We start from the raw sequence: 144179 nt of genomic DNA on the forward strand, positions 1-144179 counted from the left end.
ATATATGTAATAATCATGTAAGATGTATGTTTGTGAGTGTCTGCATTGTATATGCGAGTGAGTGATCAAGTTGGATGTGTGAACAAGTGATTTGATCTTTTAGAAGTGTAAAGAAGAGAAGTGTTGTAGTGCAGAGTAGATTATGTGCTTAATTAGAGCTGTACTCAAGCATATCAAGATGCTATTTTCACAATTCATATGATCCAGATTGTAGTCTGAATGTCTTTGTAAGTCAGTGAGACTTCTTGTAAGGCAGTGAGTCTTCCCTTAAGGTTGTAGCCTTTCTGGGTTTCTTATTTTGAGTAGTGAGCTCTAGGAAATGTGCCTGAATGCATGTGCATTCCCATTGTAATATTCACATTTAATCCTAACAGGGTATTATCTCATTGTGGGTAGGTTCTCATCAGGATTTTTCCCTTAATTGAGTTATCCACATCAAAAATCTTGGTGTTTGTGTGTTATTGATGGGGTGTTGTTTCATTCTTTAACTATTAATTATCAGATTTGTTTTATGGTTTAAGTTGCAGTAAGTTTTGGTGCAAACTGATTCACCCCCCTCTCAGTTTGTTGCATTATTGCCAACAATTGGTATCAGAGCTAGAACCTATGGAAAAAGCTTGACCATTTGAGGAGATCCACGATGGAAAACTTTTCTTTCAAGAAGGATGGTCTGAGATTTGATGGAACAAACTATACTCTTTGGAACAACTAGATGCAAGTTCATTTGAGATGCATTGGAGAAGACTCTTGGAAGATCACTAAGAATGTGTATAATATTCTGTAGAATGGTCTTACTACTTCGTATGAGCTAAAGGAAGAAGAACACAATATTAGATCCAAGGAAGCATTGTTGAGTACCTTGTCAGATTTTGAGATGACCAACATAATGGACTTAGAGACCGCTCATGAGATCTGTGTAAAATTAGAGACCTTGCATGAAGGTTATAGTCATATGAAAGTCACTAAGTTGCATAGCTTAAAATGAAAGTATGAGAAAATGAAGATGGGTGAAGATGAGAATATTACTTCTTTTACTAAGAAAGTGAATGAGCTTGTGTGAGGAATCAGATGTGTCAGTGGAGTATTAGAAGAGTCTGAGATTGTTGCTAAAGTGTTGAGATCCTTGCCTTCTTCTTACAAACATAAAGTTATTGTTATTAATGAGATCCAGACCGTGACAAATGTGACAAGTGATACGTTGGTTGGTAAGCTTGGTACTTTTGAGCTAAGTGAGTTTTGAGACCCTCTTCATAAGACTCAATCTGCCTTCAAAGCTACCATTTTCAAGAAGAAAAGATATGATCCGAGAGAAAGTTCTTCAAGAGTATCTAGATATGAGAAAGAGATGAAGATTAAGAAAGAGACCTTAAGGAGCTTGAAACACTTATTACCAGAAGATTTCCTAAAGGTGCTAGTAAGTATGAAGGAAAATTACCTATTAAATGTTTTTCATGTAACAAGATAGGACATTTTGCATCAAGGTGTCCAGAAAGAGATAGAAATCCTAAGAAGCCATTTAAGCCATATAAGCCTAAATATCAGAAGAAGTGTTATCATTCTACTGATGAAGGTGTGATAGATGATGAGTCAAATAAGGGTAATTTAGGAGATGAATTTGTGTTCATTTCTATCAAGGAAGATGATTTTGTAACTACAGATTCTACAAGCTACACTAATGAAGAGAAAGGTGTAGCTGCTAAAGTTGAGAAGAAATATGAATGGGTAATTGACAGTGGTTTCTCTCATCATATGACAGGTAATAAGAGTAAATTTGTGAACTTGGAAAGGTATGATGGTGGTATAGTAGGATTTGGTGATAATAAAACTTGTGTAATATGTGGTAGTGGTTCTATTTCTCTTGATGGTAAGCACAATATTGATGATGTGTTTTATATCGAAGGTTTAAAGCATAATATTTTGAGTGTTGGTCAGATGGTTGATAAGGGATATAACCTTCAATTCAAGAATGGAAAATGTGAGATCTTGAGTATCTCTAAAACTTAGATTGTATTAGGAACAAAGACTAAAGGTAATATATTTCACTTAAATGATAGTAGTAAATTTTTTTTGATTGCTCAGATTGATGAAAGCTGGTTATGGAATTGTGTAGGGGAAAAAGTGAGACTAAGTATGGAAACCCTAATCCTACACTCATACACACTCATGGAATACAAAAGAGCCTAGGGAGGTAATGCTCATAGGCTACTTATTATGAGAAAGAGAGAGCCATGGATTACCTCTTAGGTTTTCTATTCCTTTGTTGTAAATGAGAGAGAGGAATGGTGCAAAAAGCAATCTAACCTAGAAAGGAAGTAAGCAAACAAATCCTAATTTGAGAATACAGATCAAAGAACAACTAATACACTACTAAAAAGTATAGATCAGAAGGAAAAATCAGAGGTGCACCTATGTCTAAAATCTAAGAAGAAATGTCTGGTACTAGGGTGCCACACCACTATCCTGATTCTGCAATTCTGGAGCTGCAACTAAGAGGAGGGATTCTGAGACCCATGAGTTGTTGTTCTACCAAGTCCTGCTGATAGAGGGAAGGACCAGGGTGCCATGCCCCTATCTTGGGTAGGAATAGGGTGCCATGCCCCTATCCTTGATAGGTTTCCTGCACTTTTGAAGTTTCTAAGTGATGTAGATGCCTATTCCAGACCTACACCTGCTTCCAGATTCTTGTTTCTGCACCTGCAATCTGAAAAAGGGAAGGTTTGGGATGGCTATATAGGGTTTTTCCATAGTCAAACCCTCGTGTTGGTGATTTCTACCTCCACAAATAACTGATAATGTATTGAAAATGTGTGTGCAATAATCTTGTGTATATGCAAGATCCTTAGAATGAAAGTAAACAACCTAGAGCAACCCTAAAGAGTAAACCCTAATTACTTATAATTGAAAAAGTAAATGCTTTAAATCCATAATCTGAAGTGATATAAAGTATGAACATGAATCAAAATGAAGCTAATGCATAGAGCTGATAATAACTTGAAACCATACCCAACCCCAAGGGAGAGGTACAAGCCAATCGTTAGTTGGTGATCTCCTATTATTCTTTTACATCTTCAAAAGCCCCCAAATGATAAATTGATGCTTGATGAATGTTTGATGGATGAATGTTGGATGTTGTTGAAGAATTCAAAGATCTAGTCTTTCACTACAAAGAAGGCTTTAATACTCCAAAAAATTGCTTTTAGATTCTTAGAAGAAGACCCCTTCAAATGAAGAAAAAGAGCTCTTAAGTATGAAACCCTAGATCTCAATTTCATGTTTAGGCCAACCTAGAATTTGAATTTCTCACTGATATTTTGGGGTTAAGAATTATCATATCATAGGATTGCACTCCTGAAATTTTGGGAAAAAAGTCATGGACCATGTACATTCTCACCATGGTCTGACCAACTTTTCACCGAATTTTCAGGGCCATTAGATATGATGATATTAGAGCACATCCCAAAGTTACAACTAATTTCAAGATGTTTTGATATGAAAAATTGGGCCTAAACGGTTGAAATAAGACATAATTAGGATTTATGATTAAATGATTCATTGGAGGAATAATATGAAAAGGGGCACACTTAGGGTAAAGGGCCAAACTTTATAATGTGTGAAGTCATGAGACATGACCATAGATTTAATTAAATTAATTAAATTCTTAAAGGGGAATGAGAAATGCAAGATGCAAAACACACTAAGGAAGGTGATAACCTAAGTGTGAAATTGTACCACCCTAGCAAGGGTGTACAATTTACAACACTACATTTATCCCCCACTTTAGCGGTCATATGACACTACGTGCATATGCAAGCTAAAGTACATAAAAGTAAACATCATTTGAAAAAGGGTATATCTATAAGTTGTCGATTGAAGCCTCCAATGGTATCTATAGTACACAGTGAGGAACTATGCCCTACAAAACCACATGTTAGATTGCAAAATCCCCTAATGCTTACTAAGGAAGATGATGAAATTCATGGGTAGCTATATGCCCCCCTATTTCGACTTGCTTATTTGTGAGGTGAAATAGGGTATCATGTTTTCCATAGCGAATTGTAATAAAGATCATGATGAAGAAAATTTACAACAAGGCTTGATTACTCATCCAAGAACATTATGGAACTAACATGGAGTGAGAGGGAGAACTCATGATTCTAATGCCACCAACGGTGTGAGAATCGAAGCTTCCTAGCTCAAGATATAATAGATTGAGGAAAAAGTGCAAAAATTAGGGTCAAAAAGTGCATAATACATAAATTTAAAAATGACACCTTCATTTGTCACTCTCTAACTTTTTGTCACCATTCACTATAGAGAAGCCCACATACAAGCCATCATGTCTTGATGCTGACCTGAGTGACCTACATGGATGGAGATCCTATGCTAGTCTGTACTCATCGGCCAACTGCTTGACCAAGTGAGTTGACTTCCCATTGACTACATTTGACTTTGTCATGTTTTCACAATTTTTAGAATTGATGACGTCATCACCTAGTCTGGGTCGGGGCCCACCCTTTGGACACCTAGGGGGTCTTAGGGCGCCCTAGTCCTCCTAGGACACCATGGTCCCAAGGGGGTACCATGGTCCCCTCTGGGCGCCATGGTCCTAGTAGGGTTCCCTGGTCCATATAGGGCGCCCTGGTCCCTTTTTGGGGTGACCAATAGTGACACTAGATTAGGCAATGAATGATAGGAATGATAGAATGATTTATTTGATTAGATGATGATAGATTATTGATCGATTACTGATGAGAAAGTTCTTTGTGTTTTGTAGACACTACTATACATCCGTGAGCATATCGTCGGTCTCACCTTTTAGATCCTTTGAGAGCAAATCCTGAGAATGACAATAAGAGAGAGAGAGAGATTTTCTACATGTAGTGGGTTTGTGGGATGCGAGGACCATGCTAGCCATCCGATTCTATTTTCTATGCTGATGGCAATGATGGAGGGGTGGGATGCAGATACCTCGACATTCTCACTAATAGTGGGGAAATGATGGTCACCCTAGAGGATGTATTCTGCATTTTGTGCCTACCCATCAGAGGATTATAGGAGAGAGTAGGTATACGTAGTGGGGAGAGTGATATGCAATGAGACGAGGGATTGCATTATGGTCAGTTGGCTCCTACACCCTACTGGCAAGGTTCCATTGGTGAGACGACTCATGATTGCGACCTGTGCATTAGTTGTGTGCCCTAATTGGCATGACACACATATGCATGGAGAAATCATCTACACCATACGAGCTATGGAGAGACACATGAGAGTATAATCTTAGGGTTGGAGTATGCTTGCACATCTCTATCACAACCTTGGAGAGTATGTGTTTGAATAGGGATGCAACCTTATGACATGCACACTACTATAGGTGTGGATGTTTGAGCATATCACATGCACTAGACCTAGTGGATCCCCCATAGAGCTAGTCCCAAGGTAGCCTAGGGTATATGCTTATCCTCTTACCTGTGAGTGGCGATTCGATGATCTCCTATATTGGAGGTTGAGAATAGATAGATTGATAGCAAGTGAGATCGTATGGAGACCCTACCTTAGGATGTCCATGTGGATAGGGCTACGCAGATAGATGTTCAGTATGTAGAGGAACCATCTACTTGAGGGATGGTATAGCCACATAGTCATTCCTTTCTATGTTGATTGAGTTTGGTGATAGTTTGGGTTCAAGAAGTGTGTTCATATTGATGTGCCAGTAAACATTCGACACTCATGAGTGATGCCAAGGCTAGGAGCCATTCCTAGGCCTACTAGTGATGAGATCAACATCACAGATTCAGATGGGTCAGATCAGGACATAGTGAAAAATTATAGAGATGATTCAGGCACGCACCAATGATACATCACATTGTGGAGGAGAACATACCCTAGAGCCATTTTCCCACTAGAATTCCCTAGAGGGAACCCCAGACCATGGAGACAGTCAGGTGATAGAGAGGGATCCTATGCATTTTAGGAGGATTCAGATGATCAAGGTGACGACACAGAGGAGCAAGAGGCAAGTGAAGATGAAGGCAATCTTGATACTAGAGAGGGAGATTAGGATGGAGATGATGATGATGAGGAGGAGGAGGAGGAGGAGGAGGAGGAGGAGGAGGATGAGGATGAGGATGAGGATGAGGATGAGGAGGACAAGGATGGTGAGTCAAGTGAAGTTCATAACTCCAAAGAGGATACCAAAGCCCTAGATCCACCGAAACTCCCACGATAGGTAGAGAGGACTCCCATGAGGGGTCCTGATCCTGATCCTCATCTGCCCACATCGGTGATACAAAGATAGTATGAGAAGGGAGAACCCAATGGGTTGTAGTCTTAGGTAGTCATTGTCCATGATCCTCACTGGAAAGAGGGAGATCTAGGTAATGTGCCCTGTTATTGATTAACATATGCATTCTACCTAGTTTAGATTTGATGATATAGAATGCAACTGATGAAAAATTTCTCACTATCCTGTAGCTAGGGTCTAGGAGTGGCGTTCTCTGATTTAGAATACAGTGACAGACCTTATTGTGACTGCACACATATAGATATCGTACATACCACATAGGAGTATAGGATGAAATGAGGACCTTCCATCCCCTATGCAGATGGAGGTGGAGGACCTATGAGATAGATTACAAAAGATAGAGTGTGATCTAGCAGCGGCATAGATAGAGGTAACCACATACCGAGGGATCATGATGGAGATAGATCACAATTGCTCCTCACAGAGTCACACGCAATCCATATCATGATACATCCCCATGGGGCCACCTACATGGCTAGATCAGGAGGGGGCATCTAGCCACCATCCTCTTGCTACTAGTCTTAGGGATAGGAGATGATTTTTATGTATTGATGTATATATGATGACACTCATGATTATGTTATTTGTAATGCTTAAACAATGTATACATTGCTTATGTTAGAGGTAACATATTGAGTAATGAGAATGTATATCTGATTTAATTTTTCATGTGATTGATTTCTCAATACTTCATGATTAAATTGATACATGTGTGATCTAATTAAATAACCAATTATTTAATCAAATGCTACTTTGATGATGTAAAAGAAGAATGTATTAATCCTGAGAACTATATAACTAATGTGATTTAATTAACTCTAATTAAACACAACATGATAAAAATTCTACTTAACACACAAGAAATTGTATAACATACTAATGCATATGAAATGTAAATCCATTAGAATTTACATAAAAAGAATCCAAGACAAATAATATAGTAATGGAAACATGCTTGTAAAGAATGAAGTAATGTAGACCAAACAATATAACATCATTTAATCTTACATACTTTAATGAAGATATGTTAACATATTACCCAATTTTGAAGAAAAAGATATAGAGAGAGAACATAAAGAAAACTAGAGAGAGAGAGAGAGAGAAATAGAACTAGGCATAGTATCTATGAAGGTGCATATCATTTATGGGTTCCTAGAGAGGCATACCTTCAACATCTACTATCCTGTAAGCACCTGATCCATAGACCTCCATGACGATGGATGGTCCAAGCCAATTAGGACTGAACTTTCCTTTCTCCTCAGGTAAGGCATTCACATTGCATTGATTCTCATAAAGGACTAAATCCCCTACCGAGAAGGAACATTGAATGACCTTATCATTGTAGCTTCATTGGAAAGTTTTATGATACGCTTGAATATGTTCGAGGGCATTGCTATGTCATTCGTCAAGCATATCAAGTTGTTGAAGTCTTTGCTCTCTATAGGAGTCATCATCCACTATACCCTTAAGAGAAACTCTCAAAGAAGGGATTTCTAACTCCAAAGGCATAATGGCATCAATACCATAAACAATATTGTAAGGGGTACAACTTGTAGCAACACCTACACTCATGTGATAAGCCCATAGAGAATAGGTTAATTGAGTATGCCAATCCTTACCATGATTGTTTACAGTCTTTTGAAGAATTTGTTCAATTATCCTATTAGAAGACTCAGCTTGACCATTTGATTCAGTATAATAAGGTGTACAAAATTTATGTTGAATATGATATTTATTGAGAAACTTCTTTACATCCTTATTTTTGAATGACATTCCATTATCTAAAACTAAGACAGAAGGTATCCCAAATTGAGAAATGATGTTTTCCAAAATGAATTGACAAATTACTTCAGCAGTAGTGGATCGAAGAGGAATGACTTCCACCCACTTTGTAAAGTAATTAGTGGCAGTTATGATGAAAGTATTTCCTTGAGATGAAGGAGGAGATATTTTACCAACGAGATCCAAACCCCATGTGGAAAAGGGCCAAGATGCTACCTGTGATCGAAGCTCTTGGGCAAGGGCATGTATCAAATTGCTATGTTTCTGACACTGATGACATTATTTAACAAACGCAAAAGAATCTTATTCCATGGTTTGCTAATAATATCCCATTCAGAGCAATCTCTAAACTAAAGACCTGTCCCCAAAATTGCCCTTGCAAGCACCTGAATGCGCTTCTTCGAGAGTGATAGGGATCTTAGCCTTGTTTAAGCATCAAAGGAGAAGACCATTATAACCCCTCCTATAGAGAATATTAGAAATGATAATGTATCTAGCAGCCAATTTATGAACCCTAGCCCTAGTATTATTATTTGTAGAGTTAGGAAAGGTACCATCACTCAAATATCTTACGACATGCAAGTACCATTCATCAGAATCTATAATGCAACAATATGCCACATTACTAGGATTATCAGCAATAGCCAAAAAAGTAAGGCCGTGAATAGTGAATTGAAGATCTACCGAGGGGTCCTCTAGAGACACAAGAGAAGCAACACATGCCATCGCATCATAATGTCAATTATCTTTTTAAGGAATGGGCTCCTTGGTGTAAGAATCAAATTTTTGTAACAAGGATAAAACTAAATCTTTATATTGTGATAATCTGTCTTGTTTAGCTTGATAAACTCCTGCCACTTGTCTTATGATTAGTTGAGAATATCCATAAATATGTAGATTCTTCACAGTCAATGCCAAGGTTGCTTTAATTCCAGCCATAAGAGCTTCATATTCAATAATGTTGTTGGTATATAAGAAATTGAGACAATATGATAAAGGTATAGGCTTCTTTTTAGGAGAACTTAAGACCACCCCTGCCCTCGATCCTGTACGACACTTAGAGACATCAAAGTATAGTTCCCAAGTCTCATCAACCTCAATGGAAAGGATGTATTCATCAGGAAAAGACTCTGAATTAGGTAGGGAGAAGGGTGAAGGAGCATCAACTAAATGATCAGTCAACACTTGACCCTTTATTGCCTTTTGTGAGACAAACTTAAGGTCAAACTTGGTCAACATCATAACCCACTTAGCTAAGCATTCGAAAAGATCAGTTTTGGAGAAAAGATGTTTAAGAGGATCAAATTTAACAATAACATGAATCTCAACATTCAAGAGATAATGCCTCAACTTTTGGGTTGCAAAGACTAGAGCAAGGCACAGTCTCTCTATCGTAGAATATCAGAATTCGTAATTGAGTAGAGTGCGGCTTATGTAATAATCAAACATTCTCTACCATCCTTATCACATTGTGCCAATAAGGCTGCAAGAGCTTGAGGGGAAGCAACAATGTATAGAAGAAAAGGCATAGTAGAATCAACCAGTTGAAGAATGGGAGGATTGGCCAAATAGGTTTTTAAGTCTTCGAATGCTTGACAACAATCCTCATTCAATTGGAAAGTGAGATATTATTCTTAAGAAATTGTGTGAAGGGAAAGGTACAATCTGCAAGTCAAGAGACAAACCTACGAATAGCTTAGATCTTTCCTTGCAAACTTTTTAATTGATAAACATTCTCAAGAGGTGGCATGTTAACAATAGCATCTATATTTTTTGTATCCACCTCAACAGCATGATGCAAAACTATGAATCCTAATAGTTTCCCACTATCTACACCAAAAACACATTTTTTGGGGATTCAAACGCATGCTATACTTCCAAATTCGCTCAAAGATTTGATGAAGTATCTTAACATGATCTATACGAAGGATTAATTTGGATAAGAGGTCATCAATGTAATCTTATAAGGTCTTATGTATATAGTCATGGAAAATGAGATTCATAGCATGTTGATAGGTTACACCTACATTTTTCAATCCAAAAGGCATCACAATCCAACAAAATGTACCCCAAGGAGTGGTGAAAGCATATTTAAATTAATCTTGGGGATTGATGAAAATTTGATTATATCTTGAGAAACCATCCATAAAGGATAGTAAAGCATGTCTTGCTACCGAATCTACTATCATGTCAATATTTAGGAGGGGAAAATAATCTTTTAAAGGGGCCTTGTTCAAATCATGAAAATTAGTACACATCCTAATCTTGTTTTCAGCCTTAGCCACCGCCACAATGTTTGAAATCCATGGGGAATAATCAATAGGACAAATGACTCCAACATCCAACATTTTTCAATCTCAGCTTTAACAAGTAATGCCACCTTCGAGTGAATCTTTCGAATCTTTTTCTTCACAAGTTTAGCATCAGGAACTAGGACAATATTATGAGTGACAATTTTAGGATCTATGCCAGGCATGTCTGAATATATCCAAGCAAAGATCTAAGGAAATTCCTGTAACAACTTGGCATTTTGTTTTTGTTCTTCTTCATCAAGACATTTCCCTATCTTGATGATCTTATCTTCAACACAAGGATCCCTCTTGATATTAATGATGTCATTTATTAGGAGATTTATTTGTTAAGGAGCATCTCTCTATTGAGGAAATTCTTTAACTATCTCATCATTATTTCTTTCTTTCTCAAAGTAGGATTCCACATTTAAACAATAGGAAAATTATGACTATGGTGATAATGAGGAAGGTTGTCATAATCTCCCAAGAATTGAACTAAGGAGTCATCAGTAGAAAAAACATCCAAAGCAAAGACACAAGAAGGGTCAAATTCAATATATTCTGGGCATTTTAGTGAGAGAGAAGCAGAAATGACATTAACACTAATAGATGGTCTCTTAGAGCCTTGAGTATGCTTGAAAGGATCATAACCAAGCCCAAATATCATATCACGAAAGTTGTTTTCCAAGGGAAATTTAATCCCTTGTTCTTGAGCACCATATCCACACCTAGCTAGGATGTGAAAACCAGGACCATAAAGGTTAGTCATTTCCGAAGAAGAAGAAGGATTTTCAAAAAGTGAAGGATTAAAATCCTCTAAACCAGAAAATAAAGGAGATGAAATTTGAGAAGCCGCCATAAAGTTATTACTCAATGGCCCAGATAAAGTAGATTGCTTTTTAGGTTCTTCTTCTTCTTTCTTCTTTTTGACCTTAGGTTCTCTAGGGGTAATTTTGTATTCCCCTATGAAAGTAGGATTGAAATCAAGGGACCCCAATGATCTTCTACAAGGATTTATTCAGGAGAGAGTGCATTCTATATCATAGAGTCAGGTTGAGAAGACTCTTCCTCAAGAACCTTAGGTCCACTTGAGGAAGTATCGAGGATTGCTCCAGATATAGGAGATAGGTTTGATGAGCTATTCTCACTAATCAGAGTATAAGCTTTAGAGGAATTGTATAAGATAGTTGAGGAAGAATTTATTGAAGAGTAATTAGAACTTAATGTTTGTAAACAAGCCTGAAATATCGTGTCTCCTAACAAGGTACATGTTGTATTATTGTAAATGAATTTGATTTGCCTATGCAATGTAGAGGGAACAACTTGCAAGCTATGAATCCAAGGTATTCCTAGCGAAAAGTTGTATGTCAGCTCTCCAGACATAACATGGATAGGAATAGATAAAGTAACAGGACCTACCTTAATAGGCAAGGTGATGATACCTAGTGAAGATTTGGCTACATTATCAAAGCCATGGATAGTAAGAGAATCAGGCTTGATAAGAGATGTATCAACATTGATCTTATGCAACAGGTTAATGTTCTAATGCTCATCTTATTGTGCTACCATTTATGATAACCATAATCATTAAGGAAACATATTATTGTTGAATTTCACTAGAAGGCAGCTCATCTTGTGTAAACACAATCTGAGCCTTAGGTGATGTAATAGAGTGAATCAAGGAAGCCATATTATTGGATGTCACTATGGGTGGGACATTCAATGTTTTCAAGGTATCTTGTAGTATTCCATGATGAGTCAAGGAAGTTTGAAGCAAATCCCAAAGGGATATCTTGGCAGAAGTAGGTTTAAGTTGTTCAACAAGATCATATTCCTTACCAAGGGTTTGTGAAATATGAGGTGCTTGAGGAAGATTGAGTTGAGGATCAGGTAGAGGAGTCAAAACAATCAAAGGAGGGTTAGGTTGACTATTGTTTCTTGTGTTATAGGTATTAACAACTACATTATAACTCTCCTTAGTAAGTTTTCTAGCATAGCTATAAGGAATCTTAGTGGGATTCCTTCCTTGAACCATAATGATAGGTTTGTTTGGAGTGCTAAAGGAATCATGAGCATATCCACCTTGAACAGTGAAAAGAGGTTGATTAGGAAGAGGTGAAGTTGGAGAAGGACAAGCACCTTGGACAACAAAAAGTGGTTTTCTATGTTCATTCACATTAATCATGTTGATTAGCTTTTTAGATGCATTATTCTTGTTTGGAGGTTTAGGTAGAGACATAAAGTCATCAAGGGCATCATCCAATAAAGCATGGTCATAGTGATTGAAAGGCTTATCTTTGGACTCAAAAGGAGACATAACATCATAGAGGGAATCATGGGAATAAACTATGTTGCTATATCTAGTGGAGGAGTTGATAGGAATGTACCCATGAGAGGGATCATTCAACTTATCTTTCTCATCACCACAAAATGGCATAATAACAAGGTTGATTAATTTTTGGCAAAATGAGAGTTTAGAAGGCTTAGGGTTCAAAAAATCATTTAGAGCTTCATCTAATTCATCCTTACTAAACTCATAATCAACAAAATTGCATACATCATCAAAAGAATGAACTTCTTGCAAATAGAAATCTGACATTTTGAAATAAAATTGCATAAAACTTAAACACACAATGCAAGGAAAATGAAAGAAACCTATTTTTTTTTCTTTTTCTCTTTTTTTTTATTCTGTAAGAAAATGAAATAAACTAGATCTATATCTAACAATGCAATGCAATTCAAATAAAATTGGATTCACGTCAGGTTCACCAAAGATGTGTAGGGGAAAAAGTGAGACTAAGTATGGAAACCCTAATCCCACTCTCATACACACTCATGGAATATGAAAGAGCCTAGGGAGGTAACACTTATTGACTACTTCTTATGAACCTCTTAGGGTTTCTATTCCTTTGTTGTAAATTAGAGAAAGGAATGATGCAAAATGCAATCTAACCTAGAAAGAAAGTAAGCAAACAAATCATAATCTGAGGATGCAGATCAAAGAACAACTGATACAATATAGACTAGAAGGAAAAATTAGAGGTACACCTGTGTCTAAAATCTGAGCAAAAATGTCTAGGACCAGGGTGCCATGCCACTATCCTAATTTTGCAATTTTGGAGCTACAACTAAGAGGAGGGATTCTGAGACCTGTGAGTTGTTTTTCTGCCAAGTCCTGCTAATAGAGGGTAGGACCAGGGCACCATGCCCCTATCGTAGGTAGGAATAGGTCACCATGCCCCTATCCTTGATAGGTTTCCTACACTTCTAAATTTTTTGAGTGATGTAGATGCATGTTCCAGACCTGTACCTACTTCTAGATTCCTATTTCTGCACCTACAATCTGAAAAGGGAAGGTTTAGGATGGCTATATAGGGTTTTGCCATAGTCAAACCCCTATGTTGGTGATTTATACCTCCACAAATAACTGATAATGTACTGAAAATATGTGTGCAAGAACCTTGTGTACATGCAAGATCCTAAGAATGAAAGTAAACAACCTAGAGTAACCCTAAAGAGTAAACCCTAATTGCTTATAATTGACAAAGTAAATTCTCTAAATCCATAATGCAAAGTGATATAAAGAATAAATATGAATCAAAATGAATCTTATTCAAAGATTTGAAAACAACATGAAACCATACCCAACCCCAAGGGAGAGGTACAAGCCAATCATCAGTCGGTGATCTCCTATTGTTCTTCTACATCTTCAAAAGCTCCCAATTAATAAAATGATGCTTAATGAATGTTTGATGGATGAATGTTGGATGTTGTTGAAGACTTCAAAGATCCACTGTTTTTCTGCAAATAAGGCTCTAATACTCCAAAAAATTGCTCTTAGATCCTTAGAAGAAGACCCCTTCAAATGAAGAAAGAGAGCTCTTAAGTATGAAACCCTAGATCTCAATTTCATTTTTAGTTCGACCTAGGATTTTAATTTCCCATTGATACTTTGGGGTTAAGCATTATCATATCATAGGATTGTCCTCTTACAATTTTGGGAAAAAAACCACAGACCATGTGCATTCCCGCCACGGTCTGACCAACTTTTCACCTAATTTTTAGGGCCATTAGATATGATGATATTAGAGTGTATCCCAAAGTTATATTTAATTTCAAGATGTTTTGATATGCGAAATCGAGCCTAAATGGTCAAAATAAGACATAATTAGGGTTTATGATTAAATGATTCATTGGAAGAATAATATGAAAAGGGGAATGCTTAGGGTAAAGGGACCAACTTTATAATGTGTGAAGTGATGAGACATGACCTTAGATTTAATTTAATTAATTAATTAAATTCTTAAAGGGGAATGAGAAATGAAAGATGCAAAACACACTAAGGTGGGTGCTAACCTAAGTGTTAAATTGTACCACCCTAGCGAGGGTGTACAATTTACGACACTACATGCATAAAAGGATGTGTCATGTAAATTTTGATTGTATGGTTAAGATAAGTTCTACTTAGGAAATGAGAGATCTACTTAAGTTAATAAAGCCTTCTAATCTGGTATGTAAGGAATATCAATTAGGGAAGTAGACAAGAGTTACTTATAAGAGAAAATAGTATAATTATAATGGATTGTTGGATCTTGTGCATACTAATCTATGTGGTCCTTCTAGAGTGAGAATCTTGTAGGGTGACAAGTATTTCATGTTGCTGATTGATGACTATTAAAGGATGATGTGGGTTACCTTCTTAAGGGAGAAGTATGAAGCATTGGAGAAGTCCAAGATTTTTTAGGCTAGAGTTGAAACTGGGACTGGATTGAAGATGAAGTGTCTGATATCAGATAGAGGTGCAGAATTCACTTCCAGTGAGTTTAATGCATACGGTGAAGAGCATGGAGTTAAGAGACAGTTATCTACTCCTAGGACACCACAACAAAATGGTTTTGTGGAGAGGAAAAACAAAAAAATTCAAGAACTTGCTAGAACCATGGTGATTGAAGGAAATTTTCTGCATGTATTTTGGAGAGAAGTTGTGAGTACTACAGTATACACTCTTAACTGAGTAAATGTCAAAGGTGATACTAGTAAGACTCCTTATGAGTTATGATTTGGTCATGCCCCTACTGTTAGATATTTTAGAATTTTTGGTAGTAAATGCTATATCAAAAGAGATGAAGATCTTGAAAAGTTTGATACTAGATATGATGAAATAATCTTTCTTGGTTATTCAACTAAAAAATGGGCCTACTTGTGTTATAATAAAAGATGGAGAAAGATGGTTGAAAGTGCTAATGTGAAGGTTGATGAAGGCAATCTGAGATAGATTAGATCTTGCAGATATGATTGTGATGATTAGGAAGTTCAGATAAAGGAAAGCAAATGCAGAATCAAGTTGATGTTGATCCAAAAAAGATAGAGAATCAAGGAGAAGTTGCAAATACAAATGCAAAAGAAAGAGTTCAAGAACCTGAAATTCAAGAAAATCCTAAAACTCCCAGGTATGTGAGATTGAATCATTCAGAAATCAAATTATTGGTGACAAGAATAAAGGTGTGATGACTAGAACAAAACTTACTAAAGAAATTTGTTTGATTTCTAATATTGAGCCTAAGAATGTTGATGAAGATTGCAAATATGAAAATTGGATTAAAGCTATGGAAGAAGAATTGAATAAAATTGAGAAAATAATACATGGATTCTTGTTCCTAGACCTAAGGATAAAAATGTAATTGTAACTAAATGGGTATCCGAAATAAGTTGAATGAATAGGGTAAAGTTTTTCAAAATAAAGCTAGACTTGTTTGTAAAGGTTATTCATAGATGTAAGGAATTGATTTTGAGGAGACTTTTTCTCCGGTGGCTGGAATTGAAGTTGTTAGATTAATTCTTGCCTATAATGCACACAAATATTTCAAGGTTTATCAAATGGATGTCAAATCAACTTTTCTTAATAGAGAATTGGAAGAAGAAGTCTACATTGAGCAACTGGATGGGTTTCAGATGACAGATGAAAGACCATGGTTTTTTGGTTGAAGAAAGAATTGTATGGATTAAAGAAAGCCCCTAGATCCTAGTATGATAGATTGGATAAGTATTTAATGAAGCTTGGATTCAATAAAGGTACTGTTGATAGTAATATTTATTTCAAGATTGATCAAAATAATATCTTGATTGTTGAAGCTTTTGTTGACAACATTTATCTTTGGAGGGAATGATTGCCTATGTAAGAGATTTGCTGAAGAGATGCATAATGAATTTGAAATGTCTATGATTGGTGAAATGAAATTATTTCTAGGATTTCAAATTAATCAGTTGGACAAAGGTCTTTTTATATCTCTGTCTAAATATGTGAATGAATTATTGAAGAAATTTGGTTTTGAAGACTCTAAACCTATTGGTACACCTATGGTGATCATATGTAAGTTGAAAAAAAATGATGATTCTCTGAAAGCTAATGAGACCAGATATATCTATGATTGGTGGTTTTTTGTACTTGAATCAACTAGGCCTAATATAATGAATGTTGTGTGTCATTTTTCTAGATTTCAAGTTGATCCTAAGGAATCTCATGTTACTTCTAGAAAGAGTATATTCAAATATTTGAAAGGGACAGTTGGTTTTGTTTTGTGGTATTCTAACAATGATGAATTTACCTTGAATTCTTTTATAGATGTTGATGACTAAAAGAGTACTATAGGTGGTGAATAATTTTTGGGAAAGAAGTTGGTCTCATGGGCAAGCAAGACGCAGAATACTATTTCCTTATCTACTATAGAATTTGAATACATTGTTTCTCTTAGCAATTGTACTCAAGTAATTTGGATGAAGAAGATGTTGAAGGATACAAGAGTTATTTATGATGAGCCTATTGCTATCTATTGTGACAATTCAAGTTTTATCAATATTTGAAAGAATCCTATGTTGCATTCCAAGACAAAGTATATATCAATCAAGTTTCATTCCTTAAGAGGAAAAGTGAATGAGAAAGAAGTCAGATATCTTTACGAAGCCTTTGCCTAAAGATACTTTTGAGTATCTCAAAGAAAAGTTAGGGGTAATTTCTCCTCTTGATGATCACTAAGGTGCATGGATTTTCATCAGTTTGGTGAACTTCACAGAGGTATTTTATGCTCCAGATTGGTGAGTGAGGTTGTTACTCAGGGGGAGTAGTCAGTGTCAGTGTTAGTGGTTTAGATGTTTAGATTTGTGGGAAATAAGCCTGATTACTAAACCTTTGTCATTGATGTCAAAGGGGGAGAGAAGAATATGAAAAAACCTCAAGAATTTTGAGTTGTCTATCAAAAGGGGAGTTGATCCTTGTGATGTTGATCCTTGTCACATTCAAATTTTGCCATCAATGCCAAAGGGCAAGATTGTTGGATATTGACTGGTATGTTGTCATTGATGTCAACATATGTAGAGTTTTTTGATGAGGAGACTGTTAGACAATTTTATATACATTCTAGTGTTGCAGTTTGATTGGATGAGCTGATGTAGTTTAAAGGGTTTCTCCTATGTTGTCTATAGATGGTTCATTCCCATTTGTAGAGGTCCGCATGATAATTTTGTTAGAATCGGAGATCACTAAGGGGGGGGTGAATCAGTGATCTCCCAGAAATAAAATCCACAAACTTATTCTCTATCCACTGGTTAGCAATGTACAACAAAAAAGAGAATAAACAAGCAATAAATAAACCATAAATCTACAACACCAGAATTTTTATGTGGAAACTTGGAAAGGGAAAAACCATGGTGGGGCTGGAACCCACAATATTCATATACTATGGCATGGAGTACATAAATATTTCATAGATGGGGAATGCACTTGCATCCAGGCTCACTACCTAGAGCTCACTGCTCAGTTATAATGAACCGAAAGGCTACAACCTTTAGGGAAGTCTCACTAAATTAGAATTTGATTACAATGAGAACATATAGTGAAATGAACTTTGAGATAGCATCTGACAATACAAGAATGAGCTCTGATTAAGTACTAGATAATTGACTATCCTCGCTCTACAAATACTCTATTTCTATCTCAGTCAGTTGTTGAATTATTTGTAAACCAAATGCGCAAGTGAAACTGTGCTCAATCACACCAAAATGGATCACCACACTAGTATTATACTAAAAACCAATCACCAAATCAATCTTATATATCCAATCTTAACATAAAAGTAATCTCCTTCAAGTCAGCTTCAAGAATTGTAACGTGTAGTCACATGTTGTCTTCAATCTCAAACAAACATAGCACCAGACCAAAAGATTATAATTACAAGCTTCCTAACAATCTTCCCATTCATTGAGATCACAAAATCAATCACCAAAAGCATCACAATCATAAAAAATCATTCTAGACCAAAACAATACCAAGATAGCCCTGTTTTACCGGTTAACCACCTACCGGTTAACTCCAGCTTTTGGAAACAATTAATCATGGTCTTTGGATCATATCACCAAGAATATTTTCCATTAAAGACTACCCTAGACCAATAAGAAACTATCGAAAGTCATCAGATGAGTGTCAATTGCCAACAATCTCCCCCTTTGGCATTGATGACAACACCTGTGAAAAATGACTAACTGTAGAAACCTATGAAACCTATACACCGGATCAAGAATAAATAATTCTAAGGCTCCCCCTTAGATCAAAAACCCAAAAATATACATCACCAAAATGCACACTCCATACACAATCATTCTATATATTTTTCACCTCATCTCTCCCCATTTGACAACAATGCAGAAGATAGGTTGTGTAGTAAAGTATTCTATACATATATAAATACACACAGAATGATCAAATCTATACATGCTTGAGTATATCTACATATTCCATCTTAAGAGACCCAAGATATGTGTTCCAACCTGGCCGCAACTTCTCCAAAATTGAAACAAAACCATTCAAAACATAAGAATGAAATTCTATAGCTACAATATCAGTTGGTGTCTCCTGAGACATGTTTTGAATGAAGTCCATTTTATGATACACTAAGGTGTCTAACTAAGGACCAATTAGGCTCTAGAGTTCGCCTAACCGCCTAACCATTCTCTCCTTCTCCTTCTCAAAATTCCTAATCTGCTCCATAATAGTCAAAATTTGGCCTTCAATACTGCCAGTTAAGTTAGTCATAGGATCATAAGCTTGAGAAATCTGAGCTAACTATCCTTTGCAATTATCTATTTTCTTGTCTATGTCAGTTGTAAAAATTGTCAAATCTAGACAGGAATTTAAAATTTTACCACCTTTTGTTAGGGCCTCATCAATTAGTTTTAATTCCTTTTCAAGTTGGGCCTTATCATTGTTGATCATTTGCAAAAATGTTTGAACTTTGGTGTCTTTAAATTTCTCCATAGCTTGCCTAGTTGATGCCTTGGTCAAAGTATCAAACTGAGTGGATATATGATTTATCAAGTTCCAAAGCTTCCTGGATGAACTAGAATTAGCAACAAGTTGTAATTCCAGTACCACCTGTTCCAAAACTGAAACTGTTTTCTCAATGAGTCTCTTCTCTTCTGATTCTGATTGTGCTAACTCCTAACCAGCTTGCACTTGGAGAGCAACAACAACAATCATCCTTTTTGTCAGAGACATCTGATTGAAAGGTTTGTCAAAACTAATATTAAACTATGGAAATCTCCCTTGGCTTTGAATTTTTGATGTGTCAATTTCCATGAGAATCAGATTTTTTGTTACCTCACCCTTCCCTTTATCTAGTTCCTCCTATTTTTCTTCTACCTTTTTCTCAGCCTCAACCTGTCTGGATTTGTCTTCTTTGGGTGCCTCTTGTGCATTGGTGTCACCACTTGGTGTACCATCCTCTGCCTCGACTGATTTATCATTCTCCTTGACATGCTCAACCTCTACAAAATCCAAAATTTATTTCTGTGCAACATCCTGAGTGTCCTCCTCCTTATTTACATAATTTACCAGAGGATATTCTGATTGAGGGGCTTCATCTTGTGAAACAATTTCTACGAGCCCATTCTTTGTAAGATACTTTTTCCAGATTACACTGGTTTCTCTCCTTATTTCTCAAACTCTGCCAGCCATCAAGCTACTGAATCTATGCTTGCTCCTGAATTTCTTTTTATTCGCTAACAAAATTAATCTATCAATTTCCTCAATAGTGATACTAGTGCACTGATTGACCAGTTCACTCTCCTTTATTTCTCTATCCATTTGGCTAGCAGATTTTCTCCTAGCATCAATTAAACTGTACAAATATAATTTAATCAAAGCTTTACTAAATACATCCATGTACAAAACTACAACTTCTTCAGTCTACCTTTGATATTTATTATCCATATTCTCATAATATACATAAATTTTCTTCAAATTTCCATCTTTAATAATTTCATCTATTAATTCCTGAGTAGACAAAGGAGGAATAATGTGATACTTGGTTTGGGAGGTCTCCATCTTACTGGATTCTCTTGCCTCATCCAAGTCAGATTTTATCTTCTTTCCTCACTTAGGCTTTCTTGTCAGTATAGGATCAGACCTTTCTTTCTTCTCCTTATGGCCTTTCCTCTCAGCACCGGATTGGGGTTTTTGGATAACCCTCACAAACTCTCCTTTCTTCAGAGCCGTAGGAATGTCCGCATATGAATCAGTTTCAGATTGCATTGGAGAAAGTTCCACATACTCTCTTTGGGGGTTTTGTTTGTTCCTTAGAACACCTTTCCCCTTTGCAAATGAACTAGAGGGTTCTGATTCAGTAGGAGGTGTCTTCACCAGAGTGGGAGAAGACCATGTCATCTTCACTTTGACTTGAACAGGTGCATTATTTTGTTTCTTCACCTTTTCAACTGCATCCCTTGCATCTCTTGCAACTCTGACCTTTTCATGAGGGTGACCTTCCTCAACAAGGATGTCCTCTAGTATCTTAGCAACTTTTCTTTTCCTTGCTAGTTTAGTGAACTTGGTGTGTAATTCCATTGATTTTTCTTGGCAAGTTCCAAACCTTCCTTCTTTAGCATCCACCAGAGCATTAAGTAGGTGGTGTGCGTAAGCATCCAAAGTCCTTGCATCAACCTCATAGCCCATAGGCATTATCCACACAGTCCGGGACTGAATCACTTCCATGAGACATTCATCTTTGTTTACCATGAAGCATATTGTCCCCTCATATTTCTTCACAATTTCCTTGGGGATTTTAACCCTCTGTTTCATCTTGTCCTGAAATTTTTTAAAGAATACTCACAATGAAATATTTTGATTGTCTCTATTACCAAGTCTATTAAGACCTTTTTTTATGATCTGTTGGGCCACAGGTCTGTCAAAATCCCACTGCACTCTACCAATTTCAGGGATCTGATTCATGAAGTAAAGTGCCAGACAGATAACCAAGGAAGCAAATTTGAAGACATGCTTTTTATCTTGCTTAATTTTCATCAAATTTATCTTCAATTCCTCCAACATAACACTACATAGATCATAATGAAAATCTTCATTGACCATCAGGTAGGCTACATGGATGGTAGTGCTAGATACAAAATTCAGTTGATTGGATTGGTACACTTTGTAACCAATTACCATTGCATCAAACTTAACATCATATTCCTTGATCATGTTGATCTTCATTGAACAAACATCAAACTCTGCATCGGTTAACTTGTTGACGGTAGGGTTTGTGACTTTGTGTAGCCCTCGATTGTCATCGGTTTGATTCAAACAAGTTACCACCCTAATTGCTTCCACAGTGATTTTATAAGGTTGGTCTAGCCATACAAATTCTACATGAATTGTGCTCAATAATACCTCACCCATTCATTTTTATCGAATGACAAAAAGTTCACAAATTGAGTGAAACTCTTTCTCTTCAACTACGCAAATTTTGGCTTGGGGTTGCCGATCTCATCCATGATGCTATTAGTATATAGGTCCAAGATATCCTCAGTGGTGGTTTCCTCAATCTCACAGTGAATATAGGCTCGTACATCATCTATATGCAATACTCTGTGCTAAATGGAAGAGAAGGCTCCAACTGGGTCAACCTCCATGGATTTGTAAGATTTGTTGGCATTTGCATGAAGATTGCATTAATGATATGTTATGTTATCATTGATGTCAATTGAACTGGTAATGGTATTTATGATATTGTTGATATTGTTGTTATTGATATTGGCTTGTAATTGATAGGAAGAGCTTTGTGGAAGATGTTGTAAACTGGTATGTTAGTTTGCGAGTTGAACCAGTGAACCAATGTATAAAGTTAAACCCTTTTCTATGCAATGTAATCGGTAAACCCTACGAGTTGTTTTTTGTTAAACCCTAACTGATCAAGTTTGTTGGTTTAAGATCTAATGATGAGTAGTAATGATGGAGGCATGTGATCATTGAATGAGGATTAGTTTAGATTGTTTTGGCACATTTGTTCATTTATTTGTTGTCTAGGGAATGAGCAAAGTGGATTGCATCTAATGCATAATGCGTGATGAGGTGGTTGGAATTTTCTTGAAGAATGTGAAGAGATTGTTATTATTTCTAACAGTCAAGATTGAACTGACTTGTTTGTAATCTCTATGAGAGAATTAGGTTCTTGTTGTGTTACCAACCTAATTGATTTGTATTTAAGGTCGATGAAGTTGTTTGTAAGAGTCTTGGCAAAGTGTTGGCTGAAACTGGTTGAGTGTGTGGTTGCCTAACCAGAGAATGGATCTGTAGTTTGTGTAGAAGCAGATTGAAGCTTAAAAGGATCTGATCAAGAAAATGTAGTGCTATTCAGATAGATCAAGAAAACCTGTTGTTTTCTAACAATTACAACACAAATTGAAATCCCCTAACTGGGTAAGCTCTAACAAGCTTGGTTACTTCTTAAATCCTCTAACAAGGTGGTCCATTGGCTTGGATTCTCAAACCCTCTACCGAGGTTACTACTAATAGGGTATTTTTCTTTTTCATCAAGGCATTTTGTAAATCCCTTAACTGGGTGATTCCTAATAGAATCAGTTATTAACATGACTTATTGTAAAAGCTTTAACAGGCTTGGCTCCTAACAGGGTGAACTTCAGAAGAGTTTAGATAGCTATCCTTGTGAGTCTCATCTCACCGTAGTTTTTACCTATTTGGTTTTTCCACGTATAAACATTTGTGTCAAGTGGTGAATGTTTTTGTGGTTATGATCTTATTTGTTGACTTGATTGATTACTTAAATATTCTGATAAGGCATGATAACTAGAAGCATTGAGAGATTGAATATGTTGAGATATAATTAAGCATTTTTATGTTTAGAAGATTGAAGTTATTTACTGTTAAGTTGTTATAACAGTTAATCGGTTGATGTTGAGTATTGACCTTGATAAGTGAATGTTTACTTTGTGAGTTTGATTTTGAGATTGGGAATTTTGTATCAGTTTTTTAGTATACTGATTCAGCCCCCCTCTCAGTATTCTATCAGATTCTTATTCTTTCATCATACCATCAATCCTTAGTGTTGGTTTCCTCATTCTCATAGCAAATATAGGCTCATACATCATCTATATGCAATACTTTGTGTGGAATGGAAGAGAAGGCTCCAACCAGGTCAACCTCTATGGATTTGTAAGGGTGCTTCTTAAACATGAGATGGGGTCTATCCTTGACTTCAACAAATAGTGGAGTAGCAATGGAAGATGAGGATGCCGTTTCAAATTTTTAGAAAACCAAACTCATAAATGCTCTTCAAAAAATACCTCAACTTAATGTCAAATGCCCTAGATCACTTGTCGAATTGCTTTTAGCTCATTGATCACCTGGAAGCCTTGATTTTCTAGTTTTGTAGCTCAAAAACATTATTCTCAAGGTGAATAATAACTCTTGTATTTTCCCTTTTAACTTTGCAAACCTTAATTTTACTTTGAAATAAATGCACCTAGATATCCAGTTGGTTGCCCTGTTTAAGTACCAGATGCCAAAATCAGCCATCTGAATCATAGATGTCAACTGAAATTCAATTCCTACCATTGTAATCCACTGACTACAGATCTCATCAAGGGATACTGCAAGATTTGCATGAATTTTCTTCCCCCTAAATCCCTAGTTACCGGATGAAGTTTCTGCACCAGATTCAAGGTACAGATCCACCATTTGCCATAGATTCATTCTTCTTTACCCACATCTTCTTATGTTGATCTCTGATATCATCCACCTTTTCCTTTCCCTTTTCATTTGATTTGTTCTTGTCTACCAGAAAACTATTTTTGCTTCTACAGTACTTTGCAATATGACCGATTTTGTTACATGCTCTGCAAACAACATTATTCTGCATAGGTCTGAAGTTCATCTGATTTGGTCTTTTCCTACACTTATTAGAGATATGTCCAAACATTCCTCAAGCATAGCATGTTTTGTTCTGAAAGTTATTCATTACTGCTCTACACATTTTTAATTTGTGTCCAAAGTTATTGCATATAAAACACTGACCGGTAAAGGTAGGAACATTATTCATATTATTCATCATATTATTATTGTTCATCATTCTCTTATTCATCTTACTTCTACACTGACTTGCCATATGACCAAACTTATTGCAACTAAAACATCTACTATTGAATTTATGAGCATTAGGTTGTCTTATCAGAGGATTCTTGCTCTTCTTCTAACCTGGTTTTACATTACCTTGTCCAGATCCGGATGGTTCACCTTTCTCAAATCCTAGGCCTTGCATATCCTTTCCATGTCTCTGACTTTCTAGCATCTCATCAAGCCTTATTGAACTAGCTTTTAATTTGTCTTTGTATGCATTGGTAGTAGCAAGTTCATCCCTCAAGGTAGCAATCTATCTGTCAAGTTCTTGACCATTATTCCTTGATTCTGTCAACTCAAGCTTCAACTGATCATTCTCATAGGTAAGCCTAAATCATTCATCAACTCTTTCCTTTAATGATTGTACCAGATTATCTTCATTCTTCTTGCAGTCCTCAATTTCCTTGGTCGGCCTCATCACAATGGATTGTATCTCATTGTTAAAGGCAACATTTTCTCTCTCAAGCTTGTTAACTTCATTATCTTTGTCCTGATATTCCATGATTTGATCTTTTTTCTCCTTCAAATTATCCATCAATTCCTTCCTCTTCTCTCTACAGACACTTTCTTGATCCTTCAACTCACTAATGAATTCATTAGTAGCATCAAGTTCTTCTTTGGGGTACAAATCTTATTTCTAGCTGCATCAAGATCCTCAAGTGCCACATTGAGTTGTCTCTAAAAACTGGAATCCATAGAATCAATCTCTCCGATCTTCCTCAAGAGGTTAAGCTTCTTGAGAGGAACTTGGCTATGATACCAATTATTAGAATCAGAGATCATTGAGAGGGGGAGTGAATCACTAATCTGTCAGAAATCAAATCCACAAACATATTATTTATCCACCAGTTAGCAATGCACAATATAAAAGAGCACAAACAAGCAACAAATAAACGACAGATCCACAACACTAGAATTTTTATGTGGAAACCCAGAAAGGGAAAAACCATGGTGGGGTTGGAACCCACAATATTAATATACTATGGCTAGGAGTACATAAATATTACATAGATGGGGAATGCACTTGCTTTCAGGCTCACTACCTAGATCTCACTGCTCAATTATAATGACCTGAAAGGCTACAACCTTCAGGGAAGTCTCACTGACTTAGAATTTGATTACAATGAGAAAATACAATGAAATGAACTCTAAGATAGCATTTGACAATGCAAGAATGAGTTCTGGTTAAGCACTAGCTCTCTCACTTTCCTCACTCTACAAATACTCTATTTCTGTCTCAGTTAGCTACCAGATTATCTGTAAACCAAATACACAAGTGAAACTATGGTCAATCGCACCAAAACAGATCACCACACTAGTATTACACCGAAAACCAATTGCCAAATCAATCTTATATATCCGGTCTTAAGGTAAAAGAAATCTCCTTCAAGTCGGCTTCAATATTGAACAAAACATAGCACCAGACCAAAATATTATAATCACATACTTCCTAAGGATCTTCCCATTCACCGAGATCACAAAATCAATCACCAAAAACACTGCAATCTTTAGAAATCATTCCCAACCAAAACATTACTTAGATAGCCCTGTTTTACCAGTTAACTCCAACTTCTGGATACGATGAATCATGATTGCTGGATCGAATCATCGAGAAGAGTTTCCATCAATGACAACCCTATACCACTAAGCAGCTATCGAAAGTCACCGGATGAGTGTCAATTGCCAACAGATTTGATCAAGTTATGAGATCCGATATTGAGGATGTTATGTAGTTGTTCATGTAATTAAGTATTCTAGTTTGTGGTCCATCTTGCTTCCAAATTGCTATATTCTTGGTTGTGGATGTTTCAAATGTGTTTTGGACGTTGATGTGTGTCTTTAGTTTGAGTGGTTCATGATTTGAAGGTCTGCAAGAAAATATTTTAGGTTAATAGTCAGTTATATAGATGTTCTTATGCTCTAGTAGAGAAATGATGACGATTATAGTAAGTCGAGTTGTTGCAGTTGTTGTGATGCAATTCATGTTGCTTTTGAATGTCTCTAGATTGTGTTCTATGCATATTGGAGGCCTGCATTGATTATTATGCATGTTATTGAATATTTTCCTTGTCCAGTGATGTTCTTCGTGTTATGTGACACTCTTGGTGATTGCAGCATGTGGTGGATGATCAAAGCATAATTCTTGGATGTGTTTCATGTTTGTGATATTGATTTGGGTTTAGAATATGTCTTAGCCAACATTATTTTGGTCTGCATGTATTTTTTTAGTGTGTGAGGATATTATTTTGTAATTTGTATTGAGGGTTTAGCCGACCTATATTTCATGGATTGAGGGTTTGTATAAATATATGTAATAATCATGTAAGATGTATGTCTATGAGTTTCATTGTTGTATATGTGAGTGAATGATCAAGTTGGATGTGTGAACATGTGATTAGATCTTTTGGAAGTGTGAAGAAGAGAAGTGTTGTAGTGCAGAGAAGACTATGTGATTAATTGGAACTATACTCAAGCATATGGAGATGCTATTTTCATAGTTCATATGATCCTAATTGTAGTTTGAATGTCTTTGTAAGTCAGTGAGACTTCCTGTAAGGCAGTGAACCTTCCCTTAAGGTTGTAGCCTTGTTGGGTTTCTTATTTTGAGTAGTGAGCTATAGGTAGTGTACCTGAATGCATGTACATTCCCATTGTAATATTCACATTTACTCCTAACAAGGTATTATCTCATTGTGGGTAGGTTCCCACTGTAGTTTTCCCCTTAACCAGGTTTTCCACGTCAAAAATATTGGTGGTATGTGTGTTATTGATGTGGTGTTGTTGCATGCTTTAACTGTTAATTATTAGATTTGTTTTGTGGGTTAAGCTTCAATTAGTTTTGGTGCAGACTAATTCACCCCCCTCAATTTGTTGCATTATTGCCGACAGTGGGATGGATGAAATCATGAGATAGAAGGAGATCATTAGATGGGGTAGAAGATATTATTTAATCTTTATTTGGAGAGAGTTCATGATATGGAATGGAAGGGGAACTTTTCTCTTGATTTGAAATGATATAATTAGATGGTATGGAAGAGATATCTTGATCTTGAATCATTTTAGAGCTAGTTTGTGTATGATTTTGACTATGTTGTAGACATGTATTTGATTCTAATGATGGGGTATGCGTTTGTATTTGGTTGGAGAATTTTTGGATGGATTCTATATTTTGGCATGATAGGGATATATTTTGGATGAGACCATCATAAGTGGGCTTGATTGGCAATAGAGTTCATGATGATGTTGGATCTAGAAATTTTGGGTCATAGATGTGATTTCTATCAAGAATTGAATTAGCTTGGATTCCATGGTCGTCCCTTGTGGAAAGATATTGGGGGTAAGCCTAAAAGTTATCATTATGGAATGAGATATTTGATGGAGATGGTGTGGATTGATGCTATGAATCTTTAGCGAATGAAGAAATGGAGGGAGATATGGAGGCTTCTTATGCACAAGATTATTCAAGACAATCTATTATAGGATCATATGATGTGGATAAATATGGGCATAGATATTATTAGTGTTATTATTTTGGAATGAGCCATTTCTAGAGATGGGTGAATGATTTTGATCATGCTTGGAATATTTATCTTGATACATGTCTAATTTCTCAATAGATGAGCTATGAATATTGTTGATGTGATTATATTTGGATAAATTATTTGGATGATATTCAATGATGATGTCACTTTGGTCAATAAGATCTTCAAACATATATTTTAATTTTATACAATGAGGAATCTTGTTTCATTTATCCCTATGGTATTCACAATAGTAAATATCTTTTCACCATAAGGGTTTGACTAGAGGTTCTATTCAAAAAATATAGGTAACATGATGAGATTTGATTTGACCAATTTTATCAAGAAACACTCAATCGGTTCTCCTAAACGAGTTTAATTTTTTCTTGGAGCATTATTTTGTACATGTGATCATCTATAAATGGTGACACCTTAAGTGTTTTTCTATGTGTTCGATGCACCAACTGATGGTATTTGTTGTGCCAAGTTGTTTATAGGTGTCATGATGAGTATGTTGATGGATTGCTTGTTAAAATTTATGGGGAAGGTAGTTTAGTTGGTTAGCATGTTGTGGTATTAAGGGATATATTTATTTGGTGAGGTGTTGGGACTCATTAAATTTGAGTGAAGTTTAGAGACCCATTTCAAAATTTTTGCTCTGCATTTCCAAATGATCATAAAATGAGTCAGTATGAATGGCCTAGTTAGAGAGAGGATAAAATGGAGCCAGTTGATTTTCAATGGGTAAGGCTTTGGAAACTTGTTGTACACATTTCTTTTGGCCTATGCAGTGTGTTGAAACTTTCAGTTTTCAGTTTGGATCAGGTTATCAGGTACCCATTTCAAGGGGTGAGTTGAAAGTGCATTTCAGGTGCAAATGCAGATTTTATTGAGTAGCCTACTTTGAGCTCCTATATCTTTTTCCTTGTTGATATTCATGAAGAATTTAAAATTGGATTCAATTCTATGCATAAATGTGAGTTAGCATGCAAATTTTCAAGTCTTTATGAATCCATTTGCTCAGTTTTCAAAGCTCAATCTGTTTGCAGTTTGTATGGTTTGATGTCCCTGTTTTAGCTGCTAGTCGGAGCCCTATTTTGCATAAGTGTAAAATTTGCCTCAGTGAATGTCATATCAGAATGTTTATTTCCAGATATTTTTAGTGAAAATGAAAAGCTATGTTTCCAGTTTCAAGCTCCTACCAATCCGTTTGATCAGTTTTCAAAAGGGTTTCTTAGGCCATCTATTTCAGTGATCCGTACTTTCATTGCCACATCAGTTAAAGTAGTCATTTCATGAGCGCATCATTTGCACCCAGTCAGACTTTTGATCAAAATGAGAATTTTAAGTTTTTATATGTACTTCAAGGTACCCATGTCTTAGATTTGAGGGTCTATGGAGATCATTTGATATTTTTAAGAAAGGCATCATGAGTTGCCTGAACATTGACTTCATCAGGTCCGTAGTGTTGACAAAGCTAGTTGGTCATTTTGGACAATTAATATCTCTTCACTCTGGATGCATCTTGAAAAAATGTATGGTAGAGTTTGTGATTTTATATCATAGTACATGCCTGTCAGATGGCAAGGTCCAAAAAGGTGTTTTGACTAGTTTGAAAATCACGTCTTCGCAATTAAATGCGAAAATGTGGCACAAGTGCCTAAAAGTTGCAAAACTCAGTTTGATGATCCGAAAGTGGTGCCAATCGATTCTAGGGGAATGTTTGAGGTTTGTGAGGCATTTCTAAGGTTATTTGCATGAAAATGAATTTTTTTTTTAGTCGGACCCACTTTGGGGCTCGACCTGGCTCATGCTCGCAGATTGATTTTATTGGCGACTTAGTTCACTGGGAGAATTTCAAAATATTTAAATGTGGATTGTAAGCACAAGACATGTCATAAGAGTTCGAGTTGCTAGTAGAAATCTCTAGGCAATTTCAAATTGGCGAGTTTAATGCCAAATCCTCCTTTAGCGGCACAAAAGAGACATTTAAAAAAAAAAATGTAAATCCACCTGGCAAATGGTGTGGCGTGGTGAAGTGATGAAGGTAAACTTTTAGGTAAAGGATTGGCAAGTGTATTGCCCTCCCACGTGTGGCATATGGAAAAGGAAATAAACCCCAAGGTATTAGAAAACTTCAAGCAAAATGTGGTTGGTGTAAAGCCCAAATTCCATGACTTTGCCAAATTATCCTCTCCACGTGAAACATTGCCAGGCATAAACTCCAAGGTAGATTGCATTAGTAGCAAATGCCTTTGATAGGATTAAATGCCAGAATCTCCCAGACACCTAGTGTTTGAAAGGGGCGACATAAGTAAATTGAAGAAATTGCCATTGGTTTACTACAGAGCAAAATCAGTTTCATTTGGATGCTTCCTCCACAAACAATGTGGAGTAATGGCAACTCCTTGCATGGTGGAGAAGGCATGGAGGAGTTTAAAAGGTTGTAGAAACTTTCAAGTAATGTGCATTAGAAGTTGCAAACCTTGATAGCTCTTCCTTGCTCCTACGTGGTATGTTAAGAAGGGTTTTAAAAAAAAATTATTATCAAACAAATGCTTTTGGCAGGCATGAAGCCCAACCAACACCCTTCTCCTCCCTGTGTGTGGTGTTTAAATGGTGTAAAATGCCCCTTTACACCACAGGCCCATGCAGAGAGGAGGGAGGATGGCCTAATTTTAAAGCAAATTCAATTGGCAGTTTAATGCCAAATTCCTCTCACGTGACTGGTAAAGGAGCTTTCAAATTCAAACAAATGCAACCTGCAGGTGTAAGTGGTAGCTGGGAATGACCAGTTGAAACTCAGCCAAATGCAAAGGGGCAAGTTTAATGCCCAATTCCTCCCTTGGGATGTGCAAATGAAAAATGTTTTAGAAGTCTTCAGCAAATGCAATGGCAGGTGTGAGGCGAGCTCCCTGCTATGCGTGGAATGGAGTTTGAGAAGGTATTAAATTTTAGCAAATGCATTGACAGGTGTATGCTAGATTCAAACCCTCTGTGTGGTTGAAAGGCCAAGAGGAAGTTTCCAATCAAAATGTAATTGATAGGTTTAAATGCTAGCTTTTTCCCTCTACGTGAGTGGTAGAGGAGCATTAAGAAGCATTTCAGCAAATGAAACTCCTAGGTGGATGCAATCAGCCATTAAAATACTTAGAAATTGCTTCAAAAAATGCATTCCCAGGCAGATGCATTTATCCCACATTGGTTGGGCGACAGTAAATTTGTATTTAAAAGTAAAGCCCCACACAAATATAATGTCAAAGCCTCAAGGCTTTTCACGAATGGTGTCGACTGGGCGCCCAAGTGGACCCCACGTGCACGGGCATGCTTCTTGAGGCGACCAAGGAGGCCGACAAGTGGCAATCAGGTGGACCCCACGCAGGCATGGATCTCGAGGCAGATGAGTTTTGTAGAGAATGGATGACTTAACCAGTGGGTAGGTTGCAGAGGATATGACGAAGCATGCTATTTTGCAAAGCGAAGATGCTCGTCAGATAAGCTTCGCAAAATGGTGAAGTGTTAAAGAGCCTGCATGTACCAAGGAGATCGATGGTCGGTGTTGATTCATAAGCCAAAGATGCTCGTTAGTTAAGCTCTGCGAAATGGCAAAAAGCTTAGGAAAGGGCGAGTTAAAGATCGAGCATGTTCCAAGGAGATCGACGACATGCGTGATTTCAGAGCCCAAAGATGTATGTTTGTTACCCATTGCGAAATGGTAAAAGACACATGGTGCACAGGCAGAGGTCCAGCTTGCAGGTCCCATTAGGTGGTGATGACATGGCGGCGATGTGGCCGACAAACAAGCAATCCAGCAGCAGTGATGAGGCAGTGAGGTGGTGAATTGATGAGGTGTCATCCGAGGTGGCACCCAGTGGACCCTATTGGTGAATCAGAGACTGCCACGTGGTAGGGCGTCAGGCCAAAATCAGGGAAAAATCAAAGTTAAAATCAAATTAGATATATAGTTGGAACTATATAAGAAATTGAAAAATTTAAATGATGTGCACATATGAAAGATTAATTCACCCAGAGGTCCATTTTTGCCCGAAATACCAAGTATTATATATCACTGGAAAGCTCTCAGGATAAGGAATCAAATCATGTAGTTAATTTTAACAAATTTTAGATATTTTGAGAGTAATTTCCATGGGAAAGAGGAAGAAAATGAATTTCAGTTAGAAGAGAAGACACTTGGCAATTTCGGTTGCAGACCTAATATTTTTCCCTCCTCTTCTTATTCTCATCTCTTCTCATTTTGGAAGGGTTCCAAAATTCTGAGAGAAAGGCTCCAGATTTTCATGGTTTCCAATTCTGAGTTCTCTTCAAGATTGTAGAGGGCAGGGCTTTTCTTTGAGTAATGGAGTTTAATTCTTGTTGTAGGTGTTCTTAGTTGTAGGTTCTTGTGTATGTAAGGCATACATAAATTCACACAAGATTGTCTCTAGATTTGTATTTCCATTTTATTCAAATCATATCCTCAAGGAGGATGAAATTTGTTATCTCAAGGAGATAGTTGTGATTGTTTGCAGGGATTCTTCAAGGAAGGATTTAAATTCTATAATAAATCATGAATAATGGAATATAGTTTCAAGATTTGATGATTTTGTGAATGATCTTAGTAATGCATTCATGTAGGAATACTTAATAACTAAGATGGATTTGCAATAGAAGTTTTCATCTATAGTTTTATATGTGACTCTATTACCCTTGGATAAGGCACTGATCTTGCAATTGAACGAATTCTCAAACAATTTAAAATCCAACATCAAAATATCTTTCTTTGTTTTATGTTCTATGGGAATGTTTCATCCATCTCATGCTTCAACTTAGTTGAGATGTCAATGTGGATCTAGCCCATCTACAGTAACCTCCTAGTTGTTAAGCCCTGGTGAGATCTATCTGCTTTTGTTGATGCTATCATATGTGGGTAAATGAGTTTGATTCAGTGCATCAAAAGGGTGTCCCCCCCTAGGTCTAGCGAAACTTGAAGTGTAGGAGGATCAATTAGGGTCCTATGTTATGTTGTCCAAGCCCTGATGTGTTTCATAGATTGAAATTGGCCATTTCATAGAAGGATTGCAGGGGTACTTGGGTTAATCATTTTTTATGAACAACATGAGGTGGCTAAGGATGTTTTACCTTAGGCAATGTTTGGTAGAGCATTGTTGTTTTAGGGGATATATGTGTGGTTTTCTCACATGTATGTGTTTGAAGGTATGATATATGTGATGATATTATTTGATGATATAGGTGGTTGGTTTTGTCTAGGATGATGTTGTGGTTTCTAGGGATGTAGGTGTTTGGAGGCATGGTAGATGCAACAGATTGGGGGATATATGAGGTATGGGACTAAATCTAGGAATCAGTCATGGGAATAGATGTGTTGATATGAATATAAATTTGAGAATTTCTCGTGAGGATGGATATGGTGATATGGCTAGGTGAGGTGGGTTGCTAGTGGAGGGGATTTTTGAATTAAGAGGTATAGTATGGTGTTTAGGGTGAAATACATGAATATGTGGAGCTTAAATAACTCTGAGGTATGGATAAATTAGATTGGTTTATTATGATGGTATGATCTCATAAGAGAATGAATGTTGGTATGACATTGACGTTAGTTGGATTGGAGGTATGCTTTGAGGAATGGGGTTTGACATAGATGCTTTTGTTGCATATCCAGGGAACTGAGAGGGGGGGTGAATCAGTTGACGATAAAATTTCCTTTTAGACTTAATTAATAAATCCAAAACAATTAACATAATTAATCAAAACAAATAAAGCATGCACATAACAATTCAAACATAAGAAACACTAGAATTTACATGGAACTAATTCTCAATATGAAAACACCGGTTAAGCTGATTTTTACAAAGGATGGCTCACTATAAAGGTGCTCACTATAGGTGGGCTCACTTCCTAGAAAGGCTCATTGCCAAAGAAGAAATAAAGATATAGAGAATCCACCATTGAAACACAGTCTGCACAACCAGAACTGCTTCTTGCAACAATCCACAACACAACTCTAACACTTTAACTAGATTCTTTCAATCTCACATGTCTTCAAAACAAAAAGCCATATATCAACTCATCAAATCATACACCTACATATGTTGTCTCTGATAAAACATAATCCTTAATGTCGGCTTAGAAAAAGATCTAAAATAGGTCTCCACTAATCATTCCAATGGTGGAAAAGAATGAGAAGTAGACCTCATCACAATGTTCCTCATTGAACATATCAACATGCTAAACACTTCGCCAAAGCTAGACCCAAAATATCATCCACATTCTACATAATTTCCATAGCACAATCTCAACTTCCAAACCAAGATCTTGACTTTCAGGTTAAATTGGACCCATGAATAGCACTAAAAAATATTAGCAATACATCTTCAGAAAAGCCAAGTCATCCAGGAATTTTGGGAAACCTCCAAATGCACAACACCATCTCATACATAAGCTTCTTCTTAACATACCACATCCAAACCTAATTCAGACTCTATGATTTGACATCAGCGACAACACATAACACAATTCTAACAACCTCCCCCTTTTTCATTGATGACAACATCCATCAACAACATCAATTAGATCATTAAGCAAACTCTCTATCTCTCCCCCTTTGACAACTATGACAAAGGTGGACAAAACTCCCCCTGAAAAACTTACTCCTACTCCGCTTGAAAAACTTACTCCTACTCCCCTTGAAAAACTTACTCCTACTCCTCTTGAGAGGAACCACACAAGCATCTATCTAGAAAAGAATATCTATGCTACTCACTAGGCCAATGCACATAAAAAATACACATTATTTCAAACTAGAAAGGGGTAATACCCCTAACTTCTGCCGAAGATACTCAAAAGTATATTTGCACAACACCTCAGTAAATATATCTGCAATATGGTCTTTTATAGATACATACTCAAGTCTAACCTCATTTTCTAAAACCTTTTTCCTTAAGAAGTGGCACATGATGGATATATGCTTTGTTTTGGAATTTTGTACCAGATTCTTTGAAATGTTTATTGCACTAGTATTATCACACATGATTGAGATAGGGTCATCAAACTTAACACCAATGTCATTCAAAGTCTACTTCATCTATAGAATCTGAGTGCAACAAGAAGATGCTGCAATGTATTCTGCTTCTGCTGTAGACAAAGATAAATAGTCTTGCTTCTTACTCGACCAAGTAACCAACCGGGGGCCAAGGAAGAATGCTCCTCCACTTTTACTTTTTCATTCATCAATACTTTTGGCCCAATCTATATTTGTATAAGCTATCAAGGTAAAATCTAAGCTGTTGGGATACCACAATCCAAACTCTTCTATCCTTTAACATATATAAAAATCCTTTTTACTGCCACAACATAAGATTCTTTCAGTTCTTGCTGATATTTGGTTTCCAAGCATACTCCATACATGATATATGGTCTAGTAGTAGTCAAATATAACAATCCTCCACTAATTGATCTGTACCAACTTTCATCTGCCTTAGGTTATTTATCATCTTTGGTTAACTTGCATTTGGTGGTCATAGGCGTACACATTGATCTGGAATTCTCTAACCCAAACTTCTTTAACAACTCTTTTATATACTTAGACTGAGAAATGAAAATTCCTTTGTCACTGTGATTAATTTGTAAACTGAGAAATAAATTCAACTCACCAATCATGGATATTTAAAACTCTTTCTGCATTTCATCAGCAAATCTTTTGCACATGCCTTCATTTCCACCAAAAATTATATTATCAACATATACAACTACAATTAAGGTTTTACCTGAATCAATTTTGAAGTACAAATTGTTGTCAGCTGAACCTTTCTAAAATCCTTGATCAGTCAGATACTTGTCTAGTCTTCCATACCAGACCCTAGGGGCTTGTTTCAGTCCATACAATCCCTTTTTCATTTTGTCAATAATATTTGGATCATCTCTCAATATAAAACCTTCTGGTTGTTCAATGTAAATTGTTGGCAAATTCACACTCCAATGAGAAATTGTAGGTGATTGAAGGTATTGTCATTGATGGCAACCTTGCAATCATGTGATACCAATAGGAAGACATAGGCACCAGCATCGGTAGACTCTACATCGGCACACAGAACACCGGCAGTGAAAAGGAAGAATACCGACATCCTGGCCAACAACAATTTTGTATTAATATATTTTTTAATTAATTGTAAAATCTTTTGTAAGATGACATGGTGGATTGTAATATGACTCGCATATGTATGAGATCATTGTAGATCAATTTGAAGAAAAAAGATAGGATACGAAGTATGGAAAAGTATTAGTAGACCTAATATGCAAATTATTGGTTAAGGGTTTATGTTGTAGCAGAGCTTAAACTGGTACTGAATCTGGCATAGCAGATGCTAATCTGAAGCAACACAAGACAGTGGATTAGTATAATCCATTTTGTAAGTCAATGAGACTTCTTTTGTAATTGAGCAGTGAGCTTTAGGAACTTGGCCTTCTTGCATGTGCAGGCCCCTATTGTAAAGAGTAATATTCCCTTATTGACCAGTAAGCAAATATTGTGGGTCACAAATCCCACCAGGTTTTTCCCAAATTGGGTTTCCTCATTAAAATATTGTGTTATGGTGTGCTTCTCATGTTGTTATTGTTCTTATTTACTGCATTATTTTTGGTTTATCGGTACTTAGTTTTAATATGCTTTTCATGTTTTAAATCAAGTAATTTGATATACCGGTTAGATACTAATTCACCCCCCACTCTCAGTATCTTTGGGAATCCTAACAATTGGTATTAGAGCCTGGTCCTCTATTTTCAAAATCCTAACAACTTGAGGAAGATCTTGTCACCGGTAGAGATGGAAAACTTGAGAAAGTAATTGGAAACATCTCTTATAGACTATGATGCAGAAAAGTGAAGAATATCAAACTTGAGGATAATTTGAAGGCTGCTCAGGATATTATTCAAGCACTTCAAGAGAATTTTACTATTGCAAGGAACAAGAGGAGAGAACTTTGTGAAAAGATGCAAAACGAGGAAAATGAAAAGGAAACTCTTAATGATTTGGTAAACAAGCTAAGACAAGAAATCAATACAACAAAGAATGAGATGCAGGATATGACTATGAGATTCTGTAAAGAAATTGAAGATAGAAAGAAGAATGAAGAAGATTTGGTTAGAAGACTAAATGATGTTGGAAATGAAAACACAAGACTCAGTCATGAAAATGATACGTTGAAGACAGATCTATGCACACACAAAATGGCAGAACTAAACTCATGAGACAAAAAGGAATCTTGGAGAATGAACTGACTGCTGCAAATCAACACAAGGAGAAATTCAATAAAAGTTTAGAAGAACTTGGTGACATGCTGAAGAATCAGAAACCTAATGGTGATACAAATGGCCTTGGCTTTGAAGTTGGTGAAAGCTCTGGTACTACAAACAATCATTATCATAGCAAACCGGCGAGACAACCTACTGCTTACAAATTTAATGACAAATGCTTTAACTGTAACAAGTATGATCATAGAGAAAATCAGTGTAGATCTAAAAGTCATCAGGATACTAATACACCCACCAGTCAATGTTCTAAATGCAACAAAGTTGGTCATAATTCAGAAAATTGTAGAATGAATGTAAGATGTTATATTTGTGGAAGATTTGGACACTTATCTAATCAATGCAGAACACATACCGGCATAGGATATGGGAAAGCTATTCAAAAGAACAATGTGACTTGTTATGCCAGTAACAAGATTGGACATAATGCAAAATTTTGTAGAAGTAAGGCATCACCAACAAATACCAAAGGTCCTAGTTTGAAAGGTAAAGAAAAGGTTGAAGAGGTAAAGCAAGAATTCTCAAAACAATGGATCAAAAAGTCAGATCAGAATGTTGATGGGAATACTCCTCCACTGGTAGAATAGAGTAACACTCCACCAGAAGGAGACTCTTCATCTAACTGAAGAAAAATCCTTTGGGGGTTTAGCAACAAAATGAAAAACATTCTATTATTCCCTCAATTGATGGTGAGAAGTTGAAATTACTTCTATACCAGCAGATGAGTTAAGTTGTGACTTAACCAGCGAGCATTAAATGTGGTAGTTCGAGAAAATAACATTATAAAGAAAATATTTTGGCTCCTTTTTCATTCACCAAGCATTCAAATCTTCGAGAGTGCAAAAATTCCCGAGCGAAGTCATTCTAAGCGAAGAAGTGAAGCAATCCATCAAAGCATACATCCTTAAGGCAGATTGAGGTATTTATAGCTATGGAATCTTCATCCACTCCTGAATTTATTGCAAACCCTACTGTTGTTGAAGTTGTTAAGCACCCTAGACCTGTATTCCAACTGGTTCCCAAAATTGCAAAGAAAGATGATAGCATAGGTGCATTCTCTCAAATTCCTAAGGGAGTAGTATATGCTGAAGACCCTAGGATTTATATACATTGTCATATTGAGGAATTAGGGATGATGAGATTAAGAATATGTATAAGACTTTGATTTTTGATGAGTCTGGAAATGTCAAGCCAAAACAAAAAATACTGGAAACCCTAGGTTTTATTGAAATTCTTAGTATCCCATATTTTCCCAAGGATATCATAAGGATTGCATTAAGCAGAGTACAATGTAAATTTTTCTGGTTGGATTCAATCCATAAAATCACAAAAGAAGTGGTAAAAGTTGTAACAGGGTTACCTTCCACCAGTAATAGACCTGACAAAACAAAGAAGGTCTCAAATGACACAGTGATAAACCTAACTGGTGCAACATTTGATAAAAGGTCTTTAAGGGTAAATGATGTAAAAGACATAAATGTCAGATTTATTAGTATGATCTTAGGTTATAAGGCTACTCATGCAAATAGGTTGAACTCAGTTTCTAGCCTATGCATCAAAAGTGCCTGTGATATGGTTAATGATAATGCAAGGACAGATATATGTGAATGGCTCAAAGATGAGTTGATAGACAATCTGGGAAAGATTAAAAGAGATAAGAAAGGAACATTCAGATTTGGAAATTTGCTTGTTTGTCTGATGCTATACATAATAAAACAAGTACCTAGTATTGGTGCAAGAGATTTTTGGTTTTGACATTTTGGTAGGAAAACAACTGTTGGATCTATTGAACAATATGGGAGAAAACTGAGAGAAAAACCTAAATGAACATTTTCAAGCATTGAAGACTCAAATGAAAACTAGAGTAAGACTGTCACAAGCTATTGTGAATAAATATCAGAAGGAAATTTGTTTTGTGATCAAGAAAGATGAAATCTGGATGGAGGGAGTTGTCCCTAGAACTATTTGGGTAAATGAAATGGGCTATGAAACAGATGGCAATATCATTGAAACTTATGCAAAAGTCCTCCCTGAAGCACCCAATGAACCTACTGAGGAAGTTTTTGGAAATGCTGAAATAATAGAAAGTGGAATTCAATCAAGGAAAAGGGTTAAGAAAGTTGAAGCAACCATAAGGAAAGGAACCCGGCAGGATAAAGCAATCAAGGAAGATGTTTTGAGACAAATTGGTATAAGTGAAAGTGACTTGGAAGCACCTCAACTGGAAACTCATCTTTCACCAGTTGGAACTTCTTTAGAGAGTGATATACCAGCAATATTTAAAAGGGTAGAAAGGAAAAGAAAACCCACACCGGTACCCTCTCCTACACCAAAAAGAACACGACAAAAACAATAGGCCGTAAGGCCCCCAACAAAGAAAATGACTCCTAAGAAGAAGAAGGTAAAATGAGATATCGCTCCTATAAACAAACTTCTTAGTGAAATTATAGAGGATGGTAAGTTGAAGAACATCAACAAAATATACAATACACTATTAGCTAATGATAAGGAAAGTATAGAGAATAGTGTAATTTTACACTTAGATATATAAAAGAAATTTTTGATGCAAGTTGTTGATGAAATTCCAAATGATTTGTATAGGAGACTTGAAGCTAGAAGGTTAACCATCGTTGAGCTGGACAAGAAAATTAAAATTGAAAAACTACTTGTAGTACATCCAGTCAACTCAACTAATGAAATTGATAAACTAATCAATGAAGCAAACCGGATAGTATTCTCTACTACTCACCAGCATGTAGCACTAATGGTAGGTAGAGTAAAGGAAGTCTCTGAGGAAACAACAGATGCATGGGATATATTCTTTGTGGAAAAAGAAAAATAGGAAGAATTACTCAGACCAAAAACTATTAAAGTATATCAAAAGGATAGAGATAAGGGGAAAGGTAAGGTAGGTGGACCTCCAAGCCTTAAAATAACTGACATTGTGCCCCCACCTCTTTTAGACACTCCATTGATAGATACTACTAACAGTCAACCGGCCACAAAGAGTATGAAGACTCCACTAGAGGATATAAATCCTAAGTCTGAAATTTTGTATACTGTGAATGTAGACACCCAAGAAGTAAATGTTGTGGTTGACAAAGAAACCACTCAAGATAAGGAGGAAGATGTGACTACTGAGTCATTGGCTGTAGAGGTTAAAATAAGCATAGAAAAACCTACACAGGAAGAACAACTGGCTAAGGATACCACTGAGAAACCGGTAGAAACAACTGAAAAACCATCTAAAGAATTGACAAAAGAGAGTTCAAAGGTACAAACTGAGACTACATCTGAGAAACCAGCAGTTGAAAACTCAAAAAAATCTTGTGAGACACAGATAGAGAAATTGAAACAAGTACAAGTTGAAGCACAAATTTAGACAGAGACAGTGACACTGGCCCAAACTGAAAAGCATAAACCTTTGTTTGTAGAAATGCAAACACAGACTGACCTACTAGAGGTCAAATCATGTAAAGTGATTACCACAACCGATAGCATGGCTATTGTAAAAGTTATTGGACAAACATCTGGTGCATCTATAGTATAATTCAGACCTACAAATATAACAAAGGTCTTGTTGGATTCAATAAAGAAGATCACAAAATGTAATGCACAAGCCTATAAGGCTATTGATGATACAATTCCAATTCTTAAATTGATAGCACCAAAGTGCATTGTTGATAATAAGGATTCTTTAGGTCAACTAGACACATTGTCTAAGTTCATCACCGATAACATATTGACTGTTGATCAAATAAATGAGGATACAATTAATTAAAGAATGATTAAAGAAAAAGAGAATTTCTTTGAGGAAATTGTGAAGAAGGACAAGGAGAAAATGGATACCCTATTACCAGAACTTGGGGAAATAATTTTTGACTTCAAGAAACTGTATAGGGACACTTGTAAGACAAATATCTTAACAGAAGACCTTGATAAGGAAATCAGCAAAGCACAAGACAAGATTAACAATATTGCTAACAATTTGATAGGATCATCGGATTCATTTTTGGAGATAGAAAAGAAGATTGCAGAGAAAGAAGAGAAAATCAAGAAGTTAGAAAATGACAAACAAAGAATAAAGGATAAAGCAAAGGACTTGAAATGTAGACCTGGTCCAAGACTAGAATACCTCATTTCTTTGAGAAAAGAAATATCTGAGGCTTTGGTTCATGGACTTAATACACTGGAAGAGAAAATGCACATACTCATCAGTGAAGTGCAGAGAACACAAGAGGCAATAAAAGATAGAAAAACATTCAGTAATGGTATAAATTTGATTTTGATAGATCTCTTTCAAATTGTAACCCACCGGTTACAAGAATCCAGGTAGGACTCCACAAACAGTGAATGACAACCTTTGTCATTGATGTCAAAGGGAGAGTAGTGTGATGAGAAAATGGTCAGATGGAAGTAGAGATTATCTGCTTAGGGGGAGCACACATTTTTGGACATACAATTTTTTTGGCAAAGTTTTTTTGGACTTCAATTTTCGGATGCACTCTTGAATTTTTCTCATAAGTGTTGCCATCAATGCCAAAGGGGGAGATTGTTGAAAAATGCACACTCCAATGAGAAATTGTAGGTGATTGAGGGTATTGTCATTGATGGCAACCTTGTAATCATGTGATACCGATAGGAAGACACAGGCACCGGCACCGACAGACTCTACACCGACACACAGAACACCGACAGCGAAAAGGAAGAATACCAACATCTTGGCTGACAAAATTTTTGTATTAATATATTTTGTAAGCCGACATGGTGGATTGTAATATGACTCATATGTATGAGATCATTGTAGATCATTTTGAAGAAAAAAGATAGGATACGAAGTATGGAAAAGTATTAGCAGACCTAATATGCAAATTATTGGTTAAGGGTTTATGTTGTAGTAGAGCTTAAACCGGTACTGAATTTGGCATAGCAAATGCTAATCTGAAGTAGTACAAGACATTGGATTAGTATAATCCATTTTTGTAAGTCAGTGAGACTTCTTTTGTAATTGAGTAGTGAGCTCTAGGCACTTGGCCTTCCTGCATGTGCAGACCCCTATTGTAAAGAGTAATATTCCCTTATTGGCCAGTAAGTGAATAATGTGGGTCACAAATCCCACTGAGGTTTTTCCCACACCGGGTTTCCTCTTTAAAATACTATGTTATGGTGTGCTTCTCATGTTGTTGTTATTGTTCTTATTTACTGCATTATTTTTGGTTTACTGGTACTTAGTTTTAATATGCTTTTCATGTTTTAAATCAAGTAATTTGATATACCAGTTAGATACTGATTCACCCCCCCTCCCAGTATCTTTAGGAATCCTAACATAAAATTCCTCTTTCAATTCTCCATTTAAGAATGTTGATTTTACATCCATTTGATATACCTTGAAGTACTTGAATGCTGCAAATGAGAGGAACATATAGATTTCCTCCATTCGTGCAACCGGGGAATAAGTTTCATCAAAATTAATGCCTTCAATCTGAGTGTATCCTTTGCAAACCAACCTTTCTTTTTTAATTACAACCTTTCCATCTTCATCCACCTTGTTTCAGAATACTCATTTAGTTCCAATCACATTCTTGTCTTCAGGTCTGTTGACTAATTCCCATGTCTAGTTTTTCTCATTCTGAGTCAATTCCTCTTTCATTGTCTTCATACAATTATGATCATTACAAGCTTCTTCTACTATCTTTGGCTTAGTTTCAGATAGTAAAAACAACAAGACTTGTTCTTGTGTTTCTTTGCTTCTTGTGATAACACCTTTTCTTTTGTCTCTGATAATCTATTCTTCTGAGTGATTCTTTCAGACGTACATTGGAGTCTTGGATGAAGACATCGAAGCATCTTGATCATTCTTTTCCTCACTTCTACTTTCTTCTTTCTTTTTCTCTTCTTCAAGCTCATCAGATTCATATCCTTCTATAGTTTCTGAATCCTTTATGGTACTTTCATCAACCTTTTACATTTTCACTTTCAACAATCTTATTCAACCTTTTGTTGTAACATCGATATGCTTTTCTCTTTGTTGAATAACCAAAGAATATGCCTTCATCTGCTCTGCTGTCAAACTTTCCAAGATTATCCTCATCTCTCTAGATATGGCACTTGCTTCGAAATACTTTGAAATATTTCACTGTCGGATTCTACCATACCAAAGTTCATAGGATGTCTTACCTATTTCCTTCGATACAAAATTCTTGTAAGAGTATATGTTGTTGTATGAATTGCTTCTCTCGAGTAAACTTTTGGTAACTCTTCTCCTTTCATCATAGTTCTAGTTGCTTCTTGTATAGTTCGGTTCATCCTTTTAACTACACCATTCTGCTGAGGTGTCCAAGGGGTAGATAACTATCTTCTGATGCCAGGCTTCTCACAGAAGTCATTGAACTCATCCAAAATGAATTATCCTCCTTTGTTTGACCTTAAACACTTGATTTTCCTATCAACCTCATTCTCAACTTCTGCGTTGAATATCTTGAACTTTTCTAATGCTTCATATTTATATCTTAGAAATGCAACCCAAGTCATTCTAGAATAATCATCAATCAATAACATGAAATACCTCTCACCTTGCAGGTTCCTCATCTAGGTCGGATCACAAAGAACTATGTGAGTCAAATCTAGTAATCCAGTGGATGAGTACTCCTTTCCTCTAAATGTTCTTCTAATATGCTTTCCTACTTGACATTCCTTGCAAATGTTGTTCTCTGGTTTAGTCAATTTGGGTAAATCTCTTATAATATTCCTCAAACTGATTTGCACCAAGTTGTCAAAATTGATATGACACATCCTCTAGTGCCATAGCCAGCTATCATCAAGTTGTGATATTAAGCAATGTTTAGTAGCTCCTTCCAGTTGATACATATTTTTATTTGTCCTTCTTCCAACTACAATAATCATTCCAAACTCCTTCCAGATTTCACATCCATTGTCCTGAAAGATAACATTGTATCCATTTCACATCCATTTTCACACATGTATCCAACACTCAAGAGATTATGATGCAAACCCTTCACATAATAAACATTGCCAGTGTTATATTTTCCATCAAAAGTATTTGGACCAATCCCAACAATTCATGTTGTCTGATCATCTCCAAACCTAATAGAACCTCCATCATATTTTTCAAGCATTATAAACTCTCTTATCACTAGTAACATCCACTATCAATCAATCACTCATTATCATCTCTTCTAGCATGAAATGAATTAGCAACAATTTTAGAAATATAAAACTTGGGAACATCCTTTTCTACTAGAAACAAACAATCACCATCCTCATAGTTTAATTCATCATCTAAAATGCCATCATCATCCTTAACATAATAGGCTTTCTTATTGAATTTTCCCTTGTTCTCCCTAAACTTTTGTCTAGCTCCCTTTTCCGAACATCTAGTTGCAATATGACCAATCTTTCCACATCTAAAACACTTAAAGGGTAACATACCTTTGTACTTGCCAATGCCTTTCTTCAATTTTCTCATGAAGTTTTCTTCCATTTCATCTGGGCTCTCTTCATCATTCAGACCATCTTTAGATGCTTTGAATATGGTCTCTGATTCATTTTTGTCCTTTTTGAACTTTCTTACTACAAATTCAGTCAAGGTACCAAAAATATGCTATTTGGTGAATTTCTTTGGATCATAGGTTTCGTCAATAGCTGAGATCTTATCACTATAGCTTATCGATAATATCATCAAAATTTTGTCAATCACATCTTCATCATTCAAAGTTCCTCCGAGTTCTCTGATTTCATTTACTATGTTGTCAACCTTCTCAAAATAGCTTACAATGTCTTCTCCTTCTTCCATCTTCATATTTTCATATCTTTGTTTAGATGTTAGTCTCTTTGTCATCTTAACTCTCTCATTTCCTTCATAAATGTCTTTCAACTTTTGCCAAACCTCATAAGCATTTTTCAAAGATATAAACTTTGTTAATTTCGTTTTTGATAATACACTAAAGATAACATACCTTTCTTTTTCATCTTCTTTAGAGGCTTAAATCCCATCCAGAGTGTTAAGACCATTTGCCAGTAGAACATACTTAATCTCCACAACCTTTTAAGCATTGTAAACTAGAGAAACCAGATAACCCCTCATCTTTACTTTCTAGAAACTAGTATAATTAGATCCTTCAAAGATAGGAATGTATAATTTATGTGCCATCGTATCGGGATCTACCTCAAGTGGTTAAGATTTATATCAAGGAACCAAAGCTTTGATACCATTTTTTGGATATTCGGGCAACTAAGAGGGGGGGTTGAATCAGCTAACAATAACAAATCAGACACAAGAAACACCAAAATTTATGTGGAAAACCCAATAAGGGAAAAACCACAAAGAATGCTAATTCTCAATATGAAAACACCAATTAAGGTAATTTTTACAAAGGATGGCTCATTGCCAAGGTTATCACTGCTGGTGGGTTCACTGCCTAGAAAGGCTCACTATCAAAGGACTCATTTCCCAGAAAGGCTCATTGCCAAAGAAGAAAGAAATAGAGAGAGAATCTACCACTGAAACATAGTCTGCACAACTAGAACTACTTTTGGTAACAATCTGCAGCACAACTCTAACACTTGAACTGGATTCTTTCAATCTCGCATGTCTTAAACACAAAAAGCCATATATCAACTCATCAAATCATACACCTACATATACCATCTCTTGAAAAACACAATTGTTAATGTTGGCTAAGACATAGATCTAAAATAGGTCTCCACTAATCATTCCGGTGGTGGAAAAGAATGAGAAGTAGACCTCATCACAACATTCCTCATCAAAAATATCAACACACTACACACTTTGCCAAAGCAAGACCCAAAATATCATCCACACACTACACAATTGCCATAGCATAGTCTTGACTTCTGAACTAAGATCTTGACTTCTAGGTTAAACCGGACCCAAGAATAGCACTGAATAATATTAACAATACATCTTTCGAAAAGCCAAGTCATTCAGGAATTCCGAGAAGCCTCCAAACATACAACGCCATCTCATACATACACTACTTCTTAACATACCAAATCTAGACCTAATCTAGATCGTAGGATTTAACATCAATGACAACACATAACATAATGCTAACAACTTTAACTTTCATAACTCTTTTGACAAACTAGTTCATGATATTTTTAATCAATCTATCCATTGGCAAGAGATCATACAAGAAAACACAATGGTCATTTGATAATTTTCTAGGGTAAAAGGTTGAATGGCTTCAGTGGTATTTTATAATAATACATGCCAAAAACATTAACAACCTAAAATTATTCAGATGGGTGTATCTCTAATAGGGTAGGTCCGAGTAGTAAAGTACTATAATATTGTGCATTCATGTCTACTCTCAAGGGGAGATATATAGGGGTTTAGTAACTCAAGGGATCACCTTTCCCCTTAATTTGGAGGCTTTGATACATTTAACCCAAACAATTCATGTTCCCAAAGATGGTATATGCTAGGTAACTTTAGGCATGACACTATACCTTTCACCACACTATGGCGATAAATGAAGGTCTTAAGGTCCCTCGAAACAAATATATTTATTGGTATCCATGAATAGTGAGCCCATTTGAAAGTGTTTAAGATTCAAGGGGCTCCCCTTATCTCCTCATCTAACAAGTCTCGATGGATCGACGGTCTTATGGCTTGGCTTGAACAATGTTAGCCACACATTGAAACATAGCTTTCACTTTCACCCCTTTATATACCACACTAGAAAACATGGTTAGGGTCTCTCTTGGGATGATGAAATCCTAAATAAAGCTCCTACTAAAAATAAAAAAGAAGAATATACTAGTGTTTCAGATCCCCAAGCTTATAGGAGGTACAAGGATGGAGCATATGTAACTAGTACTCCTTGGGTAAAAATAACAAATATGTGTACTAAAGGGTTTTTTTGATCCCTACTCTCACACTAGGTGCAAGGAGAGAGCATGCAAACCAATGATTTCACCAAACATGGTAGAAAGTTCATTTACCCTTAGAAAATTGAAGTGTGCAACTACTTTAAAAATCAAAGCAATATTAAATCTTGCAAAAAATATGATAGTAGTTTCAAATTACCTTGTATTCTCCCAATGATTGCCAAGTTGCATAGATTTGATTAGCCCCCCAAAACCACAACTAGATTGGGAAAAATAAGATAATCTCCAATTCATATCAAACATTCCAAAAGTGGATTCCTTTTTATTTTCTCATATATTTTAGTAAAATAATTCACTTAAAAAATTATTCCATATGAAGTTATGAGCAATTGAAGTTTGAAAAGAAGAGGTGACTTTGAATGAGTTTTTCCATTTTTAGTGAAAGATATAAAAAAAAATTGAATTGCAATGTAGATCACTAAATTCTTTCCAAAACCTTTTGAATTTTAAAAAGTTTTCCAACCTTGTAAGAGGCTAAATTTAGGAGTTATTCAACAAGTTACATGAGATAGTGTATTGATTGCATCAAGGAAGTTAAGTAGATACGATTGACAAGAGGACTAAGAGTGCAAGTTTATTGACGAAGTTGAGGTGCATGAAGAATAATTAGTGCAATCAAATAATTAAATTTTTTATTTCATGTGCATGATATAAAATAAATAAATATTGATTTTATTTATTTATAAAATAAATAAATTAAAAAAAAGGTCATTTAATAAATTGTGTTAATTTAATTATGAAGGAAATAGTAGCTAATTAAATTTTTATTTTTTTTAATTATAGTGAACTAGAAGAAATTAATGAAATTAAATAAATAATTAAAAATTATTTAATTAAAAAGGATGAAAAGAGATAAATTGGCAATCGACATAAATTAAATAACTTAAGAATTGTTAAATTAATTTTTTACACATTAGGCGATAAGGTGGTGCCATGTGTGTACTTGGTGATGGGGTGATTAAATAAATTATATGATAAAAGGACCTAGGTGATAATTAGACAAATCAAGTGATATAGATTAAATGAGACTAGCCATAGACCAATTTGAAGCATGAAATTTGTAATAGGACACTAAGGGTGTAGAAGATGATGTTTTTATTTCTTTAATCCAAATGTAGCTTCTTTTTCCTATCAATTGAGTTGAGAAAGAAATAGTTAAATCATAGAAAAAGCACTTTTTGTGTTTCAAAAAATAAATTTTTTGAATAAAACCCAAAGCCACTAAACATATTACTAGTAGACCACCTACAAAATATAGCACATCAAATGAGTAAAAATAATTTATATCCTTATCTCACCCACCCATCACAACCATGTACTCCATTAGATTAAAATATATTATGATTGGGAGAGGTGTTGATGAAGACCCAAAAAAGGGGATTCATTTGAAACATTTATATGAAAGAGAAAATCAAGAGCCAAGAAAAAAGTTGGAAGCAAAAGGACCACTTGCTCAAAGAGGTAAAGGTATCTCTTTGGACTCCACTGATGAACAAGCTTAGGTAAATTTTGCTGGAAATATGAGTTTGTATGGTTGTCATTGATGTCAAAATTGGTTGTTCAGATGGATTCCAATCTAGATATGCTCCTAATTATTGCACTTGTGCTTTGGATTGTAGAATGAGTTTGATATTTTGGTGTTGGCTATGGTATTTCGATTTTGTTTATAGAAGTTGGTTGTTTTTATTTTCTAGCAGTAACAGTGTATGTCAGAATGGTTTGAAAAGTCTTTGGTGGCCTTCTAATATGTTGAAGTTTGTGCTGCAGTTTAGTAGACATGATTATGTGGCTTGTGCGGTATTCTTAGTGTGCTTCTTTGGTGGATTCTCTATTCTGCAAGAGATTTATGCTAATTCATGTTTGGAATATTCAGTTGTGTTATAGTTTGGTGTGTCTGATTCGGCTATCTTGATTGGATCATGTTTTTTGGTCTGGATATGCATTGAAGAATGAATTAGAGTATTATTATGGGTCTCACCATAGCATGTGATGTAGGAGCACTAGAGTAGTTCAAACCAACACTTGGATTTGATCTCGATGAGACATCAATCCTGGTATTGGCCTAGTATTGGTGTGTTTTTATTGGTTGGTCTTGTAGTGTGTGGAAAAGATGAATCAGGTTGCAGGTAGTTTCTATAACTTGTAGATCGTTGAGCGATGTTGTTTTGGGCCTTGTTCAATCTTTCCGAAGGATCACATGAAGTTTTATGAATTTGAAGATGTTCTTGGTAATTTGGGTCGACATGTTATCATTTACACATTTCATCATGAACCGGTTGGTCTTTGGCAGACTTGATCGAGTTGTTATTGCTTGCAGATGGTATAAAGGAAAAGTTTAGAGATTCATTTTGTAGGACAAAGGTCAGAGGAAGAAGAGATCGAGTGAAGATGTAATTTCCGAAGAGCTTCTAGTCCGATGGGACTAAAGTCTAGAGGGACTAAGGTCCGGATCATTGCAAAATAGTGTAGACTATTACTGGAGGCTTATTTGTCAAGCAAAAGATCTACGGATCTTAGATTTGTGTTGTATGGGTTCTTTTGTAATCCTAGGCTGCGGTCCAACATGTGTAGCCATTGAAGGCTTATGTAATTCATTAAATGGATATGGTGATTTATTTATCTATTTATTGGTTATATCGTGTGTTACTTCTACCAGTTCGGGTTGCTCTTTATTTGGTCACCGATTATATCTTGTGTTGCTTCTACCGGTTAGGGTTGCTTATCAATTATATCTTGTAATCTGTTACTGATTGTTAGTATATTGCATGGTGTTTTGTGTTATAGGCTGCAAGGCAAGGATGTCCTTCATTGGATCTCCCTATCTTGACTATGTCAATTGGTATCAGAGCTGGTTTGTGAACCTGTTGATCGAAGAAGATCTTTTTATGAACCGGCTGGTTGGAAAGGAAGTTGAGATAGCTTGTAGACTTGTTCAGATCATCAAATGTGAGGTAGTGCAAGGCTCGTAAGAAGACCACTGAACCTAGAGCTTGAGCTTGAGGCAGTTAGTGGGTGGAGACTTGAACATATCACTGAAATGAGGTAGGCTATAGGGTGGACCGATAGATTGTTGAGGAGAGGCAACCAAAATCTGTATTCAGGTCACTGAACCCTTGGGGTAGTTGCAAGTACCTACTGATAGATCACTGAACCAGATCAAGTGATGGGACTCACTTTTCCATTCACCCCAAGAGTTTGATGCAGGAGCACCAAAGTAGTTCACACCAGCAGTTGGATTTGATCCTAGTGAGACATTGATCCCAGTATTGGCCCGATATTGGTGTATTCTTATCGGTTGCTCTTACAGTGTGTGGAGAAGATGAATCAGGTTGCGAGTGGTTTCCATAACTTGTGGATCATTGAGTGTTGTTGTTTTGGGCCTTCTCTGATGTTTATGGAGGAGCACATGAAGTTTTATGCATTTGAAGATGTTCTTGGTGATTTGGGCTGACATGTTATCATTTACACGTTTCATGATGAACTAGTTGGTCTTTGCAGGACATAGGTCTGAGGAAGAAGGGATCGAGTGAAGATATAGTTTGCGAAGAGATTCTGGTCAAGGGGGACTGAAATCCAGAGGGACTGAGGTCTAGATCAGTGCAAATTAGTGTAGATTGTTACTAGAGGTCTATTCATCGAGCAGAAGATCTACAGATCTTAGATTTGTGTTGTATGGATTGTTTTGTAATCCTGGGTTGTAGTCTAGCATGTGTAGCCACTGAAGGATTTTGTATAAATGGATATGGTGATTGATTTATCTATTCACCGATTATATCATGTGTTACTTCTACCGATTTGGCTTTCTCTTTATTTTGTTTCCAGTTATATCTTGTGTTGCTTCTACCAGTTATATATTGTAATTTGTTACCATTTGTTAGTATCTTGCATGGTGTTTTGTGTTATAGGCTACAAGGTGGGGATGTCCTTCATTGGATCTCCCTACCTTGATTGCATCAACGTGTGAAGATCCAGGTGACATAATATGCATTGAAAGATGTCTTTTGGTTGATTGTTTGATTAGTTCTATTATGTATCTACATGTTATATTTCATGGTAACTTTGGAGGATGAGTTAGCATGTGTTGATTGTTGGATTCATCTTGGAAGGATGTGTTATGATGTATTTTGGTCCCCTCTTTCTCCTAGAGTGGACCACCTTGAGTAATTTTGGTCTAGGTAGTTTATTTTGTGTAATATTATTTAATCTGATTGTGACCAATGTTAGGATTTCCAAAGATACTGAAAGGGGGGGTGAATTAGTATCTAACCGATTAATGGATTTTCTGAACTTATTAAATGAATTGCATGCCAAAACAGTGTATCGGTAAACCAGAAATAATGCAGTAAATAAGATCAATAACCACAACATAGAAACCACACCATAACACAATATTTTTAGCGAGGAAACCCAGTGTGGGAAAAACCTCAGTGGGATTTGTGACCCACAACATTCACTCACTGGCCAATAAAGGAATATTACTTACAATAGGGGCCTACACATGCAGGAAGGCCAACTACCTAAAGCTCATCGCTTAAATACAAAAGGAAAGTCTCACTGACTTACGAAAAATGGATTATGCAAATCCAATATCATGTACTACTTCGGTTCAGCATTTGCTATGCTAGGTTTAGTATCGGTTTAAGCTCATACAACTTCCATAAACCTTATTCCAAAATCTGCCTTAATATTTGCATCTGCTTATTACATTCCTTCCTTGCTTACACAAATGATTTACAAGATCTCATATTTATATGAGTCCTATTACAATTTGCCTTGTCAGCTTTACAAAAAGATTTTACAATTAAATACAAAATATAATAAACAAAATCCTATCGGTTGGGGTGTCGATAAACATCTTTGCTAGTGCTGGTGCCAGTGTAGAGTCTGGTGGTGTCATTGGATTGAAAGGTTGCCATAAAGACAATACCTTCAATAACCTACAATTTCTCATTGGAGTGTGCATTTTCCAACAATCTCCCCCTTTGGCATTGATGGCAACACTCAAAGAGAAAAAGCCAAAGATGTATCCAAAAAGTGTTCTCCAAAAATCTTACCAAAACTACGTGCTCCTCTTGAGTAGATGATCTCTTCCATCATACATTAATTGTGTGCTCCTTACTCCTTTTTCTCATCCTCTACTACTCCCCCTTTAGCATCAATGACAAAGGCTTTCATTCAATGTCAATTGAGTGTAGTTCCTGTCTGGATCCCTGTAACCGATGGGTTATGATTTGATATAGATCCGCTAATGCAAAATGTAGGTTGTTATAGAACCTCTCACTATCCTTTAGTGCTTCTTTTTTCCTTTGGATTGTACCAGTGAGTATGTGCATTTTCTCTTCTAGTGTCTTAAGTCCTAGAACAAGAGCCTTAGAAATCTCTTTTCTCAAAGAGTTGAAGATATCTAGTTTAAGACCTAGTCTGCATTTTAGTTCCTTTGCCTTAAAATTTAATCTCTCCTTATCTTTTTCAAGTTTTTCAATTTTCTCTTCATAACTGGTAATTTCCTGTTCTACTACCGATATGGAGTCTGATGAACCTATTAAATTATCAGCAATATTATTGATTTCCTTATGTGCTTTGCTGATCTCTGTATCTATATTCTCTCTCAAAATGTTGGTCTTACATGTATCTCTGTACAATTTCTTGAAGTCCAAAATTGTCTTTCCTAGTGCTGGTAATAATGTATCAATATGTTCCTTACTCTTCTTTACTGTCTCCTCAAAGAATTTTTCCTTCTCTTTATTTATTTTCTCTCTGAAAGTCTCCTCATTGATCTGATCAATTGTTAGTAGGTTGATGGTTATGTACTTAGACAATGTGTCTGATTGGCTTAAAGAATATTTGTTTTCTATGTTACACTTGGGTGCAATCATCTTCAAAATTGGTATGGTATCATCAATTGCCTTATATGCAAGTGCATTGCAATCAGTTATTTTCTTAATTGAATCAAGAAATACCTCTGTTACATTGGTTGGCTGAAATTATGTCAGTGAAGAACCAGATGATTGACCAACTGCCTTAACGATTTGTAATCCGCCAGTGTGAGGAATCTCTTTGCTTGTGGTGACCTCTGGTAGGTCAGTTTGAGTCTGCACTTCTACTAGCATGGGTTTAGGTTTCTCAGTTGATGCCGATGGCACAGTCTCTATTTGAACCTTTACCTCATCCTTCTTCTCTTATGATTTCTTAGTGTGTACCTCTGCCTGTTTCTTAGAGCTTTCCATGACCAGTTTCTTTGATTGTGACTCTATGTTTTCTACCCGTTTCTCTGTGTTTACCTCTGAACTGTCTATAGCTAGTATCTCAACAGATTTGTCAATGCTATCAATTGCTAGTTGCTCAGTATGTACATTAGTCCTTCCAATAACCAGGGGATCAGTTGACTATTCAGTTTGTTGCTCAACCCCAATTTCAATATTTCCAATTGTATCCTCAATATTTGTCTCAACTGTAATGTTTTTTGCCGGTGGCTCAGTTGCCACATCTCTCTTTTCAATTGTTTCCTTATCAACCACAATGTTGACCTCTTGTGTCTCAATATTCATTGTATAAAACACCTCCAAGTCAGGATTTGTGTCCTCATGTGTTGTCTCCATACTCTCAACATTATCTGTTATCGATGGCGTATCGACAGTTTGTGTCAGTGGAGTATCAGAAGGAGGTGGGGGTAAGTTATCTATTATCTTTATGCTCCGAGGTCCACCTACCTTACCTTTACCTTTATCCTTTTCCTTTTGATAGACTTTAAAAGTCTTTGGTCATTTAAGCTCTTCTTGTTTTTCCTTCTCAACAAAGAATATATCCCACTTATCCACTATTTCTCCTGATATCTCATTAACTCTACCAGCCATTAATGCTACATGTTAGTGACCGGTTGAAAATACTATCTGGTTTTCCTCACTTATTAGTTCATCAATCTCTTCTGTTGAATTCACTGGGTGAACTGCAAGTAGTTTTTCTATCTTCATCTTTTTATCCAGTTCAACAATTGCTACTCTCCTTGCTTCTAACCTTCTATACAAGTCCTTGGGTAAATCATCTACAACCTCAATCAAAAATTTCTTGTAGATATCCAAGTGTAGGATAATACTATTTTCTATGCTTTCCTTTTCTTCATTACTGAACGTGTTATACAACTTGCTAATATTTGATAAGTTACCATCTTCAATTATTTCATGTAGAAGATTGTGAAGTGGAGGGATAACTTGTTTTTCTTTCTTCTTTCTTGGAGTCATCTTCTTTGCCAGAGGCCTAACTACATGTTGTTTCTGTCTTGTTCTCTTAGATGCAGGAGAGGGTACCGATGAGGGTTTTCTTTTTCTTTCTACCCTTTTAAACTCTGATGGTATTTCACTGATAGAGGAGGTAGAAACTGGTGAAAGGTGTACTTCTGATTGTAATCCTTCCAAGTCGCTCTCCTTAATACTAGTTTTATTCAATATGTCTTCCTTGATTGCTTTTGCCTGCATTGTTCCTTTTCTAACTATTTGTTCAGTTTTATTTATTCTTTTCTGTGATTGAATTTTGCTTTCAATTGTTTCTGCATTTCCAAATACTTTTTCTATTGGTTCTTTGGGGGCTTCTAGAAGGTCTTTAGCATAAGTTTCTATTATGTTCTCATCTACTTCATATCCCATTTCTGTAGCCCAAATTGTCCTTGGAACCGTTGCCTCCATCCAGATTTCATCTTTCTTTATGACAAATCATATTTCCTTTTGATACTTATCAACTATAGCTTGAGATAGCCTTATCCTGGTTTTCATCCTAGCCTTTAGTGCCTGAAAATGTTCATTTATGTTCTTCTCCCTATCATCTCCCATGTTGTTTAGAATATCTAGAAGTTGTTTTCCTACTGGTATGTCAAATCCAAAATCCTTTCTACCAATACCAGGAACTTCCTTGGTGATATAACAATAAGAATACAAGTAAGTTGCCGAATTTGAATGTCCCTTTCTTATCCCCTTTGATTTTCTTCAGATTGTCTATTAGCTCATCTTTTAACCATTCACATATTTCAATCTTTGCATTATTGTTTACCATGTCATAAGAACTTTTGATATATAAACTAGAGACAGAGTTTAATCTGTTGGCATGTGTAGCCTTGTATCCAAGAATCATGCTAATGAATTTTACATTGATATCCTTTACATCATTGACTCTCAAGGATCTCTTGTCATAGGTTGCACTGGTTAGGGTCATTATAGTGTCATTTGGAATCTTTTTAGTTTTGTCAGGCCTGCTACCGGTGGAAGGTAAGCCTGTCATTGCCCTAACTGCCTCTTTTTTAATCTTGTGAATGAAATACAACCAAAAGACCTCCCCATGTACTCTACTTAACACAATCCTTATAACATCCTTTGGAAAATTAGGGATACTAAGAATCTCCACAAAACCTAGGATTTCAACTATCTTATGTTTTGGTTTCACATTTCCATTAACATCACAAATTACTATTCTATACATGTTTATTATCTCTCCAGCTCCTAGTTCTTCAATATGACAATGTATGTAAATTCTAGGATCCTCAACATATACAACTCCTTTGGGTATTTTTGAAAATGCTCCTAGGGTATCATCTTTCTTCGCAATTTCGGGAATAATTTTAAATACGGGTCTAGGGCGCTTAATCACTTCAATTACAGTAGGATTTGTAATGAATTGAGGTGCAGAGGAGGAAGCCATTGTATAAATACCTTAATTTGCCCTTAGGTATGAGTGCTTAAATGATTTGCTTCACTTCTCTCTATGGATGACTTCGCTTGAGATTTTCATGCTCTAAGGAAATTTGAATGCTCGATGAATGAAAAAGAGCCAAAAACACTTGTTTTAAAATGTCATTTCCTTCAATTACCACATTAAATTCCTGCCGGTTAAGTGAAACTTAATACATCTGCTAGTAAAGAAGTAATTCAACTTCTCACCATCAATCGAGGGTAAATTAGCATGTTTTTCAATTTTTTGCCATACCCCCAAAAGGTTTTTTTTTAGTTAGATGAAGAATCTCCTATCGGTGGAGTGATACTCTATTCTAACGGTGAAGGAATAGCTTCATTAACATTTTGATCTGACTCTCTAATCTATTGTTTTGAGATTTCTTGTTTTACCTCTTCAACTTTCTCTTTACCTTTCAAACTGGGTCCTTTTTTATTTGTCGGTGATGCCTTACTTCTACAAAATTTTGCAATATGTCCAATCTTGTTACAAGCATAACAAGTCACATTGTTTTTCTGAATATTTTTTCCATATCCTATGCCGGTATGTGTTCTGCATTGATTAGATAAGTGTCCAAATCTTCCACAAACATAACATCTTACATTCATTCTGCAATTTTCTGAATTATGAAAAAGTTTGTTGCATTTAGAACATTGACCAGTGGGTGCATTGGTGTTCTGATAATTTCTAGATCTACATTGATTTGCTCTATGACAATACTTGTTACAGTTAAAGCATTTTCCATTGAATTTGTAAGCATTAGGTTGTCTTACAAGTTTATTGTGATCATGATTGTTTGTAGTATCAGAGCTTTCACCAACTTCAAAGCCAAGGCCATTTGTATCTCCATTAGGTTTCTGAGTTTTCAACATGTCATCAAGTTCCTCTAAACTTTTCTTGAATTTCTCTTTGTGTTGATTTGCTGTAGCCAACTCATTTTCTAAGAAATCTTTTTATCTCATGAGTTCAGTTTTATCATGCTCCAAGTGAATTATATCTGTCTTCAACATATCATTTTCATGACTGAGTCTTAGATTTTCATTTCCAGCATCATTGATTCTCCTAGTCAAGTCATCTTCATTCTTCTTTCTGTCTTCAATGTCTTTACAAAACCTCATAGTCATATCTTGCATCTCATTCCTCAAGGTCATATTTTCTTGCTTCATCTTGCTTACAAGATCATTAAGAGTTTCTTTTTCACCATCATCACTTTGTATCTTCTCATGAAGTTCTCTTCTTTTGTTCTTAGCAATAGTGAGATTTTTTTGAAGTCCTTGAATGATTTCCTGTGCAGCCTTCAGATCATCTTCAAGTTTCATATTCTTCAACTTTTCTACATCATAATCTGAAAGAGTTGTTTCCAATTTCTTTCTCAAGTTTTCCATCTATACCAGTGTCAGAATCTTCCTCAAGCTATTAGGATTTTAAAAATAGAGGACCAGGCTCTAATACCAATTGTTAGGATTCCCAAAGATACTGAGAGGGGGGGTGAATCAGTATCTAACTGGTTAATGGATTTTTTGAACTTATTAAATGAATTGCATGCCAAAACAGTGTACCGGTAAACCAAAAATAATGCAGTAAATAAGATCAATAACCACAACATAGAAAGCACACCATAACACAATATTTTTAATGAGGAAACCCAGTTTGGGAAAAATCTCGGTGGGATTTGTGACACACAATATTCACTCACTGGCCAATAAATGAATATTACTTACAATAGGGGCCTGCACATGCAGGAAGGCCAACTGCCTAAAGCCCACTGCTTAAATACAAAAGGGAAGTCTCACTGACTTTCAAAAAATGGATTATGCAAATCCAATATCATGTACTGCTTCGGTTCAGCATCTTCTATGCTATGTTTAGTATTGGTTTAAGCTCATACAACTTCCATAAACCTTATTCCAAAATATGCCTTAATATTCGCATTTGCTTATTACATTCCTTCCTTGCTTACACAAATGATTTACAAGATCTCATACTTATATGAGTCCTATTACAATTCGTCTTGCTAGCTTTACAAAAAGATTTTACAATTAAATACAAAATATAATAAACAAAATCCTGTCGGCTGGGGTGCCGGTAAACATCTTTGATGGTGTCGGTGTCAGTGTCGGTGTCATAGGATTGTAAGGTTGCCATCAATGACAATACCTTCAATCACCTACAATTTCTCATTGGAGTGTGCATTTGCCAACAGTCGACTCTCAGTTAATGTTTTTGATTATCTATCTCATATTTAAAGAATGTGGTTGTATGCGTTGTGTATAAAATGCGTGTGAATTGATGAGAAGTGTATGCAAATGATATGCAAGAAATTTTGAGTTTGTGAATGTGTAAAATTTAGTTTCTGAAGAGCTTGGAAGGTGATATATTAAAGAAGATAGTGTGTAGAGATAAAGATAGAGTTTAGAGGTATTTTCTATGATAATAGTCACTTGATCCTAATGTTCAAGGACAATTTCATGTTTAGGAGATCCTTCTCATATCAATTTTGCTATTTCTTCTATTATTGAATGACATTGGCTCCTTTAGCAAATTTTTTGTATCTTTCTCTTAAGCAGTATGCCTCAATTGTGCAAGTCTATGTATCTTTCCCTAAGGTAGTGTGCCTTAGCTTGCAAGTCCTTCAGGTGTTGTTGCTCCTTGAAGGTGAGCCTAAAATATTGCAATCATTCATATCTATACTTTGAGTTATAGTCTCACTATATTTCTTCTGAATGCTATTAATAATTTATTTGTTTTGAAGTTCCAGACTAATTCACCCCTCCTCTCAGTCCTGCCAAGGGTTCAACAAATTTCATTACATCTTCTCCTTCACCATATTCTCCTCATCCATCTCATCCTCATAAATCCTCTCCTTGACCACCATTGCCAAGAAAAAAAACCAATGTTGATTTAGTTTTGGAGATTTCTCTTCCTCCTATAAAAAATTATCTCAACTAGTTTCATATCCCCATCTTCATGGCTCAATGAAGTACTGGCAAAGGAAAGAAGAATACCTAAACAATTTATGGTAGGATATACTTCTAGCAAAAAAGATGTGGAAATTACAAAATCTATAGCTAATAAAAATGAGGAAAATGCAATTGAAGTAGTCTACAATATTTCTCAAGTAGACTTGGGTCCATTCACACATGAGGGTGATATTCATGATGCCCAACTATCCAATGCTAGATTAGTGGAAAGAGTAGAAAAGGGGAAAGAATAAATTTAAACAAGTTCTCATATCATGTCTAACTCCACATATCAAGTCTATCATAGATACCTCTACGAAACCTCTTGATGTACATCTAGAGGTATAAGTTACAATATCATTGACAATTTAAAAATTATCAAACTTATGGTAGGAAATTTTAAACTTCGGTTACAAAAGGAAATCTCAATGGACTTATTTAAATTGAATAAACCATAAAATTATATGATTAGGTTTTAAATAATAAGAAAATTGAATCTAAATTATAGGCTATCAAGAGGAAGGATGTAATTTACAATGAATAATTAGAGATGTAAAAGAAATGATGAAGATTTATGTAACTATTTTTTTATTGTAAAGAAAGCATTCAATAAGCTTAAGGAGAATGATATTGGCAAATGGATAAAGGGAATTGACTAAAAATTAGTAGGTTTGAATAAATTCTTGGCTAAATTTAGGAGAATGGATAAGTTATGTGACTTGATTTTGATAGAAAATTGAGTCAATTGATTATATTTTGATTGTGATATTCAAGAAGAGGATGAAACTATCTTGTTTGATGTTATCTTTAAGCTTTTTTTTGAAGAAATGGTTTTAAAGAACTTTACCTAGAAAGATCATTGATATCAATATTATAGAGAAGTTGAGTAACATGACGTAGTACCATAAATTATATCCTCATACAATTTCATACTCACTTAGGCCTCAATTTAGTGTTTCTCCCTTCTATACCCCAATTATCCTCGATTCTACTCAAACTAGTGGCAAATTTATGATCTCTACTCTCTCTTTTGATTTCCTAACCTTTGCCCAATCTAGAAGGATTGGACTAGGGTGCCTAGCACCATAGTCTAGGCCAAATGGGCCCACATTTGAATCCTCCAATGGTAAAACAAAGTTGAGATAGAAATGATTTTTGATGTCAGCCTTTGTAATTTTTAACACGTTCCATGAGGTTATGTATTAAATAAACTCTTGTCCCATAATTTGAAACATCTATCTACAAGATTCTAATTCAATTCCAATTGAATAGGAAATCAAGGATCATTAAGGTAGTGAGGGAGAGGTCAACCATTTAGATTTTCAAGTATTCAAGATGGTATCCATGATCAAATTTGTATGAATACATGCACACGTTCTACATGACAATGTTAGACTTTTTATGAAGACATCAAGTAAAAAGAGATTCATAAGGAAGGTAGAAAATTTCAATTCAACATTTACTTCCAGATCTATTCTCTTCCTTACAAAGGTTAACTCTCTTTTCTGTTTCATTAATCATGAAAGATTTAACTCCAAACTTGAGGTTTGACCTAGGAAAACCCCTTATCAAACCAACACCATTTTGTTTCTCTTTTGTGAGGAAGTTACAAGTTCAAAAGAGAAATAATACAAATCTAGAAAGTATAGACAAAGACAAAGAGGAACAAAATTTGAAGAACTACAAAACCTTGGACAATGGAAATTGTTGAACAATGTCTCACACATTTTCAATGAAACTTTAGGAAATATTCTAAGTGACATCTTGATCCCAATCATGGGGGCTTCACCCACTAGGCAATATGTTATCACATGCATTCATATTGGGGGTTTTAATATCCCCAAAATCCAAAGCAATATATTGTTGATATATTAAGGACGTAGGGGTTTTATAAATTGCTATGTCAAATACATATATTCTAAAGTATTTTTTATTCATCAAATGTCAAAAGTAGGGGTTGGACATAGGGCTTCCACATGTGTCATCATTGGTGGATCATGGGAGTCAAAAACAAGATTTTACCGATAGTCATCCCTTTTGATGTGTGCCTCCATGTATACATCGTCAAGTCGGAAAGATGAGATTTGAACTTTACCGAAACTCAAAATTTCACTAGAGAGTTTTGTTTTGCTAAGTATAGTTCACTCCAAAAAGTGAGAACAATTTGAACATAGGAACGAATTGGCGACGCAAAGGACAAGTTGGATGCATTAAATGCATTTTTGAATTTAAATTAGATTCATTTTGAGTCAAATAGTGTTCATTTAGAAGACGGGAAGTAAACATCACAGAAACTTTCAACTTCAAGCCCTTATCAAGATTTACAGTCAAAGAGGACCGAGGAACCACTGAGGAACAATACTTAATCATGTATTCAAAAAAAATCTTGTCCCCTTGATTTAACTATTATTCTCATTCATTTTTTTTAACTTAGTAATATCGACCATGGAAAGCACTATTACATCTATGAAAAAAATTAGTAAACTAGTGTGAAGAACACACGAAGAACCGCCATTTTATTTGTAAGTAAGAGCTAGTGAATACTGATTACAGTTTACAATATCTAACAATACCAATAGAAAAACACTAGAAAAAATTCCCATGAGCGATTATGGAGATCTCAAACAAAGCAAAAGAAACTATCATAACAACATAATATATTATAAAACTATAAAGTTTTTTTACATAGGTACTACCATAAGGGAGAAACTCCCATATGTTCAAAAATTGAAAAATAAGAGCATAGATATTAAGAGGGGGGACACCATAGGGACTTAGGGGGATCATTGATAAGTGAGGAGACACAAGGGTTATCAGTGATACAAATAATCAATCCCCTTTCCAATCACTTTCAACCTTTCTACGATCTCTGCAGGGAACAAATCACCATTATCATTCATGAAGACCTCAAACTCATCTAGGTTGTATTTCTTGCCTACCCCAACTTTGAATAACTTCCATGCTTTAGCCATTTTGGTCTTTCTATCCTCTAGATTAAGCTAAAAAACCAAGCATGATCTTTGAATCTAACACAATCTCAAGGGTCCCCAGTGCAATCTTCACACTTTGAGAATTCTCCTCCTTCACTGTGTGATGCACAATACCATAAGTGTCAAGGGCATATCCCAAAATCTAGAAGATGGGGAAGAATAAGTTCTCATAAATAATTCCATCATGTACATGCCCATTAGCCCATAAAGATATTTATCACAAACATCTTATCATCATCATTCCCTTTGTTGAATAGGTGACCAACCTGATCCTTTGAGGATTCTTTGAGATATTTCGTGCTCTCACACAAACACTTAACACCAAAGGGTTTCACCATTTTTTGTACATAGTATTGATGAAGGAATCACTACTTTTTAACCTTCATAGCTTTCATATCCTAATGATAGAAACAAATCTCAAAGAAAATCTTTTTGGGATTTGTTTATGAAATTATTGGCCAAATTTTCAGTTTGCTATAGATTGCCATCATTTTGTTGAAAATGATAAGACCCTTTCATCGATCTGCCACCTATTATGTTCAAACCTACATATTGTACCTTTGACTTTAAAAATATGTACGATTAGATAATTTGATCAATTAATTTTTAGTTCTGGCAGAAAATAAACTCATCGAGTTCCAATGTAATCTTTATTTTATCCTTTCTATGGCCTCATGGATGGCAGACTCTACCACCAAAATGGAGATTTGCAATCTTACAAAATGCAATTGTAGTTCCATGTGAAGCCATGTCATTCTATCCAAGTAACAAATGTTGATTTACACTTATCTAAAACTAAAAGATCTCATAAATCATGCCTCAGTAAGCCCAATTGGAATAGAAAGGAAAAGAAACAGTTCCTCGAGGCAACTGCCAAGGAAAAAAAACACCATCATTGACTCTTAATTTTTCCATTTCCAAATTAATCCATTCATGTGTAAACTTGGCTTTCTTTTTTCATTTAGTTATGGATGTACTAGGATGAAAATACACATCATTTCATAGCAATATTATAATTAGACTTCTGAATGTTTTATTATAATTTTATCCATTACTTAATAAATTGATAGGTACATGTGGAAAATAATGGAGATAGATCCAATTGTAGATATGAAATATGTAATTGTTATCAGTGAAGAAAATGTTGTTGTTGGAACAATCATTTGTCAAAAAGGTTGTACACTTGCTGACATCTGTCATGAAATTGTGAATGATGAACTCATTGAATATCCTTTCGATTTTATCAGTGGGATTGGGCATCCTTTAAATATAAAGAAAGAGCAAAAAAAGAAAAATAAAAAACTTATAGGAATTAAGAAGAAACATGACACAATGTAGGTATAATTGAGTCAAATATAGTGGAAAGTACACCAAACCCTCAACACAATAGAGAGATTGTGGAGGTAGATATATATAAACAACTAAGAGTTGGAGATGGGTTTGAGTCAGTGGAACAAACCATTGTGGTTGATCTTGATGTATTTGCATCTTGGAATCAAAAAGTGAATGGTTTAATGGAATAATTTATCAATGAGAAACTCACTCTCAAATTATATTTAGAAAAGGGAGAACCTAAATTAAAGATCCATTGTGAAAGTTGTGGCATTGATTATGGAACATGGGAAGTATCCATGGAAGCATGAACAATTCGTAACTTCCAAAACAATCATTTAAAAACAATATCCCATCGACGTCACCTTTTAATCGAGGGGAATGGTGAAAATAATTCAAGTAGCATAGAAAAGTAAACAATCATAGCTAGAGACCGATTTGAGATTGATCAGGCAATTAAACTTCTAGATGATTTCAACAAGACACAAGAGCCTAATTTGTTCAAGGTGGTGGAACCAACACTTGCAGGCTATGAGGATAAGAAAAAAAGTAAGAGTGGAATGTACACGATACAATAAATGGTTTTGTTTGGTGCTAGAAAGTGGTAATATTGTTAGTTCTCTAAATGAACACATGAAATCAAAGAAACACACCACTACTATAGATGAGGATTCACATGATACGATTGTTTTAAGGAGTGGCACAACTAGGAGACCCAAGAAGCCTACCAATGTTAATTCCCAACAAATTTTAACTAGGTTCATGTCCCATCATCACCATCTGTATTACACAGGGGTTCTACAATTGCAGATCCTTCTACTTCAGGTGTGTTAACTATCCAAGTTCAAATTTATTTTGAATATGATCTGTTGTAATTTGTTCATTTTTTGTTTTATCATATTATTCAAGGTCATTTATCCCCATTGATGCTGCAACGTTGGGGGTATTGGTATTCCTATATTAGTAGAAATGGAGAGAGATTAGACACAAACGTCCTAATGGATGATCAAAGGGGTGGAAAATTATGGGCCATAGAGAAGCATACCAAGATGATGATATGTTATGAGGGTAATGATTATTGTATCGATGGCACATTCATTACAAGAGGGATTCTAAGACATGGATCCCATTTAAATCATTGACATGCAACTTTTGTAAGATGATTCAAGAATGTGATGATTTTAGGATGCATTTATATCGTGAATCAAAATGTGCCAATAAAAGACATGGGAGGGATACGGGGAGAGGGAGAAGACTAGACTATTTGACTTAAAATGAACTTGGAATAGCTTCTAGGGTTTTAAATGATATCCAAGGTCCAACAAAGTGAGCTCTTTTATGGGAAAAGACAAAGGTTGATATACTCTTTGTTAGAATGAGATCATTAAAGGAGAAGTTGTTTGAATCGATTGAAAGGAAGGATGTCTTTAGGTTTTGCAAGGATGTGTGTGAGGCACATAAACAAGAAAAATTACAAGGTAAAGATGTAGTTTGGGATTTTTTCAAGGATATCTTTCACAACCTAATGCATCCAAAGGCAAGGAGAAGGTATAGTACATCTACTAAATCACTTTATGAGATGATCAAGTTATGGGGAGGTCCTAGATTACATAGCTTTATTAGCTTGAATCTAGATGGTCCTTCAATTTATACAACTTTGAGGCAAGTTATAAAGTCATTCACATATATCCCAGGGGAGCACAATTACATTTTTTATGCAGTAGGAAAAGTGTATTCTTCTTATAAAACTAAACATGGTATAGATGGTCCAATTCCTGTCTACCTCATTGAAGATGAAACTGTTGTGAGAAACTACATTAGGTGGGTAGAAAAAAGTGATACATTGGTAGGTTTTTGTGGTAATAAAAAAGAACATCAATGCCAATCACATTTCTTGGTGACAGTTGGTGAGGGGGTTGTAGGATTTGATACCATAACATATTTTTTTAATAACAATGTTATTGGCCACTATACACGTGTTATTATTGTACCCTTTACATGAAAATCTTCCTCGTTTGGTTGTGGTTTCTCATCCAACATGTAATAGGTTCAATGCAAATTTTTTTTGTCAACAATGGGAAAGTATATAATTTTTGTGGAAGAGACATGGAAAATAATTTGGGACCTATTGTTGGTCATTCCTCAGATGAGGATAGTAGAAGAAGACAACTTATGTGTTGGTATTTTGGTATGGTTTTGTCATTGATGTCAACACCTACTAAACACTTATCAACTCTGGCACTTTGGAGAATCAGCAACATTCACCAGCAAGCAAGTGACTTATGCACAGTCACCGATATCTGGTACACCAGCAAGATAAAATGATCACCGACACTTGGAAGGGCATGGAAAACACTTGGTTATGTTGAAGACATCGTGTGGATACCTTTCCTTGGAGTTTTGTTAATTGGAATATTCATATTTACATATTTGCTATTACCGACAAATAGGTCCAAATTACATCAGTAGGTTTATCTTTTCCAGATCAACATGGCACGCTATGGAGATGACTTATTATTGTTGTAAATGCATTGAGCTAACATGGTGAATCGGTTATTGCATCAGATATTGTTTTGTTTATAAAATGATTTTATTGTAATATATCTTGTAGAGATGACCTACTAAAATTGGTTCTAGGTTATGGTATAAATGTAAGATCAAATGTGGAATGCAGAAAAAGGATTGTGTGAAGGTATATGCAAGAATAAGCAGAGCTATACACACAGACATTATTTGAAGATTGAAGGAGGGTTTTTGTGAAGACAATCAGAACTACACTGGTACTGAATCCAACATATGAAGATGCTATTTTGAGTAGTACATTCTTATTGGATTTAACCATCCAATTGTAGTCAGTGTGACTCCCATTTTGTGTTTGAGCAGTGAGCTCTAGGTGCTTGGCCTTTTTGCATGTGCAGACCCCATTTGTATACACTTACTATCTGTAGTAGTATCATCTGATTGTTGGGAGGTTTCCCACTGTGGTTTTTCCCCTTACAGGGTTTCCACATACAAATATTGGTGTTATGTATTTTGGATGACTTTGTCTTTTTGTTTCATACATTAATCTCTACCGGTATTGCAATTATCTAATAAAATTGTCCACCGGTATAACATACTATTTCACCGGTATTAAGAAGAAAGTTGATTAAGTGGTTTTTGGTTTAAATTCTTTTGACAACTGATTCACCCCCCCCCTCTCAGTTGTCTCTGAGGCCTAACATTATGTTGATGGAGTATTGTTCAATAGAAGTTATTCGATATCAAATTCCTTGGGAAGGGTGGATACTAAGTGGGTTGTCCAATGGTTGCAATGTAACAAGATTGTATGACTAGGACTTCATCCACAATAACAAAAAGCTAGTGAATCCTTTATTTAGCGGTCAACGAGATTTGATTTGTTGATAAGTTTTAATCATGTTAGGATGGTTTATAATAATTTTAAAGTGGATGATCACAAGATTAAAAGTGAAGATACATAGAGGATAGATCAAAAAAATTGGGGTTCGGCACAATGAATTTCTTTGAGGCATGTTTAGAGTTGTTTGAAAGAGATGAGAAGCACATCCACTAGAAGGGTAGACATGACACTAGGTACAGAGACATATCTAATGATTATTGCCAACTACATTGACATTTTTTATGTCTTAGAGTTTGACTCTTTGGGAAAGAGTATAAAATGCTTCATGAGTTCATCATTTCTTCATGTTATGGTTATGTTGGCTACAAAAATAATCTAATAATAATGTCAACATAAATTTCATTAGCAAAGAGGCATATCAAGACATGAAAATTTCTTGCCACTTTGTAGTTTTGTTGTTGAAATTCTTTCGAGATCAATACTCTCACTTTCCATGTGTTTTGCACCTGACTGGGTAAGATGTCTATGAGAACTTCTTTAGAAAAGTTGGTGGGATGGTTGGAGTAGAAAGGGCCTATGATTTCACTAACTTGCTTGATGCCATTGGAACCCTAAATAGAGTTGTGTGATGCCCAAACTTTTGGGCAAAAATGCAATAACAATTTTTTTTAAATAACACTAAATTACTTGTGTTTTGCATTCAAATAGATGTGATAACTTAATTAATTTCACTAAAAGATATCTTGAGTGTCAATATGAAAGGGCCTCAAGTGAAAGTGATAAATTATTTAATTTAACTAGGAGGCTTAGGACTTTTCCCAAGCTTGTAAGCGATTTAATATTCAAATTATTTAAATTCTATCTAAGTGTTGAAAGTCATCCAATTAATCTTGACTATAATTCCCAATAAATTAATTATTATTAACTTAACATTTACAATAATTCCATTAACTAAAGCTGAATAAATTAATCCTATAAAGTCAACACAAGCTTTATAATTAATTAATTCGCCCAATAAATTCTTCTATTTTAATTACATTAAGTGAATAGTATTTCCTTATAATATTTAAATAATTCCGTAATCCATTAAATTAACATTAATACAAATTCATTGGATTAATATTAATTAATTTAGGCAAATAAATGTAAGGTTCTGAATGTCATTAAATTAACTAAATCATTAATAATTTTACCTAGAAAATAAATCTTCCACTATTGACAACTAATCCCCTTAAAATATTTAAATAATCATATACAATTAAATTACCCCCTTAGGGATTTAAATAATCATTTACCAATAATACCCCCATTTAGTAATACAAAACACCCCTTTAGAATCAAATAAAACCCCCTTTTTATAATTAAAAAATCTCCTTTTAAAACATGGTGACTCCCCCCCTTTTCTATTATTTATACATATTTAAAAGTTACCCTTAAATTTATTCAAATTATAATACTCCTTTTGACTAACCCTAATTTTTAAATCATGTTTTTAACTAACCCTTTTAGGTATTTTTTTATTATCTATCTTCTTCCACGAGCTTTTTAGCAAGCTCTAACCCTAAGTCGGATTAGGGTTTTTTCTTTTTTGTGTGTTGTTGAAAATTCTTTTTTTTGTTGCAGGTTTTGTGTTAGCCCCGACGACCATGATTAATCCACGAGCAATTGAGAGGAAGGGAGGGGCGGTCGATTTCCACATAGGTGGTGGCAGTTGGAAACATGGCGGCGGTGCAGTTGAAGCACTCGGTGGATGAAAGAGGCACCCCTATACTGTGGACGCTACCGCCAATAGCCATGGGTAATAGCCTCGCCCACAGCCATGGGTAACAACCTCATCCATAGTTTGTGGGGAGGGTTTCGGGCCCCCCTCAGCCCATGGGTGTCGATGCCCACAGACCATGAGCTGCATCATAAGGGGGTGTGGGGTGGGTTTCGGCCCCCCTCACACCCCTTCGATTTTCATTTTCATTTTTTTTGTTTAATATTTATTTAAAAATAATAGTTTTATTAATTGTTAATATGATATGATTTAATACACACACACACATATATATATGTATATATATATATGTACATATATATATATATATACATACATATATATACATATATATATGTATGTATATATATATATTTGTGTATGTATCTATATGTATATATGTATGTATGTATCTTTATGTATATGTATATATATATATATATACATATATATGCATAGAGGTGAACTCATTGCTTTAGATCAGGTTTATTTTATTCACACAGCAACGCCCAAAGATGGGCTGCAACATAAGGGGGTGTGGGGTGGGTTTCGGCCCCCCACACCCCTTCTATTTTTTTTCATTTTTCATTTTGTTTAATATTTATTTAAAAAAAAAATAGTTTTATTAACTGTTAATATGATATGATTATATATATATATACATACATATATATGTATATATATACATATCGATGTATATATATATACACACACACATATATATATATATACATATATGAATATACATATGTAGATATATATGTACATACATATGTATATTCATATATGTATATATACATATATGAATATACATATGTAGATATATATGTACATACATATGTATATTCATATATGTATATATACATACATATATATATATATATGTATATATGTATATATACATGTTAGAACTCAGAGGCAACTGAGAGGCAGGGGGGGTGAATCAGTTGTCTATTAATTTCAACCCAACTATAACTTAACCAAACTTAATGCATAATACCGGTAAACCAAACTTAATGTCGGTAGATAGTTTAATATTTAATAACAATACTGGTAAAGTTTAATGCATGAAACAAAAAGACAAATAACATCCACAATACATAACATAGATATTTATACATAGAAACCCTATAAGGGGAAAAACCACGGTGGGAAACCTTACCCACAATCAAATGATACTACTGCAGATATTATGTGTGTACAAATGGGGTCTGCACATGCAGAAAGGCCAACTGCCTAGAGCTCACTGCTCAATCACAAAATGGGAGTCATATTGACTACAATTGGATGGTTAAATCCAATGATAATGTAATGCTCAAAATAGCATCTTCATATGCTGGATTCAATACCGGTTAAAAACTGATTGTCTTCTTCATACCTTCCTTGAATCTTCAAATGATGCCTTTGTGTATATCTTTGCTTATATTTTCATATACCTTCTTACATTCCCTTTTCACACCTACTCTATAATCTCACAAATGAGATCTTACATATATACCAAAACCTAAGACCAAATGTGTAGGTTGGCTCACTAAGAATATTACAATTAAATCAATTACAAATGAATCAATATGTGATGCATCATGTCATCTCAATGCATTTACAATAATAACCAATCAATAAAACATCTCCATAGCGTGTCATGTTGATCTGGAATAGATAATGCTTGCCGGTCCATACCCTAGACTTATTTGCCGGTAACAACAAATATGCAAACTCAATTAGACCTATAACCAAATTGCCAAAACCAAGTGTCCAAACAATGTCTTCGGCATAACCAAGTAATCTCCAGATGATAACAGATCATCCTTAGTGCTGGTGAACAATATAACCTGTCGGTGAACCAGATACCGATGATTGTGCATAAGTCACTGAACATGTCGGCGAACATAACCAAAGATCTTCAGTGTTGATAAGTGTTCACAAGTGTTGACATCAATGACAAAACCAATGCAACACATCATAATACCAACAATCTCCCCCTTTGGCATTGATGGCAACACAAGATGGAAAAACCATCTAAGTGCCAAAGTAGAAATGCCAAAACCCCAAAACCAACAATCTCCCAAAGAGATCATTAACCAGAAATCAAAATACAGATACCGAGAGTAATAATCTCTCCCCAAAAGATAATGTGTTTTTCCATAGATATCTCTCCCCCTTGGACATCAAATGCTAAAGCAATACAAAACCAAATACAATTAGTTCATAGAACTTATTACAAAATACCAACTTATCCAATTTATCCAACTACTCCCCCTGAGAAGTAGCTCTCCTCATCAAATCTGGAAAAATATTTCTCTATTATTTCTATCAGTCTGATGCCATGCTCGAACTATCTAAGTTTCTATCAGGGAGGATATAACTCCAAGTTGCTCTCTTAGATATTCAAAGGTTTCCTTAGGCAAAGGCTTAGTAAAGATATCTGCAATCTGCTCTTTAGTATTCACATAAACCAATTTCACTTCTTTTGCTTCAACATTCTCTCTCAGAAAATTGAATTTGATAGAAACATGTTTTGTTTTAGAGTGAAATATTGGATTCTTAGATATATCAATTGCTGCCATATTATCATAGTAAATGATTATAGGTTCTTTGCATTTTACCTTTATGTCCTTCAACGTTTGCTTAATCCATAATACCTGTGTACAATTAGTTGCTGCTGCAACATATTTTGATTCAATTGTTGATAAAGATGTGCAACTTTGTTTCTTGCTCAACCATGAAATTAGTCTGCTACCAAGAAAAAATGCTCCGTCGATGGTGCTTTTTTTGTCATCTACATCTCCTGCCCAATTTGCATCTGTGTATGCACATAAATCAAAATTTTCATCTTTAGGATAACATAAACCAAGATTTGTTGTACCTTGTAGGTACCGAAAGATCCTTTTTACTGTTGATTCATAATTTTCCTTAGGATTACTCTGAAATATTGAAACAATACATACTGCATTCATAATATCAGGTCTTGTTTGTGTCAAATATAGTAAACCTCCAATCATAGACTTATATCTTGTTGGATTAATAGGTGTTGATTCATCCTTCAATGATAGTTTATCAGTTGTAGTCATAGGAGTACTTACCGATTTAGAGTTTTCCATACCAAATTTCTTTAGCAGTTCTTTCAAGTACTTAGATTGATTTATGAATATACCTTTATCAGTCTATGAAATCTGCAATCCTAAATTATTTTTTATCTCCCCAATCATAGACATTTCAAATTCTTCTTGCATCTAATTAGAAAAGTCTTTACACAATCCTTCTTCACCTCCAAAAATGATATCATCAAGAAAAAATTCAATAGCCAAGATGTCATCATTAGTCACTTTGTAATATAAGTTGCTGTCAACATTACCTTTAGTGTAACCAAGCTTCAAAAGATATTTTGACCAATCTAGCATACCAAGCTCTAGGAGCTTGTTTCAATCCATATAAATCTTTCCTTAACCTGCAAACCATATCTTTGTCATCTATCAAAGAAAATCCATCAGGTTGTTCAATGTAAACTTCCTCTTCAAGATCACCATTCAGAAATGCACACTTAACATCCATTTGATATACTTTATAGTTTTTGTGTGCTGCAAAAGATAAGAATAATCTGTCCTCCTCAATTCTAGCTATCGGTGCAAAGGTTTCATTGTAATCAGTTCTTTCTTTCTATGAATATCCCTTACACACTAATCTTTCTTTGTTCTTGATTACCTTACCATCTTCATTAAGTTTATTTTTGAATACCCATTTATTTCCAATTACATTTTTGTTTTTAGGTCGGGGAACCAATGTCCATGTGTTATTCTTTTCAATTTGTTCTAATTCATCCTCCATAGCTTTAATTCAATGTTTATCTTCACATGCCTCATTAATAGTTGTTGGTTCAATTTGAGAAATTAGACATGCCACTTCATTTTCTAGTCTTCCTCTAGTCATAACACCTTGATATTTATTCCCAATTATCTGATTTTTAGAGTGATTCAATCTTACATACCTGTGTGTATTCCCTTGCTGCTGTTCTTCAGTCATTGTGGAATTCTCAGATGATGTTGATGTGACTAGATCAACATAATGCACCAATGTACTCATTGTAGGTTCATTTTTTATTATCTCAACTGCTAGTTCAAAGTCCATAGATCTTGAATTACCTCTAAACTGTTCATCAATCTTCACATTTGCACTCTCAATGATTTTCTGCAATCTCTTGTTAAACATCTATATGCCTTTCTCTTAGATGAATAACCAGTAAATATTCCTTCATCACTTCTAGGATCAAATTTTCCAATAGAATCATCTCTCCTAATATAACATTTGCTTCCAAATATTTTTAAATATTTAAGAGTAGGAGTATTATCAAACCATAGTTCATGAGGGGTCTTACCGGTTTCACCTTTGATGTGAACTCTATAGAATGTATAAACAACTGTATTGACTGCTTCTCTCCAATATACATGAGGTAGGTTTGCTTTTGATATCATGCTTCTAGCTGCATCCATAATAGTTTTGTTCTTCCTTTCCAGAACTCCATTTTGTTGGGGTGTCCGAGGTGTTGATAATTGTCTTTTGATTCCATTCACTTCACAGAATGTATTAAATTCCTTAGATGTGAATTCACCTCCTTGACCTGATCTCAAACATTTGATTTTCTTACTAGTTTCATTTTCTACCATTACTTTGAATAGTTTGAATTTCCCAAAAGCTTCTGATTTTTCCTTCAGAAAAGTAACCCAACACAATCTAGAATAATCATCAATGATTAGCATAAAATATCTATCTCCTTGTAAACTTCTAGTTCTTGTTGGACCACATAAATCAGTATGAATTAAGTCAAGAACATTATTGTATTTTTCTGGAATATTCTTAAAAGTTGCTCTAACTTGCTTTCCAAATTGACATTCCTTACATATCGGATTGTGAGGTTTAACAATCTTAGGTAAATCCCTTACTGCCTTAGTTGTACTGATTTTCACAATGCAATCAAAATTTACATGACAAAGTCTTTTATGCCATAACCAACTTTCATCAATATGTGCAATCAAGCATGTCTTCTTAGTGTTATTCAAATGAAAGATATTACCTCTAGTCTGATTACTGGTTGCAATTTCCAAACTAGTTCTATTCATGATTTTGCATTTACCATTCTTGAATTGTAATTGAAATCCTCTTTCAACTAATTGACCAACACTCAAAAGATTATGCTTTAAACCTTCAACATAATAAACGTTGTCAGTATTGTGCTTACCATCAAAAGATATAGTGCCTTTTCCTCTGATCAAACAAGTTTAATCATCCCCAAATATTACTAGACCTCCATTGTATTCCTGAAAGGTTAAGAATTTACTTTTATCACCAGTCATATGATGTGAACATCTGGAATCAATGATCCATTCATCCTTTTCTTCAATTTTAGTTGTCAGGGCCTGCTCTACCAGTTGAATAGTAGGTTCCGGTTGATCTTCTATTATTGCAACAAAATCCCATTCATTGTATGTTGGTTCCTCATCAGAATCATCAGTAACTCCTTCATCAGCATAGTAACATGATTTGTCTCTATTCTTCTTAAATCTGTATCTCTTATATTCAAGGTTAGGCTTATATGTTCTTTTAGCTTCTTCTTTCAATCTTGCATGTCTATCAAGACACCTAGATGCCATATGACCAATTTTATTGCAGTTAAAACTTTTAAATGGTGCTTTACCTTCACACTTACTTCCAACTGGACCTTTAGGCATTTTCCTTGCAAACAGTGCTTCAAGCTCTTCAAGTTCTCTAGCATAGAGTGCTTTCCAATTATATTTTTCAAATGATGATGCTACTGCTGTAGATGATGAAGCTTTGAAATCCAAATCTATCTTAATTGTAGTAATAGGACCAGATTCCTCAAGTTCAAAAGTTGAAAGTTTTCCAACCAAAGTATCTCTAGGTACTGATGTATTAGGCATTGTTCTCAATTCATTAATAGTAGTTACTTTCATTTTGTATGCCAGTGGCAATGCTCTTAAAACTTTAGGAACAATTTCATCTTCACTTAAGGATCCTCCACAACATTTTATACCCAAAACAATTTCATTAACTCTTTCCATAAAAGCAGAAATCCTTTCATCTTCTTCCATTTTCAGATTTTCATACCTGACCCAGAAGCATTCCAATTTTGCAATTTTGATAGTGGTATCACCTTCATTTAATGTCTCTAATTTATCCCAAATAGCTTTAGCAGTAGATCAGTCTGATAATCCCGTGATTTGCTGATCTGACAATATGCTCAAAAGTGTTTCTCTTGCTTTGCAATCATTCTCTTGATCTTTAGCCAAGGTTAATGGATTAGGTTGACTCTATGTAGGACCAACATAGCCATTCTTTGTAACATCCCATATGTCTTTTCCAATGCAATTCAAAAGTGTCTCCATTCTAATCTTCCATATACCATAGTTAGTTCCATCAAGCTCCAGATTGTCCTTCCTGAAATAGTTAGTTGCCATAGAATCTCCTCAAGTTGTTAAACTTCTACAAAAAGAGGACTTATCTCTGATACCAATTGTTAGGACCTAGAGGCAATTGAGAGGGGAGAGGGTGAATCAGTTGTCTATTAATTTCAACCCAAATATAACTTAACCAAACTTAATGCATAATACCGGTAAATCAAACTTAATGCCTGTATACAGTTTAACAGTTAATAATAGTACCGGTAAAGTTTAATGCATGAAACAGAAAGACAAATAACATCCACAACACATAACATAGATATTTGTACGTGGAAACCCTATAAGGGGAAAAACCACAATGGGAAACCTTACCCACAATCAAATGATACTACTACAGATAGTATGTGTGTACAAATGGGGTCTGCACATGTAGAAAGGCCAAATGCCTAGAGCTCACTGCTCAATCACAAAATGGGAGTCACACTGACTACAATTGGATGGTTAAATCCAATGATAATGTACTGCTCAAAATAACATCTTCATATGTTGGATTTAGTACCGGTTAAGCTCTGATTGTCTTCTTCATACCTTCCTTGAATCTTCAAATGATGTCTATGTGTATAGCTCTATTTATATTCGCATATACCTTATTACATTCCCTTTTCACACCTTCTCTATAATCTCACAAATGAGATCTTACATATATACCAAAACCTAAGACCAAATGTGTAGGTCGGCTCACTAAGAATATTACAATTAAATCAATTACAAATGAATCAATATGCGATGCATCATGTTGGATCAATGCATTTACAATAATAACCAATCAATAAAACATCTCCATAGCGTGTTGTGCTGATCTGGAATAGATAACGATTGTCGGTCCATAACCTAGACCTATTTGCTGGTAACAAAAAATATGCAAACTTGATTAGACCAATAACCGAATCGCAAAAACCAAGTGTCCAAACAATGTCTTCGACATAACCAAGTAATATCCAGATGATAACAGATCATCCTCAGTGCCGATGAACAATATAACCTGTCGGTGAACCAGATACTGGTGACTGTGCATAAGTCACTGAACATGCCGGTGAACATAACCAAAGATCTTCAGTGTTGATATGTGTTCACAAGTGTTGACATACATATATATATACACACATTTCTATCCGCAAATAAATGATCTATAGAATGCAGTTAATTTTTGTTGTTTTCCATGCACCAAGTTGTTGGTTATCTTCTATACATATGACTACATATATCTATATATGTGCAGATATATATATGTTAGGGGTCCCACAGATACTGAGAGGGGGGGTGAATCAATATCTAACTGGTAATAAGAATTTCTTAAGTTAAAACATGCAGAACATAATATAACAGTGTATCGGTATGCAAGAAATAATGCAATAAACAAAATCAAGAACATCCACATGAAAAGTACACCATAACACAAGATGTTTAACAAGGAAACCCGGTGTGGGAAAAACCTTGGTGGGATTTGTGACCCACAATATTCACTCACTGGCCAATAAGAGAATATTACTTACAATAGGGGCCTGCACATGCAGGAAGGCCAACTGCCTAGAGCTCACTGCTCAATGGGAAGTCACACTGACTTACAATAAGGATTATACTAATCCAATAACTTGTACTGCTTTACAATAGCATCTCCAATGCCAGATTCAGTACCGGTTCTTGCTCTGTTCTTTACATATACCCTTGACCTATATTTCGCACATTAGGTCTGCCTAATATTTTCCTTTATGCTTTCTCATTACTCCTACAAATGTCTACAATGATCTCCTTTATATATAATTTTCCAAGTCGGCTTACAATAATAAACAAAATATTATATAACAAAAATCCTGTCAACCTGTGTGCCGGTATACTTGTTTTCTTTTGTGCTGGTGCCAGTGTAGAATGATCTTGTCATGCCCAAAATTTAGGGCAAGAATGGAATAATTTTTTTTTAAATAACAACTAAATAACATTAAGTTCGCTAACACGAAATGCACTAAGCAGTTTTGGTTTTAACTAAGTTTAAAATAACCTTTATCTACTAACTTAAATAACAGAAAAAAATGTAAGATTAACTACGGATTAAAATAGACTAGCTTATTGTCGCTCAATCTATTTAATTTATAATTAAATATATACTTCCTAATATTTGGTTCATAAGCATTCAAGCTATTTAAAAATAAATATTAACTTTATTAATATTTATTTCATGAATACCTAAATTTATTTAATTCAATGAGCATAAAAAGCTTAAAATTAAATTGACAAGCGGGCCAATAAATATATATATATATATATATATATATATATATATATATATATATTTTGAATAATTACTTATAAATTTAATTAGCCCCATAACCAAAATTAAAACTACCCCATTTTCCTAAAAGAGTTCTATATGCTTAGATCTCAAAAATATTATTGAATATATATATATATATATATATATATATATATATATATATATATATATATATATATATATATATATATATATATATATATTTAAAACACCCTTAAAAATATCCTTATGGCTTTCAAACCCATTACTAACCCATATATTTATTAAGGCGACTATAGTTTATAAAACTTAATAACTTATATCAATCTAAATTTGTCTTAACCTTTTGCATTGGGAAATAAATATATATATATTTATATATTGATATATAAATATATCTTAAAAAAAATATTTTCTTTTATAAAAAAAACATTAAACTAAATTACCATGCAAACCCTAACATTCTCTTACTATTATTTAAGTGCTCTATCTTTTATCATTTTTTTTTATAACATATATTTCTATTTCCCTACCCTAGCCCTACCCGGCTAGGGTTTATAGTTTCTTACACCCCCATTTTGAGTAGGGCATTTTGTGCAAGGTCGGCGGCTATCTTAACAGTGGCGGCCGAAAGTGGGAGAGGCGGAGGGCAGTGCCACCAGTGGGACGACCCACTGTGGGGGTCGCGGCCCACATAGCGGCTTTGGCCGCTGTGTGTGTTGCGGCCCGCACAGTGGCTGCAGCCACTGGCATGGAGTACGGCCCACATAGGGAGCCGCAGGCCCTGTGGGTTCCGCGGCCCGCACAGGGACTGCGTGCCCTGCGCGGCCCTCCCCATATATGTTTTACCCTTTTTTTTAATATTATTTATTTTATTTTATTTTATTATATATATATATATGTATATATATATATATATATATATACATGCATTTTCAAAAAAAAGGAAATCCATTAAGTTTAATAAATCTCTCTCTCTCTCTCTCTATATATATATATACATTTTCATATGTATATATTCATATATATATTTTTATGTTTATATCTACATTTGTTTTGGAGGTAATTTTTATGATGTGTTTTATATATATGTATATATAAATATATACATGAAATCTGCATGTATATAATTATATATATTTATATATAACTATATTATTATTATTTTTTCTTATAATAAAACTGGATTCATGGAAGATTCTGATTTTCAATTGTAGGAAAATAAGTAAAGTAATAAATCTGTTTACTGTAGATATCAATTTTTGAAAATAAATATTGCCAGTATTTAAGATAAATATCTAACTTTCTGAAGTAAATGGAAGAATATTTTCCAGAACTTTATTGTACTATATTGCTTTTACAGAAAACAGAATTATATAATTTATTTTTAATCTACAATATGCATGCAAATCTAATTTATGCCTTTCCTATTTTATTAAATGCTTAAGATTGAAATAAATTTCCTGCTAATCAATTTATCAAAAACACATCAGATATACAATTTTTTTGGACTTTGGAAATACTAATTTAGGAATACTTATTTCTTTTCTGCAATAAATAAATTTATTGATTTTGCAATTACTACAGCAACTAAATAGACAATATAAGTTTTTTTATTAAAATCTAACAACAACTACAACTCATATTTTCTGCATTTCAAATGAAGACAAAATCGCAGATAAAAAAAAAACAAAAACACAAAATTAAATAAAAATGATTTTTTATTTTTCAGTGACTTTTGCATGCAACTCAAAAGTTTTTCTTTTCAAATAGAAATATGAATATATCTAGCTTTTTACAATCCTAAAGATATTCTGCAAAATTTACAAGATGTTTCTTTATCTAAATAACAATAACTAAATCTCATGTCCTTATTTCTAATTTACAATTTGCCTCTCATTTCAACGAATGAGGGTATATTTCTTCTTTTAAAACTAATAATTACAACTGCAAATAAATTTCTACAACAATAACTCCTGCAACCTTCCACTTGTCCTATTCTTTTCTCCCGACAATCCTGCATATTAAATCACAACTATGACCATGGAGTGCTCACCTCCCAGCCTAGGCTAACTGGTAGCCACCCCTGAACTCGGAGAACCAAGCCCTAGACGGGATACAAATATGCAAACACATAGAAGATAGAATACACACAAATTTCAAACACACTCCCATCCCGACTACACTGCACCACACTTTGGTGATGACCTTTTTAAGGGTGGTAGTGGACCAATACCCTGAGGAGAACTACAAGTATGGAAAACATGTAGCTACCTCATGGCACAACAAATACATCAAGAATTTTCAACCCCTTATTCCTTATGCCCCCCAAGGCATTCTAGCCTTATATCCCTCCTTATGACCCCCATTGCACAAACAGGCCATGCAACAAGGGTCACACAAAAATCCCTTGTGATCTCTCTCATAACGAGAGTCTCTCACTCAAGGGTTGTCACTACTACCACCCACAAGATCCTCCTCTCTCCCAAGAGTAAGAGGTCTTGAAGACTCCTAAAAACATATACAAATACCAAATGAAATACCCAAACATAACATACGAGGAAACAAATTTCTTACACCAACATACTTTCAAACACATGCAAAAAGAAGTCATTTTAAGAAGAATGTAACCAACCTTAATCTGCCCAAATCCATAGATCTTCTCCTTCTACCCTTAACCAAATTTTACTATTCCCAATCTATTCTATTTCTTTCAAAATTTCTCTCGTCTCCAAAAATGGAGAGTGGGTGATTACCCTCAAATTTTCAAATTCTTGCTTAAGAAGCTCATTCTCTCAGTTCTCACAAGTTTCTAAAAATTAAAGAGGAAGGTAAGACAGAATGGGAAAGGGAACTCTCATTCCAAAAGGAAAGTTTACAACTAAGTTCAATCTTCTAATTTCAATTTTCTCACAACTCAGAAAAGTCAAATTTTAGGGTGTCTAAAAGGTCACTTAGGAGTAGAAACTTGCCTAAAATTACCCCTAACCCTTAGGTATACCTTATGGGCTTTAGGAAACCCTATTAAACTACCCCTAGGTGTTCATTTAACCCATTTTAAACCCCTCTGAAGTTTATTTTCGGGTCAAACCTATGTTGACCACCCCAAAGATTCTTTACCCAAGGTATTTATGACATCACGTTACATTAATTGTAAAAAAACTATAGTTGAACACTTTCCCACCACGAGACAAAAATAAAAATTTAAACTTAAATCCACACGTGTCAAGTGACACCAAGAAAACACTTTTACAATTTAAAACATGAAATCGTCTCTTGTGGATTTTACACAAACTAATTAAATACACTTAACACACATGCAGCATATACTGTTACGAATAAAATACAACACAAATGGGGTGTTGTCTCTCCAAATAGACAACCCCTGGCTTACGAACATACATTGGTTTAGGTTTGGTTCTTCGTAATATTTCCATGGTCACATGGATAGCTTCCTGCGCATCTCAATTTACACATTAGTACTTTCAAATATCCACATATAATATAATTCAAAGGAATAATAATACACATCATCACTTGCATACAATTTACATCTGAACAAATTAAATACATCTTTTATCCAAGAAATTTCACATAGGCAATTCATCCCAATTCTCATAAACTTAAGCATACATCATAATTCTATTATCATAGTAAAGTCCTACAAATTCAATAACAACATTTGCCACCACAATTTCATCTTATCTAACAATCATGTAGTGTTCTATCTCATAAAGCATATAAATAAATCATCAATATATAGCAATGTTATCCAAATCCTAAAATCATATAAGTTCTAAATTCCAAAATGCATCAAAATAAAGTATCCATAATAGTCTCAATATAAAAATCAATGAAATGTTAGACTGAGTCGAGGTGAGGCCTCACGGATCTGCTGATGCCGGTGCACTATCTTGCTGGTGTAATGCTTTGCTGGTATAATGTCTTGCCGGTGCCATAGGATTGCAAGGTTGCCATCAATGACAAAACCTTCAATCACATACAATGTCTCATTGGAGTGTGCATATGCCAACAATCTCCCCCTTTGGCATTGATGGCAACACTCATAAGAAATTTCAAAAAGTATCCAAAAATGTGTAGTCCAAAAAAATGTTACCAAAAATCTGAGAGCTCCCCCTGAGCATATGATTCCTGTGTTTTGAATTTTCTCATCCCACTACTCCCCCTTTGGCATCAATGACAAAGGTTGTCAAGATGTCAGTAGAGTTTGTAGTTTCATCTATCCATAACCTCAACCTTGTAGCTGGGTAGTTATAATCTGAAAAAGATCTCCCAAAATTAAGTTTATACTGTCCATAAACTTCTTACTATCCTTTATTGCTATCTCTGTTCTCTTCACTGTATCGGTGACATGCTGCAAATGCTCTACCAGTGTTTTGCTTCCCTGTGTTAATGCCTCAGAAATTTCCTTCCACAGAGATGCTAAATAGTCCAATCTTGGACTTAGTTTAGATCTCAAATGTTTTGCTTGTTTATTATTCTTTCTTTCTCTCTTTCCAATTTGAGTAATTCTTCCTCAAAATTTGCTATCTTCTCTTCAAAAACTAATAGTATATCAGGTGAGTTGACAAAGTTGTCTGTAAGTTTATTTATCTCATCTTGTGCTTTGCTCATTTTCTTGTCAATGTTTACAGTCAAAAAGTTTGTTTTACAGGTATCTTTATACATATTTTTGTATTCTTTCAACAAATTACATAGTTTCGGTAGAAGTGTGTCAAAATCTCTGTTACACTTCTTTATTTCCTCATCAAAGAATTTATGTTTTTCAATTTGTACCTTATCCTTCACTGATTCTTCCTTTATTTTCTCAATATTTTATGAGATATATTTACACAATGTATCCAATTGTCCTAAAGAATCTTTATTATCTATATTATAGTTGGGAGCTATTACCTTCAAAATTGGTATAGAATCATCAATTGCTTTGTAAGCCTGTGAGCTGCAGACAGTTATTTTCTTGATAGAATCAAGTAATACCTCAATCACATTTGTTGATTTGAATGCTAATGATGATCCAACAATCTAAGTACCGGTGGAAGTAACCATGCTTATATTGACCTCTGGTAGGTTAGTTTGTGTCTGCATTTCTTTAAGCACTGGTTTTCCTACTTCACTAGTTACCGGTGGCACTATTTTCTTATGTGCCTATTCCGATTGATGTTGTTCCAGAGCCTTTAGCTCTGTTGGTTTCTCTGTATGTTGTGTTGTCTCTGTCTTTTTCTCTATATCTTCTGCTGGTTTCTCTGTTTCCCCTGCTACCAGAGGCTCATTATCTATATCTGACTTATTAGTTGTATGTTTGTCTACTATTTCATAGTATATAGGACTTCAAAATTAGGATTGTTATCCTCTACATCCATACTTTATGCTATCGGTTGATCTTCTATAGTTGTTATTTTCACTGGTGGGGGTAGGTTGTCTTTAACTTTGGTGCTTGGTGGTCCACCAACTTTGCCTTTCCCCTTGTCTCTATCTTTCTGATATACCTTTATAGGTTTAGGGTTCCTGTACTCTTCATGTTTTTCTTTGTCAACCAGGAATATATCCCATCCATCTTTTGTTTCCTCTGTCACTTCATTAACTCTTCCTACCATTAGTGAAATATGTCGGTGTGCAGTAGAGAATACTGACTGGTTTGCTTGAGAAATCAAATCATCAATTTCTTTTGGAGAGTTTACCGGATATACAGCAAGTAGCTTCTCAAATTTTATTTTCTTATCTAATTCTATCACTACCTGCCTTGTTGCTTCTAGCCTTTTGAATAATTCATCAGGAATTTCATTTGCTACTTCCATCAAAAATTTCTTGTACATGTCCATATGCAATATAACACTATTCTCAACTTGCCCTTTCTCATCAACAGTTAGAGTGTCATAAATTTTCTCTATGTTCTTCAGTTTTCCTTCCTCTGTGATTTCATTTAGCAGTATATCAAGAGGTGCCAAGTCTATGTTTGTCCTTTTCTTCTTCTTAGGTGTCAGCTTCTTCTTTGGTGTGGCCTTTCTAAATGGAGATCTCACTGCTTGTTGCTTTTGCCCTGTTCTTCTAGGTGAAGGTGTGGTTGCCGGTGAGGGATCTCTTTTTCTTACAACTCTTTTAAAAGTTGTTGGCATGTCACCTTCTGAAGAAGTACCTATTGGTGATAGGTGAGTTTTAGGTTGTGGAGCTGCCAACTCATCCTCTGTTATGTCGGTTTTCTTCAATACATCTTCCTTAATGGCTTTTGCTTGTCTGGACCCTTTCCTTACAAATGCCTCAACCTTCTTTACTCTTTTCTTTGATTGTATTTGGATTTCTATAGTCTCATCACTACCAAATACTTCTTCCTTAGGTTCATTGGGGGCTTCCAGAAGTGCTTTAGCATATGTTTCAACTATGTGATCATTTGTTTCATAGCCCATCTTGGTTACCCAAATTGTCCTTGGGATGACTGCTTCCATCCATATTTTATCTTTCTTAATGATAAAGCATATATCATCTTTGTATTTGTCTACTATTTTCTGAGATAACCTTACTCTTTTCTTCATTTTGGTTTTTAATGCTTGAAAGAAGTCATTAATATTGTTTTCTTTGTTCTCACCCATGTTATTGAATAGTTCAGTCAATTGTTTTCCTACTAGTATGTCATATCCAAGTTCTTTGTAACCTATACTAGGAACCTATTTTGTTATGTGTAGCATTAGGCATACTAACCGATTTCCAAATCTAAAAGTTCCTTTCTTGTCCTTCTTGATCTTTCCAAGGTTGTCAATTAGTTCATCCTTTAACCATTCACATATGTCAATTTTTGCATTGTCTGTTACCATATCATAAGCACTCTTAATGCATAAACTTGAAACTAAATTAAGTCTATTAGCATGAGTGGCTTTATAACCTAATATCATACTGATGAATCTCACATTGATATCTTTTACATCATTAAACCTTAGAGACCTCTTGTCGAATGCTGCACCAATTAGTTTTATAACTAGGTCATTGGGAACCTTCTTGGTTTTATCTAGTCTTTTACCGGTGGTTGGTAACCTTATGACAACTTTCACAGCTTCCTTGGTGATCTTATGGATTGCATCTAACCAGAAAAATTCTCCATGTACTCTACTTAAAACTATCCTAATCATATCCTTAGGAAATTCAAGAATGCTAAGGATCTCTATAAATCCTAGGGTCTCAATAATCTTGTGTTCATTTTTAACATTGCCAGTATCATCACATATCATGGTTTTATACATGGTTTTGATTTCCTCATCTCCTAACTCTTCAATGTTGCAGTGGATGTACATTCTGGGGTCTTCAGCATATACAACTCCCTTAGGGATTTGAGAAAAAGCACCTAAGGTATCATCCTTCTTTGCTATCTCGAGAACTAACTGAAATATGGGCCTAGGTCTTTTTATTACTTCAACAACAGTAGGGTTTGCTATGTATTCAATTGCAGAGGTGGATGCCATGATTAAATACCTTTTACTGCCTTGGGTGGATGATTGCTTGGAGTGTGCCTGCTTCTTGCTCGAAATTCCTTAGCTCGGAATCTTTGCGCTCTTTGAAAATTTGAAATCACGATGAAATAAAATGGAGCCAAAACCTTACTTTATAATGTCTTTTTGCCATCTACCACATTAATTGCATGTCAGTTAAGTATTCACTTAACATTGTTTGCTGGTAATAAGTAATTTTCAACTTCTTATCTCTAAGCGGGGGAATAATTAGCACATGTATCAATAGATTGCCAAACCCTCACAAAATTTTTCTTCAATTAGATGAAGAACTTCCTACTGGTGGAGCACTACTCTGTCCTTCTAGTGAAGTATCATTTTGTCCTACCAGTGAAGCATTGGTTGGTTCTACCAGTGGAGAAGTATTCACAATATTTAGATCATCTTTTTTAATCCATTGTTTTGAGAAGTCTTGCTTAACCTCTTCAACTTTTTCTTTACCTTTCAAGCTAGTACTTTTGTTGTCTACCAGTGTTCCTTTACTTCTACAAAATTTAGCAATATGTCCAATCTTGTTACATGCATAACAAGTTACATTATTCTTCTGAATAGCTTTCCCATAACCTATGCCGGTTTGTATTCTGCATTGATTTGATAAATGTCCAAATCTTCCAGAAACATAACATCTCACATTCATTCTGCAGTTTTTAGAGTTGTGACCAACTTTGTTGCATTTTGAACATTGACCGGTGGGTGTGTTGATATTCTGATAATTCCTAGATCTACATTCATTTTCTCTATGACCATACTTATTACAGTTAAAACATTTTCCATTTAATTTATAAGCATTAGGTTGTCTTACCGGTTTGTTGTGATCCTGAGTATTTGTAGTACCGGAGCTTTCACCAACTTCAAAGCCAATTCCAGAAGTGTCACCTTTAGGTTTTTGATTCTTTAGCAAGGTACCAAGTTCCTTTGAGCTTTTCTTGAATTTTTCTTTGTGTTGATTTGCAGTTTCCAGTTCTCTTTCCAAGATTTGTTTTTGTCTCATCAGTTCATTTGAGTCATTCTGAGTATGCATCAGATCTGTCTTCAACATGTCATTTTCATAGCTAAGTCTTGTGTTCTCATTTGCTACATCACTTATTCTTCTAGTCAATTCTTCTTCATTCTTCTTCCTGTCCTCAATCTCTTTGCAAAATCTCATAGTCATATCCTGCATTTCATTTTTTGTTGTCATGATCTCTTGTTTCAACTTGCTTATCATATCATTAAGTGATTCCTTTTCATCATTCTCATTTTGCAGTTTTTCACAAAGTTCTCTTCTCTTATTTCTTGCAACAGTAAAATTTTCTTGAAGTGCTTGAATGATATCCTAAGCTACCCTTAAATCATCTTCTAATTTGATATTTTTCAATTTCTCTGCATCATAGTCTATAAGAGCTCCTTGAAGTTGCTTCATCAGATTTTCCATCTTTACCGGTGTCAAGATCTTCCTCAAGCTGTTAGGCTTATGAAAATAGAGGACCAGGCTCTGATACCAATTGTTAGGGGTCCCACAAATACTAAGAGGGTGGGGGGGGGTGAATCACTATCTAACCGGTAATAAGAATTTCTTAAGTTAAAACATGCAGAACATAATATAAAGTGTACTGGTATGCAAGAAATAATGCAATAAACAGAATCAAGAACATCCACATGAAAAGTACACCATAACACAAGATGTTTAATGAGGAAACTCGGTGTGGGAAAAACCTCGATGGGATTTATGATGCACAATATTCACTCACTGGCCAATAAGAGAATATTACTTACAATAGGGGCCTGCACATGTAGGAAGGCCAACTGTCTAGAGCTCACTGCTCAATGGGAAGTCACACTGACTTACAATAAGGATTATACTAATCCAATAACTTGTACTACTTTACAATAGCATCTTCAATGCCAGACTCAATACCGGTTCCTACTCTATTCTTTACATATACCCTTGACCTATATTTCGCACATTAGGTCTGCCTAATATTTTCCTTTATGCTTTCTCATTGCTCCTACAATTTTCTACAATGATCTCCTTTATATATAAGAGTCATTTTACAATTTTCCAAGTCGGCTTACAATAATAAACAAAATATTATATAACAAAAATCCTATCGGCCTCTGTGCCAGTATACTTGTTTTCTTTTGTGCCGGTGCTGGTGTAGAGTGATCTGCTGATGCCGGTGCACTATCTTGTCAGTGTAATGCTTTGCTGATATAATGTCTTGCTGGTGCCATAGGATTGCAAGGTTGCCATCAATGACAAAACCTTCAATCACATACAATGTCTTATTGGAGTGTGCATATGCCAACAATATATATATATATATATATATATATATATATGGTTATATGTTTCTTAAGTTTGAATAACATATAATGCTAAAATAGTTCTAGATAGATAATGGGGTTTCTAACTATAAACTTAAAAAAAAGAAAGTAAATTAGGGAATAAAAATGTATCTATTTCTTGTCATTTTCATGCTATCACAAAAACAAAGATGCAGCTGGGAGGAGTAGGAAGCAGCAATGGGAGAATTCAAAATTCAAATTTTCTGAAAGGCGGAAGCCCTAGTTCCAATGGTGGGAGTGGCCAGAATGAAGGAGCTAGTCCTATGGGAGAGAAGGACAAGCCTCTAGACATTTCGAAGGCTGTTGACATTCCGCAGACTAATGGTACTTTGCCAGAGAAGAAAGTGGGTTCTGGGTTTTTGGGGGAGGTATCCAGTGGGGATCCAGCCCATGTGAAGAGACCTTGGAGAACAGAAAAGAATCTAGAAAATGGTCATCCCTTTTTGGAACAAAACCATCTTGTAAATCCTCTTTACCTCCTGTCAAGAATATTTCTGATCCATTTGGTGGAAAGTTCGCTATCTCTATCCCTAATCTGGTTCTAGATCATAATATAAATAGTATGTCAAACTCCTTGGTAGGAAAATTTATGGGTTCGCATCCAAACATCGAAGTTGTAAGGGCTTATGTCAAACAGAAATGGTTTTTGAAGGGTAACGTTGAAATCTCGGCTTTACCTAAAGGCCTCCTGTCTTTTACTTTCTCATGTGAAGAAGATAAATTAAGGTTACTTTGTGGTAGTCCCTGGATGGTAGGAAAGACAACCTTGGTTCTTCGGAAATGGCATCTAAATCTAAACATGAATGACTCTCTTTTGGCACAAGTTCTAGTTTGGGTAAAGTTACTAGGTCTGCCTCTTGAATATTGGGCAGAAAGCATCTTCTCAAGAATAGCAAGCTCCTTTTGTGAACTCCTCTCTATAGACCCAGTCATAGCTTCAAAAAGGAGACTCACTCATGCTAAGTTTTGTGTAGGGATAGCCCATAATGCAAACATGCCAGAATAAATAGATATAGTGACAAAGTTGGGGACATGGAAACAACAAATAGAATATGAATCTACCCCCTTTGTCTGCTTCCATTGCAAGAAAGTAGGTCACTAGGAAAAATCATGTCCTATCAAGCCTAAAGGAGAGCTCAAGAAGACTAAACCCCCAATTGAAAGTAAAAAGGTTCCAGAAAAAAAGGTATGGCAAGTTAAAAACTCAAAAAATAAGGAAGCTGACTTTATTGACAACAACTATTTTGAACCCTTGGGGGGAAATAAGGAATTGGTATCCTCAACTTTTGTCTCCAATCCCCCAACCCAAGAAGTATTGAGAAATGAGTCAACCAAAGTAAACAACCCTGTGATAGAGCAGATCTGAATAGAAGAATTGAAAGAACAGACTGAATCTTCAAAAGACACAGCTGAAGTGGTAATTGTTGATACTTATGCTGGTAAGGAAACACAAAAGAAAGAGGAACAACCTGAGGAAGGGAATATCTCTAGCTCCCAAGAAGAAAAGATTGACTCTTCCTCACTCATGATAAGCTCTGAAATGCAAGAAGCCCAAAAATGTGCAATACTGGGTATGAACCTTTTGGATTCAAATCAAAACTCAAAAACAGTAAACAGTGCTTCACATGATTCTAGATTCCCTAATTGGTGCAATGAAGATGAAATATCCAGAATCCTCAGTAATCCAGAAGTGTTTCTTGAGAAAGAAGCTAACTGGAAAATACCAAAATACAGGAACAAGAAAGGATCCACTCCCTCGGCTTCTCAACTAAGGAAATCTAGTAGAATAGCTCAAGTAGATGTTGGGTATATCTCCTCTTCCCCAGGTCAACCTTCTAACCATAAAGTCAGAGACAAGGAGGCCAGTAAGAACATTGCATATGGGACTCAGAAGACTCTTAAGGAGTTAGGAATCGGTAAGTAACTATGAAGATTATCTCTTGGAATATTAGGGGACTTAATAATCCTCATAAACATGATATCATTAGGAATATGATAAGGGATAGTAAACCTGATATTTTTCTAATTCAAGAGACCAAAATGAGTAGAGAAAAAGTTGAATCTTGAAGTTTTTAAAAAATGGGAGTATCAGTGGTGGTAGCTCAGAAGGTGAATTAGGAGGCATAGCTACCATTTGGAATCTTAATAGTGTCAAAGGTCATGTTCTTATTCAAGAAAAAAATTTCTCTTGCATTAGATTTGAGCATTTAAAAGATGGAACATCATGGGTCCTCACCAACATTTATGCACCCAACACCTTGAAAGCTTGAAACTCCTTCTGGAAAAAACTTATAGAAATTAGGGACAACTTCAATAATCTTAGCTAGCTGGTCATGGGAGACTTTAATACTCCTTTGAGAGAGGAGGAAAAATTTGGTGGAAGCCCCTCTCAATTGGAAAGTAGGTTGGCCCTTATGGACTTTATAAATACATAGGCTCTCAATGATGTGGAGATACAGGGATGCAATTACACATGGACTAATAGGAGAACTGGTAATGATCTTATCCAAGTTCGCCTTGATAGGGCTCTTATTTATGATGACTGGTATAGACATTACTTCTGCTCCCTGTCTGCCCAAATCCGGGTTGGGTCAAATCATTTTCCCATCACCTTCATTGCTGACCCAATTAATAGAAGAAGACATTTTCCTTTCAGATTTGAAAAAATGTGGACTCGTCACCCTGATAACACTCATAATATTCAGAAATGGTGGAGTATCCAAGTTGAGGGAACTGCAATGTATAGAGTTGTAAAGAAACTCAAAAGTGTTAAGAACAATATAAGACTCCAGAATAAATCTAGCTTTGGGAACATTTTTGAGGCCAAAGGTAAACTCTAGGATGACCTTAAGAAAATATAGGTCCAAATTCAGAAGGATGGTTTTAGTACTGTGTCTACTACTGAAGAAAATGAGACCCTTAAAAAATACCATGAAATCATTGCTAAAAAAGAAACTTTTTGGAAGCAGAGATCAAGAAGCATTTGGCTAAAGGAAGGAGATAGGAATACAATATTTTTTCATATGTTGACGATCAAACATAAAGTGGCAAATAGGATTGCAAAATTGGTAGTGGATAATGGGGAGTTGGTCAAGGAGGAAGAGATAAGGAATGAGGCCAAAAGGTACTTTTCAAAACTTCTAAGGAGGGATCACAGGTTGGACGCTGATGATCAATCTTCTTTTCTTCAAAATATTCCTTGTCTCATTGATGAGCATATGAATGCCTCCCTTTCTTCAATTCCTTTGATCTTGGAAATCAAAAATGTTGTTTTTTTTTTTATGGTAACAAAACCCCCAGTCCAGATGGCTTCCCCATGTTCTTTTTCCAAGATTTCTGGGACATTGTCGAGAAAGATGTTTCCAACGGGGTCAAGGAATTTTTTGGGGCTAGAAGAATTTTGAAAGAAATTAATGGCACTTTCATTTCACTTATTCCCAAAACCCAAGGTGCTGACTCCATGGACAAGTTCAGATCTATCAACTTATGCAATTCTTTTTATAAGATTATCTCCAAGGTTCTTACCACTAGAATCTTGATTGTCCTTCCTTCTTTGATTAATCATTAGCAGAATGGTTTTGTCCCAGGAAGATAAGTTCTCGACTCCATTATTACTATCCATGAGAATATTCATTCTCTTGTTAGGGCTAAGAAACAGGGTCTCATCCTCAAGCTTGATCTCTCTAAGGCCTATGACCAGGTTGACTGGTCTTTTCTTGTGAAGGTTCTTGTGGCTTATGGTTTCTCCACCAAATGTGTTGACCTCTTTACTTAGCTTATTACCTCAGTCTCTTTTGTTGTTCTTGTCAATGGTTCCCCATCCCCCTTCTTCCAAGTGTCTAGAAGACTGAAGCAAGGGGATCCCATTTCCCCTATCCTCTTCATTATTATGGCTGAATGTTTTGGTAGGTCTATGGAAAACATGGTTATGCGGTGATATTTTAAGGGGCTTCAACCTTCTTCAGCTGATCTTATCTGCTCTCACCAATAGTTTGCGGATGATACCATTGTCATGGGAGAATCAAGCATCTCAGAAGCTAGAATCTTGAAGGACACTCTTTGTAAGTTTGCCTCTGCATCTGGTCAGCTCATTAATTGGGTCAAAAGAGAAGTTTTTTTCATCAAAACACCAAAGAGAAGATAGTATAGAATCAATAGAATCCTAGAATGTCGGATTGCTGATCTTCGTGCCACTTATCTTGGCCTCCCCTTGGGCATTGCACCTCCTAACTCTTTTTGGAGCTCTCTAGTGGAAAAATTTCATAAAAAGCTACCTGGTTGGGAATGAGCCCTTTTAATTTAGGCTGGAAAGCTTCAACTTCTAAAAGCTTCTCTTCAAAGCATACCTATCTATGCCCTAAGCCTTTTCAAAATTCCAGTTAAGTATGCTAATGCAATTGAGAAAATTCAAAGAAAATTTTTATGGTCAGGGGTTGAGGATAAGAAAAGAATGTCTCTTGTGGCTTGGGATCAGGTATGCAGACCGAAAAGTAAAGGAGGTCTAGGCTTGAGAATAATCCCGACCCTAAATGAAGCTCTCCTATCTAAGTAGGTTTGGAGAATGTTCCACTCAGATAGTGAATGGTGTAAAATCTAGCGAAGTAAGTACTCTCTTCTATCCTCCTCTCTTTCCTCTTTTATCAATTCTGAAATCAATATGAATGGGTCCCATATTTGGAATCATGCCTCTAAGTGCAGAGATAGCATTGCTAAAGGGGTTATTTGGAAAGTAGGCAATGGTACGAAAGTTAAATTCTAGGAAGACCCCTGGCTTTTTGATAAACCTTTGACTGATATCCCAGAATGGGCCCCTTATGCCTCCTCCTGTATTAGAACATTTGGTCCTTTAGTTGAAGGGTATTGGATAGGTAATAAATGGCAGAACATTGAAAGTATCCGCCCAGGCCTTATTAAGCTTAAAAACCATCTATCTTCGGCTTGGCTGAATCAAGAGGAAGACTCCCTCATTTGGAAATATGAACCCAAAGGTAATATTACTGTCTCTTCAATGTATGGTGTTCTCTCCCCCACCCCTTCTGAAAATCCTTTCTGGTCTAAAGCTTGGATAAAGGGTCTGACCCCCAAAATCAACTTTTTCTATTGGAATATTCTTCAAAATAAAATCTTGACCTTAGATAACCTCAAGGGTAGAGGATTTGCCTTTCCTAATATATGTGCTCTGTGTCTTAAGGAGGAAGAGTTTGTGAACCATCTGGCCATCCATTGTTCCTATTCTGCTTCAATCTGGGAAAGATTTCTTAAGAGTTTTTGCATTGATTGGGTGTTTCCTAACACTATCAATGAGTTGTTCTACTCCTGGAACTACCATTGGTCTAACTCCTTTTTGAGATCTTTGTGGTAGCTATCACTCCCTCACATTCTATGGGGATTATGGAAAGAAAGAAACAAACGTATTTTTAGGGACACTTCTCTTACTCAGGATATTGTGTTCCAAAAAATACAATGGGCGATTGTGGAGAACATTGGGATCATTGGGGGTCCCTGCTTTTTGACCAACCCATTGAAAACTCACATTTTAAGTTCCTGGAGTTTGAAGAATGCTGGCAGATCTGACCCCAAGCAAAACAAAAGATTAGAAGCAAGATGGAAAACTCCCCCTCATGGTTGGTCCAAAGTCAATTTTGATGGTGCTGCAAAAGGTAATCTGGGCCCTGTGGGATGTGGAGCTATTCTTAGAGATGATAAAGGTATATGCAAGGAAATGATTGTTGTTCCAATAAGAAGCCAAACAAATCACAAGGCAGAAGTAATGGCAGCACTCCAAGGTATTCTCCTCATAAAAAGATGGAATTGCCCCTACATATGGATTGAAGGGGACTCTAATAAAATCATCAAATGCCTCAAGGGGACCTCTAAGCCCTCATGGTCTATCAATAACATTATAAAGGCCACTAGAGACCTCATTAACACTTTTGAGAAAAGTTACATATCTCATATCTACCGTTAAGCTAATGGTTTTGCTGACTGGGCAGCCAATGTGGCGGTCAATCAAGATGAAATGATTACTTGGAAGGGAGAACAAGGCCTCCTAGAGGATGTCAGATTAATCATTTTTAAGGATCAATATAATAGTACCCCAAAGATCATAAATGGACAAAATAATAATGAAACAGATTAAAAGGAGTGCTTTGAGCAATTATAATATTGTCAGCACCAATTATTATAACACTCAATCAATCACTTCCCATGCTTTTTGGGTAATTTTGGTAGCTCCAAGAAACTCTCTATCTAAAGTTCTCTGCAAGTTTTGACATTTAGCTCTGAATAGAGAAAATATGGGAGGAAATAGACATTGCTACGAACCTAGCAATTGTAAGGAGTGGAAGAAAAAGGAGGCAGTCTGGAACATTCTGTAGAAGGGTGGGTTTTCAAAATTTATGGAGAGGCTCCATGGACGGGATGCCACAGTCCTAATTTCTTTTGTAAAAACTTGAGAAAGGGCACTTTGAAGATGGGAGACCAGTCTATCATCATAGATGAAGACCTCATTGCTCAGGCCATGGGTCTCCAAAGGAAAGGAAGCAACTACTATAGAGACAGAAAAGTGAGCAAGGAGACCATTGAAAGATATCCTGAAACTGAAAAGGAGAAAAGATGCCTGGTGAAGCTAAGTAAAACTTACTATCCTCCTAGGGCTGTTGTTAAGACATGGAGGGAGGTCCTTTTTGTTATCATGCTCTATATTACTTTGGATTGTAGATTCACTAAAGTGTATGGCTACCATTTTGTTTTGCTGAATCATTTTAGGCATGACGAAAAAGTTAACATTCCATATTTTCTATTATGTTCTATTAATGCCACCATTAAGGCCCATAAAGAGAACCCTAAGGGTGACACTGCCATGCATCAAGTCTTAATGGTTCTAATTTATGACCACCTCAAGGCTAACCAAATAGCCTACCCTCAGCCCTTTGTTTCTAAGTCTGATGAGGAAGGGTTGGACTCTATTTTTTCTTTGGATGAGGATTCTAACAATAATTCAATGAGCAAGTATGAGGAGAGTATGGATGACTCGGAAGATGAAGTAGGTAAGAAGAGGAAACATTTGAAAACTAGGCCTTCCTCCTCAAAGGGAAAGAAATCTAAAGGCAAAATTCTCCAAATTAGCTCCTCGGAGGAGGAGGAGGTCTTTAAATATTCTGAGAAGGAGAAACCCCAGGGTTCACTAAAAAAGAAAACTAAAGTCCATATTCAGACCAGAAATAAAAAAAAGAGAAAGGAAGAGAATGCAAAGGAGCTAGAGGAACAAAAGTAGAAAAAAGATTTTGGAAGCTGACTAGAACTTGGAGGAGGTGACAACTGGGGAAGTACATAGAGTTGAAGATAAAGCCACTATTGGTGACACCCCAAATAAGGAACAGGATAACTTTGGTAAGATAGATCCCTCCTCAAACCCTCCTCCTGAGGGTATGAAAGGTTTTATGGACACCATGGATTGGTTAATCACTAGTTACAAGAAAGTTGTGGAGGACAACAAGAATCTCAGCCACAAAATCCAGATTCTAGAAACTATCAGCATTGGCGAAGGGAAGACTATGGCAGATTATATGGAGGATTTGACCAAAACTGTTGCTAAAGCTGAAAAATATAAGAGACTCCTTCAACCCCAGATTTGAGCAAATCGAGAAAGACCTGTTTGAGAGGAAAGAAAATGCTAATGCTATGGATCAAACAATGTTGGAAATAGTCAATAAAGTCAACAAAATTGAGGAATGTCTCAAAAGTATAGTAGAGAAAAGCTTAAACATTCTAAAGGTCTCTGTTGGCAATACCAAAACCCTCATCAACAAATTAGATGAGGAGGACACCTTGGAAATTGACGTTGACACTGAAGGCACAAGAGATGTTCAAGGACCCAGAACAAGAACCAGAGGTAAAAAGAAGGAGAAGAAGCCAAATAAGGACTTGGATGAACTCAAAGCTGTTGCGACCAACTACGACTAGCTGGTGATTAAGGCGGAGGACCTCTTGAAGACTCTATAGCTGTGCAACATTTTCCTGGTTTCTGTTGTTTTGTTGTTTCTATCTTTTGTTGTCCTTTTTGTTTACTGGCTTTATTGGTAGTTGTTTTGTAAGTCATTTTTATATGGTCTAGATACTCTATGATGATCTTTTTTAATCTCCTATGTTAAAGGTTTCGGGTCCTGAAAATCTATTTTTCTTATTAATTAGAACACTGTAAATAGAAAATGAAAAAGACCTCTTTCTTTCATTTTGCAAGGGTAAACTTCCTACAATAAAATGCACATTAAACCTTAGTTCAAAATCAGGATCTTAACAAGATTTTATTTCAGGAAGAATGCACATTAAGAATTTCACTTTTTTTTCATCTTCAAGTTACCATTGAAATAATCATCTAGAAAAAAAGAACTCTAACTATGGGTGTATAAAAGATTTGTAAATAATGCAATACTAGCTTAGAATCTACATGGTTCTTTGATTTTCACATTACTTCAAATCCGAAACTTAACACTCATTACAATTAAGGAAATAAGTCTTTTTCCAGTTTTCCATTCATTTGCAATAATGATTACAACAGACACATAATACAATCATAAATCTTTTCTTTTCTTCTAAGAAATTAAATTAATAGAATAACGCATTATTTCACTCATAGCCTTTTGATCACTCAAATATGTAGATTCTTTTTTCATTAAAATCCCTTTCAGATTTTCACATAAGAAGAGTCAAATTTTGAAAATAAACATGTAGGAGCTCTTGAAACTACTCCTTAACAACCACTTAGGAAACTTGATTTTCTTCATCTTCAACAACTTATTTGTAGACTTGCAAGTAAATGAACTCCTAGTTGTGACCATGGAGGCTCACTTCCCAACCTAGGCCTACAAGAGGCCACCCCCGAGCTAAGAGAACTAAGGACCAAACAAGTTACACACATACTCAAACACACACATACAAATTATAGATTTTATAAGGAAAACATTTCAACAATAACTCCCAACCCAAGGTTTGCACATAGGCACCAAGTGACTCAAAACAATGGGGTGAAGGTGGACCAAGTATCGAAAGGGAGAACTGCATTTAAACTATTGTTAACAACATGACTTCTCAAGGCTAAAAATATAACCATCTACTTGGTCTCTCACATGACCAAAACAAACCTTATGACCCTCAAGGCTACAAGCCAATCTCCCCTTATGACCCCCATATAATATATACTAAAACAAATAGTAGCAATGCTCTTAACCTTGTTTATCCCTCTCTTCCAAGAAGAGAGACACTACACCCTTAAACTATCCTAAAATTCTCCACCCCAAGACTACTCTTCCCTCCTAAGGGTGAGTTTAGTCTTGATTCCCATGTACAACAACAAGAAATTACAAAGGAAAACAACTAAAACAATTCCAAAAAACATAGTTTCAAGAACATAGATAACATATTCATTTCTTAACAATTTCATATTTACCATTTCTCAACATGCATGGCAACTAGCTACTTGGAAGGATTGACACCAACCTTTACTCCTTCTATGGAATGTATGTTGTAGAAGAGCTACCCAATTCCCTTACAATCCTTTTACTTAGCCAAATTCTTCTCTAAAATTTGAAATCCAATACTAAACTTGTCTCCAAGATTGGAGAGTGGGTGATCAAAGTCCCAAGTTTAAAAATCTCCCCTATGTAGGATTTCCTCACACTTTCCAACTTCCTTGGAAAGGATGTGAGTTCCCATAGGTTGTTCTTGCGAACCTCTTACATGGTTCTACAAATGAAAACTTAAAAAGGTGGTTGCAAGATGGGGAAGTGCACCTAAATACCAAAAGGGAAGGTTGTCTACCCAAGAGTCAATCTTCTAGAAGTTCAATTTTCGTCCATCTTGGAAAACCCACTTTTGAGGTGACTTGACCGCCACATGTGAGTGGTCACATGGCTTAAAATGACCCTTACCCATAGGTATATCATATGGGCCTTCAAAAGTGACCTAAACTTAACACTAGGAGTTAGTTTTACGCCCCAAAAACCCACCTAAAGTTTGCCTACGGGTCAAACTTAATTTGACCAAACTAATGGCTCTCTAACCAAGTTATCTTTTGGGACCACAATAAGATATTTGAGAATGCATTGGGTTACACACTTTCCCTCCTAAGGACATGTCATTTTCCAACTCACACACATCACAAGTGTCAAGTGACACCATAAAACACACATCACTAAAATACACTTGGCATGTCCTTTTTGGGGATAACAACATTAATGATTACAAATATGAACTTACACTCAAGCATCACTATTATGAAATTAAATACATCACATACGAGGTATTGTCTCCCAAAATAGACAAACCTTGGCTTTATTATTTCACATGGGTTTGGTCTTATTTCAACGTGTATCTCCATGGTCACATGGATTAATTTTCTACACATCTCATTTCACACATTAGTAATCCCAAAACCACATGTATATGTAAGTACAAGAAAGGAAATACACATTAAACACAGAACATCAAATTCACAACATCTCATCAATTGATCTAAATCAAAAGCAATATAGATAGTATGCAATTAACATTTTCCTAGAAAATCCATATGAAATCAATTACTAAATTGCATCATCATAAGCATCATATAAATAAATTTTCCATAAGATATGCATAAATGTATCATATCATCATCACAATAAGTACTGGAATCAATGTAAGATGGAATACATCATATCCCATGATATAAAATCACCTGTCAAATAGTATATAAATCCATAATGCATCAAGATAGTATATCAAATAATAAGTCTAACATGAAAATAAGAGAAGTCGTATGATGGGCTCAGGGTAGGGCCTCACACCCTCCCCCTCTAGGCATGAACTTCCTCATGGAGTTCATCAAATAGATGAGGGTACTAAGATCTCATCCATGTTGCATCCTCCCATGATGTTGTAACCTCATCATAACAATCCCATTGGACCCTACAAATGGGCTTTGAATCCAACTACCCATACAACTCCACCTGCAAGACATCCCAATCTAGAATATGAGACTCATCATAAATATTCCTCAGTATAGACACATGAAACACATCATGGATGTATGACAGGATAGGTGGCAAAGAGAGATGATATGCAATTGATCCTATCCTCTCAAGGATCTCAAATGGTCCAATAAAATGAGGTGTGATCTTAGATCCCTTTCCATAATGGATTGGACTCTTATACGATCACACTCTCAAAAAGACTCTATCTCTAACCATGTAGCTATGATCTATCCTCTTCACATCTTCATATTTCTTCTGTCTATCCTATGCCACTCTAAGGCATTTTCTAATCAAATCCACCTACTTCTCCATATCTTGAACTAACTCTGGACCAATAGCTATCCTCAATATGGTCCCAACTCAAAGGTGTCCTACAAAGTCTATTGTACAATGCCTGATAATGTGGCATCCCTAGGGAAGTGTGATGCCCATTATTATAAGCAAACTCTACCAAGTGAAGATACTCTTCCCATCTAGTCTAATGATCCATGACATACATACAGAGTATATCCTCCAATACTTGGTTCACCCTCTCTATCTGCCCATCCGTTTCTAGATGATAGGTCATGCTAAAGTTGAGTTTAGTACCCAATGTTGCCTACAATGCCTTCCAAAAGGAAGAAGTAAAGAGGGAATCCCTATCTAAAATGGTCTTGCGTGGAACTCCATGAAGTCTGACAATATCCCACAAGAACACCTATGCCACTGCTGGTGTTGTGAAAGTCATTTGAATTGGTGAGAATTGACCTACTCTAGTCAACTTGTTAACTGTCACAATGATGGCATCATGACAATGAGATGACATAGGGAGACCAATGATGAAGTCCATTGAAATCATATCCCACTTCCACTCTGGTATTGCATGAGACTGGAGCAACCCACCTAGATGGCTGTGCTCCACCTTAAACCTCTAGCACTCAAGGCATTGGCTACTAGTTCTACAATGAGTTGCCGCATACTCGACCAGTGATACAACTATCTCAAATATGCATGCATATTCTTAACCCGTGATGTGCTACATAAGTTTCTCTATGGGCCTCTATCACAATGAAATCACACAATTTCTCAGAAGAAGGTACATAAATGTTCCTTCTATGGTGTATTATTCCATCAGACTCCAATGAATAATCTGCATATCTCCTTTCTAGGGTCTCTTGAGATCACACTACTCAACACACCTCTAAATACCACTCATCCTTGGGAAAGTGTTGCAATATGTGATCTCTCAAATCTGTATCCATAGACATGGAGTGTATCTCATGACGTCTCCTACTCAAGGTATCTGCAACTACATTCTCTTTCCCCTTGATGTAGTGAACATCAAAATCATACTCACACAAGAACTTCATCCATCTTCTTGGATGACCATTAAGGTTAGGTTGAGTAAATATGTACTGCAAGCTTTGATGATCAAAATGAAACTCAAAATGATGACCTAAAAGAAAGTGTCTCCATCTCACAAGTGCATGCACCACTACTACAAGATCAAGGTCATGAGTATGGTAGTTAAGCTCATGAGTCTTAAGTTTCCTAGACTCATATTCAATAGCTTGACCATCCTGCATAAGGAATACTCCTAAAACATCTAAGGAAGCATCTATGCATACCACAAAATTAGTTGAGAGATCCAACACAACAAGAATAGGTGTGCTATTAAGTGCCTTTTTGAGTTCTTGAAAGGCCCTCTCACACTTTTTTGTCCACTCAAATTTTCTTTCCCTTTCACTGAAGATATTTGATAAGAACCCCTCAATGAAGCATCTATAATAACCGGCTAAACCCATGAAAATCCTGACCTCTATCACATTAGTTGGTGTTGGCCAATCCATAATTGCTCTAATCTTCAAGGGGTCAACTGAGATTCTATCTTCTAATATGACATGTCCCAAATATTGGACCTCTTAATGGAAGAAGGCACACTTAGACAAGCTACCATACAACTGATTCTCTCTCAAACATTGCAATACCTACTGCAAGTTTTCTTCATGTTCTTCCTCATTCTGAGAATATATCAATATATCATCGATGAACACTATCACAAATCTATCAAGGAAAGTGTATAATACACCATTCATGAGATTCATGAACACTTTTGGAGTATTCATAAGGCCAAAAGGTACTACTGTTAACTCATAGTGGCCATACCTAGTTCAGAAAGCGGTTTTGTGAATATCACTCTCCACTATCCTCAACTGATGATATCTTGACTTTAGATCTATCTTTGAGAATACTTTGGCACCTCATAACTAATCAAATAAGTCATCGATCCTGGTAAATGGATATTGGTTCTTAATGGATACTTTTTTTAACTATCTCTAATCCATACATAATTATAGGGATACCTCCTCCTTCTTTACGAAGATGACTAGTGCACCCCAAAGGGAGACGCTAGGATGAATGTGCCCTTTCTCTAATAGTTCCTCAAGTAGCATGTTGAGCTCATTAATCTCATTAGTGGTCATTCTATATGGTTCTCTTTAAAATGGCTCATCTCTTTGTACAAGATCTATGTGGAAATCAATCTCTCTACGAGGTGGCATACAAGGTAGCTCGGGAGGAAAAACATCTGCAAATTCCTTAAGAATAGGATGATCATCAAGTGAGGGTTCCTTCTCATCCTCTTCTTCACTATCACTAATGGTGATGGAAAATAATTGACATCCCTTCCGCATGCTCTTCTTAAGCTACATAATGAAGATCATACAAATGATATGGGTCTTTGAACTCCTGAAATCGCTGTGGAAGTACCATGATCATTTACACAGTTGATCTTATTCTGCCGACAATCCATCTTGGCTCTATGGGCATATAGTCAATCCATGCAAAGAAGAATGCCATAAGATCCTAGTGGTATAACTCAAAGATCTTCTATGGTGGTCATACTCCCAATCTGAAGCTGACAATCCCTAACCACTGATTCAACAGACACTCTAGCTCTTGAAGCTAACTCAACTTCTTATCTAACATCTTTCCTAGTTGCCACTAGCCCGCAACACTCCACAACCAATGGAGATATAAAATAATCCATAGCTCTTGAATCAAATAGGATAGTAACACTTCTACCTTTGATCATACCTTTGGCCTCTATAACTGTGGCTTGATTCTCAGCTTGGCGATTGTCAATTGCTGCGAAGACTCTGTGGGACTTACCCATGTCCCCAACTATAGGTTCTAAACCTACCATATGTCCTTGTAGGCACTCTCTCACAAAATTTCCCATGGCTCCACAAGTAAAGAAAGTTCCATGTGTCTGAATCTGAACACCCTATGGCCTAGAATATTGTTGTCCTCCTATCCTACTAGATCCACTATAGCCACCCCTAGTGGACTTCTAAGTCCAAGATGAAGATGTGTATGGAACCTATGGTTGCTGATCACATCTAGGACCTTGTGTCTGCCACTTTTTGGGCTTAAAGCCCTGCTATCCCTATGGAGGCCTTTGCCTCTAATTCTGCTAAGGCTGTTGCTGAGGGTGAGGGGGTTTGTAGGACCCCAAAAAATGTCTATGATTTCCCTTCTAGTGGGGTTTCTAAAATTGAATGATTGTGGTGTAGGGTTCTGGTTCTGAAATCAATCTTGTGTATCCTATGGTTTACCCTAAATCTCCTTTGATAATAAAGCCTTCTACATGACAACCCAAAGGCTTCCTAGAGCTGCCATGCATACTGGTCCCTCTATCCTGACATTCAACCCTTTGATAAAATGGTTTACTAATAGTTTCTCATCCTTCATATAATCTACATATGGTAGGAGCTCAAAGAACTTACTCTCATACTATGACATTGAGAGTCCCTTTTGTTGAAGGTCATGAAACTCATCAATCCAGCACTGCCTAAAGTGCTTTAACAAGTATCTATCTCTGAACCTGTCTAGGAAGGTACCCCAAGTAATGGTGTCAACAACTATGTCATTCTTATAATCCTCTTGCCTCCACCATGTGGAAGCTGACCCTCTCAAAAGATGAATGGAAAACTGTGCTTTCAGATTGCTCTTGTAGGGATGCAGTCTGAAGCATCTCTCTAGGATCAAAAGACATGACTTAGCCTTTACCCCATCGGTAGATCCTGCAAATGATGGTGGCTGAAAGAATAGAAGCTCTGTGATCATATCTCCTAGATCATAGGGTTCTCTCTCTACAATCAAAGGTGCTAAAACAAATGGTGGCTCAGGTTGATGAACTGACTCAGGCTCATGCTTAGCCTATCCCTCTATATGGCTAGGAGGTGGACTCCTACTCCGCTCCCTAGCTGCTGATCTATGACTCTCATAAATATGATGTTCTACCTGATGACCTGCTGAAGGTAGCCTATCCTGAACTATCCCTATAAGGTTCTGCAATGCATTCAAAATGTCTCAGTTTGGGTCAATAGGTTGTTCGGGAGGAGCCTCCCAATTCCCTTCAGGAACCACCTCTTCCCGCCCAACATCTTAAACTCTTTTCAAAACTATAATGCGTTCAAAATTATAATACTCCTTTTGACAAAACCTAATTTTTAAATCATATTTTTAACTAACCCTTTTAGGTTTTCTAAAAAAAAAACTTATCTATTGGATTTTAACCAAGTCAGATTAGGGTTTTTTTTTTGTGTTGTTGAAAATTCTTTCTATGTTACAGGTTTCGTGTTAACCCCAACAACCATGATCAATCCACGGGTGGCAGACAGGAAGGGAGGGGTGGTGGATTTCCACACAGGCAGTGGCAGTTGGCAACACAATGACAGTGTAGTTGAAGCACGCAACAGATGAGGGAGGTGCCACATGGACTGTGGATGCTACCACCCACAGTCTGTGGTGAGGGTTTCGTCCCCCCCTCAACCTGTGGGTGCTAACACCCATAGACTGCAAGCTACAACATAAGGGGAAGTGGGCTGGGTTTCGACGCCCCCCTCCCCCCCCACCCCTTCGATTTTCATTTCCATTTTTTTTGGTTTAATATATATATATAAAATGAAGCCCTCTCAGATTTCAAAAAGAAATAACAAGCTATATTTAAAAAAAAAACACAACATATAGGGATAAATGACATTATTTTATTTATTCATATATTTGTATACATATAATTGTAATGTCACCAAAATGTATTGGTGGGTGAAAAATGTATGAATGAGAGATCAAGAGGAAAACTACCATTTCCCTCCAAGGAGAGATGAGAGTTTCACTACAGATTTCCCTTCAAACACTTTTCACGCATTACATTGAAAGAGGAGAGGAAAATTCACTAGATTCAACCTCCAAAGAAGAAGATAGAATTCTAAATGAAATGGGAATGATAAGCTAATCCCCTCTTCCTATTTGAAATGGAAAGGAATTGATTGAATTATGTAGCACAAAAGTGACAAAGAACTGATTATAGCTTGAGATCAGACAATGGGATGAATCTATGCACCTGGATCTAGCAGTAATATGTCGAGATGAAGCCACCCTACAAATTTGAGGAAAAATTGCCCAGACTGTGTCGGGAATGTACACGGTCCTCCGAAAAATCCACAAAATGAAAAGGATTTTTCTACCTCTGCAAATGGAGCCCAAATATGAAAGTATAGCTACACACCTACAACCTACACACAAAAAAGAGAAGAATATGGGTTGGGATTGGGGGTTTTCCTTCAGGTTAAACCCCAGTTTTGGAATTAACCAAGTATTGAAAGAAAGTACTTGCAAGTAGATGTCAATGAAAGAATGAAATCTAAATCACCTCAATGGAGGTTGTGATAGAAATGTTGATAGAAATACTTGTGTGGAATTGAATGTTGGAATCAATCTCCTCTTCAATGGCTGAATCTTTGACTTGAATGCAATACCTAGCCTTGAAGGGAGACTTGAGAATGCTCAATGTTGTAAAGGAATGCTTGAATGCTTGATCGCAATTTTATCCAACTTGACCAACTTACCCAAATGAGAGGACAAATTCCACTTAAATACATGTCAATTAGGGTTAATGAAATTGATTTTCGTCACAGGTTGACATCGAGGAAGTTTTCCCGCTCACTGCACAACCTACAATGCATGCTTGGGAAAGGTCCTGCCCCAAAATAAGGTAGGGATAGGGGCACCACACCCTTGTCTTGAGAGGACAAGGGAACCATGCCCTTGTCCTAGGGGGGATAGGGGCACCACATCCTTGTCCAGCTCCTTTCTCTAGGGAAAAGTACAGACAAGGTGGTGTGGAGACCAAGGGAGAAGCAGATTGTGAGGGTTGAGCAGTCTTCGTTCTTCAATAAGGCTAGAGGATTCGATCTTGCATGTGTGAGGACCCTAATGCGGTTGAAATTTGCTAGGGTCACAATTTTATGACACTATATATATATATATATATATAAATGCACACATACACATTTATATCTGCAAATAAATGATCTATAGAACGTAGTTAATTTATGATGTTTTCCAAGTACCAAGTTGTAGGTTATCTTATATATATATGACTACATATATATATATATATATCCATATATATATATATCCATATATATATATATATATATATATATATGGTTATATGTTTCTAAATTTTGAATAACATATAATGCTAAAACAATTCTAGCTAGATAATGGGGTTTCTAACTATAAACTTTTTTTTTGAAAGTAAATAAGAAAATAAATCGGTATCTATTTCTTGTCATTTTCATGCTATACTACTTTTTTTCAATATTAACAATATAAACAGAAAATGCAAAAGACCTCTTTCTTTCATTTTGCAAGGATAAACTTCCTACAATAAAATGCAAATTAAACCTTAGTTCAAAATCAGGATCTTAACAAGATTTTATTTCAAGAAGAATGAAGATAAATAATTTCACTTTTTTTTTTCTTAAAGTTACCATTGAAATAATCATCTAGAATAAAAGAACTCTAACTATGGGTCTATAACAGATTTGCAAATAGTGCAATGCTAGTCTAGAAACTACATAGTTCTTTGATTTTCACATTAGTTCAAATCTGAAACTTAACACTCATTATAATTAAGGAAACAAGTATTTTTCCAGCTTTACATTCATTTACAATAATGATTACAATAGATACATAATATAGTCATAACTCTTTTCTTTGCTTCTAAGCAATAAACTTAATAGAATAACACATTCTTTCAGTCATAGCCTTTTGATCATTCAAATACATAGACTCTTTTTTCATTACAATCCCTTTCAGATTTTCACATAAGAGTCAAATTTTGAAAATAAATATGTAGGAGCTCTTGCAACCACTCCTTACCAACCACTTAGGAAACTTGATTTTCTTCATCTTCAACAACCTATTTGTAGACCTGCAAGTTAATGAACCCTTGGTTGTGACCATGGAGGCTCACCTCCCAACCTAGGCCTACAAAAGGCCACCCCCGAGCTAGGAGAACCAAGGACCAAATAGGTTACACACTGTTGACATTTTGATGATGTTTTGATTGTCATTGATGGACACACACTTTCTTGATGTATAAGTTATGCTCAACTGGTAATTGTTCCAACTGGTATTGTGTATTATTTAATGTATACTCTTTAGACTATCAGTATTTTGCAGAAGATGGTTTACCAGTCACAGATTAACTGAAGATCCCAAGTGGTATGAAGACCCCAAGCAGTTCGAAGATCTCAAGTGGTACAAAGGACTCAAGCAGTAGTTAACTTTTGATCGGAACACTATGATTTTCCTTTCTTCATTTTTGACAACCAGTAATTGGTATATTGTATTAACCGGTATATATTTGTGATGAGTTACCAATCGGTATTACTGTAATGTGTGATGAGTTATCATCCACTGACACTTTGGTGGTGTGTTTTTGCTGTGTTACCAAATGTGTCTAGATGCACTATACCTAGGAACTTGTAGTCTAATTCTATTGGACCGACATGAAATCAGATTCCTTTATAAGGACATCATGTCTAGGGTTTGCATGTATGAGATAGAGAAGAAAAGGTTATTATGTGCGATCATTTAAGAGAAGATTAGGTATATGTGAAGAGATAGAGTGTGGATATATTGAAGACTGAAGTAATGTTGAAATGCATTAACAATGAGTTGTCAAGGATCTAATTAAGCATACTGTGCTATTATCTAGATCATTCACTTGTTGATTACTAATATCTTCAACAAGTTTGAAACCCTTAACTGGGTAGGCCCAACAAAGCCTTTGTAAATCCTCTAATAAGGTGCTTCACAATTGTGGATCTGAAATCCTTTAACAAGGTAGTCTTTAACAAGGACTTATCTCCTAACAGAGATCTAGATTCCTAACAGGATTTGTTTTGGTGAAGAACATTGTATGACCCTAACTGATTTGAACTTAACTGGTCTAGTTACTATTTTGCAGATAGTTACTTGTGAATTTCTACTCACCATGGTTTTTCCCATTTGGGTTTCCACATCAAATATCTTGTGTTATGGTGATTGTGCTCTTGTGGGTGAATTGTCTTTGCTATTTGGTTTGCGCTTATCTTAACCGGTTTATTAGTTAATCTGTTGCACCGGTTATTTGCTAAATTGTTTAAAAGATTGATTACAGTATTTTTTGGTATACTAATTCACCCCCCCCTCTTAGTATTCATCAATACACACATACTCAAACACACACATACAAAATACAGATTTTACAAGGAAAACATTTTAACAATAACTTTTGACACAAGGCTTGCACATAGTCACCAAGTGACTCAAAACAATGGGGTGAAGGTGGACCAAGTATATAAAGGGAGAACTGCATTTAAACTAGTGTTAACCACATGCCTTCTCAAGGCTAAAATTATAACCATCTACTTGGTCTCTCACATGACCAAAAAAAACCTTATGACCCCCAAGGCTACAAGACAATCTCCCCTTATGAGCCCCATATAATATATACAAAAACAAACAACAACAAGACTCTTAACCTTGTTTATCCCTCTCTTCTAAGAAGAGAGACTCTACACCCTTAGACGGCCCTAAAACCCCCCACCCAAGACTACTCTTCCCTCCTAAGGGTGAGTTTAGTCTTGACTCCCATGTACAACAACAAGAAATTACAAAGGAAAACAACAAAAAACAATTCCAAAAAACATAGTTTTAAGAACATAGATAACATATTCATTTCTTAACAATTTCATATTTACCATTTCTCAACATGCATGACAACTAACTACTTGGAAGTATTGACACCAACCTTGACTCCTGCTATGGGATGTATGTTGTAGAAGAGCTGCCCAATTCTCTTACAATCCTTTTACTTAGCCAAATTCTTCTCTAAAATTTGATTTCCAATACTAAACTTGTCTCCAAGATTGGAGAGTGGGTGATCAAAGTCCCAAGTTTGAAAATCTCCCCTATGTAGGCTCTCCTCACACTTTTCAACTTCCTTCAAAAGGATGTGAGCTCCCATAGGTTGTTCTTGCCAACCTCTTACATGGTTCTACACATGGAAACTTAAAAAGGTGGTTGCAATATGGGGAAGTGCACCTAAACAACAAAAGGGAAGGTTGTCTAGCCAAGAGTCAATCTTCTAGAAGTTCAATTTTCGTCCATCTTGGAAAACCCACTTTTGAGGTGACTTGACTGTCACATGTGAGTGGTCACATGTCTTAAAATGACTCTTACCGATAGGTATATCATATAGGCCTTCAAAAGGGACCTAAAATCAACCCTAGGAGTTAGTTTGACCCCCCAAAAACCCACCTAAAGTTTGTCTAAGGGTAAAACTTGATTTGACCAAACTAATGGCTCTCTAACCAAGTTATCTTTTGGAACCACAACAAGATATTTGAAAATGCATTGGGTTACACACTTTCCCTCCTAAGGAAATGATATTTGCCAACTCACACACATCACAGGTTTCAAGTGACACCATAAAAAACACATCACTAAAATACACTTGGCATGTCCTTTTGGGAATAATAACATTAACAATTATAAATATGAACTTACACTCAAGCATCACTATTATGAAATTAAATACATCACATGTGAGGTATTGTCTCTCCAAATAGACAAACCTTGGCTTTACTATTTCACATAGGTTTGGTCTTAGTTCTTCATGTATTTCCATGGTCACATGGATTAATTTCCTGCACGTCTCATTTCACACATTAGTAATCCCAAAACCACATGCATATGTAAGTGTAAAGCGGAAAATCACGATCGAACCCTAGTTGGTCTCCCCTCTTCTAACTCCGAGGAGAGAGAAGGGAGGTTCGCTAGGATTCGATGGGTTTTCACTTAGGGGGAAGACTTTACATTCAAAAGAGGGGTTGAAACTCATAAGATCCAATCCCACACAATGTAAGGTTGGATGCTAAATGAATTTCAAGGGTTTGGAAAGCAAAGCTACCCTCTTTTGTAAAGAATGTTGATTAAGGAAATTAAGCTAAGGATGCATAGAAAGTCATAAAGATTCGCTTATAAACTGAGTTTAGGTTATAGGATGAAGCTGCGGACCTGGAATTAGCAGTAGAATGTCGATACGGCGCTGTCCTGCAAATTTGAGAAAAAGTTGTCGGGACGATGGCGCCCGGCGCCATGGTCCTCCGAAAAATCCGCGAAACGAAGGGGGATCTGTTCGTCTCTGCACAAGGATTCCAGATCTTCAATCTCAGCTGCGTACCTGCAACCTACACACAGAAAAGCGAAGACGATTGGGGGGTTAGGGATTAGGGGTTTGCCTTTAGGTCAAACCCCAGTTTTGGAATTAACCAAGAAATGAGCAAGTGCTGTAAATGTAAATGACTGTAATGTAAAACAAGTACTAATACCTTGTTCTAAGGATGTTTGTATCCGTATGTGCAAAGGTTTAGATGTTGTATGTTGTAGTATGTAGCATGTAATAAGTGATCTCCTCTTCAATGGTTGAATCCTTGACTTGAATGCAACACTTAGCCTTGAATGGAGACTTGGAATGATCAATTGCTTGAATGCTTGAATGCTTGAGTATAGTTTCCACATTTTTCACATATGTCCTCCTCATCTATCTCAAATGAGAGAGAAAAATGTAGTTTATATACTTGTCAATTAGGGTTGATAGACTGATTTTCCCGACCTTAGGCCGACCAGGGAAGTATATTTCCAAATTGCAATAAAAAAGACCCGATATCACTTAGCAAACCGGGCCCAAAATAGGACCCAGGGACCAGGGCGCTGGGCGGCCTGGTCCTGAGGGACCAGGGTGCTGGGCGCTCTGGTCCCACCTCCGGGACAGCGGGGTGCAAGGAGGTTCAGGCCAATGGTGCTTGAAAAATGCAGTTTTCAGTGTCGTGAGCAAGTTTTGGGGTCTCCATTCAGGTTGCGTGTTGCGTCGCCATCGTGAAGACCGAAATGCAGTCAAAATTGCAAGTGTCGCAATTTTAGGATGCTACATTTAGCCCCCACTTTAGCGGGAGTATGTATGCTCATACTTCCGGTAAAGTACAAGGAAACAACGTTGAAAGACTTTCACCATGTCAAGGAGGCAAGATACACCAAGCCCCCAGTGGACTAAGAATCTTACGACTTTGATTGACAAAGTAAAAGGGAAGATCACGAGGGAGAACCATGACTGTCAGTAGTAAGGTTCCCTCACTATGAGTCATGCAAAAGAAATACCAAAAATCTTCAAGACAAAGCTAAGTTTGCCAAGAAATTTTCAAGTATCTTTGAAAGGATAGACAGGGTGTATGCCCCCCTACGTTAAAGCGATCGCACACACCTCAATGGGGGTGATTGTTTTAACGTAGTGATACACATAAGAAATGAGAAAGGAAAAGGAGCACGTTATCGCAAAGATTTAGCCCCCAAGTGTGAGATAAACCCAAGGATAATAGACACAAAACACAAAGCACGAGGTGACTTCGCTTTCCTCGGGGTCAGTATGCTGTATGATAAGTCATGTGTATATCATATGTATGTATGCATAATTGTTCTTCATTCCCCAATCAAGGAAGGTCACCTAGAAGAAGGGAACACATGTGTCTTTTGAGTCAACATGAGAGAGACCGAGAGATCTCAATGCTTTGCATCGTCCTCAAGTAGACAACACTAAGGATGACAAATAGAAGAATGAGAATAACATATAGAAGAAGTAACAAAAGAGAGGGGGAGAGAATCTACCATGCTAATGTAACTAGTCTAGCACGTCATCTACCCCCCGATCTTGCTGATCAATGTTTCGGGAAGGCAGGGAACACGCTAGAGGAGGAACATCCAACACAGCAGATGGAGCTATCACAAGATCCAAACAAGGGCTATGTTCATGTTCCAAGCCACATTGTTCTTGTCTAGGAGCTAGGATAAGTGCTTTAGAAAATTCATTAGATAAATGGTTATCAACATCAACAAGTTCATATTCACTATCAGAAGCAAGAGGAGTAACATTTTCATCATGCATAACATTTTCATCTATATCATCATCAAGATTTATAAAAATAGGATCTTTAACTCGCACAGGATCAAGACCATCATGCATCTTATGTTTAGGAGATTTAGGCTCAATATCCGGCTGAGGAGAAAATGGAATAATGCTTGTTGAAGGTGTTTTTGGAGATTGTGAAGTTTGAGAAGCAGCTGCTTGAGCCCTAAGACGACGCTTTCGTCGGCGTTCCCGTGCAGAACGATTACGTCTAGTCTTAGTAGGAAGTGTAGAAGATAGAGGAGGAGGAATGTTCTCATCCCTATCACTTGGGTGTTTAGGTTGTGGTCTCTTAGGCTGGATAATAGGAGAAGAAGAAGGTCTCTTCTCTCTATAAAAGGCAGGAGGAGGAACTACTCCATATAAAGGAAGAATTTTTGGTTTAGGAAGAAGACCAAGTCCATCATGACGAGGAGGTATAGGTCTATTTTTAGAAGATTTATTAGGCATAGACATAGTCACATCCATGGGGACGGGTTGGGAATCTTCTTGGGGAAAGACATTAGTTTTGTCTTTCAAAGGAAGAATTTCCTTCTCAAGAATGATAGGAATGTCAAGTTTAGGTGTTCTAGGTTCACTTAGAGATAGGATCATATCTGTTTTCCACTTTTGATAAGATTTAAAAAGATGATCACTTCGCGGAGGAAGAGGTTGGAATTGTTTGGGCCAAAAGTAATCAATAGGAACACTAGAGGTTCTTTCAGCTGGTTTAAAGAGACTATGATTGACAGTAACAACTTCACCATTATGGGGAAATTTCAAACATTTATGAATAGGAGAAGCAATAGCTTTCATGGAAGATAGCCAAGGATAGCCAAGCTTCACACGAAATTGTTCGGAAGATGGAATAATAGCAAAGTTCACATCAAGAGATTTATTATGGACCTCAATAGGCAATGTAATAGAACCAATTGCAGGAGAAGAAAATGCATCAAATAGTTTCACAATCACATCTGTTTTGTCATAGATCACTTGATTCAATTGCAAAGTAAAAAGGAATTCTTCAGTAATAACATTAACCATGCACGAAGGATCAATAAGCACTCCACGGCAAGGTGTATTCTTAACTTTTGCAACTATGTATAAAGGACCATCAGGTGCTCTAATGGTTTCACTGGAATCAAATGTGATGGAAGGTTCTTTAGGGATTTCTTGCTGCTCTACAAAGTTAATCACATTCGGAGTCATAGACACAAGACCATCAGATGAGAAAGAGGAATCATTAGCCTCAATCGCATTAGAGGTATGAGAGGTATGAGAAGGTAATGGATCAGTAAAAATCTGAAGATTTTGGTTAGGAGGAGCTACAGATGTGTTGCCTTTATCATTCACTCCAGAAATAGAAATAGTATTATTATCAATCAAATCTTGAATTTTACCCTTTAAAGAAAAACATTTTTCAGTATCATGCCCAGGCTGACGATGAAAGTGACAAAAAGATTTGTGATCAAAATAAGGTGAAGTAATCTTTGCAAGATCAATTTGCCTTATAGGAGGAAGAGTAAGCACATTTTGTTCCAATAATTTATTCATAATACCATGCAATGATTCATTCAAAGGAGTATACTTTCTTTCTTTCCTGAAAAATTTAGAAATAGGAGGCACACCTGATGCTGCATTCACATTGTTGTTGATGATGTTTTCATTGAATTTGATGGAATCTCTGTTCGGTTTAAACTTCCCAAATGGTTGTTGACTGCTATCACCCTTATCACTCAGAGCCATAGGATGTGATTGTTCCATTTGACTCACAGTCAGGTGATAATTGTGAAGAGTGGCGCACAACTGTTGGAAAGAAGTAAACTCAGAAAATAGAAGTTTGTCTCGAATATCTTTTTGCAAATTAGAAATAAAGATTCTTTGAATATCATTATCAGGCACTGGAAAAGAAATTTGAGCATACAAATGCTTATATCTACCAATGAAATCAGTCACTTTTTCTTTAACACCTTGTTTACAATGCACTAAATCAATCAAAGTAACTTTAGGACTTATGTTGTTTTGAAATTGTTGAATGAAAGCATTTGCAAGTTGTTCGAAAGAAGTAATAGAATAAGAAGGCAACGAGCAATACCATTGTAGGGCTTTGTCTCTTAATGTTCTGGTGAATAGTTTTGCAAGAAACCTTTGGTCATAAGCAAAATCAGTACAAATTGTTTGAAAAGTCTTAACATGTGTTAGAGGATCTCCTTTACCATTATAAAGCTCAAAATGCGGGATTTCAACATGCTTAGGAGGAATAGCTCGAACAATGTCAAGAGAAAGTGGACTCACAACATCAAATGTGGGCACACTAAACTTAGATTGATTCATAGAGGCAATTTGTTGCTGTAAAGAAGAGACAGTTTGTGCAAGATTATTAATGGTAGCTTTAGTCGAAGAGTTCATATTAGGTGTGTTAGATTGAGATGGAGGTGTGATGTTATTGAAAGAAGGTAAAGAGTAAGGTGGTGGGACCCTATGATAGTCAACCATAGGAGATGATTGGATAGGAGGAACACTACAAGGAGGAATGGAATGGTTAAATGAATTGCCCCCTTGCGTCATGTTCATTTGTGAAGATGTAATAGGAACACTTATTGAAGGAATGAATGAAGAAATCAGATTGAATGAAGGAATAGGGTTAATTGAAGAAGGAGGATTGCCCCCATGACTAGTGATCACAGGAGGAATGTCTTGTATAGAGGTAGCCATGATGTTTGATGTAAAGGTAGGTAAACTAGCAATAGAAGTGGTCAAAGGAATAGAATGATTGACTTGTGTAGGAGGCTGTGTATAACCTAAAGATTCAGCACAACTCTTCATAGGCATCACATTCGAATTCACAATGTGTGAAATACCACGCAAAATATCAATTCCATTCTTATCACTTTGAAGCATACATTTTAGACCCTCAATTAAAGGAAGAGCTTGACTATTGGGATACTCATGAGACATCCATTGGTGAAAATCATCAAATTGGTTATCCAATTTGGAAAGTTGTTCAACAGAAACTTCATGGGGAGCTTCTTCATCATTCGGAGGATTAGAGGAATTACCCATGTCCTCGTTAAAAAGGCTATTCAGATTAGGTTCCATCTCCTCAGTAGTTAAACCTCGGAAAGACTTAATTCTACGGCTTCGTCTAACGGGAATAGTGTAAGTAGGGCTTTTTGTTGTAAAACTCATGCACTAGAGAGAGAGAAAAGATTTTGATTTTAGAGGTAGCAATTTTCAGCGAAAACAGCCAATCTTCCAGATTTAAGCTGTTAAATGCAATCACAACAGTCTCCCGAAATTTCGGAAAAAATGTCCGGGACCGTGGCGCTCGGAGTGCAACACGGTCCTTGCAACTTTTTTCGAAATTTGTAGGGATGAAAGGTATGATGATTTTAGAGCTAATCTGAAAAAATTGAGTGATTTTACGATCTATAGATAGGCCAAATTAAAGTTGCAATCTCAAAATTAAACCCTATCAAGATTGTCGAAAAATGCAAAATTTTGAATTTTGAAAAAGAGAGGGAAACTGAAATTTTGAATTTTATGATTTTAGAGGGAATGACAAAAGAAGTGCAAGTTTTGAAATTTAAAAATTGATTCAATTTCACGCTAAATTCAATTTTGAAAGCGGAAATCGAAGTTGTTGTAATTAAGCACTTAATTTCAAAAGTCACAAAATGCAAATATTTGAATAAAGCACTGAAATTTTGAATGAATGCAAACACAATTTTCAGATTTAGGACAGTAAGAACACAATTTTGACACAAAATTTCAATTTCAACAATTTTTGAATGATTAGGAGCCTTAAACCAAGCAATCACAAGACCAACTTTGACTGTAATTTTGAAAGTGTTATAATTGACAAAATCAGCCAAAATTCTGGATTTTAGCAGGAAAATACAGCAAGATCTCGCTCCCGAAATTTTGGAAAAAATGTCGAGGATGATGGCGCTCGGAGTGCAACATGGTCCTCGCGACTTTTTTCCAAATTTTCAGGGATGAAAGATATTGTGATTTTATTACAGAATCCAAAGTTACAGCTGATTTGGAGATGTTTTGATCGGTCAAATTGTCAAACAAAGGTTGAATTAAGAGGGTTTCAAAAATTAGGGTTTTGACTTTTAACCACTTAATTTTCAAAATTGAAGCATAAATATGAATTGAAAATTTGTAATAGAAAAGCAGATCTGAAGCAAGCATTAACAATTAAGCATTTCGCAAGTTCAATGTTCAAAAAAAAAAAAAAAAAAAGAAAATTTAGGGTTTTTATGCAATCACCTCTAAAATTTTGCAAAAGATCAAACATGGAAATGTAATCAAGGAATCAATTTTCAGATCTAATCATGAATAATTAGAAAGGACGTTCACGTCAGGTTCACCAAAATGTAAAGCGGAAAATCGCGATCGAACCCTAGTTGGTCTCCCCTCTTCTAACTCCGAGGAGAGAGAAGGGAGGTTCGCTAGGATTCGATGGGTTTTCACTTAGGGGGAAGACTTTACATTCAAAAGAGGGGTTGAAACTCATAAGATCCAATCCCACACAATGTAAGGTTGGATGCTAAATGAATTTCAAGGGTTTGGAAAGCAAAGCTACCCTCTTTTGTAAAGAATGTTGATTAAGGAAATTAAGCTAAGGATGCATAGAAAGTCATAAAGATTCGCTTATAAACTGAGTTTAGGTTATAGGATGAAGCTGCGGACCTGGAATTAGCAGTAGAATGTCGATACGGCACTATCCTGCAAATTTGAGAAAAAGTTGTCGGGACGATGGCGCCCGGTGCCACGGTCCTCCGAAAAATCCGCGAAACGAAGGGGGATCTGTTCGTCTCTGCACAAGGATTCCAGATCTTCAATCTCAGCCGCGTACCTGCAACCTACACACAGAAAAGCGAAGACGATTGGGGGGTTAGGGATTAGGGGTTTTCCTTTAGGTCAAACCCCGGTTTTGGAATTAACCAAGAAATGAGCAAGTGCTGTAAATGTAAATGACTGTAATGTAAAATAAGTACTAATACCTTGTTCTAAGGATGTTTGTATCCTTATGTGCAAAGGTTTAGATGTTGTATGTTGTAGTATGTAGCATGTAATAAGTGATCTCCTCTTCAATGGTTGAATCCTTGACTTGAATGCAACACTTAGCCTTGAATGGAGACTTGGAATGATCAATTGCTTGAATGCTTGAATGCTTGAGTATAGTTTCCACGTTTTTCAAATATGTCCTCCTCATCTATCTCAAATGAGAGAGAAAAATGTAGTTTATATACTTGTCAATTAGGGTTGATAGACTGATTTTCCCGACCTTAGGCCGACCAGGGAAGTATATTTCCAAATTGCAATCAAAAAGACCCGATATCACTTAGGAAACCGGGCCCAAAATAGGACCCAGGGACCAGGGCACTGGGCGCCCTGGTCCTGAGGGACCAGGGCGCTGGGCGCTCTGGTCCCACCTCCGGGACAGCGGGGTGCAAGGAGGTTCAGGCCAATGGTGCTTGAAAAATGCAGTTTTCAGTGTCGTGAGCAAGTTTTGGGGTCTCTATTCAGGTTGCGTGTTGCGTCGCCATCGTGAAGACCGAAATGCAGTCGAAATTGCAAGTGTCGCAATTTTAGGACGCTACAGTAAGTACAAGAAAGGAAATACACATTAGACACATAACATCAATTTCACAACATCTCATCAATTGATCCAAATAAAAAGCAATAGACATGGTATCCAATTAACATTTTCCTAGCAAATCCATATGAGATCAATTACTAAATTGCATCATCATAAGAATCATATAAATCAATTTTCCATAAGACATGTATGAATGTATCATATCATCATCACAATAAGTACTGAAATCAATGTAAGATGGAATACATCATATCCCATTATACCAAATCACCTATCAAATAGTATCTAAATCCATAATGCATCAAGATAGTATATCAAATAATAAGTCTAACATGAAATTCAAATAAGTGCTATGACGGGCTCGCGGTAGGGCCTCACAAGTTGTAGAAGAAGAATCAAATCCACAAGGGCTTCATTTTAATAAATCTCATAAGAAGAAAGAAATTATCTAGAATAGACTACACCAAGAAAGTATACTAAACGTTAACATATTATTAGAGTATCATTTTGTTGGATATTGTTGCTGCTAGGATATGTTGTTGTCATTGACGTCAACATATTCCTGTGTTCTTGTATTGTAGAGAGGTAACTTGGATGTTTCAGTTGGTATGTTGTAGATGTGCTAGTGCGGATTTTTTATTTCAGTAATGAAGTATCTCTAGTTGATGCAGTGTTGGTTTCATGATGATATGTGGTGATTTGACCTAGTTATGGATTCCAGTATGAGGATTGGTTTTTTAGTGTTTAGTGTTGTAGTGTTCTAGTATTCAATCTATTATACTCCCAAATAATTATATCTTGAGTTGCGGATTTGGGGGAGTGTTTGGGATGTTCATGTGTATCTTCAATTTAGATGGTTCATAATTTGGTGCTCTGAAAATTATCTTTCTATTCCCAAATGTTGTTGTTGAGTGTTCTTGAGTATCAACATGTAGATTGATGAAGATTTGATTAAGTGGTATCGGTGCAGCTATTGCAGATAGTTCTAACGTGCTTGTTGGTGTTTCCTAATCATGTCCTATTTTTTTTTCTAGTCCACATTGATCATTTTGCATGCTATTGAGGCTCTTATGGGTCTGGTGATGTTCTTCATGTTATGCAAGACTTTCAGTGGTGTAGCATGTTGTGGATGATCTTGGAAATATTTCTGGTGGTGTTGCATGTTTGTGGATTTGATTTGGGTCCATGGTATGTTGTCATAGCATTATATTGGTCTGGTGGTTGATTTATGCATCGTGTGATGTAATTTTATAATTAGGTCTTAAGGGTTGAACCGACCTTGTAGTCAAGGTTGATAATTTGTATAAATAGGTGTCATATTCATTCAATTTGGATATTAGTGTTTTGTCTGTATTATCAGAGAGTGGTGTATGTGTGAACAAGCGAATTTATCTTTCAATGAGAAGTTTAGAGCAGAGAGTGTTGTAGGGAAGACAAATGTTCTTAACCAGAATTGTCATCGGGCATTTGGAGATGGTATTCTTTTAGTTCATCTAATTCAGATTGTAGCTCGATCTTTGTAAGGTAGTGAGACTTCCTCAGGGTTGTATCCCTTCTTGTTTTTTAGCATTGAGTTCTAGGCAGTGTGCCTAAATGCATGTGCATTCCCCATTGTAATATTTTCACATATTACTGTAGAGTATCATCTTATTGTGGGTAGGTTCCCACCATGGTTTTTCCCTTAACCGGGTTTTCCATGTCAAAATCTTGGTATTATGTGTGTTACTGTTAATGTTCTTATCTTTGTTCTTTCTGCAAATTGATCTGATTTGAAGTTGTGCTTGAATCCTTAGATCTAGTGAAAATTTATTCACCCCCCTCTTAGTTTCCCTTCATTATTATTTCCATTAGATTCAATATCTATAGATGATAAAACTATAGAAGCCCTCAAGATAGGATTGAAGGATGCACAAGATATTTTATCATCTCTTGGCATGCGACCAAAGAATCCCACATAATATTTTTGGTGGGTTAAACCATGGATAGAGGACCAAAATTATCCAACATTCCATGTCGTGGATGAAGTATTTGATTAGTCTAAAATAACTCATTCCACCTCTACATTATAATCAATGTCTTCAGTGGTACATAATCATGGTGAATTGAAACTAATGGAAAGTGAGTGGAGGCATGAGCTAGATGAAATTTCAGATTCCATTGATAAAAATGTAAAAAAAACTTGTAAAACCAATGGTAGAGCTTGATGGTAAGGATATGTTCAAAGATTGCTTGGTTAGTCAGTTGAATGGAAATCTAATGTTATCCAAAGATATGTTGACTAAAGTAAGGAATGGGGTCTACTTTAGGCGAGATGAGAGGGCCTCAGTAAAGGGTGTTTCAATTAGCTTTAGAATTGGATCAGATTGTAGGGTGTTGTCTGAGAGCAATTCAATACCTCCCAATGAACGTGCTACAAGAAGAGGTGTTTCTTGTGGAACATCGTATATTGGAAGGGTTCAAATAATATGAAGGAAGGATGGTAATAGGGTGTTTGAGTACCATAGTGACATTGACCTTTTCGATAGGCCGGAAGGATTCAAGCTTCAATTATATTAGTACAATAGAATAAAGGGGCAACACATGTACAAGTATGATTTTACAGATCATGCTTTTGTGGAACTTGATTCTATCGTAGCAACAACCAACGTATCTTACAATGCTAGGAATGATACATACAAATTAGAAGAAAGAGATCACAATTTTTTTTCAGATTTTGTTAAAAATATGAACAAAGTGTATTTTAAAAACATTCTACTTTCTTCTTCACTATGTAATCCCACTTGTTACATTGTTTAAATTTTTTTTTTTTTTATCAAATCTATTATTGGTTTTATACTTTTTGGCTTCAGGTACAATGAATATTCTTGATGGTGAATGTTCAAGTTAACTCAACCAATTTGTTGCTACCTACTTCTTGGTGTAACTTTCTTTCACCAGCAATTCATATTTTGTAGTGAAATGAAATTGGAGAAAAGATAAAATATGTTCTAAATGAAATTTCAATACAAATTTGGGTCTCGCATGCTGATCCAAATGTGCAGGTACATGGGTTGACAAAAAATCATATATCATTCATGATGTCAATGGGGTTATCAAATCAAATTTAAAGGTGCTAGAAGGTCATCAATCAAACAACTTGGAATGATTCATGATCTATACAACTCTATAGACATTATATTTGTATTATTTAAAATCAAGGAAATGCCCTTTATGAACTAGTGTGGACTAGGGATAAGGGCCTAAGCACACTCTCTACACTTTAGGTTCTATAGGTGTAAGGAAAGAAGAGTGCAGAAAATGCCTTCCTAATGTTAATTTCTTAGAGAAGTAAAGTAGATGTGTGTTTCAATTTGAATTACAAAAACTTAAGATACACAATACAAGATAAACAAAGAAACATGAAAAACACAAACATAGAGATATACACCAGATTTCACGTGGGAAAACCCTTACAGGTGAAAAAACCACACACCAAAGTAAACCCTTGTATTATAGTAAAACAATTACATACAAGTTCTAGACCTTTGATCTGATCTTTGTTCAGGGAGCAGTACAAAAGATTACAATCTTAATCAACTTTTCAATTCAGCCTTTTTATAGAATTACCAATCAATTTCTACAATTCTCTTTACATAATGATAGAAATCATCCTCACATGATCCAACTTCCTACAACTATTTTTCAGACATTTTAAATATCTCTATTGAAAAACAGTTTGTTTCAGTTACTACATCTTCCAACTGTTGAACTTCTTAGAATGTCAATAACACACATGTTGTCACCATCACTTCCTTTGAGTCATTCCAGTCTACACTAATGGTTAGTAGACAACTCAACAAGTAAAAATGAGTCTATCATGGTCCCCACAGAATCCTTAAGACTATCTACTAATGTTCCCATTCAGACCAATCATCGGTTTCCAACTTAGCATGACACCATGAGTTAGCTGTGGTCCCCGCCAAGACCATCTCAAAGAATATCGATATATCACCACCCAATGGATGTGTAACTCAATAGTTCTCATTGTTACAAAGCTTTGTTCCACCTGATCTTTGATTGCCAATAGTGGCCCCCTCACAAGTCTCTTATCGGTTGATCGCCACTTGATGGAAGTGTAACTTATTAGTTCTCATGAAAATTCCATCTAGTTGCATGGTTGTTAGTGTTACGTGGCTTACTTATCCATGTGTTTATGTTTTCATTGGCTCAAGCTTTCACCATTGTCTCTTGTGGGTCCTACCTGCCACATCCACAATGACATTGCGGAATTAGTTTGTGGGTGCACCTTGGAACAATTGCACAATCGCGCAATAACCATAACCGTTGATTTGATCAAAAGTAACTGCATGTTACCCACATTAGTTTCATTTGGGAAGTGACTCATCTTAGTGGGACCCTCATGCCACATCATCTATGGAGTTATCTTATGCCTACATCTTTATTTAATCACGTAATTGTGCATTTGGCTTGTGCATTGAATTCGATCAACACAATCACTACTTATCTCCCTTTATGAGACAGGGTACTGAACACGTGCCCTTTCTTCGTGGCTTGTGATCCATGTGACAACCATTTATTAGTCCACTTAGGGCATGACTCACTTGGGTGGGGCCCTTCTTTCTTCATTGACATCCAACCTTTTTGAACTGGGCCCATGTGACACATGGATTCCAACACAAACCATTCAGTGGCCTCTAACTTTCCATGTTAGAGTCATGTCATCCCTTGACATGTCTGTAACAACATTGTAGAATTAGCTTTGTCACACATGTTAAATAAATCATGCAATTGCATGGCTCTCACAACCATTGATCGAGATAGAGGTGCACGGTGAATATGGAGCCCATGGTGAAAGATAAAATGGATGGCTAATGTCGAGGGTCGGTAACTAACACAACATAAAAGGCTTAAGAGATGACATAAATGACTGAAAATAGGCAATCAACAATCACCATCAAAATAGAACAAAAGGAATGCAAAAGAAAAATGAGCCAGGGTTTAGGGTTTTAAACCTAAAATCCTTCAAAATGCAGAAGATAAACCCTGAACCAGTAAGCAAAAAAAATCAAAAGGCACTCCAACACAATTCATACTACACATTCACAATTGATTGTGAAGATAAATTAATGCACCATAGACACATTAAATAGGAGATAATCTAAATTTGCTTATATTCATTTCATTCAACTCAATTATGTATACAATTTCATAAAGTAGTAAAGAGTCTACAACTATCTTCTATTATCAAAAAGCTCAAACATAATACATTTTACTTGCCTTAGAGAATTTTTCAAAACAACTTGCAGATGGCCTTGAATTCCCTTTTATAATAAAAAAGGAGGCAAACAAGCTTCAGGCCATGTGCACATGTTTCAAAATCTCATTTCCTCAACTAGAATATGGTCTTCATGAGAAATCATTTCCCTTTTTCAAGAATTCGATGCAGGTCTTTATATGCTTTTCATAAGCTTTAGTAGCCACCGAAGCATTTTTTCTATTCAAGAACTTCACACTGAACTCCATTTGTGACATTCCTTCTAGTTGCTTATGAAGGTTTTCTTCTACTTTGTTAGCATCATCAAACACTTCATTCATTATGCCATGGACAAATACTTTCCCAAGATCTTCTTTCCACTTAGCTTCATTTTTATCTTCTCTCGTGTCCTTGAAAAGTGTTGGTGGTTGTGTTCCTTGCAGTTTATTGAAATTTTTCAAAGCTTCCCCTAGCTGCCCATGATATTTCTGATGTTAATTCAACAATAGATCGATATCTAACAATATATCATTTGTCTCATCCATTATAGTTACTAATTGCAATTGAAAATCATTATCAAAATGGCTTCCATTTTGCTCAGAAATTTGTAACAATTATTGCTTTCTCTTTTTGTACCTCTCAATCAATTTAAATCCAAACTCTACCTTCCTCTATCTTTTGACAAGACCAACAATATCTTGGTACCTATTCCACATTCTATGGAAATGTGGTATCATCAGTGAAAATTTAGCTTCAATCAACTTAAGAGCCATTTTGAACTTATAAATTCTGAGATCGTTACTAAGCCTTTTAGTTTCTTCTTGAGCCTTGGCTAGTCATCTTTTTGCTTCTATCCTCTTTTCTTTCTTAATGGCTAGGTCAATCTTCAATTGAGTAGCATGATTCTCTATAAATAATAGAAGACCTTTTTGTTTAAAGGTGCTTAATCTCTCATTTAGCTCACGGTTCTTCTGACCCAGCTCCTCGTTCTTAGCTGTGAGCTTCTTTACTGCAGCCCTTATAAATAATGCAATATTTACATTCAAATTTGTAGCCTATTTTATAATGACATATTCCACCTTGTAAACCATAAGTTTCACCAAAATATGTTGTGTATCTACAATGGCGATAGGCCTCTTCTCAGGTGGATACAAATACCATATAGCCAACACTTTGTCACTAGGCCTAAAATCTGAACCATAGCACAACTTATCTATTCCTTCATCACTCAACTTCATATCCAAACCTTCATATCTCTTGAGATTGTCAAAGGAAATGGAAGAGAACATATTTGTCCCTGGAAGGAGCATACATCCTACTTCTTTTAGAAATTGTCTTCCCTTCTCTCAGGTCATGTCCTTGGTTTCTTCACGGACCTCTTCCCAAAATTGTTTGACAACCTCATCTATTTTCTCTGAGGGCATATCATGAGTTCTTTCATTCAATTTCCTTCTCATGAACTGATTAATAAACACTTTGAACTCACTTGTATTGATGAAATCATCATCAGATACAAACTTCTTGGAAGCCAAATCTCTAACTTCATCTGTTAAGAAATCAACGATTTTAGCAAGTCGCCATCTTGATCATTTGAGGACTAGTAAGCTAGAACATGCACTTGAATTTTTTGCATAGCCTCTTGCTCTTCCTCATGGGGTGCTGCACTTTCTCCCACATCTTCTGATACTTCCAATCCTACTGATACAGTGAGAGACATTTGAGCTAAAGGATAAACATCTATATGTCCTTGCACCATGATAGATGAGACAGTGGATGAAGATGGGGAAATGATTGGCACATTTGATGTCAACCTAGGTTCATGTTGGAGTAACAACTCCATTCTTCCGAATTTATCATCAACGTCTGCAAATGCACCCTTGTATGTAGGGTCATCCAACTTTCTTTCTTTCTCAACTTGTCGAATTCTTATCTATGTTTTAACCCTTTCCACAATGGTTTCATAAGTGGGGTGATTCCTTGTTAATTCCTCTTTGAGCACAAATGTGTGACTATATATGCCCAAACTTACATAAATTCTTGCAAATGCAATGTATCCTTTTGGATCAAATTTTAGACCCTCTGAATGCAGGGGTAACTTATAGCTATCTCAGAGATTGATGGCTTTTGCATAGCCAGTTGATGATGAAACCTGAAAATATCCAATATGAAGATAAGAAGGGAGAAAAGAGGCCTTATGTGACTTATCAAAAGGAGCATCTACCCCACACATTTGTCTAATTATTTCTAGATATGTCAATCTGTTGGGAACTATCAAAGGCAACAAATGTGGTTGTCCCTCAAATCCATAGATTCTTATGTAAGTATTCTTCTCTATGATGTACCAATCACCCCATGAATTACATGGTTTATTTTAACCTTTATCTTATGCTCCCTTCCTTTAGGTCTCAAGAACTTCATGATCTTATCTAACAACCTTGGAGGGGTTATGACCAAATAAACCATACAGTTTTTGAACAAAATGCTCCTCAAAACATAAATATTGGGAACGCATAAAACCAAAGTCCCAAATAGATGTCCACAACTACACAAGCTGCCTTGTTCCATCATCATCAAATTTAATAATGTACAAATAATTACTCTAGAATCTATTTCTCTGTCCAAAAAATAGTAGCATATGCATCAATAAGGAATACCATTTGAATGTGGCAATTGAACTATCCCTTTGGATACATATTAGGGCATTGTGAATCCCTTCTACTACAAAGCACAGATAGTCAAAAGGTCTATTTTCAACACTTCTTTGGACATCATAAATCAACATTGTAAGTACCTCAGGCATGTGTAACTTTCCCTCAAAACCAAGCACTTGACATACAACACAATATGTCATCTGAAAATACTTGTGAAACAACTCAGCACTATAAGGCGATAGGTCTATTTTGTCAAATTTTTGAAATTTTTTACCCAACTTGGGCTTGTGAATTGGTAGTCACTTTCTCCTATAAATCCCCTTGACATTTTGGTATTCTTCTTTTGAGCTTCCTAGGTTGATAACCATGCCATTTGTAATGCCTTCCAAAATACCCTAGAGAAAATAAATAAACTAACTAACAAATGGGGATAATTTTTTATAAAACATCTACTAATGCAACATGGTAAACCATCACTACATAAAATCATAGTTTAACTTCACATATATGCATAAAACATCATCAACATATCCATATCCATATCATCATGTATCACATGCGGAGATAACACCATAACCACAAACATCTCAAAACATACATATATCCATTTACACTTTCCCTAGGGTACTTGAACGTCATTACTTAGTATCAACAACATGTAGCACATCCATACCAAGAAGCCAGTAACATCTATTACAGCAATTACATTCTTCCCAATTAGTTACCATCTTCCTTATCATGAGAATCATTAACTTTCAATGCTTAATCTAACATAACCCATTATCCTTTTAGTTATTTTTAGGACACCAAACCAAGTGTTCCTAATTCCAATAATATTCCATAATTATTCATCTATCACATCATGAATTTATGTAACCATCTACTACAAATAGGACTAGGTCCAATACTTAAGAACTGTAGTACATTTAATCTTAGGTAACGAAATACATGCTAGTATAAGAATTATAACAACAAGTACCAATGCTTCCTAAAATAGGATTCTATTTAGAATTATATATCACATATCTATCTCATGAATTCAAATGCAACAAGAACACATATATACTAATCCTTTCTTTATTCCAACATAGGATCTCAATCACCTATTACATGAACATTTCTACAACATGAAACATATGAGTATACTTCATCTTATTCATTACAAGATAATAGGCTCTACATTATCAAGTTCTATTACATATGATTACATGATACAAGAACATAGCCTTCTTACATATACAATGCCATCATAAATACATTACACCCTCTTAAATATAATACATAAAATCAGATGCATATCCATCTGCACCAACAGGAATCATAGAATACATATCCATGCACGCTAGCATCCAATAAAGAATGTCCCAATGGAAGAAGGCATGGAACCACCCAACCATGTGGAACCAAATAGGAACCACCCCCATGCTAAGAGATGACATGGGGTTCCAACTCACACTCAAGACCTAGGATGACACCTAAAAACCAAGGGAATCACAAAACAACCACAAGGCAACAACCATAACAATGAATCACATCTCTTCACAAGGCTAAGAAAAATCCAATTATAAACGTAAGACCTCTAGAGGCTTCACAACAATTTAATGATTAAGGAACTAGGACTTACATGTAGGGAAGAGTGTCATCACATGCTATCAAAGGATATCCTAGAACTCAATCCCAATATCCATGATACACATGCAAAACCATCTCAACCTTTGAGGAAATCAAGGGAGTTTAGTTTATCCAGTTACCAGCTTTGCCACCTCACTTCAGTTGCACTAGCAATCCAACCATGAGATGGGAAACCACATACACATTACTTATCTTATTAAGATGAATTAATTTTACCCAACCCACCTATGATTAATTTATTATGTTATCACTTGATCATTACAAATAACCTCCAATGAGCTATTCAAATGGTCGAGGCCCCATCTCCACAATACAAGGAATCCTAGCAGTTCGTTCCTCATGACCTTGACAAACTCATGGAATCCCACTCTCCCTAACCATGCACCCAGGCCTCAGGGTGAAACATACATCTAAATAATCATCATAAAACATCATGAAGGCTCACGACTGACATAGAAACAATCACATCATTACTAAGAACATATAGACCATTATGAACACCTATGGCCACATATAAGGCAAAACCTTTACCAAAAAAATGCAATCGTGAACTGAAGCATAAACATGAAATCATGGCTAATCTAAAAGCATAATCCTATCCTTAATAGTAAGGCATTACACATTCCACTAGAGCTTTGATAATCATCCTTGAATAGCAAGGCGTTCTCCCTCTCATTGGCCCAAAATAATAAGTATGCAAACTCCTCAACGATAAGGCACAAATTGTTGGCAACAACAAGGAAGGAAAACTGAGGTGGGGGTGAATCAATTTTCGTTGGGTTAAACAAATTAAACACAATCTTAGATCTGATCAACTACAACAAAAAGAAAGATAACAACAATAACAACAACACACATAACATCAATATTTTTGGCATGGAAAACCATGGTGGGAACCTACCCACAATAAGATGATACTTTGTAGTAGTATGTGAAAATATTACAATGGGGAATTCACATGCATTCAAGAACACTTCCTAGATCTCACTTCTCAAATTAAAATGACCTAGAAGGCTACAACCCTCAGGGAAGGTTCACTACCTTACAAAGAAGATCATACTACAATCCGAAAAAGATGAACTGCAAAAAATAGCATCTACTAATGCCCGATGATAGTTCTGGTTAAGCTCATATGTCTGCTCTTCACCAATCTCAACTCAAAACACCACACCAAAATATTAATTCACTTGATTGTGCATACACCACTCTTTGATAATGCAGACTCAACATCCATCACCAAACTACAAATATAACACCTAGTTATACAAATCATCAACCTATACTACAAGGTTGGCAAAAACCTTAATACCTAATTACAAAATTACATCACATGATACATAAATAAGCCACTGAACCAATACAATTTCATAAACAACATAGCATGAACCTAAATCAGCTCCTTAAACATGCACCACCACTAGAAATTTTGCAAAGATCAACCACAACACCTTACACCACCAAAAATATTGTACAACATGAAGAATATCACTAGACCTAGTAGATCATCAAGAACTCGCACAATAATCAATGCAGACAACCAAAACAAATAAGACAAGATTAGGAAACATCAACAAGCATGTTAGAACCATCCGCAATAGTTGCACCAACACCAATTATTCAAATCTTCATCTATTAACATGCTAACACTCAAGAACACTTAACAACAACAAATCAGATAAGAAAGTTAGCTTGCATAGCATCAAATCATGAACCACTTGAAATTAAGATACACACAAACATCCCAAACATTCTCCCAAATCTACAACATAAGATATGATCATATCGGAGCACAACAGATCAATCATCAGAACACTGCAACATTGAACACTAAAAACCAATCTTCATACCATAATCTTCAACTCGATAAAATAATCATATAACATCATAGAATCAATAAAGAAGAAGTATCTCTAGTTGACTCAACATAGCAAATAGATAAACCAACCAGATCAACTCACTGTAATCACCAGATCACCAAAAAAATTCTTTACAACACCAAAACACGGGAATATGTTGACATCAATGATAACAACATATCCTAGCAACAAAAATATCCAACACAAATCCTCTTATCAGAGCACAAAAATATCTCATAGAAATCCAAATGACATCAAAAAATATTCAAAGAAACTTAAAGCATTCATCAAAAGCCTCTAGAGAGTGTCCTCAATCGAACAAATCCATTATCGGGCTTAAGACTGACAAAACCCACAAATTGGAATAGAACAACGCATATAAAATGTAGATTGGCACATTAGGGGTTAAAAAAGGAGCATATGCTCCAAACATTAGCACATACACCCCATACATTAGCACATCCAAGCCAAACAATAACACATCTGAGTCAAGAAGCCAAAATGAAGGTTTATTAAGTCTACAAGTGACGGGTGCACCCAAAATTGAGCATAGCTTGGTAAAATGACTTAGACTCACTCCCATAAGATATGGGAGGATGAAAATTAATGGGCGCACAAAATTAAAGACATTGAGATCAAATAGAAGGAATTTAATAACAAAATCAAGCCACAATTGCACTCAGAAGTGCACAGAAACTCATCAACTTACACAACAACAAAATGAGATACAATAATGCAAAGATAGGAATAAAATATAAAAACAAAGATAGAGCAAGGCCATACAAGTCTATACCATCCACAAGCCAAGCCAAAACAAGAATGCATTTAACAACACTCAGGAAAACACATCTCCCGACAATTCCCATTTCCAGAATTTAAACCATATTTTTATATATGTATAACTAGACAATTCATAATTTCTTTCCCCAAATCAAATATAATCATTAATTATCAAATTCCTCTCCCCAAGAAATCTTTCCACATACACAAAGTAAATAATCTTTTAGATTTAAAATTTGCAAAGAGAAGCCAAAAAACTCCAACCTAGAAATTGAACCAATCCAAATCTAGCAAGCAATCTTCAATCCAAGCTTCAATGAATTTGTAAACCAAATTGAAATCCAAAATATTCCTAAAAAACCAACCCGACAGCATTCACATAAAACTCATTAAATAAAAATTAAACCTCAAACTATAGAAAACTCTCAGCCAATCAAAATTTTCAGAAAAACTATATATTATACCTACCTTGTACAGTTCTGAGGCAAGTATTATTTAATAATATTATTTACCTTCCCATTCAAAATAAACTAATAGAAACAAGGGGTAGGTAGCTTTATATTATATCTGATTATGCAAATAATATTAGTGTAGCAATACAAATATAAATGGGATAATAATAATAAATCAAATCACATTGACAAATAAATAATAAATAAAGAACTTGTATAAATAGAAACTAATAAATAAATAAATATAAAAGTATATCAACCATAACATTAAATAATTATTAAACCAAATAAATATATAATAACCACATTAGGATAAATTAATTTAAACAGTAATAAATTACTTTAATCCAATTATCAATTAAATAACAATACTCACTCACATCACATTAAGCAACCCAAAAAAAGGGTCGACATCGACACAAGAATTTGACTATAACTTACGTCAAAACACAACTGACAAGGTGAACATCTAAGCCTAGAGTATGAGAGGGAAACACATGCCATCTCTGACAACTTGCCATTGGGATAGGACACACCCAAACCTATGAGACTAGGTGAAGTTCATGTCTGATACCTGCAATCCTGCATCCACCACTTAACACAACATAAAATATATATGATACATATACACCATAAATGATCAAGCAAGTGATAGAGAATCACAATGTCACATCATGATCGTAATGATTAGTATGACATTATCTCTAATCATGAAAATACTAGAAGACAATCACAAACATTGTAGCATAAATTCAAACATCACAATCATAGAGTAGGGTTAGTGTACTCATAACATTATCAAAATCTTGTAAGCAATATGATCCATCATGATTAATGAACACATATAAATCATCAACTATAGATCCATCTTTATATCCAATACAATCATGAAATAGGGTTAGTACATAGCATGATACCATCAAATCATCATAAAGTAGACTAAGCTAGATCAATATAATCCCCTAATGTACAAACAGACAAGATGAATCAGGAAGGGGCACTAATCATTACCTACTACATCCTCCATGTCAAACACTTGACAAATAATGGATTTACCGATTTCAATCAAGTTCTCGTAAATTGATTGAATGCACCTTGTATTGGGATTGTATTTCTTTGCAATTACTCTAATCAAGTCCATATTTACAAAGACATTTGGGACTACCAATAGAGACAACCCAAGCCTCTAGGGATTACACTCAGGAACTTCTCTATTTGATTTCATGTAAAAAAATTGAAAATGTTATGGCCTCTAAATGACATATAGACTTCTTTACAATTCCTTTGTGAGTCATGAAATCTATTTGAATTCCCTGCAGTTCTTGGTCTTTGAGAAGACCCTAACAATTGAGTAAGTAGGTCATCCAAGAGGTTCATCTCCTTCTTTTGTCTTTTGGGTTTAGGGCCCTCTTCTCTAGAGGCTTTGGATGAGGTTGACATGCCTTTTGGTTTCTTAATTTTACAGAGGAAATCTTAAGATTGTTTTCTAGTTTTGTGCTTGCTATGGCTATGGTTTCTAAATTTTTTAGCCTCTAAACTTTCATAAATTACAGAGTAATACAAGAAAATGGGAAAAAAGGTAACTCACTATCAAAATTCACGTGTCTACAATTCTTCTTTAGCTTTTCTACAACACAATCACTAGAGCTCGAGCTTGTGTTTTCTTTCGCCTTCAATTGAGATTTTGCTCAAAATTAAGAAAATTCTCTTGAATTGGTGCTTTCATTCCTTCCAACGAGCAGTTTAGCAACTTTAAAACTTCACCATTGATTTGATTTTATCGATGGTCGTCGACAAAATTTGGAAAAATTTCACAAATTTTTTAACTGATGGTCAATTTTGCAACATGTGTGCAACACTTGACATCATTGGGTAGTTGAAACATTTTAAAACCATCACCAATGAGTTTTGATTGTACCGAAAACCAATTCATTGTACCAGTATCATTTTATTGATTTCTCTATTTGATGACGTGGATGCCACATATCTTTCATGGTTTAGCAACCTCCATCACTGAGTCATTGGGATGTGTAAGAATATTTTGCCAATGATAATTTCCTTTGATATGTACATCCATGTATGCATCAACGAGTTGGCAAGATGATGTTTAAATGTCACCAAGATGCAGAATCTCACCAACAAGGTTTCTCTTTTTGCGTGTCCATCCACATGTGCATAGGCGAGTCGACAAGATAGAATGAAAGCCTCTCCTATGCGCATGATCTCACTAATTTGTCCATGTTGATGATCTCTCTGTGGGACCATGAATTAGGAGTGACTTAAAGTGCGTGCAACCGGGTGCCTAGCAAGAAGGGGTCAGTCACAAAAACAATGCAGAAAGGCTTAAGTTATGGCTTAAGAGATCGAAAAACAGCTACAGGAAGTCACCGTGAGATTATAACAAAAAGAGACAAGGATTACATGGGTAACTTTAGGGTTTATAAGGAGGTCTTTGGGCTTAGACCAAAAATATGATGACTTTGGTCTCTCCTCAAAATTCATTTTTTTCTCATTTAATAGTGATTTAATATTTGGTTGAAATCCTTACATTCTTACCTTCCCCTAACACATGCCGATGGACAAATGATGTACAACGTGACTGAGAAAATTTTGCAATGGATATGTTTTCGGATTTCTTGGACCTTTACTCATATCACATTTATTCCCCATTTATGATCTCTCTCTCAATTATATAGTTTTCTAGATATATTTAGGTTTTTGCAACTTGTCTTTCAATTCATGTTTCAATTCCTTCATTTCTCATGATTTGCCCACCATTTGCCTTGATACTTTTTTTATCTTTGCATCTATGGAGTTTTGAATTATTCTAGCCCCCTCATCATTCATGCAGACAAAAAAATCTTGGGGGAGGATTTCATCATGGCTTCTCATAGATACAGAGTGAATACAGACATCCCTACTATATTCCTAGCTTCGATTATTAGGGCAAGAGAAGTGAAGGTGATGACCATGCACTTGTGTTAGAAGCTCTTCCACTCCCATTTCACCATTCCACTCCCACAAGACTATTATGCAACTCGTCATGGGAATCGACAAGTTCGCATGATGCCTATTCTTTCTAGGCTATTGGTGGATGTGTTTGTAGCAAGAGAAGAATAAATTCTCACGCATATGAGATTTTTGTAGAAAGTTTTAGGTCTGAAGTTCAACAAAGGCCAGGATTGGTTTGAGGCATATATCAATGAGGAAGGGTTTGGCACAAACTATGAACTAAAGCATCATGGACTGGTTATTGAAGATGAATTTTGGCCTTCCATTTTTGATGATGCACCATAGTCGAGACTCCAGGTGTGGTAGGGGTAGACATTCTAGGACCAATCCATTCTAAGTGTAAGGATTGCTTTTCCCCTTCATTTCTTCTTCTTGCATGTGGCTGCTCCAAAAATTTCAATATTCGAATTTTTGTTTTATAATCTGAACAATGTATAAGCCCGCGGGCTATATTTTGCACATATTTTGTAAGAGACTTTTGTGGTTTTGCTTTTGTTTTATTATATGAAGAATGTATATGGGTTTTACATTGATTCTACTAAATCACTATTTTTGACATGATAGTTTGGATTTCTGAGGTCTTTCCAGAATCCTTACAAATTTTGTAATACTTTTAAATCATTAGTAATATATATCATTTTCATAAAAAACAAGTGAAAAATTACAGAGATTGTGAATGCTTTTTTTTTTACTTCGATAATTCAGCCCTGCAATTATTGTTGATGACATCAATTTTATTAAAATTATTTAAAAATTTAAAAAATTAGAAACTATAAGAATAATAAAGTAATGGAAAAATTATCTACAATGATTGGTTGATTGAAATTTTATTTTTGTCAATGGTCCTTCATTCTGATGTGTCCATCCACATGTGCATCAACGAGTAGGAAAGATGCATTTTTAATGTTTCCAGGATATAGAATTTCATCGACATGTGGACATGTGGATGGACACATGGACACCATCAAGTTGTTGAAGCTTCAAGAAGAGCATCACCAAAAAGCTGCTTCTGTTACAAATTGCCTATGCTGCATTGACCGTGATTTTTTAATTTATTAAAAAAACAAATATTAGAAGTTTTTGTTTTTCAATTAATTATTAAGCATAGTCAATGGTGTGTCAATGGTATATTTTGGGTGCTAGATGGAGTATATCATGGACTTCCACATCAGCTCGGTGGATTAGTTGAATGTGATATAGACTTCAACGACATCCCAATGACTCCCAGGTGGGACCATCACTTAAGAGTGACTTCAAGTACATGCATTAAATATGAAGTTACTAGGACATATGTGGGAACTTACAAGCACTAACACATGACTTAGGCAAATAAAAACATGCATGTGAAGACTAAGGAAAAAATATACCAACTAATAAAATAACAAAAGCCTAAGCATGAGGCTGGTTAATGCAATGAGATAAAAAACTTAGAGACAACTTAAGAGGAGATCTTAATGGTTGAGCCGGTCAATTGAAAATTAAAACAAAAGTTTTCCTAAGGTTATTTGAAAATTTTAACCCAAGACATTTTATATAACCCATCAATTAATATTAGTACCTTCTACCAAATCTAGGATTATGCTTAAAACCCAACCAACTCTTTATCATACCATAAGATAGAAATATAAAGGGGCATGGAAAATGTTAAAGAAAAATTTGATACATACAAAATATGGTGAAAATAAGGGGGTTTTTTTATTCGGGCTATGTGTTGGGAGGGGTTGACAAGAAAGGAGTTAAGGGCAATATTTTTTGAAAATAGGGGGATTCTTTAGTATGCCATAAATGCATGCGATATAACCTAGGTTCATTAAGTGAAGCCCCCATGATCCCAATATTTTAATTAATATCCACACCTTAAACCTTCAAGACCAGGTCACCTAACCCCATAGTTTGACACTTTCAATCTCAAATTGTAGACATGGGTTACTCTCTGACTCTCATTTCTAGATCTCTACTTAGAGCTACATATCTAATTCGTAACTTACTATTTATTTTGATTACTCTCAATTTTGCATCATTATCCCTAGTTCTTGAATTTAATCATTTTGTCTTATATCTACAACAAATAAAAGAAATAATCAATCATTGTGCCCAACTCTTCTGATGGGCTGGGGTTTGGGATAGACTAACCTAGTCTATGCTCTTGGATCCTTTCCTTGGATCACCCAGTGTTCTAACCACACCCTAAGGTCTCTTGGAATTCCTCTACTTGTGGAATCCCCTGACCTTTCCCAATCCACCCACCAACAAGTTTAAAAACTACTCCTAAGGTCTCACCTACTCATGAGATTTAAGAACCCTTACTTAGGCTAATAAGGGTTTGGCTTGTTCCACACCTTCCTAGGTCTTAGAAAGGATAGGTCATGTCTAATAAATGGTTTTTCCACCCATTCATGTGCCCCCAAGAGGTTTCAAGCTTTCAACCCCTTACCAATTTCATAATTTTGTCTTTTGCCTACAAAATAGGGCTACAAGGATTGTGACCAATTAGGCCTCCTACCCGGTCCTTTAGGACTCCCTTCTACAAATGATGCACTTGCTTGTGAAAATTCCTAAAAGACCTACTATTCATTTGGCAAGGACTCAAGGATTTCCTAGGTTTTAGGCCTCCAAGTGTCCGTACACTGCCCTAGGTGGATTTTAAGGTTTTTAAGGGTTTTTAAAGAGGGTTTTTAGGCCTGTCAGGGTCACAGTGTAGGTTTGGTGCTCTTTCCACCTTGTCTATATTGGTGGAAGCTCCTCCTTAAAACCAATGGTGCTTCACTCACCCCTCTCCTCTGACCTTCCTTGCTCTCCAAGGCCTTTGCAACATAACCCTTCCTAGTCGGGCACTATCCAGTCTCGCCTAACAGTGGGTCTTTAAATGGCCTCCTTGAATTTTCAAGGGCCCTTCTTGTTTTGGATTATAGTACAGTGTCTGTACTCTCATTCCCCAAGGTTTCATGGTGATTCCACAATGGGGAATGGAGTTATGAACCCATTGACACAAACCAGTCCAGAAGTGGATAGAGAGAATGCAATTTACAAAATATTTACAAACACACCTCACTTACAAATAAAAACCTATTCTAAATGCTCAAAATGAAAGTGAATACACCATACAAGACACTCCACATAGTTTTGCATGAAAATCAATCCAATAACAATCTTCCTTTACTCCATTTGTGTTGACTAGCAACAAAATTACAGTCACAGTCAAGCCAATTTGCTTGGGCCGTACAATATCTGACATCCAACCCATTAACTTAGGGTTTGAAACTAATTATACTACCATTTCCTTGGTCTATGTTCCCATATTAGGCTTTTCCATGCTAACCTAAAGATTTTGACCTCTAGGTGGAAAAGTTGCTTGACAACTTTTAAAAGTTATCAAGCAACTTTTGTAACTTTTGAGCAACTTTCTCAATGTTGCTTTTCTTGACACCTAGACCCACATTGGGCTAACCTAAGGACACCACTATGATAGGAAGGACCCCTAAACACCTCAAAGGCACACATACCCTCTATTTTCAAGAAAATCTCAATCTTGACTTATGACCCTAAGACCTCAACTAGGACCCTAACTAGGACCAATGAGCACATGGCTCTTTATTTTATATAAAATGGCTTCATAAAGAAGCAAGAACAAAATCAAAAGAAAATGGTGGGAACCCTTTGAAGGGTGCTCCTACACCATACTCCCCCTCTGTAACAAACTAAGGAATTAGGGGAGTGAGAAGAGCCGGATCAATACCAAACTTCTTGAACTTGCTCTCCTCCACCCAAGTAGCTTCAGATACAAGTTGGCCTGCCCATTTCACCAAGTGCTCCATGTAGACCTAGTGTCTAGTATACTTCTTCACCCTTGACTCCAAAATCTCCTCTGCTATAAGCTGCTTCACTTGAGCTAAGGCATTCACATCCAAGTCTTGTAGTACCTTGGCTTGGTTCTCAGTCTGCCATTCTATCTCACCCTTGTACATGATTAGATCAACAACACTGAAGACTGGTGAAATGGCTACATCTGAAGAAAGTTCAACCTTATAGGTGTTCTCACCATATTTTGCCAGAATTATACAAGGTCCTACCCTCTTCATTTGCAGTTTGGTAGGCTTACCACTTTGCATTCTAGCTTTGCTCAAATGGACCATCACAAAGTCACCCACCTTGAACTAAATCTCTCTCCTTTCCTCATCCATTTTTGCCTTCATTTTTTGAGTGGATTCAAGGATGACTTTCTTAACCTTCTCTTGGACTTCCTTGATGGTTTGAGTGAAGTCCTCTGCTTGCCCACTCTTCATCTCCACGGAGCCAAGTTCCCTGAGTTCACACACTCCTCTTGGATGTCTACCATAGTCAACCTCAAAAGGACTTCTACTAGTGGTCCTATTCACACTGTCATTATATGCATACTCTACTTGAGGAATGATTAGATCCCATGTCTGCCCATACTCCTTAGTTAAACACCTCAACAAGTTGCCTAACACCCTATTGATGACTTCAGTTTGACCATTAGTTTGTGGATGGTAAGCTGAGCTAAATGATAAGTTAGTTCCTAGTCTCCTCCATAATGTTTGGCAAAAATGGCCCATGAACGTGCTGTCCCTGTCTGAAAGAATGCTTAAAAGAAGTCCATGAATCCTAAAAATCTCCTTAAAGAAGAGATGTGCAACATAGCCAACATCATGTATAGTCTTATATGGAATGAAATGGCTCATCTTGGAAATTCTATCTACTACCACATAGATGATGTGCATACCTATCTTTATCTTGGGGAGTCCTACTACAAAGTCCATGCTTATACATTCCCAAGGCCTATTTGGGACCAGCAATGGTTGATAAAGACCAACATTGCTTGATACTCCTTTTTCTCTTTGACACACACCACATTGCTCCACATACCTTTTCACATCTCTTGGCAACTTTGGCTAATAGTAGTACCTGTGTACTAGATCCAAGGTTTTGTTGACTCCAAAGTGTCCACTTAAACTACCATTGTGTTTCTCTTGGTTGAGGTTTTCCCTCATGGACCCTCTTGGCACACACAACCGATTACCTTTGAACAAGAGACCATTTTGAAGAGTGTAATCTCCATACTCACCATGGAAATGGTTCTCAAACTCCTTGCAAACCTTGTAGGTTGATGAGAAGTCTTCATCTCCTTCATAGAGGTCCTTGAAACCTTCTATTCTTGTGCTCTGCAACTGTAGTTCTGGAATTGTCAACAACTTCCTACTTAAAGCATCTGCCACCTTGTTGATTTGCCCTTTCTTATGCTTGATGGTGAAGGTGAAGGATTGGAGGTATTCCATCCATTTCATATGTCTATTGCTAATCTTCTCTTGAGTGTTAATATAACTCAAAGCCTGGTTGACTGTGAACACCACAAATTTTGTTGGAAGTAAGTAATGCCTCCATTTTTTAAGAGACTATACTAATGCATACAACTCTAGGTCATAGGCTGAGTACTTCTTCTTTGCTTCATTGAGCTTCTCACTAAAAAATGCTATAGGTCTTCCCTCTTGACTCAATACACCCCCTACTGCAATTCCACTTATATCACACTCCAATGTGAATAGCTTATCAAAAGTAGGTAGGAGAAGGATAGGTTTTGTGGCTACTTCTTGTTTCAATAATTGAAATGCTTTGTCAGCCTGCTCAGTCCATTTAAACTTAGTTTTAAGGCCTCCTTTTATGGTGTCAAGGACTGGTGCACATATGCCACTGAAGTTCCTCACAAACTTCCTATAGAATTGGGCTAAACCATGGAAACTCCTAACTTTAGTCCCTGTTCTAGGTGTAGGTCAATTCAAGATTGACTCCACTTTGCTTGGATCCATCTTCAAGGTTCTCTTAGACACCACAAATCCTAAGTAGACTAGCTCTTGCTTCAAGAAGTCACACTTCTCTAGGTTGATGGATAACTTCTCCTCATGCAACCTCTCTAAGACTAACCTCAAATACTCAAGGTGCTCCTCTTTGGTCCTGCTATAGATGAGAATGACATCTAGGTACACCACCACAAACCTATCTGTGAAATCTTTTAACACCTCATTCATCAACCTCATAAAAGTGCTTGTGGAATTGGTGAGTCCAAATGGCATCACAAGCCATTCATACAATCCTTCCGTGGACTTGAAAGCAGTCTTTGACTTATCTCCCTCCTTGATTCTAATGGTGATAACCACTTTTAAGGTCCAACTTGGTAAAATACATAGAACCTCCTAAATAGTCCATCAAATCCTCTATTCTAGGAATAGGAAACCTATACCTTATGGTGATCCTATTGATTTCCCTTGAGTCAGTGCAAACTATCCACTTGCCTCCCTTCTTTGATGCTAGCACTACCGGGACTGCACATGGGCTGATGCTCTTCTTAATCAGTCCTTGTTCCAATAAATCCTACTCTTGCCTTGATACCTCCTTGTTTTGGTCAGGTGTGAGCTTATATGTGGCTTTGTTAGGTAGGGATGCACTGGGAACAAAGTCTATTTGATGGCTTATAGACCTTCTTGGTGGGAGTGTTGTAGGTGCTCCATCACTCACTATGTCCTTATACTCTTGCAACATTTGCTTCACCTCCTTGGGTACCTCTACCTGCAACTTGTCTTCTAACTCCTTTGTCTTCATAAATATGGCACACTTCACTATCTCCTCCTCATGTAGAAAGTGTAAGAACTCTTTACCAGTAGCCAATAAGACACTAGGTGTTCTTGAAGTTCCCTCTTCATTCTCTGTCAAAGATTGAATCATAAAGGTCTTGCTATCCTTCTTAAAGGAAATGGAGTTCTCCTCTCCATCATAGATCACCTTCCTATCAAATTTCCAGGGTCTACCTAGCAATAGGTGGTAGGCATCCATGGGTAACACATCACAAAAGATCTTATCCTTGTATCCTCCAATAAAGAACTCTACCCAAGTTTGTTCATTGACTAGCATACTCTGCTCATTATTCAACCATGTCACCTTATATGGGTTAGTGTGGGGCATCCTTGTGAGTTTCAACTTCTTGGTTTCCTCCTCTGATATTATGTTATCAGCTAACCTTGAATCAACTATCACCTTGCAAACTTTACCAAGGATCTTGCATCTCACCCTAACAATGCTCTCCTATGCTTAGGTTCATTCTTGACTGGCTGTCTTATCAAGACCCTATTGAACATTAGATTTTATCCAATCTCTGATTCAATATGGTCCACCTCAGGTGTCTTGCTACTTGAAGAGTCTTCATGTGCATAAGCAACCCTCTTTCCACTATTTGATGAGGTAGGCTTGTCAGGGAATCTATAGGCTGGGTGTCCCAATTGACCATAGTTGTAACATTTCATAGTTGCAAAGTAGGAGTTACCCCTGCCGGTACCTCTACCCCTACTTGGACCACCTTGTGTACCTCTTCTTCTAGAATGGCCTCCTCTAAAATTGGTTTCACTACCATGTTCAGTCAACTTGGCTTCTCCTTGGTTCCTCTGCTCATTTGCCTTGCTTTGGTAACCACCTCGGTGATTCACTTGTTCTCTACCTCTGCCTTTACCCCTGGTATTAGAGTCTCCTTTCCTTTTGTTCCTCTCTTTTACCTTGGCAGCAAGCTGATGACATTTTTGAATAGTAGAAGGAGTCCATAGGCTTATGTCCTCTTGAATGTTCCACTTTAGGTCGCTTGAATACCTAGCCACCTTAATAGATTCATCTTCATGGACTTTGGATCTAAGAGAAAGCTTTTGAAATTATTTGGTGTAGGAGGTCACATCAAGGTCTTTTTGCTTCAATCCCTATCTCTTCTTATGAAGTTGGACTTCATAATCCTCTGGTAAGTAGTTCTTTTTGATCTTACTCACCATGGCCTTCCAATTGGCAATAGATAGCTTCCCCATGCTAACTCTCTCTTCTTGCAGATACTTCCACCATGTCAAAGTTGCTCCCTTTAATCTTGATTTGGAAACCTTAACCTTTTGGGCCTCTCTCACTCCCTCACACTCAAAGTGGTTCTCGATACCCTCAATCCATTCCATGATAGTATCTATGTCCATCCTTCCACTGAAATGTGGCAATCCTTCAAAAGCTTTGGTGTTCAAAGCCTTAATATCCTTTACAAATGGTTCTTCATTGAACAAGGGATCTGGTTCAGGTATAATGTCATCTATGTCTATACTTTTCTTGCCTTTATCCTTGGTGTCTTCACCCCAAGGTCCTTGTGTCCTCTGATCCACCACTTCCTGCAGTTTGTGCCTTATCTCACTCATAGCTTCTTCAAGGAGTCTATTCTTCTCCTTCTTCTCTTCTACCTCCCTAGCCAGCTCTACATTAGTGACCATTATAGTTTCCCCTACTGATTCACCAGAATACAAAGACATACACGGTCCACCAAACCTTTTACTTGCTTTGATATCAATATGATGGGCTGGGGTTTGGGATAGACTAGCCTAGTCTATGCTCTTGGATCCTTTCCTTGGATGACCTGGTGTTCTAACCACACCCTAAGGTCTCTAGGACTTCCTCTTCTTGTGGAATCCCTTGACCTTGCCCAATCCACCCACCAACAAGTTGAAAAACTACTCCTAAGGTCTCACCTACTCATGAGATTCAAGAACCCTTACTTAGGCTAATAAGGGTTTGGCTTGTTCCACACCTTCCTAGGTATTAGCAAGGACACATCACATCTAATACATGGTTTTTCCACCCATTCATGTGCCCCCAAGAGGTTTCAAGATTTCAACCCCTTACCGATTTCACAATTTTGTCTTTTGCCTACAAAATAGGGCTACAAGGATTGTGACCAATTAGGCCTCCTACCCGGTCCTTTAGGGCTCCCTTCTAAAAATGATGCACTTTCTTGTGAAACTTCCTAAAATACCTACTACTCATTTTGCAAAGACTCAAGGATTTCCTAGGTTTTAGGCCTCCAAGTGTCCGTACACTACCCTAGGTGGATTTTAAGGTTTTTAAGGGTTTTTTAAGAGGGTTTTTTAGGCCTATCAGGGTCATAGCATAGGTTTAGTTCTCTTGCCACCTTGTCTATATTGGTGAAGGCTCCTCCTTCACACCAATGGTGCTTCACTCACCCCTCTAGAACTCCTCCAAAGGGTGCCTCCTCCTCTGACCTTCCTTGCTCTCCAAGACCTCTACAACTTAACCCTTCCTAGTCGGGCACTATCCAGTCTCGCCTAGGAGTGGGTCTTTAAATGGAATCCTTGAATTTTCAAGGGCCCTTATTATATTTTTATTATAGTACAAGGTATTTAGTCTCATTCTTGATGGTTTCATGGTGATTCCACAATGGGGAATGGAGTTATGAACCCATTGACACAAACCAGTCCAGAATTGGACAGAGAGAATGCAATTTACAAAATATTTACAAAAGCACCTCACTTACAAATAAAAACCTATTCTAAATTCTCAAAATGAAAGTGAATACACCATACAAGACATGCCACATAGTCTTTCATGAAAATCAATCCATTAACAATCTTCCTTTACTCCATTTGTGCCGACTGGCAACAAAATTGTAGTCACAATCAAGTCACTTTGCTTGGGCCATACAATATCTAACATACAACCCATTAACTTATGGTTTGAAACTACTTATACTACCCTTTCATCAGCCTATTTTCCCATATTTGGGTTGTCCATGCTAACCTAAAGATTTTGACCTCTAGGTGGAAAAGTTGCTTGACAACTTTTAAGAGTTGTCATGCAACTTTTGCAACTTTTGAGCAACTTTCTCAATGTTTCTTTTATTGACTACTAGACCCACATTGGGCTAACCTAAGGACACCACTATGCTAGGAAGGACCCCTAAACACCGCAAAGGCACATATACCCTCTGTTTTCCAGAAAATCTCAATCTTGACTTATGACCCTAAGACCTCAACTAGGACCCTAACTAGGACCAATGAGCACATGGCTCTTTCTTTTATATACAATGGCTTCATAAAGAAGCAAGAACACAATCAAAAGTAAATGGTGGGAGCCCTTTGAAGGGTGCTCCTACACCATACTCTCTATTTTCAATAAGCTAAGGTATTAGGGGAGTGAGAAGAGCCGGATCAATGCCAAGCTTCTTGAACTTGCTCTCCTCCACCCAAGTAGCTTCAGATACAAGTTGGCCTACCCATTTCACTAGGTTCTCCATGTAGACCTCGTGTCTAGTAGTCTTCTTCACCCTTGAGTCCAAAATCTCCTCTGCTATAGGCTACTTCACTTGAGCTAAGGCATTCACATCCAAGTCTTGTAGTACCTTGGCTTGGTTCTCAGTCTGCCCTTCTATCTCACCCTTGTACATGATCAGATCAACAACATTGAAGACTGTTGAAATGGCTAAGTCTGAAGGAAGTTCAACCTAATAGGCATTCTCACCATATTTTGCCAAAATTATACAAGGTCCTACCCTCTTCATTTGCAGTTTGGTAGGCTTACCACTTTGCATTCTAGCTTTTGTCAAATGGACCATCACAAAGTCATCCACCTTGAACTGAACCTCTCTCCTTTTATCATCCATTTTTGCCTTTAGTTTTTGAGTTGATTCAAGGATGGATTTCTTAACCTGCTCTTGGACTTCCTTGATGGTTTGAGTGAAGTCCTCTGATTGCTGACTCTTCATCTCCATGGAACCAAGTTCCCTGAGTTCACACACTCCTCTTGGATGTCTACCATAGACAACCTCAAAAGGACTTCTACCAGTGGTTCTATTCACACTGTCATTATATGCATACTCTACTTGAGGAATGATTAGATACCATGTATGCCCATACTCCTTAGTTAAACACCTCAACAAGTTACCTAACACCCTATTGATGACTTCAATTTGACCATCAGTTTGTGGATGGTAAGCTGAGCTAAATGATAAGTTAGTTCCTAGTCTCCTTCGTAATGTTTACCAAAAATGGCCCACAAACTTGTTGTCCCTGTCTGAAACAATGCTTAAATGAAGTCCATGAATCCTAACAATCTCCTTAAAGAAGAGATGTGCAACATAGCTAGCATCATGTGTAGTCTTACATGGAATGAAATGGCTCATCTTGGAAAATCTATCTACTACCACATAGATGTTGTCCATACCTATCTTTGTCTTGGGGAGTCCTACTACAAAGTCCATGCTTATACATTCCCAAGGCCTATTTGGGACTGACAATGGTTGATAGAGACAAGCATTGCTTGATCCTCCTTTTTCTCTTTGACACACACCACATTGCTCCACATACCTTTTCACATCTCTTGGCAACTTTGGCCAATAGTAGTACCTCTGTACTAGATCCAAGGTTTTGTTGACTCCAAAGTGTCCACTTAAACTACCATTGTGTTTCTCTTGGATGAGGTTTTCCCTCATGTACCCTCTTGGCACACACAACTGATTACCTTTGAACAAGAGACCATTTCAGAGAATGTAATCTGCATACTCACCATGGAAATGGTTCTCAAACTCCTTGCAAACCTTGTAGGCTGATGAGAAGTCTTCATCTCCTTCATAGAGGTCCTTGAAACCTTCTATTCCTGTGCTCTGCAACTGCAGCTCTTGAACTGTCAACAACTTCTTGCTTAAAGCATCTACCACCTTGTTGAGTTTCCCCTTCTTATGCTTGATGGTGAAGGTGAAGGATTGGAGGTATTCCATCCATTTTAGATGTCTATTGCTAAGCTTCTCTTGAGTGTTAATATAACTCAAAGCTTGGTTGTCTATGAACACCACAAATTCCTTCGGAAGTAAGTAATGCCTCCATTTTTTAAGAGACTGCACTAATGCATACAACTCTATGTCATAGGTTGAGTACTTTTTCTTTGCTTCATTGAGCTTCTCACTGAAAAATGCCACAGGTCTTCCCTCTTGACTCAATACACCCCCTACTGCAATTCCACTTGCATCACACTCCAATGTGAATAGCTTATCAAAAGTAGGTAGGAGAAGGATAGGTTTTGTGGCTACTTCTTGCTTCAATAATTGAATGCTTTGTTAGCCTGCTCAGTCCATTTAAACTAAGTTTTAAGGCCCACTTTTATGGTTTCAAGGACTAGTGGACATATACCACTAAAGTTCCTCACAAAATTCCTATAGAATTGGGCTAAACCATGGAAACTCCTAACTTCAGTCCTTGTTCTAGGTGCAGGCCAATTCAAGATTGCCTCCACTTTGCTTGGATCCATCTTCATGGTTCCCTTAGACACCACAAATCCTAAGTAGATCAGCTCTTGCTTCAAGAAGTCACACTTCTCTAGGTTGATGGATAACTTCTCCTCACGCAACCTCTCTAAGACTAACCTCAAATGCTCAAGGTGCTCCTCTTTGGTCCTGCTATAGATGAGAATGTCATCTAGGTACACCACCAGAAACCTA

The sequence above is a fragment of the Cryptomeria japonica genome, chromosome 5, assembly GCF_030272615.1.
Source record: "Cryptomeria japonica chromosome 5, Sugi_1.0, whole genome shotgun sequence".
NCBI lineage: Eukaryota > Viridiplantae > Streptophyta > Pinopsida > Cupressales > Cupressaceae > Cryptomeria > Cryptomeria japonica.